At 47.2% G+C, this 121,896-nt stretch overlaps 1 protein-coding gene across 6 annotated transcripts; it reads right to left on the bottom strand.

The window, feature by feature from the left end:
* Positions 1-249: 249 nt before the first annotated feature.
* LOC134983153 (zinc finger protein 84-like) lies at positions 250-110,298 on the bottom strand. 6 transcript variants are annotated; one of them, XM_063948894.1, is made up of 11 exons: positions 110,086-110,297; positions 86,467-86,547; positions 57,975-58,053; positions 49,662-49,759; positions 49,208-49,319; positions 45,064-45,161; positions 40,019-40,130; positions 36,266-37,474; positions 17,612-17,709; positions 10,167-10,281; positions 250-5,097 (listed from the first exon to the last, which is right to left on the bottom strand). In XM_063948894.1, exons 3-11 carry the CDS (start codon positions 58,006-58,008, stop codon positions 3,506-3,508), a joined length of 3,468 nt encoding a protein of 1,155 aa, XP_063804964.1. In that variant the 5' UTR covers positions 58,009-58,053; positions 86,467-86,547; positions 110,086-110,297; the 3' UTR covers positions 250-3,505. The 6 variants fall into 6 exon arrangements, with proteins under 6 accessions (XP_063804964.1, XP_063804968.1, XP_063804963.1 ...); XM_063948898.1 differs by lacking the exon at positions 57,975-58,053 and having other exon boundaries at positions 110,086-110,298; XM_063948893.1 differs by lacking the exon at positions 86,467-86,547.
* Between the last annotated feature and the right edge of the window lie 11,598 nt (positions 110,299-121,896).

The following is a 121,896-nucleotide window of genomic DNA, read 5'->3' as shown; positions in this document are numbered from 1 at the left end:
GCTTCTTCTCCCCTTAGTCCCTCGTAGCAGTGAGCCTGTTGCCAGCAGGTCTCACTGAAAATAAAAAACCTAAATCTAACTTTCTTTCTAAGAAGCTCAGGAGAGCCCCCTAGTTTGCATCCAGCTCAGCCGGGCACAAAGATCTAACTGAGGTCTGGAGGAGGGTCATAGGGGGAGGAGCCAGTGCACACCAGGTAGTCCTAAAGCTTTCTATTTGTGCCCAGTCTCCTGCGGAGCCGCTATTCCCCATGGTCCTTACGGAGTTCCCAGCATCCACTAGGACGTCAGAGAAATTCTCATTGCTTCCGTGTCCAGTATCATTCCCAGAAACGGACGTTTTCTCGTTGGTTCCAGGTGAGACTTTGATAGGTTCAGAATCCACCCGTGATCCTGGAGCAGTCGAGTCGAGATTACATTGCTGTCCAGCAGTCTCTCCCTGGATGGTGATTTTATCAGTAGGTCGTCCAGGTATGGAATTATTTTCACTCCCTGCCTGTGGAGGACGAACATAATTTCTGCCATGACCTTCGTGAAGACCCGTGGTGCCGTTGACAGGCCAAAAGGCAGGGCCTGGAACTGGTAGTGACAGTCCTGTAATGCAAACCTTAGATAAGCCTGATGAGGCGGCCAGATTGGGATGTGAAGGTACGCATCCTTGACATCCAGAGACACCAAGAATTCCCCTTCCTTTAGACCTGATATCACCACTCTCAGAGACTCCATCTTGAATTTGAAGACCCGCAAATATGGGTTCAGTGATTTGAGGTTTAAAATGGGTCTTACCGAACCATCCGGCTTCGGAACCACAAACAGATTGGAATAGTAACCTTTGTTCTGTAAATGAGGTGGAACTGGAACAATGACCTGAGTCTGTACCAGTTTTATTATTGCTGCCTGTAAAGTCATACTTGCTTCTGCAGAAGCTGGTAAGCCTGATTTGAATAATCTGTGAGGTGGGAGTTCCTGAAACTCCAGTCTGTAACCCTAGGTGACAAGATTTGTGACCCAGAGATCTAGGTCTGATGTTGCCCATATGTGACTGAAATATCTTAAGCGGGCCCCCACCTGCATGTCTTCCAGGCAGTGCGATCCGCCATCATGCTGAAAGCTTTGAGGAAGCAGAGCCGGAGGTCTGTTCCTGCGGACCTGCAGTTGCAGGTTTTCTGGGTTTACTTCCATCACCTTTGAAGGTAGCAGAATTACCTTTGAATTTACCCTTGAATTTTGCTGTCCGAAAGGACTGCAGAGTTGGGGCTGTGTAGGTTTTCCTAGCTGGGGATGCTGCAGAAGGAAGGAATGTAGAGTTACCTGCCGTAGCCTTGGATATCCAAGTATCCAGTTTCTCTCAAAACAGGGCATCACCTGTGAAAGATAGGCTTTCCACACCCTTCATGGAATCCGCATCCTTATTCCACTGACGTAGCCATAAGCCCCTACGCGCTGAGACGACCATGACCGTAGAGCGTGCGTGAAGTAAGCCTATCTCTTTTAGGGCCTCGACCTTAAAATTAGCCGAGTCCTGTATATGTTGTAGGAGTAAAACTATCTCCCCCCTATGTAAGGAATCTAAGTCCTCTATTAGAGTACCTGACCATTTGGAAATAGCCCTAGCGCAAGCTATAGTGGGTCTCTGGGCCACCCCCACAGCCGTTTACAGAGTTTTGAGAGTAGTCTCAATCTTGCGGTCAGCCGTGTTCTTTAAGGAGGCTGCATCCGGAAGCGGTAAGATTATTTTACGGGATAACCTAGAAATTGAGGCATCAACAATTGGCAAGGCTTCCCACTTTTTCCTGTCATCCTGTGGAAAAGGGAAAGATGTTATTAACCTTTTAGGGATTTGAAACTTCTTGTCAGGAGTGAGCAAAGTTTCTTCAAATAGAAAATGTAACTCTTTAGATGCAGGGAAGGTAGCAGAGGACTTCTTTTTTACATTGAAATGAGATTCCTCTGTGTCCTCCATCACTGTATCAGGAATGTGCAGGACCTCAATAATAGCCTGTATTAGGGCCTGTATTCCCTGTGATAGAGCTGCACCCCCCACCTAAATCCACATCACAGTCTTCTGCATCATTGTCATCATTTGTGTCATTATGCATGATTTGTGCCAGCGTATGTTTTTGGGACAAATGGCAGGGGTCTGAGATGGTGGGATGGGCACTGAATCTCTACTCATCAGGTCATCCATAGACTGTCTTAAGTATTGCGTCTCTTTCTCAGTTTGGGACAATTTATGAGAAATGTTTGATATCATTCCCTTTAGTGAGTCTAGCCACACCGGTTCTGACCCACTAGTCTGAGAAGGTGTACTATTCTGGGTACACTGTAGTGATCTCCCTGAGGACAATAAGCACTCTGCAGTGCAGGGGACACACGCTTTTGACATGGTAACAAGTAACAATACAAGCAACACAAGTAACAATACAAGAGGTTAAAAGATAGTTAAAACAAACACAGAGCCCTCTAAGGAAACACAGAGTATGATGGAGCCAGCCACACCGTGCCCCTATGGCCACTATAAGATTTTAGCCAGGTCGCAAACTAAGTCCCTTAATAAGGGTTTAGTATACAGTATTGCTCCCCCCACCTTTACTATAACCCCCTGGAGCCCCTGAGGTAAACTGGAGTCTTGAAGATGGAGCTGCGCTCTCGCTGTGAGACTGTTCAGTGAGATCTGCAGATGGAAAATCGCGCTGGTGAGCTGCTGGATCCACTCATAGTGAAGCCCCGCCCCCTTAATGGTGCGCGGTCGTCCCAATTTTTATATTGGCCTGAGGTAATTTTAGCTGCTTACCAGTGGGTTAAAACCCCTGTAAGCGGTAGCGCCAGTGTGGGTAGTAAATTTTACTTCAGCTCGCCCCTCACGTGGAGACACACCAAAGCATGTCACTGAAGTCTGGAGCTGCAGCCTCAGCGCTGCGCTCCTACCCCCGTGCCGCCTTTACCGCCGGTGACCCGCTAACTGGGATGCCGGCGTCCTACTCACCACTCTTCTATCTTCGGCTCTGTTAGGGGTGGTGGCATGCTGCAGGAGGGTACGCTCGCTGTGTTGGGGCTTGTGAATGACTCCCTCAGGAGCTCAGTGTCCTGTCAGCAAAGAAACGGGACCATTAACTTTTTAGTTAGTCCTGCCTGTAAAATAACAATCAGAAAATAAATGCAGAAAACTATTCAGGTGCTTCCCTAAGCGTGACCGGCTCCTCCGGGCACATTTTCTAAACTGAGTCTGGTAGGAGGGCACAGAGGGAGGAGCCAGCCCACACAATTTCTTAAAGTGCCCATAGGCTCCTAGTGGACCAGTCTATACCCCATGGTACTAATGTGGACCCCAGTATCCTCTAGGACGTAAGAGAAAATATGATTCAGGTGGAATCACAAAGCTTCACCTCTGTACGTGTGTCAGAATAACATCTGGCTTAATTGGATCTGTTTCTGTCATTTCCTAGAATGAGAACATCAAAATGGTTTCTCGTCTGTGTGAAATCTCTTGTTTGTAACAAGACCTGATTTATGTTTGACAACTTTCCCACTCTGAACATAAAGACTTCACACCTGTGTGAGTTTTCTGATGTGAAACAAGATTCGATTTCTTTGCAAAACATTTCCGACACTCAGAACAAGAAAATGGCTTCAGACCTAAGTGAGTTCTCTGATGTACGAAAAGATATTGTTTCTGTGTAAAACATTTCCCACACTCAGAACAAGCAAATGGTTTCTCCTCTGTGTGAATTCTCTGATGTGTAACAAGATTGGATTTGTGTGTAAAACATTTCCCGCACACTGAACAGGAAAATGGCTTCTCACCGGTGTGAACTTTCTTGTGTTCAACAAGGTTTGATTGCTTTGTAAAACATTTCCCACACTCAGAGCACTGAAATGGTTTGTCACCTGTATGAAGTCTCCTATGTGCAACAAGAGCCCATTTGCGTGTAAAACATTTCCCACACTCAGAACAGGAAAATGGTTTCTCACCTGTGTGATATGTAAGCAAATGTGATTTATTTGTAAAATATTTCCCACACTCAGAGCAGAAAAATGGCTTCTCCCCTGTGTGAATTTTCACATGTCTAGCTAGATGTGATTTGAGTCTGAAACATTTCTCACACTCAGAACAGGAAAATGGCTTTTCACCAGTGCTATGGCACTGATGAGTAACCAGGCTTGATTTGCTGTTAAAACTTTTCCCACACTCAGAACAGGAAAATGGATTTTCACCTGTGCTATAGCACTGATGACTAAACAGACTTGTTTTGCAGTTAAAACTTTTCCCACACTCAGAACATGAAAATTGTTTCTCTCCTGTGTGAACTCTCTGATGTCTGGTAAGCCTAGATTTCTCTATAAAACTTTTCCCACACTCAGAACACGGAAAAGGTTTCTCACCGGTGTGATGTCTTTTGTGTGTAACAAGAGTTGCTTTATGACTGAAACATTTCCCACATTCAGAACAGGAAAACTGTTTCTCTCCTGCGTGATGTCTCTTATGTGTAACAAGAGATGATTTATGACTGAAACATTTCCCACACTCAGAACAGGTAAATGGTTTCTGACCTGTGTGATATTTAAGCATGTGTGTTTTATTTGCAAAACGTTTCCCACACTCAGAACAATCAAATGGTTTCTGATATGTGTGAGTTTTTTTGTGTGTAACAAGATTGGATTTCTGTGTAAAACATTTCCCACACACTGAACAGGAAAATGGCTTCTCCCCTGTGTGAATTTTCTCATGTCTAACCAGATCTCCTTTGTGCATGAAACATTTCCCACACTCAGAACATGGAAAGGGTTTCTGACCTATCTTAGGTGGTTGATGGGTAATACCATTTGTGTTCTGTGTAAAACATCTGGAGTCTATAGGACAGAGAGATAGTTTATCTGCTTTAAGTTCTGTAATAGATGTACCAACATCACAGTTATATGAATTCCTCTCAGAATCAGAGGGAAGAGATGAGATCGATGCATCTTGAAATACTGGCTGTGTAATTGGCGTAACAGGGATTGCCCCTGGAGAATCTCCTTTACCGTGGTTATCTTTTATTTCGCCATCTGGAAATAAAACAAGATGTCCTTTTGAGATATTCCTACTTCTGCATCCATCTGCTGGGAATAAAATAAATATATGGATATGTAGTGGTTTCCAGTAAGAAGTAAAATTTTCTAATCGCTATATTTATAACAGTATTTAAGTCATTACTCTAATAAGTAGAACATTTGAGCTGGACTTTAATTTGTAAAAGGATGGAAATACAACCTGCTGTTTGGTGTGATATGTAGATATAACTTCTGGTAAGAAAGTGGATTCTTAGCACTTTAAGGGCGTGATTCTGATCCTATATTGACAGTGGTACAGTCACTAATAGAGTAAAAGTGCACATAACCATAGGATAGGGGTAAGATCTGATTGGAAAAATCACAGTAAATAGAGCAAGTTTGTCCCTGTTCCTCTCTGGTGTTACAATTCCCATATAACAATCTCCTAGCCATTACAGAAACCTGGGTTTCCCCCTCCGACACCACTTCTTCCACTGCTCACTCCGCTGGGGGCCTTACATTCACACACCCAACCCCGTGGGTTGATGTGGTAGTGTTGTTGGAGTCCTTCTATCTTTCAGTTACTCATACGAACTCATATCCCAAGAACCTTCCCCTTTCTCTACATTTCTTTCCTGTCTACATGCCACGACACCACCCCCTGGACATTCCAGATGGGATACATCTTTTCACTTTTGCCAATGTTCTCTCTGGAGTATCAGCAAATTCATCGGGAAGTTCAGCCAGTCATTCTCATAGCACCATACTCACCGCGTCATCAATGGTTTACCATTCTTCAGGACATGGTGGCTGAGGACCCAATTCATCTTCCATTATCTCCCAGATCATCTTCATCAAGGGCCGTGTCTTCACCCTGATTTTAATCGGTTGGCTTTGACGAATTAGCTCTTGAATCCAAAATTCAGAGAGCAAAAGGGTTTTCCCATAAGGTAGTGGAAACCATGAATCAGGCCAGAAAGCCAGTTACTTCAAGGATTTATCATTGTGTGTGGATAAAATATATTTACTGGTTTGTTATAAATGGAAACCAGGGGTTTTCTGTCTTTACTCCAGGAAGGTTTGTCTTAGCTTGTCGTCTCATAAGAGACAGATATCGGCCTTAACCTTTTTTAAAGGAGGCTGGCTTACATTCCAGGGGTTCATACTTTTCTCCAGGGTGTTTTATGTATTCAAGCTCATGTATCTCCATTTCCCCCGTGGGACTGAAATTTAGTCTTGGAGTCTTTACAGAAGACTCCTTTTGAGCCTCTTGAGTTAGTGGAATTATGTTACTTTACGTTGAAGGTTGATTTTCTTTTGGCTATCTTCTCAGAAGAGTTTTAGAGCTGGCGGCTCTTGTAAACCTCCACTGATTATTTTTCATTCGGATAGGGTAGGCGAAAGATAACTTTTGAGGTCTTAAATGAAGCAGGGGTATTATGATAAATTAGAATTTTTGTTTTTTTTGTTTGACAAGTAACAAGAAACTCAACAAGATGTTTAGTGATTTTTGAGGACCATAAAAACTGCTACTGGTAGTGACAAATATAAAATGTCTAAGCACTTGCATACACAGTGATTACATTATTAAGACAAGGAGAGCTGATGAAATTGCAAGAGAGTCCTTCAGAGTGGCCGAAAGAGATTCTTGGATACATACTGTACCACCCAATGCAAGAAATTCAATAATCCAGAGAAGATTCCAGAAAAGGCAGAGACTGACTATTACCATGTCACTAGTGACTATTTCCATAAGACTTAAGAAAACAATTGCCATTGAACATACTTGAGCCAATTTTCAGAAGAAGATCTACTTCCACATCATAAACAAGAGTTTGTCGGATTCATTTTCTCTTTTTCATCCTTATTTTTCTTCGAGGACAATCTATTTTTGCAGGGGTAACCAGGTGACAGAAAATGGTCCTGGAAGTGGCATTGAGGGTGTGGAATCAGAGGAGAAATTGATAGAATATTCAGTCCAACCTATCACGTTGTTCAATTCTGGTATAAGAAAAAGGTCTGCTAGCTTTGGAGCTTGAAGACACTGGGGGGGGGGGGGGCTATTGTCTGAAGAATATTATATCTGTAACACCTGTGACCCCCATATTGATGCGTGGTGGTTCAAGCAATACTCATGTTTCTCCTCCACTCACCATTTCTTCTCTCGTATTGGCTTTGGTACCTCATAATTTACTGTATGTAATTTCTGATGCTGAATACAAGCCTTGAGGTATTTCAGATCGCTCCCCAATAACTCTGAGCCTAGACCTGTGTGGCCCTAAAGGCCTGTGACTCTGGAAATTGTACCCCTCATGGCTGTCTCAAATGGGGACAGGTTCAGAGCTTGAAGCTTTGTGGGAAGAATTTTTTGCTGGCTGAGCTGTCATGTCTGCTGTTTGAGATGCCTTTTAGGCTTTTACTCCGTGGTTCCCTGATTCGCCGCGTGGCAGAGTTGAAACTATTTTATAGGCGAAAGGCAACCAACTCTTGAATCTAAATGTATAAACCTATAAACACAATACCTCCAAAGCAAGTTGGATACAGACCATATTCAATGGTTAGATGCCCAAGAGGCTTGGTGTTCCCATATTTCTGATATGGCGAGCCGCAGAATGTTTTTTCATTCGCACAGGCTGTATATGCATGTTGATAGGCCGGGTAGTTTCTTGGCACACTGACCAACCTAGTTCCCGTTTCCAAATTGATGTCGATTGATGGTTCTCTAGTCACGTCTACATCGGCCATAATAGAGACTTTACCCTCTTTTTATAAGTCCTTATATGCCACTCAGCTCGTGCTGATTGAATTGTTTGCGACTGGATTGTGTGCGACCTAGTCGCATGCAAATGCAACATATTTGCATTTTCATAAAGGCTGCAAGTTATATTAAGATTGATAATAGTTATGGTTATGACTTGTAAATACAGTATATATAACATTGGTACATTTAAAAGGGATTTGCAACAGAGTAAATAAGACGTTCTTTATTACTTTAGTAAATACAATGTGTACAATCTCGTTACAAATTATTTGTGTATTCAGTACGCAAACTGTGTACTATTTGGAATAATAGTAATCTTCCACTTACCCTGTGGAAACGATCGTACCATGTGGCTATTAAATTTGATTGATCTAAAGGTCTCACATTCAATATACTAGTCTACAGGAGGGAGCCTCAGGGCATACATGTGGTAGGACAAAGACTCACTTCAGGGGACAAAGGCCAGAAGAAGTGGCTTATGGGAAGTCAAGTACTTGGGATGTCCTGAGCCTTCAACCTATGAAAGCAGCAGTCCAGAAGACAAAGAGCACTTGGTAAAACAGCCATGAGGGATCTTGATAAGAAATTCAAGTGCAAAGATGTGTCTAAGCATACAAAGACACGACTCGTTCAAGCTAAGGTTTTTCCAGCAACATCGTATGGATGTGAAAGCGGGACAGTCAAGAAGAAAGATATGAAGATTATTGACTCTTTTGCATTATGGTGCTGGAGGTGAATATTACAAATACCAGGCATGGACTGACCAAAGAACAAATAAACCAATATTAGATGAGATAAAACCTAAGCTCTCCCTAGAAGCACAAATGACAAGACCGCTCCTGTCTTACTTTGTACACATCATAAGAAGAACAGGATTCCAAGAGAAAGACATTATGCTTGGAAGAGTTGAAGGCCAACCAAAAAAGGGGAAGACCGGCAGCGAGATGGCGCGATACAATCACAACTATGGATACCTAACTATCAATTTTGAGTCTCTTGACAGAAGATCCAAATGTGTTTAGGACAGCTATCCATAGGGTCGCCATAACTGTCAGCGACTTGACAGCACTTAACAACAACGTGTTGCTTGCTTACAGTTGTGATGCCACAGCCCTTTTTCATCATGGAATGTATAAAACTGTACACCTCTGGCTCTGAAGGTCGGAGTGTTCTGCTTGAGGCAGTGCTGTACGCGAGCATGGGTACGTAATTGGTGGTACTTCTACTTAATGATTATGGAATAAATAGCTTTCTGTGCTTTGGAACCACACAATCGGGTTGGACATCATCATTTGCGAGTTAGTACATGACTTGAACACAGACAGAGAATTCACCAATGTCCTTTTCACCAGGATCCTATTTCTAGGTAGCAAAAAGTTCCTTCACCTTACTAGTTTCCTCATGGTTACATGCACTTTATTATCAGATAGATTACCTGTAACCTCACAGCTTAATGTCATATCACACATCCATAATGCATGTTATTTCACACAGTGCTCGTATAGAGTGCTGCTTGTATAAAATGAAGAGAATGTTATGAGAAGAGCAGGAGTCCAATAGTGGCTAATGGCTCCTGATGTACAAGATACACCAGAGAGTGTGGGGAGGAGACTGGTCAGATCTCTGGGCTGGTATCACAGTGACATGATGTTAGAGGGAGAGCAGGAATATAATAGGGGCTGATGGCTCCTGGTGTATAAGATACACCAAAGAGTGTGGGGAGGAGACTGGTCAGATCTCTGGGCTGGTAACACAGTGACATGATGTGAGAGGGAGAGCAGGAGTATAATAGGGGCTAATGGCTCCTGATGTATGAGATACACCAGAGAGTGTGGGGAGGAGACTGGTCAGATCTCTGGGCTGGTATCACACAGTGACATGATGTGAGGGGGAGAGCAGGAGTCTAATAGTGGCTAATGGCTCCTGATGTACAAGATACACCAGAGAGTGTGGGGAGGAGACTGGTCAGATCTCTGGGCTGGTATCACAGTGACATGATGTTAGAGGGAGAGCAGGAGTATAATAGGGGCTGATGGCTCCTGATGTATGAGATACACCAGAGAGTGTGAGGAGGAGACTGGTCAGATCTCTGGGCTGGTAACACACAGTGACATGATGTGAGGGGGAGAGCAGGAGTATAATAGGGGCTGATGGCTCCTGATGTATGAGATACATCAGAGAGTGTGGGGAGGAGACTGGTCAGATCTCTGGGCTGGTATCACACAGTGACATGATGTGAGGGGGAGAGCAGGAGTATAATAGGGGCTGATACTTTGTCCTCATTAATCTGCACTGACAGAGGAGGGTGTGGGATAAGAGATTACTGTAGTGACAGAACAAGGAGAATATGTGACTCTACTTAATGACTATTATTCACCTGTGCTGATATCTGTAGGGATTTCCTCCTCCTTACACAGCTGGTCACTCCTCACATACGTCTCCTCTTCCTTTTCTTTTACATCTTCTACTTTAGGATCAGTCAAGTATTCCCCCTAAATAACCCATAATCAATAAAATAACTTTTAAATAATGTCTGATTTCATTAATTCAGATTAAATAGAAGAATATCAGTGTACACACGTCTTTGCTACAGATTATATACAGGCTGAGTCTCCTATATCTGAAATTCCAATATCCAACATTTTTGGAGCGCAACCGACACAGTGACACCTTTGCTTTCTGATGGTTCCGTGTACAGACTTTTATTTCCTTCAGGCTATATGTATAAGGTATATATGAAACATAAATTAATTTAAATGTTTAGATTTGGGTCCGATCCCTAAGATATCTCATGTCCAAATATTCAAAAATACAAAATAAATCAGAAACACAAAATATTTGTGGTCTCAAGTACATTGACTATAAACTTAACCTGTAGTTAAAAGTTATCTGGGAGAGCAGACTGGTTCCTATCTGTCCCCATTACAGTTCCTCCTTCTGACTAAAAGGGCTAAGACACATGTTCCTATTATGAATCAGTCGCTTGAGATTTGACAAAACCGCTTGATAGCTAGCCAAGGATATAATCCTGGCACACTTTTGTGGGATAATGCTGGACTCCATGAATTGGGCAGTTGTGCCCGGATCTCATCCACCACCTACAACCCTGATGTTCTCCCTGTAGAGCCCTAAAGTTACCACTGTGGCTCACATGTATCATGATGCATTACTTAAAACATATGACCAGATCAAACTGGAGTTTAGTCCTCAACCTTCTTTCACTACCTTCAGTTGCGCCATGCTCTAAAAGCCCCAATTCGGGGACTCCCCTCCCTACATATCTGGCTCTCCAGTTAGAAAGCTGTTACTCTCTTGACAGTCTCCCAAGTGGGAAGCGGACTTAGGGGCTCTCTCTGAGGACCAGTGGGCGTTGACGCTTGGAGGCACCAAGGACACCGCTGGGGACTCCAAAAGGACCATGAGGTATAGACGGGATCCGCAGGAGCTTGGGCACACTAAAAAGACTTTGACTGGGTGTGAACTGGCTCCTCGCTCTATGCCCCTCCTCCAGACCTCAGTTATAGGAACTGTGCCCAGGAGAGACGGACATTTCGAGGAAAGGATTTTTGTTCAACTAAGGGCGAGAAACATACCAGCCCACACCACAAACATACCGTACAACTGGAGTAGCATGAAACCAGATAACAGTATGAACTAACAACAGCAACACGCTGAACATAACTGATACACAAACCACGTGAAACCGAAAATAACCAGTATCAACCTAACTGCAAGGAACAGTCTGCACTGGGATGGGCGCCCAGCATCCTCTACGGACTAGGAGAAAAGGATTTACCGGTAGGTATTAAAATCCTATTTTCTCTTACGTTCTAGAGGATGCTGGGGGCTCCAAAAGGACCATGGGGTCTATACCAAAGCTCCAGACCGGGCGGGAAAGTACGGACGACTCTGCAGCACCGATTGAGCAAACATGAGGTCCTCATCAGCCAGGGTATCAAACTTGTAGAACTTAGTAAAAGTGTTTGAACCCGACCACGTAGCTCGCTTGAAGTGCCGAGACCCCTCGGGCAGCCGCCCAAGAGGAGCCCACTTTCCTGGTAGAATGGGCCTTTACTGACTTCGGCAACAGTAGCCCAGCCGAAGAATGAGCTTGCTGAATCATAGTACAAATCCAGCGTGCAATAGTTTGCTTAGAAGCAGGATTTCCAATCTTGTTGGAAGCATACAGGACAAACAGAGCCTCTGTCTTCCTAGTAAGAGCCGTCCTGGCGACGTAAATTTTCAAAGCTCTTACAACATCAAGAGATTTTGGGACCGCCACAGCATCCGTAGCCACAGGCACAACAATAGGTTGGTTAATGTGAAACGAAGAAACCACCTTCGGCAGAAATTGTTGACGAGTCCTCAATTCCGCTCTATCCGAATGGAAAATCAAATATGGGCTCTTCTGAGACAAGGCCGCCAATTCAGACACTTGCCTGGCAGACGCCAGAGCCAAAAGCATGACCACTTTCCAAGTGAGGAACTTTAACTCAACCTTACGCAAAAGGCTCAAACCAGGGAGACATAAGAAACTGCAACACCACTTCCAGATCCCAAGGCGCCACGGTTGGCACAAATGGAGGATGAATATGCAGCACTCCCTTCACGAAAGTCTGAACCTCAGGAAGGATGACCAATTCCTTTTGAAAGACAATAGATAAGGCCAAAATCTGCACTTTGATGGAACTCAATTTCAGGCCTGCATCCACGCCCGCCTGCAAAAAATGGAGGAAACGACCCAAGTGAAACTCCTCCGGAGGAGCTGCTTTGGATTCACACCACGACACATATTTTCTCCAAATACGGTGATAATGTTTCGCCGTGACCTCCTTCCTAGCCTTAAGGAGAGTGGGGATGACTTCCCCGGGAATACCCTTCCGAGCTAAAATCTGGCGTTCAACTTCAACGCCGTCAAACGCAGCTGCGGTAAGTCCGGAAACAGGCAGGGCCCCTGCAGTAACAGGTCCTCTCTTAGAGGAAGCGGCCAGGGATCTTCCACAAGTAATTCCTGAAGATCCGGATACCAGGCCCTTCGTGGCCAATCTGGAGCGACTAGTATTGCCTGAACCCTTGTTCGCCTTACGATCCTCAGCACCTTCGGAATGAGAGGAAGTGGAGGGAAAACATACACCGACTGAAACACCCACGGAGTTACCAGGGCGTCCACCGCACAGGCTTGGGGGTCCCTTGACCTGGAACAATACTTCTGAAGTTTCTTGTTGAGGCGAGACGCCATCATGTCTATCAGAGGAGTTCACCAACGCCTTGTCACTTCTACAAATACTTCTTGATGAAGAGCCCACTCTCCTGGATGGAGATCGTGTCTGCTGAGAAAATCTGCTTCCTAGTTGTCCACTCCCGGGAGGAAGACTGCTGACAGAGCGCTCACGTGCTGTTCCACCCAGCGGAGAATCCTTGTGGCTTCCGCCATTGTCGCCCTGCTCATTGTTCCGCCTTGGCGGTTTACGTACGCCACCGCTGTGATGTTGTCCGACTGGAACAGGACAGGGAGACCCTGAAGAAGGTTCTTTGCTTGCGGGAGGCCGTTGTAAATGGCTCTTAACTCGAGAACATTTATGTGGAGAGAAGATTCCTGGCTTGACCATTTTCCCTGGAAACTTCTTCCCTGCGCTACTGCGCCTCATCCTCAGAGACTTGCATCTGTGGTCAGCAGGACCCAGTCCTGGATTCCGAAACGGCATCCCTCTAGGAGGTGAGAGCTTTGCAGCTACCACAGGAGAGAGATCCTGGCCCTGGAAGATAGACTTATTTTCCGGTGCATGTGTAGGTGAGACCCGGACCATTTGTCCAGCAGGTCCCACTGAAACAACCTGCCAAACGGAATGGCTTCGTAAGCCGCCACCATCTTCCCTACCACATGAGTGCATTGATGAATCGACACTCTTGTTGGTCTCAAAAGCTCTAGCTTTGTCCTCCGGAAGAAACACTCACTGAAGCGTCGTGTCTAGGATCATGCCCAGAAAGGGCAGCCGAGTCGTCGGAAGTAACTGAGACTTTGGCAAATTTAAAATCCAACCGTGATGTTGCAGAACAGTCAGGTATAGTTCCACATTCTTTAACAATAGTTCCTTTGACCTCGTCTTTATCAGGAGATCGTACAAGTACGGGATAATTGTGACCCCTCGCTTGCGAAGGAGTACCATAATTTCTGTCATAACCTTGGTGAAAACCCTCGGGGCCGTGGAAAGCCCAAAGGGCAACATCTGAAATTGGTAATGACAATCCTGCACCGCAAATCTCAGGAAGGCCTGATGCGGAGGATAAATCGGGACGTGTAAGTAGGCATCCTTTATGTCGATTGACGCCATAAAATCCCCCCCTTCTAGGCTGGAGATCACAGCTCGAAGAGATTCCATCTTGAACTTGAAAGTTTTCAAGTATGGATTGAGGGATTCTAGGTTCACAATCGGTCTGACCGAACCGTCTGGCTTCGGTACGACAAAGAGGCTTGAATAGAACCCTTCCCCCCGTTGGGACGGGGGAATGGGAACAATGACCCTCTGTTGACACAACCTGTGTATCGCAGCATTTACTACTTCTCTTTCTGGAAGAGAAACTGGCAAGTCCGATATGAAAAAGCGGCGAGGGGGCATCTCCTGAAACTCCAGCTTGAACCCTTGGGACACTATGTCTAAGACCCAAGGATCCAGGGCTGATTGAAAACAGACCTGACTGAAGACCCGGAGACGGCCCCCCACCGGCACGGACTCCCGCAGGGGAGCCCCAGCGTCATGCGGTGGACTTGGTAGAGGCGGGGGAGGACTTTTGGTCCTGGGTGCCTGATCCTGCAGGCGACTTCTTTCCCCTTCCTCTACCCTTTGAAGCGAGGAAGGACAAGCCTTTACCTCGTTTGTATTTATTAGGTAGAAAGGACTGCATCTGTTGATGGGGTGCCTTTTTCTGTTGTGTGGAAACATAAGGAAGAAAAGATGACTTACCCGCAGTAGCGGTAGACACCAGGTCAGCCAGGCCGTCACCAAACAAGACACTACCTTTGAAGGGGAGAGCTTCCATATTTTTCTTGGAGTCAGCATCAGCATTCCATTGATGGATCCACAGCGCCCTCCTGGCCAAGACCGCCATGGCATTGGCTCTTGATCCCAAGAGGCCAACATCCCTCGTCGCATCCTTTAGGTAATCTGCAGCGTCCTTGATATAACCAAGAGTCAAAAGAATAATGGGAGTCGTCTCCGAATGTCGACAAGGCTCTGTCCCGTTTGTCCAAGAAGGTGGCGCTTCCGTCCCCTGACACGGCTGCTCTCAAGGATCCGGCGGATCGCAAGCTGGAGACGTCTTTGAAGGCCATTTTCGCCAATACTGGTGCATTGCTCAGACCTGCTGTGGCGTCGGTATGGGTGAGTAGTACTATTGCTAAATGGGCTGATAATTTAGCTTCTGATATGGATACCCTTGATAAAGATAATTTTCCCTATCTTCAGAGGGGGAACGGTCACGCCATAAAAATTCTCTTGGGAATCTGCCACCTCTTGTCCGGCGACTCCCAAGCTTTTTCACAAAGAGCATTAATTTCATGAGAGGGGGGAAACTTCACCTCAGGTTTTTTTCCCTTTAAATAGGCAAATCCTTGTTTCCTGAACCGCAGGTTCGTCAGAGATATGTAAAACATCTTTAATAGCCACAATCATGAACTGAATACTCCTAACTACCCTTGGGTGTAAAGTAGCCTCATTAAAGTCGACATCGGAATCAGAGTCCGTGTCGGCATCTGTATCTACCATCTGGGTAAATGAACGTTTTTGTGACCCCGAGGGGGTCTGCATCTGAGCCAAAGCATCCTCCATGGATTTTCTCCATGTTTGTGACTGAGAATCAGATTTATCAAGCCTCTTAGACAACAAAGCTACATTAGCATTAAGTGTACTCAACATAGTAACCCAATCAGCAGTCGGCTGTGCCGACAGAGCCATTTCCAGCTCCTTTTCTGCGCCCCCAGTAACTTCTTCCGGGGAGGAACACTCAGCCTCAGACATGCCGAGACAAAGTACCGACACCCAACACACACACTGGCCAAATAAAGGGGACAGCCTACAGGGAAGCCTGGAGAGAGAAACACAGAGGGAGTATGCCAGCTCACACCCCAGCGCCCATATACTACACAAGAATAATATATGTAAGCAGCGCTGTAATAATAACCATAAAAGCACCAAATTATTTGTGCCCCCCCGTTTTGCTCCCCTTTACTTGTGAGGAGCTCGGAGGACCGGGCCCGCGTTCTCTGCAGCGGCTGTGGAGAGAAGAAAATGGCACTGGTAAGCTGTGCGGCTAAGCCCCGCCCCTTCCCGGCGCGCTTCAGTCCCGCTTAAATTTGAATTATTTATACTGGCGGGGGTCTTATATACGGTGCCCGGGCACCGAATATGGCTTCTACCAGTACCAAAAAACCTCAGTAATGCTGCCCAGGGCGCGCCCCCCCCCCCCAGCGCCCTGCACCCTGTGAGTGCCGTTGGTGATGTGTGTGGGAGCATGGAGCGCAGCGCTACCGCTGCGCTGCACCTCCGTTACTGAAGTCTTCTGCCGTCTGAAGTCTTCGGTTCTTCTAATACTCACCCGGCTTCTGGCTTCTGTGAGGGGGGTGACGGCGCGGCTCCGGGAACAAGCAGCTAGGCGAACCAAGTGATCGAACCCTCTGGAGCTAATGGTGTCCAGTAGCCTAAGAAGCAGAGCCCTTAACTAAGCAGAAGTAGGTCTGACTTCTCTCCCCTCAGTCCCTCGATGCAGGGAGCCTGTAGCCAGCAGGTCTCCCTGAAAATAAAAAAACCTAACAAAAAGTCTTTCTAGAGAAACTCAGTAGAGCTCCCCTAGTGTGTGTCCAGTCACTCCTGGGCACAAAGTCTAACTGAGGTCTGGAGGAGGGGCATAGAGGGAGGAGCCAGTTCACACCCAGTCAAAGTCTTTTTAGTGTGCCCAAGCTCCTGCGGATCCCGTCTATACCTCATGGTCCTTTTGGAGTCCCCAGCATCCTCTAGGACGTAAGAGAAATATACCGTACACCAATTCGCTTGTTTAATATAGGGCTTAGGACAGACTCCACCTGTCGTAGGTGTGGGCAGTCCGAGGCCTCGTTTTGGCATCTAGTTTGGGAATGTTGGGCGATGCTGCACTTCTGGACTCAGGTCTGGGAGTGTCTTCGTACTACCAAACCAGTCTTGATGCCTCTTGACTCTACGATGTCTTTTAATTTTTTTCTCTAGAGGAATCACTCAATATACTGTTGTATAAATATGTATTTAAATTAATGAATTTGGGCAAAGTGATTATAACCAGAAACTGGCTTGGAGAGGGAGTGAGGGAACCCCTTAGAAGCCCCCTGGATTTTCATAAATGGTTATCCTTAGTTAGTTAATAATACTGAACAATACCTATACATTAGTAGAATGGCCTTGTTCAAGTACCATAAGCTGTGGTCTAAGGTGGTTTGCATCCAGATATGGCCTTGGTATTGAGGCTACCTCGCAGAATGTTGTTCAGTTTTACATGTAGACCTACCGCTCTTCTTTCAACACAGGCAAGCACATGTTTTACTACATTTAGTTGTGTCCTGCATGCTGGATATGTTTGTTGATTGGATAGTTATCTTGTCATTCATAGTTTACTGCACATTGTGTACTCTGCATTAATTATTCTGGAGTCTTATTTTCCCTTTGTTGGCCCTCTGTTTCTTTTGTGAATTGCTTTCACTGTTTCTTTATAATATCAAAATTAATAAAACATACATTTAAAAAATTACAAAAAGTTCAATGATATTTTGACCTTTGATGAGACCATAATGCGACCTACCTTATCCTCCTGTGGGACACTGTGATTCTCCTCTGTGTGATCCTGGGAATAAAGAGGACGGGGACATATCTCTGGGGTATTCCTGTTACTGGTCCCATCTGTAGGAGACACACAGTGACTGAGTACGTTGTATATATGGGATTATCAGATGATTTAGACATGTGGCCGACGAACATTTGCCCTGTTCCTTCACATGGGAAGTAATGGGGAAAGTTCTCTTCCCAGGGGCGGAGCACCAATATAGGAATGGGGAAATGTCTCCTCCCCGGGGGGCAGAGCATCAATACCATGTGGCCAATACACTGTGAGAGATATCACATAGGAAGGAACGGGGAAATGTCTCTTTCCCAGGGGGTCGGAGCGCCGCTATCAGATGACATACACTGTGAGAAACAACTCCTCCATGATGCTCCTATGATATTGTTTTCTTACATGCGTTCTCAAGGTGGCCGCCTAGTTGACACCCAGAAGTGCCCATTTTACGACGATAGTAACAAAATAAATAATTGTACTTTGCTGATGATACCTTCCACTAAAATATAAGCAGATATTTAACTGTGAATTCACTGATGTTGAAGTTGTGACTTCTGGGGAAAACATTTCCCACACTCACAACAGGGAAACTGCTTCTCACCCATGTGATCTCTCTGATGCTGGATAAGATTTACTGTCAAAGACTTCTCACACTTGGAGCATGAAAGGGCCTTTTGCCCAATTCTAAAAATTTGATTACTAGCAAGACCTGTCTTCTGTGTCAAACTCACATCATCAGTGTGCGCTAACGGCTTTTTACCTCCTTGAAAGGATTTATTATGATATGACGATAAACAGGATGCTGGTGGTCAGAATCCAGACAGCTGCATCCCATCCATCAGAATCCCGACTGCCCCTCTAAAAGTACCTTCACCCTTCCCTACCCTAACCCTCCCCGCTTGGTGCCTAAACCTAACCTCCCCTTCTAAGTGCCTAAACCTGACCCTCCCTCCCCAGTACCTAACCCTAGCCTTCCGTCCCTGCACCTTCACCCCCTGCTAGTGCCTAAACCTAACCCCTCTCCCCCCTCCGCATGCGTAACAACGATCGGGATTCCGGCTCTCGGTATTTTGATGCTGGGCTTATGCCGTCGGACGGGATTCTGGTGTCGGTATTTCGGCCGCCGTGATCCTATCCGGCAGCATTTTAACTGCATCCCGTATGAGGTCTCTGATGCCTGACATGATCTGTTTTCTGCGTAAAACATTTCCCACACTCAGAACAAGAAAAATAAGAGTTATGGTAAAACTTAGCCTGGTTAACTCTTCTTCTTTAAGGTCCATAGGATCTACAGGAATGACCTTGGGGTATGATTGTGGAGACCAGGAACAGGGCACCAAACAGTTAAGTTTTTTGCTCTCAAGATGCACTGGTCTTTCGCCCGCAGCTCAGGGTCCTCAGTTTTTGTTAAATAGCCCAAAGCAGGAGCTGGAGAGAAGGAAGAATGGTACACACAGTAGAACACACTCTCACAACCAGAAGATGGGAACTGGTAACCGAGAAGAGCAACCCATTGAAGCTAGGTGCGTCAGGGTGAGCACCCCGTGGATCCTATGGACCCAGAAGAAAGAGAGTTAACAAGGGTAAGTTTTACCATAACTCATATTTTCTTCTTCAGGGTCCATTGGCATCCACAGGGATAACTTTGGGGATGTCCCAAAGCAGTTGAAATAGGGAGGGAACAGTCCTAGTCTGAAAGGATGCATCCTCAGAGGCGAACTATCAAAGGCATAGATAGAACCTAAGAAATGTGTGGGCAGAAGACCATGTAGCAGCCTTGCATAATTGTTCATCAGATGTGCCATGACATGCTGCCCACGAAGGACCCACAGAGCGAGTAGAGTGAGCAGAGTCTGTAATCAGCACTGGAAGATCAGCTTGAGTGTAAGCCTGTAAGATGGTCATGCGGAGCCAGCGAACCAAAGTCTGTTTATTAGCCAACAGCCCTGTTTGTGGAAGCCATAAAACAAAGAGGCAATCCATTTTCCTAATGAAACTAGTACAGTCCACATAGATCCGCAGAGCACGGACCACATCCAAGGAAGCCTCTTCTGCAGAGAGGACAGGTGCATGGAAGGCCGGAAAAACAATTTCCTCATTGATATGGAACCTGGATACCACCTTGGGAAGGTATCCGATTTGGTCCGGAGGATGGCCCTGTCATGATGGAAAATCAAAAAAGGGGTAGCTGCAGGAGAGTGCCCCAAAGTCGGAGACCCTGCGTGCTTAGGCATTGCCAAGAGAAAAAGAGATCCTCTGCAGTTGATGGTCAACAGAGTCTAACAGTTCGAAGGGGGATTGTTGTAAATCCTGAAGAACCAAGGACAAATCCCAAGGAGCCACTGGAGGGACAAAGGGAGGCTGAATTCGGAGTACCCCCTGAAGCAAGGTACGTACATCCAGAAAAGGAGCAAGTCTTCTCTGGAACCAGAAAGAGGAGAGACCTGAACTTTAAGAGAAGGTGGAGGCCCATGTCAAGGCCAGCCTGTAGAAATGCCAAGATTCTAGAAATCCGAAATACCAGAGGATCATAGTGTCTATGAGCGCACCACTGAAAGTAAGAGTGCCATATGCGGTAATAGATACGAGCTAAGGTCAGTTTCCGTGCACTGAGCATATTTTGAATAACCAAACTGGAAAAGCCTTTATCCCTTAGGATGGATGACTCAAGAGCTACGCCGACAGGCAAGCTAGGTCCGGGTGTAGATAGGGACCTTGTGACATGAGGTCTGGTCGAAGAGGACGTGTAAATGGCACGTCTAACGAAAAACACATGAGATCCATGAACCAATGGCGTCTGGGCCATGCTGGAACCACTAGGATGACAGTGCCGCCTTCCTCCTTAAAATTGCGTAGTACTCTGGGAAGTAAAGATGCTGGAGGAAAGAGATACGCCAGATGGTAGGACCATGGGACTGTTAGGGCGTCCACGAAGGTGGCTTCTGGATCCTTTGTTCTGGACCCATATACGGGTACTTTGTGGTTGTGACTGGAGGCCATGAGGTCCACGTCCAGAAGACCCCATTTGTCCACTAGAAGCTGAAAGACCTCTGGTTGTAGAGACCACTCTCCGGCGTGTATATCCTGGCGCCTGAGGAAGACCACTTCCCAGTTTTTAGACACTCAGGATGAAGACTGCTGAGATAGCTGGTAGATGGCGTTCCGCCCAGGTGAGAATCCGAGCAACTTCTGCCACCGCGGAGGCACTGCGAGTGCTCACCTGACAACCTGACTAACTTGAACAGGAGATCCTTGAAGAAGGTCCTGAGCCAGAGTGAGGGCTCTAAGCCGCCTGAAGTTCCAGAACATTGATTGGAAGGTCCTGTTCTGTCGTGGTCCAACAGCCCTGAAAGGAGTGACTGCCTGTAACAGATCCCCACCCTCGGAGGCTGGCATCTGTGGTGAGTGTGTAAACCAGAATGGATGACCCTTGTCCAGGTTGGAGGTCTGAAGCCACTACGAGAGGGAAATCCGAACCTCCTGAGACAAGACCATTGTCTGGGATTTGATCTGTTTGGGAAGTCCAATTCACACGGCAAGTATCAGGCGTTGTAGATGCCTGGAGTGGAATTGGTCGTATTACACCATGTCGGAGGTGGATACCATGGAACCCAGGGTCTGCATTGTGGAGTGAATAGATACTCTGCGACTGATGAGTAAGTTGTGTTTGCGCAGATGCAGCGTTGCTATCTTGTCCAGAGGAAGGAAGATGCGTTGTAGCACCCTCTGAGATAGGATGAGGAAGGACTTGTCCGAGTTGATCAACCAACTGTGACTCTGAAGGAAGGTCACGGTCACCTGGAGATGCTGGCTGAGGATCTGTGGAGAATGCAAGGATGAGGAGGTCGGAGAATGCAAGGATGAGGAGGTCGTCCAGATAAGGGAGTATTCTGATTCCATGCTGACGGAGGTGGCAGCCATTACCGCCATGAGTTTGGTGAACACCCTCGGAGCCGTGGAAAGGCCGAAGGATAGAGCCTGAAACTGGAAATACGGATGTAGAACAGGTTATCCCTGTGGATACCTATGGACCCTGAAGACGAAAGCTGTTTTAGAGGCCGTAAGAGTAGTGACAATCTTGTCCAGATCAGGTCCAAAAAGAATTTCCCCTGAATAAGGGAGTGCCTCGATGGCTTTCTTGGAATCTGGGTCAGGTTTCCATGAGCAAAGCCAAAGAATTCAGCGGGACACCATTGACAAAGCAAAAGCTTTAAAGGTTAGGAAGACAGTATCCGGATGCCGCTTCTCCAATATAAAATACTGCATCCCTGATGTTGGCGATAAAGAACAGTTGATCCCGTGAAGCAACCGAGGGAAAGCTGTTCTCCAAAGGCATCCGCCCAGCTCTCAATAGCCTTGGCCACCTAGGCAGTTGCTGGATGAGAAATAGCTCCAGTAAAAGAATATTTTGATTTGAGAAACGCATCCACCTGTCTATTGGTAGTCTCCTTTAGAGAGGATGCAGTCGGGATAGGTAAGGTTGAGCTTTTTACCAAACGTGTGATGTGGGAATCCACTGCAGGAATTTTCCCACTTTGTACAATCTGCTGCTGGAAGTGGGTAAAAAGTGGGTAAAAAGAAGTCAGCCGTTTAGGAACATGGAACTTTTTGCTGGAAGTTTTCCATGCGCCAACTACGACCTCACTAAAGTGATCGAAGTGGTGAAATTCAGCAAGCACTGCCTTTTGGCGTTTGCAAAATGGATCCTTAGCTTTAGGTGCTGGCTCCTCATTTTCCAATTGGAGAGTAAATTTAGCAGCTCTTACTAAAGCAGCCAAGTTAAATTTAGACTGGAAGTCATCCTCCCCTGTATTTTCTGCTTCACAGAAGGATTCCTCAGAATCCGACAGTGGTGTAGACTGTGAGAAGGCACAGTATCCTTGGTAGTAGTAGGCAAGGATCCCTGGCCCTGCAGCATATAGTGAAAGGAAGCAGAAACTCTGTACAGAGGCAGAGAACATGTCCATACATGGGGAAGGTACTGGTGTGTTAGGGTCTCCTGCTCTGTGCTGCCACGTCGTCATGGCAACCGGGAGACAAGTCCTAGCGGAGTAACCTGAGCGTAGCTGATACTCCGGTTCGGGTCTTTTGCTGTGCAGTGGTTACAGGCTCTGTGCACGGCAGGGGATCCGGTGCTGGTTTTTGTGCTCACAGTCTGTAAGGTCTGAGTGGGGCGTGGACAGCACCTGCTATATAAACCCTCTTCTCAGGTTAGGCAGATGCTGCTGAATCTTTGTTGGTTAGTCAGTTCCTGAAAGCTAGCTAGTACTGTGTAAACTTTGTATTTGTTTGTTGCTTACTGCAAATAGGCCTTGGGATTTGGTATTACACTCTGCCAATCCAGACCTAGCAGTAAGACTGGAGTCAGTCGTTTAACCTGCTGGGGTTCTTTTGATACTCTGTGAACCTAGCAAGTTTGCGGCTGTATTCTCAGACTTGCCTGCCAAAATCCTTTCTCACTGTGCAAGGTGTTCAGGTGTCAGTTTAGTGGCAGTAAGCTGAACCAGTGCACTGCAAGTGAGGACTAGGATTGTGGAGACTCTCCTTGTGTCTATTATGCCATCTCTGACCAAGGAGTTTACTGCCACACCCGTTGGTAACCCTTTAGGGTTTTGCTGTTGCCCTTAGCAACAGCATTTCGGGTTCTCTACGTATTAAATCACTACATCTCGCTTCTTTCCATCTGAGCATTCCTAATACTAGGGAGACACCCAGTTTCTTAGCCTTTGGGCTTCTCTGTTCACTTTGTGTGTATTTTGTTACCCTATCACCTTCTGTATATGTAATGTCATATTCCCCAGTCTGTCTGTGAGTTCATTTGTTTTGCATCCCTCACCGTTCAGACACCAGTACATTCCTGCTGGCACTGGTGTGCATAACATATTCAGCAGCCCAATACTCCTGTTGAAATTTTGTGGGAATATGGAGCATACCCCTCAAAATACTTTGCAACAGGTGGTCGATCAGGTGCAGGTCCTGACTCGACAATTTAATGATTTGTCCATTAAAATGCACACCTCACAGGCCGCTGGCGGAGCTCCCGCAGCAGCAGTACCTTCAGGGGTTAAGGAGCCGAAAGTAAATCTCCCGGATCGTTTTTCTGGAGATCGCTCGCAGTTCTTTTGTTTCAAGGAGAGCTGCAAGCTATATTTCCAGCTTAGGCCTCAGTCTTCTGGGTCAGAGATTCAGCGGGTGGGCATAGTGATTTCCTTGCTACAAGGAGACCCACAGGTCTGGGCATATGGGTTGCAGCCTGACTGTCCGTCGCTTAAAAGTGTTGATGCTTTTTTTACGGCACTGGGCATGTTGTATGATGACCCTGACAAGACGGCCTCAGCCGAGGCTCAGATTTCGATCCTTAAGCAAGGGCGAAGGCCAGTTGAGGTTTATTGTACGGAGTTTCGGAGGTTGGCCCATGATACCCAGTGGAATGACCCAGCCCTGAGACACCAGTACCGAAGAGGTCTTTCTAACCAGTTAAAAGACCAACTGGTACAATATCCCTTGCCTGATAGCTTGGATCAGCTCATGCAGTTATCCATTCGGGTGGATAGACGGCTGAGAGAGCGCAGGCTTGAAAGGGAGACCGAGGTTTCCTTCTTTCCCAAGGGAACCTCAGACTCTGAGGAATTTTCCAAAGAGCCTAGGCAGATTGGGGTTACCCGCCTCTCCTCGCGTGAGAAGACGCGGAGGAGACAGCAGGGGTTATGTTTGTACTGTGGGAATAAAGGTCATGTGGTAGTATCATGCCCAGAAAAGCCGGAAAACTTCAGGGCCTGAGGGTGATGGGAAATATCCTGTCAGGCCAGAAGTCAGAATTTCCCAAGAAGACTTTTATCATTCCGGTGACCTTGAAGATCCTCGGTCAAACTGTCAAGACTGAGGCCTTTGTGGACAGTGGGGCCGACGGGGTTTTTATGGACCGCCAATTCGCCCTGAAACACTCTGTTCCCTTAGTACCCTTGGCATCGGAAATTGAGATTTGTGGGTTAAACGGGGAACCATTATCCCAGGGTAAAATTACCTCTTGCACTAGCCAGATTTCTTTGTTTATTGGAGCCACACACTCTGAAAAATTGTCCTTTTATGTGACTGTCTGTACTTTTGCCCCATTGGTGTTGGGGTTACCCTGGTTAAGGGCCCACAATCCTCAATTTGACTGGGTCTCTGGGGAGATTCTTAGTTGGGGTACTGATTGTTTCAGGAGTTGCTTGAGCCTTCCAGTCAGGCTTTCGCAGCTAAGTTTGCCAGGATTGCCAGGATGTTATGCAGATTTTGCGGACGTGTTCTCCAAAATAGTTGCAGAGGTACTACCTCCCCATCGCCCCTATGACTGTGCCATTGATTTGTTGCCGAATGCTAAGCTTCCCAAGAGCAGGTTGTACTCCCTGTCACGTCCTGAGACTCAGGCTATGGCAGAGTACATTCAGGAGAACTTGGCTAAGGGATTTATCAGACCTTCACAGTCTCCAGTTGGGTCGGGGTTCTTCTTCGTGGGTAAAAAGGACGGTTCGTTGCGACCCTGCATCGACTTCAGGGAATTGAACCGTATCACGATTAAAAACTCATACCCACTGCCTCTCATTTCGGTCTTGTTTGACCAGCTTCGTACTGCCACCATTTTTTCTAAGATTGACCTACGCGGTGCGTACAATCTAATCCGAATAAGAGAGGGGGATGAATGGAAGACTGCCTTTAATACCCACTCAGGGCATTATGAATATTTGGTGATGCGTTTTGGGCTCTATAATGCCCCGGCAGTCTTCCAGGACTTCATGAACGATGTGCTCAGGGAATATTTGGATAGATTCTTAGTTGTATACTTAGATGACATCCTAATCTTCTCCCATTCCCTGGAGGAACATCGGAAGCATGTACGCTTAGTCCTCCAGAAACTCAGAGACCACCGGCTTGGGGCGAAGCTGGAGAAGTGCGAATTTGAAGTTCAGCAAATCGCATTTCTAGGATATATTATCTCCCCAGAAGGTTTCCAAATGGAGGGTTCCAAGGTACAGGCAGTCCTGGATTGGGTGCAGCCCACTAGTTTGAAGGCGCTTCAGCGTTTTCTGGGCTTTGCGAATTTTTATAGACGATTTATCGCTGGATTTTCGTCTATAGTGGCGCCCTTGGTGGCACTCACTAAGAAAGGGGCGGATGTTGCTCACTGGTCTTGTGAGGCCAAAGCGGCTTTTGCCCGTCTCAAAAGGGCCAAGGTGCTGCGACACCCAGATCCAGAGCGTCCTTTTGTGGTGGAGGTGGATGCCTCTGAGATGGGTATTGGGGCAGTGCTCTCTCAGATGGGGGTGTCTGATAATCGCCTTCATCCCTGTGCTTACTTTTCCCGTAAATTTTCGCCTGCCGAGATGAATTATGACGTGGGTAACCGGGAATTGTTGGCTATTAAGGATGCACTCGAGGAGTGGAGACACTGGCTTGAGGGGGCTAAGTTTGTGGTCTCAATTCTCACCGACCATAAGAATTTGGCATATTTAGAGTCAGCGAAGCGCCTCAATGCCAGGCAGGCACGATGGGCTTTGTTTTTTGCTCGCTTTAATTTTTTGATAACATATCGCCCTGGGTCAAAAAACATCAAGGCTGATGCGCTCTCGCGAAGTTTTGCTCCAATCCAGGAGACCACCGAGGAGCCATTGCCCATTGTGTCCCCATCATGTATTAAAGTGGGCATTACCCAGGACCTCTTGTCATTAGTCCTTAGAGCACAGGAGCAGGCTCCTCCAGACCTTCCGGTAGGTCTTTTGTTTGTGCCTCCTAGGTTAAGACAGCGAGTGTTCCTGGAATTCCATGCCAAGAAGTCGGCAGGTCACCCGGGTATTGCCAGAACTCGGGAGTTGCTATCTAGGGCGGTGTGGTGGCCCTCGGTGGCTAAGGATGTGGATCAGTGGGTTCGGGCATGTGACATCTGTGCCCGAAATAAGACTCCTAGAGGGGTTCCTGTTGGCCCATTACATCCACTCTCTATTCCATCTAAGCCATGGACCCACATTTCAATGGATTTTGTGGTGGACTTGCCCAAATCCTCGGGGATGACAGCCATCTGGGTTGTCGTTGACAGGTTTTCGAAGATGGCGCACTTCGTTCCATTGGTTGGGCTGCCATCGGCCAGACGCCTGTCTGAATTATTTATGCTGCATCTTGTGCGCCTCCATGGGTTGCCACTTGATGTGGTCTCTGACCGCGGATCCCAGTTTGTGGCCAAATTCTGGAGGGCATTTTGTTCCGATCTCCAGATTTCTGTCAGCTTGTCGTCAGGCTACCATCCGCAGTCTAATGGGCAGACTGAAAGGGTGAACCAGTCCTTGGAGCAGTTCCTCAGGTGTTATGTCTCCAAGTGTCAGACTGACTGGGTTGCTCATCTGTCGATGGCGGAGTTTGCCTATAACAACGCGGCTCACTCTGCTACAGGGATCTCTCCCTTCCTTTGTGTGTATGGGCATCATCCTAAGGCCAATTCTTTTGACCCCCTGGACTCCACGCCTGGTGGTTCCTCTGTTGTTTCGGTCCTTAGAGGTATTTGGAGGAAAGTGAAGAAAGCCCTTGTGTCTGTGTCATTAGTGACCAAAAGGGTTTTTGATAAGCGGAAAAGACCCTGCAGCTTCAAATTAGGAGACTTCGTCTGGTTGTCTACCAAGAATTTGAAGTTGAGACAGCCATCTCATAAGTTAGGCCCCCGGTTCATCGGTCCTTATAAGATCACTAGGGTTATCAATCCGGTGGCATTTCAGTTAGATCTACCCCGTTCTTTGGGTATCAATAAAACATTTAATTGTTCCCTTTTAAAACGGGCGATTTGTAATCCTTCTTCCAGTGGAAGACCTTCCCCTCTTCTGATACGTGGCCAGAGGGAGTTTGTTGTTGAAAGGATTCTTGACTCCAAGATGGTTCGGGGTCGGCTGTCATTTTTGGTGCACTGGAAGGGGTATGGCCCGGAGGAGCGGTCGTGGGTGCGCAGTTGTGATCTTCATGCCCCCAGACTGTTACGCTCTTTCTTCTCGCAGTTCCCCGATAAACCCGGTGGTAAGGGTTCTTTGACCCCTCGTCAGAGGGGGGGTACTGTTAGGGTCTCCTGCTCTGTGCTGCCACGTCGTCATGGCAACCGGGAGACAAGTGCTAGCGGAGTAACCTGAGCGTAGCTGATACTCCGGTTCGGGTCTTTTGCTGTGCAGTGGTTACAGGCTCTGTGCACGGCAGGGGATCCGGTGCTGGTTTTTGTGCTCACAGTCTGTAAGGTCTGAGTGGGGCGTGGACAGCACCTGCTATATAAACCATCTTCTCAGGTTAGGCAGATGCTGCTGAATCTTTGTTGGTTAGTCAGTTCCTGAAAGCTAGCTAGTACTGTGTAAACTTTGTATTTGTTTGTTGCTTACTGCAAATAGGCCTTGGGATTTGGTACTACACTCTGCCAATCCAGACCTAGCAGTAAGACTGGAGTCAGTCGTTTAACCTGCTGGGGTTCTTTTGATACTCTGTGAACCTAGCAAGTTTGCGGCTGTATTCTCAGACTTGCCTGCCAAAATCCTTTCTCGCTGTGCAAGGTGTTCAGGTGTCAGTTTAGTGGCAGTAAGCTGAACCAGTGCACTGCAAGTGAGGACTAGGATTGTGGAGACTCTCCTTGTGTCTATTATGCCATCTCTGACCAAGGAGTTTACTGCGACACCCGTTGGTAACCCTTTAGGGTTTTGCTGTTGCCCTTAGCAACAGCATTTCGGGTTCTCTACGTATTAAATCACTACATCTCGCTTCTTTCCATCTGAGCATTCCTAATACTAGGGAGACACCCAGTTTCTTAGCCTTTGGGCTTCTCTGTTCACTTTGTGTGTATTTTGTTACCCTATCACCTTCTGTATATGTAATGTCATATTCCCCAGTCTGTCTGTGAGTTCATTTGTTTTGCATCCCTCACCGTTCAGACACCAGTACATTCCTGCTGGCACTGGTGTGCATAACATGGTGTGACTGGTATAGGCTGATCTTCCTGTCGAGGTACGTGGTGCGGCACACCCCCGGCGGAAGCTCTTGTCGGTGCTGCAATGCGGTCTGCAATCTTAGCCAGCAACTGAGGGGGAAAAAAGCCCAGGGGCGCTCTTGTGCTGGAATTGGAGGGGCTGACTGACGCGCAGGGGAGTAACAAGAAGCACACTGACCATCTTGTACCACGTCCTGCTGTTACAAACCTGCAGAGCAGGACCTGCAGGACACTAAAGTAGGGGCCAGAGCCTTTTTAGTTCCATTGCTTTTGCTAGACATACCTGCAGGGAGGTACAACACACAATATGGCAAGAAGCAGTGTGCAACAGTACAAATATACAGGTATATGTTAGTGACAATATAGCACCAAAAAATTCAGGGAGATGTGGAGCATACTGTGCGCCGGGATCCTGACAGTCGGCATACTGAAGACCACCCGTCCAAAGGACTGCCTAGCGCTGTCTGCTCAGTTGTAGAAAAAAGAAAAGAAAATATTAAAGCATAAAAAAGGAGATCTATGGTAGACTTACCGTAGTTAAATCTCTTTCTGCGAGGTACACTGGGTTCCACAGGGAATACATCAGGGTGTAGAGTTGGATCTTGATCCAAAGGCACCAACAGGCTAAAGCTTTGACTGTTCCCAGGATGCATTGAATGGCCTCCTCTATAACCCCGCCTCCAGACACTGGAGCTCAGTTTCATTAACCAATCCAATGCAGGTAAAAGAGAAGGCAGATGTTAGTCACATAGAACCACATTCTCACGACAGGAGAAGGGACCGGCGGCTAATGCCATACAAACCCAAAGAAGCTAAGTGCGTCAGGGTGGGTGCCCTGTGGACCCAGTGTACCCCGCAGAAAGTCTACCATAAATCTCCTTTTCTGCAGCGGGGTACACTGTGTTCAACAGGGAATACATTGGGGATGTCCTAAAGCAGTTCCTTATGGGAGGGGATGCACCGTAGCGGGCAGGAGAACCGAGCGTCCAAAGGAAGCATCCTGGGAAGCGGAAGTATCAAAGGCATAAAACCTAATGAACGTGTTCAGAGGACCATGTAGCCACCTTGCACCATTGTTCAGCGGACGTGCCTCGGCGGGCCGCCCAAGAAGGTCCAACAGACTGAGTAGAATGGGCTTTGATGGAAGCAGGAGCTGGAAGACCAGCCTGTGCATAAGCATGCATGTGCAATCACCATTCAGATCCATCTGGCCAAGGTTTGCTTATTCGCAGGCCAGCAACGTTTGTGAAAACCAAAAAGTACAAAAAGGGTATCGGACCTCCTGAGAGAGGCAGTCCTCTCCATGTGAATACGGAGAGCCCGTACCACATCCAAAGACTGCTCTTTGGAGGTTAAACCAGAAGAGACAAGAGCCGGAACGACAATCTCTTGGTTAAGGTGAAAAGATGACACCACCTTAGGTAAATAACCAGGGCGAGTTCGAAGAACTGCCCGGTCACGGTGAAAGATCAGAAAGGGCGGACGACAGGACAAAGTGCCTAAGTCCGACACCCTCCTAGCAGAGGCAATAGCCAGCAGAAACACTACCTTAAGCGTAAGATATTTAAGGCCCACAGACTCAAGAGGTTCAAATGGAGACTCTTGGAGGGCATTCAAGACAACAGACAGATCCAACGGAGCCACAGAAGGGACATAGGGAGGCTGAATCCGTAAAACGCCTTGAATGAAAGTATAAACGTCAGGAATAGACGCAATTTTTCTCTGAAAGCACACCGACAAGGCAGAAATATGAATCTTGAGGGAGGCCAAACGAAGGCCTAAGTCCAGGCCCTATTGCAGAAAAGCCAAAAGTGTGGAAGTTCTAAAAGTGCATGCATCCTAGTTCTTAGCTGCACACCAGGTGAAGTAAGAATTCCAGACCCTGTAATAAATTCGTGCAGAAGCCGGTTTGCGGGCCTTCATCATGGTTTGGATAACTGCCTTGTAGAATCCTTTTGCCCTCAGGAGTGAAGCTTCAAGAGCCATGCCGTTAAAGCCAGTCTGGCCAGGTCCGGGAAGACACAAGGGCCCTGAACGAGGAGGTCTGTGCGTTGAGGAAATAGAAAAGGATGCTCAATCGATAGACCCTGCAGGTCTGAGAACCAATGCCGTCTGGGCCACGCTGGAGCGACTAGAAGTAGTATTCCTCCTTCTTGCTTGAACTTCCGTAGTACCCTGGGCAGGAGTGACACTGGAGGGAACACATATGGCAGCTGAAAGTTCCATGGAATTGCCAGTGTGTCCACGAACGTTGCTTGAGGGAGGATCCCTTGTCCTTGATCCAAAAACCGGAACCTTGTGATTGTGTCGAGACGCCATCAGGTCTACATCTGGTAGGCCCCACTTGTCCATTAGGAGTTGAAAGACTGCCGGATGAAGACTCCACTCTTTGGCGTGCACGTCCTGACAACTGAAGAAATCCGCTTCCCAGTTGAGGACTCCGGGAATGAACACTGCCGATATTGCTGGCAGAAGGCGTTCCGCCCAACAAAGGATTTTTGACACTTCCATCATTGCTATGCGGCTTTGAGTGCCACCTTGATGATTTATGTATGCCACCTTGGTGGCATTGTCTGATTGTACTTGAACAGGCCTGGTCTGTACCAGAGGCAGGGCAAGATTCAAAGCATTGAACACTGCCCGCAATTCCAGAATGTTTATCGGAAGGAGAGATTCCTCCTTGGTCCACCGACCCTGGAGAGAGTGTTGCTCTAGCACCGCCCCCCAACCCCGCAGACTGGCGTCCGTAGTTAGTAGGACCTAGTTGGGGATCCAGAAGGGTCGGCCCCTGCTCAACCGTTGGTTCTGTAGCCACCAGCTCAGTGACAGACGAACCTCCAAAGTCAAGGAGATCATTTGAGACCTGATCCGATGAGGCAGGCCATCCCATATGGCAAGGATTAACCTCTGCAGAGGGCAGGAATGAAATCGAGCGTACTCTACCATGTCAAAAGCCGACATCATGAGGCCTAGTACTTGCATCGCCGAGTGTATCGACATTCTAGGGCGAGAAAGGAAGCATCTGATCCTGTCCTGAAGTTTCAGTACTTTCTCTGGAGACATAAACAGTCTTTGGCTGTGTGTGTCTAGCAGTGCCCCCAGGTGTACCATGCTACGAGCAGGGACCAGCGAGGACTTTCTTCAGTTGATGAGACACCCGTGGGCTTGTAGGAATTGGACCGTCAGTTCCAGATGACTGAGGAGAACATCTTGGGAGTTCGCCAGGATCAGCCAGTCGTCCAGATACGGCAGGATCCTGATTCCCCGACGGCGGAGAAGGGCAATCATCACGGCCATGACCTTGGTGAAGATCCGAGGGGCTATGGCCAGTCCAAAGTGCAGAGCCTGTTATTAATAGTGAAGGTTGCCAATAGCAAACCGCAGATGATATTGTTGATGCGATATGGCAATAGGTATATGCAGGTAAGCATCCTGTATGTCCATGGATACCATATAGTCTTCGGGTTCCATGGCCAGTACAATAGAGCGCAGAGTTTCCATACGGAATATGGACAGTCTCACAAATTTGTTCAATGATTTGAGGTTGAGTATGCCGGAAGGACCCACTGGGTTTCGGAACTAGAAACAGGGTCGAATAGTATCCCCTGCCTCTCTGGGACAGAGGTACCGGCACTACCACTCCTGTGTCCAGGAGGGATGCACAACCAGGTGTAGAGCTTGTGCTTTAAAATGATCTGAATGGATAACCGTCGAGCAGAATTGGCGAGGAGGACATCTCTTGAAAGAGCCTGCGTACCCGTGAGAGACAACCTCCCGCACCCAGGCGTCCGAAGTGGTCTTTAACCAGGCCTGGGTGAACTGCAGAAGTCGGCCTCACACCTTGGGATCCCCCAGGGGGAGGCCTGCCCCGTCATGCAGCAGACTTGTCTTGTTTGGAAGCAGGCTGACGGGCGGCCCAGGATTGTTTAGGTTTGGGCTTAGTGATTTTGGAAGTACGAGCCGGTCTTGGGTACGCCTGCCCCTTTGCTTTCCCTGGAGGTCAAAAGGAACAAAAAGTGGTACTCTCTGCCTTCGGTGCAGAAGGATTAGTACTTGGGAGAAACGCAGTCTTAGCAGTTACCAGGTCAGTCACAATCTTATTCAGATCCTCCCCAAATAGGATGTCTCCCTTAAAAAGGAGCACCTCCAAGGTCTTTTTGGAGTCTAGGTCCACCTTCTAGAAACTCAACCACAGAATCCAGCAACCCAGTATAGAATAAGTAGATGCCTTGACCGCCATTACACCTGCCTCAGAGGACACCTCCTGAATATAGTGGGAGGCTGTGGTAATATGAGACAGATATTGTCTGGCAGTGTCAGAAATATCCTGAGGCAGCTCATCCTCTAATGCCTTAACCCAAGCTTCAATTCCTTTTGCGGCCCAGGAGGCTGCTATAGTGGGTCTGTCTATATACAGCACCAGTAAGGAAGTAAATAGACTTCAGACATCCCTCCACACGCTTATCCGTCGGTTCCTTCAGTGAGGGAACAGTGGTGACAGGTAGAGTAGATGACACCACAAGACGGCCGACATGAGAGCCCACCGGCGGTGGAGTTTCCCACTTGTTACTCAACTTCGCAGGGTTAGGATAACGAGCTAGCATCTTTTTAGACAGGGAGAATTTCTTTCCTGGAGACAACCAGGATTCCTGACATATATCAATTAAATGTTCAGAATGTGGTAAACTACTTTAGTAACCTTCTGACGTTTGAATTTATCAGGTTTCTTAGACGCAGTAGTGGGATCTACCTCATCATCAATTTGTAGAATCCGCTTAATAGCCTCCACTAGGTCAGGATCATCAACCTGAGTTGTAGGTTCCTAGTCAGAAGCTACTGTATCAGTGTCTGACGGATCAGTATATTCCCCATCCTCATCTGAAGAATTATCTGAAATATTAGTGGATTGTGAGGAGGAAGCGGTCCGCGTAGATGACCCCTTGACCCCAGAGCGGCGTGGGAGCAGACTTTTGTCTAACCAAATACAGGTTGAGTATCCCATATCCAAATATTCCGAAATATGGAATATTCCGAAATACGGACTTTTTTGAGTGAGAGTGAGATAGTGAAACCTTTGTTTTTTGATGGCTCAATGTACACAAACTTTGTTTAATACACAAAGTTATTAAAAATATTGTATTAAATGACCTTCAGGCTGTGTGTATAAGGTGTATATGAAACATAAATGAATTGTGTGAATGTAGATACACTTTGTTCAATGCACAAAGTTACAAAAAATATTGGCTAAAATGACATTCAGGCTGTGTGTATAAGGTGTATATGTAACATAAATGCATTCTGTGCTTAGATTTAGGTCCCATCACCATGATGTCTCATTATGGTATGCAATTATTCCAAAATACGGAAAAATCCGATATCCAAAATACCTCTGGTCCCAAGCATTTTGGATAAGGGATACTCAACCTGTATTGATTTAATTGTTATAACTGGGTAGACAGAGTGTCCGCCCAGGGCGGATTAACTACAGGGACATTATGAGGCTGCAATGGCAGAGGAGGCCCCACAGGGGGCGTAAGACGTGTCACAAGCGTATTCAGCATACTTGAGAATGCTGCCCAAGGTGGTTCCTGATTGGCCACAGGTGCTGCGGGCTGACTGGGAGATGTATGGCACACAGTACCTGAACCATCAGCTAAAACTTCCCCCTTAGGTAAATCCTTGGTGCAAGCACTGCATGATGCAGAAGCGTCCGCGGGTTTCCCGCCCTGTGTGGCAGACATTATAGGGAATGTAGCTTTAGAGCGTAACAGTACAATACAGCCAGACAAACAATACCTACAAATAATCCCCTGATTTATGTGACGGTAAATACAGGACACAAACCGAGAATTAAAGTGGTATGAGGTGACTGAAATACACAGTAAAAAAACACAAAACAGTATAAACTGTGTAGCACTATATGTGTGTGTGTGTGTGTGTGTGTGTGTGTGTGTGTGTGTGTGTGTGTGTGTGTGTGTGTGAGAGACCCTGACGCACCTAGCCCCCCAGGGTACAGAATATAGTGATAGCAATAAATGTGATACACGATTAGGAAATCCACACAGCAGCTACAGGCACACTCAGTCACAGTTACAATGCAGAAGTTATTTCAGATTATATATATATCACAGGTACAATGCAGAAGTTATTTCAGATAAACAATAAAACTGCCCTGGACCAGTAAAACTACATATATATATATATATATATATAGAGATAGATAGATAGATAGATAGATAGATATAACAATGCACAGTAGATAATGGATGTATATCTCAGAATGCTTGTACTAAATATTCAGGTAGAAGTACACTTGTTTCTTAACAAACACTGTCTAAAATGACATGTAGAATATTTAAGTGACTGTAAATGCACAGCGCTGATGAGACAGGCGGATTTACAGAGGAGACATTGCCCTGCAGTCCCGGAGATCAGCCGCAGCTACTTGTGTAAAGATGGCGCCAAAATCTCTGTCAGGGAGTGAGGGAGAGTGAGAAGCAGCTCCAGGGCGGGAACACCAGCAGAAGATGGCGCCCAGAGTTGGGGGAGGGGCTACAGGTCAAGCGCCTTATCCCCTATGCTGGTCCTCACCACCGGGTACTGTGGAGCCTTGTTAAAAGGATTTTTGTGAAATCCGACCTGTGCTCCCTGCCCTGGTGGATATAGTGGAGTCCCTGCATGGCCACAGTGTCCACGCCAGCGCCGCGGTCCGTCTCCTAAGACCACGACCGGAACGCGAATTCAGCTGGTCCCACCTGGGGGACCCTCTTACCTCCTCTCAAATAAGCAGACACGCGATCCTGGAGAGCGCCAGCAGCGTGTGCCTGGAAACTGGAGCGCCTCCGCGGCAAGTACCCGGGAACCTGGCCAGCGGGAGTATGCGGCGATGCTGCGGAGGTGTTGGAGCCGGAGCACAGTATGTCACTAGGACATAAAAGTGCTGCAGCCCTTGAAGAATCTTCTAATAAAAGCTCTTTTCAGGGCTGCCTAGCGCAACCCCTCCCTGTTAAGTGACCTGCTCTGCAGGCACCCACTTACAAACTGAGCTCCAGTGTCCAGATGGTGGAGTTATAGAGGAGTCCATGCAATGCCTCCTGGGAACAGTCAAAGCTTTAGCCTGTTGGTGCCTCTGGATCAAGATCCAACTCTACACCCCGATGTATTCCCTGTGGAACACAGTGTACCCCGCTGCAGAAACAAAGCTTGGGCTGCATAAAAGCATACCCACCGTTATAAAAGGTGCTGCTCCTGCTGGCACCAAAACTAAACTGAGGAGCCTGAGCTGTGGGCGGGGTATGAGGGAGAAGGACCAGTGCATCTTGGGAGCAAAAAGCTTAACTGTTTGGTGCCCTGTTCCTCCTCTCCACCATCATACCCCAAGGTCATCCCTGTGGATGCCTACGGACCATGAAGAACAAAGCTTACTAAGATCTGACTTCTGTGCAAAATATATACCACAGTCCGTATACTCACGTGTGAACTCTGATGTAAAACAAGATTTGATTTACGTGTAAAACATTTCCCACACTCAGAACATGGATACGGCTTCTCACCTGTGTGAGTTCTCTGATGTATGACAAGATGTGATTTAATTGTAAAACATTTCCCACACTCAGAACATGGAAACAGTTTCTCACCTGTGTGAATTTGGTGGTGTTTAACAAGACTGGATTTACGGATAAAACATTTAGGGCAATCAGGGCATCGAAACTTCTTCTCGTCCTTGTGAACGCACTGATGATCAATCAGACTAGATTTCCACGTAAAACATTGTCCGCACTCTAAACATGAAAATGGCTTCTCCCCTGTGTGAACTCTCTGATGCCTGATAAGATTTGATTTAATTGTGAAAGACTTCCCACACTCAGAGCATGAAAATGGCATCTCGCCCGTGTGAATTCTTTGATGATTAACAAGCTTTGATTTCTCTATAAAACATTTCCCACACTCAGAGCATGAAAATGCCCTCTCACCTGTGTGACTTCTCTGATGTATAACAAGTACCTCTTTCCGTGTAAAACATTTCCCGCACTCAAAACACGGAAATGGCTTCTCACCTGTGTGAATTAGCTGGTGTTTAACAAGAGTGGATTTACGGATAAAACACTTAGGGCAATAAGGACATCGAAACTTTTCATCCTTATGAACTCTCTGATGATCAATCAGACTTGATTTCCACTTAAAACATTTTCCACACTCAAGACATGGAAACCGTTTCTCCAATGTGTGAACTCTCCGATGTTGGATCAGATTGGATTTAAATGTGAAAGACTTCCCACAGTCAGAGCATAAGAATGGCATCTCACCCGTGTGGATTCTTTGATGATTAATAAGATGTGATTTCAGTATAAAACATTTATCACATTCAGAGCATGGAAATGAAGTCTTGCCAGGGTGGATCCTTTGATGATTAATAAGATTTGATTTCCGTGTAAAACATTTCCCACATTCAGAACAGGAAAATGGCTTCTCACCCTTGTGGATTCTCTGATGAAAATCAAGACCTGCCTTCTGTGTAAAACCTTTGCCACAGTCAGGACATGAAAATGGCTTCTCACCTGTGTGACTTCTCTGATGTCTAATGAGATTTGCTTTCTTTGTAAAACATTTCCTACACTCAGAACAGGGAAATGTTCGATCACCTATGTGATTGTTAACAAGTGTAACGGCATCTGAGTTATCAGAACATCCTCCGTGATTAGAGGGACCGGATGATATATCTGCTCTGTGAGGTACTGGATTTATACTTGGGGTAATGGGGTTTGCTCCTGCAGAATCTTGTGAATTGTCACAACCAGGAGATAACACTCGCTGTCCCGCTGAGGTTATACTGCTGTTCGGTCCACCTGTCAGATAAATACATGCGATTATAAACATGATGATATAATGGGGAGGATGTTGTAGTGCTTAAAAGCTAGGAGGAAACAATTTCCCTACAAGACGTGTGTCAGCTGCAATGTCTGAGCACCATGGGCCTGATTCAGAGGATACAGCAGAGTCGATTTAGGACGTAAGCGGCAGATGTTTTGGGCTGCGCACGTGTCCGAGTCGCACAGCGCATGTATACTGATGGGTACCTCCAGGGAACGCAGTACAAATTTGGACACAGACAGACGATTTAATTTGGCATTATTGGGATGTAACGGGGGGTGGCTAATCAGATGCGGGAGTTTTGCAGCCAGTGACTGTGTCTAAAGACAGTTGCACTGTCCTTTGGGGAGACAGAGAGAGAGAGTATGCCAGCACACACCAGAGCGCTATATAACAGAGGGATTTACACTAGTACAAAGTGAATTTTCCCCCCAATAGCTGCTTATTATCACAATTGCGCCTAAATTTATGTGCCCCCCCCTCTCTTTTATACCCTTTCCGTAGTGTATACTGCAGGGGAGAGCCTGGGGAGCGTCCTTCCAGCGGAGCTGTGAAGAGAAAATGGCGCTGGCTGTGCTGAGGAAGATAGCCCCGCCCCTTCAGCGGCGGGCTTCTCCTGCTTTTTTAATAATATTTATGGCGGGGGATTAGGCACATATACAGTTTAGAACTGTATTATGTGCATTTTGCCAAGAAAGGTATACAAACTGCAGCCCAGGGCGCCCCCCCCCCAGCGCCCTGCACCCACCAGTGACCGGAGCGTGTGGTGTGCTGTGGGAGCAATGGCGCACAGCTGCAGTGCGGTGCTCTACCTTATTGAAGACCGGAGTCTTCAGCCGCCGATTTTCTCTGGAATCTTCCGTCTTCTGGCTCTGCAAGGGGGACGGTGGCGCGGCTCCGGGAACGGACGATCTAGGTCGGGCCCTGTGTTCGATCCCTCTGGAGCTAATGGTGTCCAGTAGCCTTAGAAGCAGAAACTAGCTGCAAGCAGGTAGGTTTGCTTCTCTCCCCTAAGTCCCACGTAGCAGTGAGACTGGCCGGGCACAGATTCTAACTGAGGTCTGGAGGAGGGGCATAGAGGGAGGAGCCAGTGCACACCAGATATAGTACCTAATCTTTCTTTAAAGAGTGCCCAGTCTCCTGCGGAGCCCGTCTATTCCCCATGGTCCTTACGGAGTACCCACCATCCACTAGGACGTCAGAGAAAAGACACAGAAGCGACTGCATTAGCGTCTACCTCTCAATCAGGCCTTATAATACTACTGTAAGAAAAGGAGCAACCACCATATTAAAGATACAGTATGAATGTTAACTCTATTAATGTTTAAATGGAATACTGTTGACTGTTACAGGGTTCCTATACAACCAAGGAGAAAACGCTCATTATTTAATATCACAGACCAATTACTCTTATTGCTGACTGTGTAAGGAAGGACCAAGTGTCACATATGTATTATATAGTGTGGACCAGAGTCAACATAGGTGTCTGGGGTAATATCACCTGGAGTCTCTTTTCATAACTCAGTGACTGAATCACTATGGGGATATAGGGATTTCTTAATAAAGATACTGAGGCCCCTTGTAGGGTGGAGGAGACTGGTCAGATGTCCAGGATGGTTGCACACAGTGACATGATGTGAGGGGGGAGAGCAGGAGTATAATAGGGGCTGATGGCTCCTGATGTATGAGATACACCAGAGAGTGTGGGGAGGAGACTGGTCAGATCTCTGGGCTGGTAAAACACAGTGACATGATGTGAGGAGGAGAGCAGGAGTATAATAGGGGCTGATGGCTCCTGATGTATAAGAGACACCAGAGAGTGTGGGGAGGAGACTGGTCAGATCTCTGGGCTGGTAACACACAGTGACATGATGTGAGGGGGGAGAGCAGGAGTATAACAGGGGCTGATGGATCCTGATGTATAAGATACACCAGAGAGTGTGGGGAGGAGACTGGTCAGATATCTGGACTAGTAACACACAGTGACATGATGTGAGGGGGGAGAGCAGGAGTATAATAGGGGCTGATGGCTCCTGATGTATGAGATACACCAGAGAGTGAGGGGAGGAGACTGGTCAGATGTCCAGGATGGTAGCACACAGAAATATGATGTGAGGGGTAGAGCAGGAGTATAATAGGTGCTGAAGTTTCCTGGTGTATGAGATACACCAGAGAGAGTGAGGGGAGGAGACTGGTCAGATCTCTTGGCTGGTAACACACAGTGACATGATGTGAGGTAGAGAACAGGAGTATAATAGGGGCTGATGGATCCTGATGTATGGATACACCAGAGAGTGTGGGGAGGAGACTGGTCAGACGTCCAGGATGGTTGCACACAGTGACATGATGTGAGGGGGAGAGCAGGAGTATAATAGGGGCTGATGGCTCCTGACTCTCCCACTGGGCAGATACATTTCCCTCATTAGTCTGTAGTGACAGAGGAGAGTGTAGGATAATAGATTGCTGTAGTGACAGAAAAAGGAGAATATGTGACTCTGTACTCAGTGATCATTACTCACCTGTGCTGATATCTGTAGGGATTTCCTCCTCCTTACACTGCTGATAACTCGTCGCATATGTTTCTTCTTCCTCTTTTATATCTTCAACTTTAGTAGGAATTAGATCTTTCCCCTAAAATTGTAAATATGACAATGTAATAATACCCGAGTTACAAAGCAGAGATCACACAGAATAATATCAGTATATAATAACATCAGAGCCACACAGCTCCAGTACACACAATATATTATTCCTTTGGTATTTTGAGGTTATGAAGGGATGTATGAAGTACCCAGCACCCCCTAAATCACCCATAACCTTTACACACTGAAATGTCATATCAATTAGTTCATTTAAAAACAAGGGCCCTCATTCCGAGTTGATCGGTCGCAAGGCGAATTTAGCAGAGTTACACACGCTAAGCCGCCGCCTACTGGGAGTGTATCTTAGCATCTTAAAATTGCGACCGATGTATTCGCAATATTGCGAGCACAAACTACTTAGCAGTTTTAGAGTAGCTCCAGACTTACTCTGCCTGTGCGATCAGTTCAGTGCTTGTCGTTCCTGGTTTGACGTCACAAACACACCCAGCGTTCGCCCAACCACTCCCCCGTTTCTCCGGCCACTCCTGCGTTTTTTCCGGAAACGGTAGCGTTTTCAGCCACACGCCCATAAAACGCCGTGTTTCCGCCCAGTAACACCCATTTCCTGTCAATCACATTACGTTCGCCGGAGCGATGAGAAAGCCGTGAGTAAAAATACTTTCTTCATAGCAAAGATACTTGGCGCAGTCGCAGTGCGAATATTGCGCATGCGCACTAAGCGGAATTTCACTGCGATGCGATGAAAAATACCGAGCGAACGACTCGGAATGAGGGCCAAGATTTATGTCACTTACCAGTTAAATCTCTTTCTCTGACCTCACGTGTGGAACACGTCGTTACACAAGGGGTTAGAGTGGCACAGAGGCGTCAGCACTTAATGAGCTAATCTTTTAGCACAATCAAAGCTCCTCCCCTCTCACCCCTCCTCAGATTGACTTTAAATATCCTGAAGGATAGGTTGAAGAACAACTATTTCCATCTTACTCCTATATTCAACCAATGATGGAGGGATCGAAGTGTCCCCCAGATAAAGTCAGAGAAAGCGTCATAACTGGTAAGTACTATAAATATTGTTTTCTCTTCCTACATCTGGAGGACGCTTCATTAAATACAAGGATGTATAAAAGCTACCCTTAGGGGAGGGGGCATCCAGACTTATCTGAACTTAGGACCTGATTCAGGTTGGATTGCAAATTCCGCTAAGTAGCAGAATTTGCAATTCTTGTGATAACATGCCAACAGTTACAGCTTTACATATCCCAGGATGCTCCGGTCCTTTCCCCCTATACCCCTCCCACAGCCCGAGGTAAATCAGTTTAGTCAACAAGCCCAAGGCAGGATAAGGATGGGAGAAAAGGAAGACTGGTACACACAAAAATTACACTCTCACGCAACAGAGAAGGGAACCGGTGACCAAGAGGAATAAACCCACAGAAGCCAGGTGCATCCGGTTGGGCACCCTGTGGACCCATGGACTATGAAGGTAAAAAGTTAACAAATGGTTAAAAGGTACAATAACTCTCCTTTTCTTCTTCAGGGTTCATAAGGCTCCACATGGGAGACAACGAGGATGTCCAAAGCAGTTGTTCAAGGGAGGGGACGCTCCTGAGCTGAGAGGAGAATCCGGCGTCCAAAGGAAGCATCCTTAGAGGCAAATGTAACAAAGGCATAGAACCTGATAAAGATGTGGTCAGAAGACCACGTTTGCCGCCTTGCAGAGTTGTTCTGCAGACGCGCCACGGCGGGCTGCCCACGAAGGACCCAGAGAGCGAGTAGAATTAACAGAGACTGTATCCGGCATAGGGAGGTGAGTCTGCGAGAAACCTAGGCACTCTGATAAACCTATTTAGGGATTTGAGATAAAGGATAGGCCGATGAGACTCACTGAGTTTCTGAACAAAAAACAGGGTAGAGTAAAAACCTGTCCCTCGCAGCGATGATGGGACAGGGATTAATACCCATGAGTGCAGCAGGGACTAAATGGCCTTCTGGAGGATCAAGGCTCTGCTCGGGTCTGAGGGGTGGGCCTGTGTAAAAGAATTGCTGAGGGGACAGTCTCTGGAATGAGAGCGTACCCGTGAGAAACCACTTCTTGCACCCAAGCATCGGTAGTGGTCTGACGCCAGGACTGTGCGAACTGAAGAAGTCGGCCTCCCACCCCCTGGGATCCCCCAGGAGGAGGCCCACCCCATCAGGCCAAGGGCTTGTCTTCAGACTTGGTAGTTGGATGTCGGGTTGCCCAGGCTTGCTTGGTCCTGGGCATGGAGGCCTTTGTAGAAGCTGACTGGCGAGGGAAGGACTGTCCTTTAGCTTTGCTCTGGGGGGCGAAAGGGAAAAAAGGTAGCTATCCGAGACCTTGGAGTAGAGGCTGAAGGCAGAAAAGCAGTCTTGGCGGCCGCCAAAGTGGCCACGATTTTGTCCAATTCTGCGCCAAATAGGATATCCCCAGTGTAAGGAATCCATATACTCTAACCAGAGGATGTGGCGGGCTACCATTGAGGTAGCAGATGCCCTGGAAGCCAAGAGATCAGTATCCAGAACCATTTCACCTAGATAGTAGGCAGCATCCCTGATATGTGTGATGCAAGACATAAATTCCCGGGAAGGCCTTCCTCAAGAGCCTCTGCTCAGCTCTCAATAGGCTTTGGCCATCCAGGCAGCGACCATAGCAGGCTGAGTAATAGCTTCGGTGAGGGCATAGACAGATTTGAGACAGGATTCAATCCTCCTATCCGTAGTCTCCTTTATAGAAGACGTTGTAGGGCCAGGTAAAGTAGAGGTTTTAACCAGACATGCCAAATGGGAATCCACAGCTGGGGGAAACTCCCACTTAGCACAATCAGCCGCTGGAATAGGGTTAAATGAAGCCAACTGCACTGGCAGCTGAAACTTTTTACCAGGGGTATTCCATGCTTCCTGCAGGAGTTCAGTAAGTTGCTCAGACTGAGGAAATTCAGTCTAAACTACCTTCTGGCACTTAAACAGCTGAGCCTTTTTTGGTGGAGGGAGCAGGCTCGTCCTCTTCTATTTGGAGATTGGATTTGATGGCCCTTACTAGCGCACATCTAAAGTAAACTGATGCTCCTCCTCCCGAGTGAGACTCAGTGAGAGAGACATCCGCCTCCTCTGCCTCTCCAGGTGATGGCTCAGAATCTGAAAGCTGCATAGACTGAGGATGGCACAGCACACCTAGTAGCTTTAGTGGGTATATGGGGGTGATATTTTTAACTACATTTTTGATGCCATTGGACCCAGCGTTCCCAGAGACCTGTAGCTGCTTGAAGAAAATGGCTGCCGTGGGTCTCTGAGGGAGAGGAGGGTGAAGGAGGAGCAGCTCAGAGGTGGGAAGACCATAGGGGAATGGCGCCTTGAGTTGGTGTAGGGGCGCAGAGAGAGCACGGACCTCCCCAATGCTGAAATCAACCACAGGGCCCATGGCCTCTATTAAATAAACCCATCGCCAGTATAGTCAGCCCTGGTGGTCTAGTGGAGTCCTGAACGAAACGGTGTCCACATCAGCACCTCCGGTTCCCGCAAGCCCCCGTGTTCCCGCTGCAGTCCAGGGTCCTCCCATGGAGCCGTGCTAGCCAGGTACCCCGCAGTAAGTACCAGACTGCAGGCTGGAGTTGCGGCGCCGGCAGGGAATTGATGGAGCAGAATCGCTTGTGTCCAGAGGACTGCCAAGTGCTGCTAGCTCTTCCAGTAATAAAAAAAAACTAAATAAAAACATAAAATAAAACTTGGGCTGCGTAAGAGCAGCCCCACTGTTTAACGGTGAACCGGCTCCTGCCGTTACCAAAGCGAAACTGATTAGCCTCAGGTTATGGACAGGGTATATTGAGGATTGGAGCATCCTGGGATATTTAAAGTTGTAACTGTTTGGTGCCCAGTCCTATCCACCACCTACACCCCACTGTCTCCCCTGTGGAGCCCTATGTACCCTGAAGAAGAAAGGCTGCTGCGAGTCTCTGAAGAGGAGGAGGGTGAGGGAGGAGCTGCTCAGAGACGGGAATCCGCAAAGGGATCCTGCTCTGGACTGGGGGAGGGGCCGCTGGGGAAGAGTTGACTTTCCTAGGCTGACATCAACCACCAGGTTCCCTGGCCTTAACGAAGTCTCTGCACCAGTGCGATTAAGCCCTGGTGGTCTTGTGAGGTCCCGGACGAATTGGGGCGCCCATCAGCACTTCAGTCTGTCTCCAAAGACCAGCGGTAGGACTGCAAACAGACGGGCTCCCGCTTACCAGTCCCCCCTTGCTCTGGCTGCAGTCCGGCGTCCCCGAGGAAGCCATGCTTGCAGTGCTCCAAGGTGCCCCGCCGGAATCACTAGACCGCTCACTGGTGTTGCGGCGCCGGTGGGGAGTTGATGGAACAGCAGCGCTGGCGTCCTTAGGACTGCCAAGTGCTACTAGATCAATAGAAGTAAAAGTAAAATAAAGTAAAAAATAAAAATAAAAGCTTGAGAAGGTGAACCGGCTCCTGCCGGCACCAAAATGAAACTGAGTAGCCAGGGCTGTGGGTGGTATGTGGGGGGAAGGACCGAAGCATCCTGGGAGCTGTAAAAGCTCTAACTGTGTGGTGCCTGGTCTTGTGTCGACCTAAGGTATGTCGACCAACTGGTGTCGACCTGGAGTCCGGATACCATCCGACCACCTACACCCCATTGACTCCCCTGTGGAGCCCGATGGACCTTGAAACAAATACATTTCCATAAGCTAACTCAGTGCTGACCTACTCCTTCAGCACTTAATGAATAACTGCAGTTGGGTTAGAGGGGAGGAGCTTTTATAGCGCTAAAAATGTAGCTCATTTAGCGCTGACGCCTCTATATCACTCTAACCCCCATGTGTAATGACGTGTCCCACAGATGTAGGAAAAGAAGATTATCACTGTACAAGGTGCATATATAAGGGGCAAATACAAAAGTCACTTTCATATTTGATGAGGTAATAAATCCCACCTACCTGATCCTCCAGTAGGACACTGTGATTCTCCGCTGTATGATCCTGGGAATACAGAGGACGGGGACATCTCTCTGGGGTATTCCTGTTACTGGCCCCATCTGTAGTAGACGCACAATGACTGAGTACATTGATTATCAGGTGGTGTGTGTACATTACCCTGTGGTATAATTACTACGCATCTCTTATGTTTCAAGCATAACGTTACTGTAATACAGCAATACACAATCAGAAGGAAAGTCTATAGGATGAAACATTTAAAATAAGGGGATAAATGTCTAACAGTGATTTTAGGAAATGCCCCAAAGACATGTATGGAATAATGTAATTCTAAGGCAGTGGCTGGCAAAATCTGGCACTCCAGCTGTTGTGGAACTACACATCCCAGTATGCCCTTCCATAGTCTTAACATGATCTAACAGCAGGGCATGCTGGGATGTGTACTGCCACACATTGCCTACCCATGTCCCAGGGTCCCTACGTCTCCAGCAGTGTGGCAAGGCAGAGGAAGCATTGTGTGCTGCACCACAGTAATGTAGACCCATCTGTATAGAGGAGTGTACTGGCAGCTCCCACCTTACTACTGATGGAGGCATTGTACAGTAATAGCACCCTCTCACACCACTGTCATACATAAAATAAAAGCCTCCCCAAAAACTTGTTTGCACTTAGAATTGGGGGCACGGCTGTGTGGCACACCATGAACTGGGGGCACGGCTGTGCGGCACACCATGAACTGGGGACACAGCTGTGTGGCACGGCTGTGTGGCACACCATGAACTGGGGGCACAGCTGTGTGGCATACCATGAACTGGGGGCACAACTGTATGGAACACCATAAATTGGGGGCACGACTGTGTGGCACACCATGAACTGGGGGCACGGCTGGGTGGCACAACATGAACTGGGAAGACAGCTGTCTGGCACACCATGAACTGGGAAGACAGCTGTGTGGCACACCATAACCTGGGAAGACAGCTGTGTGGCACACCATTAACTGGGAAGACAGCTGTGTGGCACACCATGAACTGGGAAGACAGCTGTGTGGCACACCATGAATTGAGGGCACAGCTGTGTGGCACACCATAAACTGGGGGCACAGTTGTGTGGCACACCATGAACTGGGAACACAGCTGTGTGGCACATTATGAATTGGGGGCACAGCTGTGTGGCACACCATGAATTGGGGGCACGGCTGTGTGGCACACCATGAACTGGGGGCACGGCTGTGTGGCACACCATGAACTGGGGGCACGGCTGTGTGGCACACCATGAACTGGGGGCACGACTGTGTGGCACACCATGAACTGGGGGCACGGCTGTGTGGCACACCATGAACTGGGGGCACGGCTGTGCGGCACACCATGAACTGGGGGCACGGCTGTGCGGCACACCATGAACTGGGGGCACGGCTGTGTGGCACACCATGAAATGGGGACACAGCTGTGTGGCACATTATGAATTGGGGGCACGGCTGTGTGGCACACCATGAATTGGGGGCACAGCTGTGTGGCACATTATGAATTGGGGGCACAGCTGTGTGGCACACCATGAATTGGGGGCACAGCTGTGTGGCATACCATAAACTGGGGGCACAGCTGTGTGGCATACCATGAATTGGGGGCACGGCTGTGTGGCACACCATGAACTGGGAACACAGCTGTGTGGCACACCATGAACTGGGAACACAGCTGTGTGGCACACCATGAACTGGGAACACAGCTGTGTGGCACACCATGAACTGGGAACACAGCTGTGTGGCACACCATGAACTGGGAACACAGCTGTGTGGTACACCATGAACTGGGAACACAGCTGTGTGGCACACCATGAACTGGGAACACAGCTGTGTGGCACACCATGAATTGAGGGCACAGCTGTGTGGCACACCATGAATTGGGGGCACAGCTGTGTGGCATACCATAAACTGGGGGCACAGTTGTGTGGCACACCATGAACTGGGAACACAGCTGTGTGGCACATTATGAATTGGGGGCACAGCTGTGTGGCACACCATGAATTGGGGGCACAGCTGTGTGGCACACCATGAACTGGGGGCACGGCTGTGTGGCACACCATGAACTGGGGGCACGCTGTGTGGCACACCATGAAATGGGGGCACGGCTGTGTGGCACACCATGAACTGGGGGCATGGCTGTGTGGCACACCATGAACTGGGGGCACGGCTGTGTGGCACACCATGAACTGGGGGCAGTGTTGTATGGCATACCGCGAACTGGGGGCACAGCTGTGTGGCATACCATGAATAAACATCTTATCTCAGTGAGAAAAATCATTCAAAATGTTTATCTTAAGATATCGCTTATTAGTTTTAGTGTTTCTTAGAATGAAACTTACTAAAAGAACCTTTAAACAACTGCTGGGAGACTAACTGGGAGAAAAACAATGGGGGTAATTCCAAGTTGATCGCAGCAGGATTTTTGTTAGCAATTGGACAAAACCATGTGCACTGCAGGGGAGGCAGATAAAACATGTGCAGAGAGAGTTAGATTTGGGTGGGGTGTGTTCAATCTGCAATCTAATTTGCAGTGTAAAAATAAAGCAGCCAGTATTTACCCTGCACAGAAATACAATAGCCCACCCAAATCTAACTCTTTCTGCACATGTTATATCTGCCTCCCCTGCAGTGCACATGGTTTTGCCCAATTGCTATCAAAAATCCTGCTGCAATCAACTTGGAATTACCCCCAATATCTGGTTCACCATCCAAAGTCATTTTGGTAACATAGCATTCAAAGAAAAAGTTTGGACGCCCCTGCCTCATACCATTATATTGCTCCATCAGTAGGGATCAGTTATGAGCGTGTGGAAGAGTAGAGGGAACAGGAAAGACTTGTGCCCCCATTACTTTATAAAACAATGTATCCCAGAACCTCTGTGGATCACTTCCTAATGCTCTGTGAGCCTTAGCGTCCTCTCTATGAGCTGCTCAGCTGTTGTTACCAGAAAGCGGTCGGTAGTCAGCCAGGATAATCCCTCCAAGCCCTATGAAGTCTAAGTAAATGATGCCAAAACCATCAGTAAGAAAAATCATAAAGCAGAGGAGTGTGAGGCTTTCTCCGGTGCTAGCTACGTCTGCTGATGGGAAGCCACCACTCCCCGGTGTGTCAGAGTAACACACACACATATCCTAACTTAGCCTGGGATATAAAAACTACTACTGACAACACTGTAATGTCTAATCACCCACCCATATAGGCAGAGAGTGTGGGGAGGAGACTGGTCAGATCTCTGGGCTGGTAACACACAGTCACATGATGTGAGGAGGAGAGCAGGAGTAGCGGCTGATGGCTTCTGTTGTATGAGATACACCAGAGAGTGTGGGGAGGAGATTGGTCAGATCTCTGGGCTGGTAACACACAGTGACATGATGTGAGGGGGAGAGCAGAAGTATAATAGGGGCTGAGGACTCCTGATGTATGAGATTCACCAGAGTGTGTGGGGAGAAGACTGGTCAGATCTCTGGGCTGGTAACACACAATGACATGATGTGAGGGGGAGAGCAGGAGTATAATAGGGGCTGAGGACTCCTGATGTATGAGATTCACCAGAGTGTGTGGGGAGAAGACTGGTCAGATCTCTGGGCTGGCAACACACAGTGACATGATGTGAGGGGAGAGCAGGGGTATAATAGGAAATGATGGTTCCTGATGTATGAGATACACCAGACAGTGCGGGGAGGAGACTGGTCAGATCTCTGGGCTGGTAACACACAGTGACATGATGTGAGGGGAGAGCAGAAGTATAATAGGGGCTGATGGTTCCTGATGTATGAGATACACCAGAGAGTGTGGGGAGGAGACTGGTCAGATCTCTGGGCTGGTAACACACAGTGACATGATGTGAGGGAGAGAGAAGGAGAATAATACGGCCTGATGGCTCCTGATGTATGAGATACACCAGAGTGTGGGGAGGAGACTGGTCAGATCTCTGGGCTGGTAACACACAGTGACATGATGTGAGGAGAAGAGCAGGAGAATAATAGGGGCCGATGGCTCTTGACTCACCCATTGGGCAGATACATTTCCCTAATTAGTCTGTAGTGACAGAGGAGGGTGTAGGATAAGAGATTGCTGTAGTGACAGAACAAGGAGAATATGTGACTCTGTACGTGTTTATCACTCACCTGTGCTAATATGTGTAGGAATTTCCTCCTCCTTACACTCCTGGACACCATCTGTATACCTTTCTTCTTCTTCTTTGATATTCTCTACCATATTATTATTCCTGGTTTCACCCTAAAGAACCCAACAAAGCAGCTCTGTAATAAACTGTAATTTCATTAGAAAGAATTAAACAGAAGACAAAGTCAAAGAATATTGGTGCTACAGGTCTGTGGGTTACATGTGAGTATATCACCAAGACCTGCTGTGTTACAGGTTATTTTTACTTTGTCTCATACTTACATGAAGGGTGGGCACCCTTATAAAGATTAGAGCATAAGGTTGTTCAAGGAGAGCTACTCTATGTAATGCAAATAGAATATCAGTACATAAGACACATACAACTTCTCTACAGGTCATACAGTGAAAAGTCACTTCAGCATTTTGGTATCTGGTGAGACCCTAAATGCCACCCACCTGATCCTGCTGTGGGACCCTGTGATTCTCTTCTGTATCATCCTGGGAATAAAGAGGACGGGGACATCTGTCTTGGGTATTCCTGTTACTGGCCCCATCTGTATGGAAGACACAGCAACAGAATAGAATATTATATATATATATAAAACAAGATTTATGGTGAGAACTTAACGTTGTTAAATCTCTTTCTGAGAGGTACACTGGGCTCCACAAGCATTCACATTGGGGTGTAGAGTAGGCTCTCGATCTGAGGCACCAACAGGCTCAAAGCTTTGGCTGTTCCCAAGATGCACAGCGCCACCTCCTCTATAAACCCGCCTCCGTGCACAAGAGCTCAGTTTTGTTAACCAGTCCAATGCAGTAGCAGGTACCAGAGACGACAATCGTGAGTAGCCACATACACCACACACTCACCACAGGAGAGGGAGTCAGCGGCTAATGCCATACCAACCCAAAGAAGCCAAGTGCGTCAGAGTGGGCGCCTTGTGGAGCCCAGTGTACCTCGCAGAAAGAGATTTAACAACGGTAAGTTCTTACCATAAATCTCGTTTTCTGCTGCGGGGTACACTGGGCTCCACAAGGATTAACATCGAGGATATCCTAAAGCAGTTCCTTATGGGAGGGGACGCACTGTAGTGGGCACAAGAACCCGGCGTCCAAAGTAAGCATCCTGGGAGGCGGAAGTATCGAAAGCATAGAACCTTATGAACGTGTTCACTGAGGACTACGTAGCCGCCCTGCCCAAGAAGGTCCAACAGACCGAGTAGAATGGGCTTTAATGGTAGCAGGAGCTGGAAGGCCAGCCTGTACATAAGCATGTGCAATCACCATTCTAATCCATCTGGCCAAGGTCTGCTTGTTAGCAGGCCAGCCCCGTTTCTGAAAACCAAACAGTACAAAAAGAGAATTAGATTTCCGAATGGAGGAGGTTCTCTTCACATAGACACGGAGAGCCCGTACCACATCCAAAGACCGCTCTTTAGATGACGCCTCAGGAGAATTAAAGGCCGCAACCACAATCTCCTGATTAAGGTGGAATGAAGACACCACCTTGGGTAAATAACCCAGACGCAATCTAAGAACCACACGGTCACGGTGAAAAATCAGATAGGGGGACTTACAGGATAAGGCATCCAAGTCCGAGACCCTTCTAGCTGAAGCGATAGCCAGCAAAAACAAAACCTTAAGGGAAAGCCACTTAAGGTCTGCAGATGCAAGAGGTTCAAATGGAGACTCTTGCAAGGCCTCCAGAACCACAGACAGATCCCAAGGGGCCACAGGTGGGACATAAGGAGGCTGAATCCGCAACACGCCCTGAGTGAAGGTATGAACATCAGGTAGGGCAGCAATCTTTCTCTGAGACCAAACCGACAAGACAGAAATGTGAACCTTGAGGGAGGCCAGACGAAGGTCTAAGTCCAGGCCCTGTTGTAGGAAGGCCAACAGTTTGGCCGTACTAAACTTGAAAACGTCATGATTATGAGACGCACACCAAGTAAAGTAAGCATTCCAGACCCTATGGTAAATCCAAGCAGAAGCCGGCTTATGGGCCTTCAACATAGTTTGAACGACCGCCTCAGAAAAACCCTTGGTCCTCAAGACGGAAGCTTCAAGAGCCACGCCGTCAAAGCCAGACGGGCCACGTCCTGGTAAACACAAGGGCCCTGAACGAGGAGGTCTGGTTGTTGTGGAAGTAGAAGGGGACAATATAGCGAGAGGCCCTGCAGATCGGAGAACCATTGCCGTCTGGGCCACGCTGGAGCAACCAGAAGCAGGTTTCCTCCTTCTTGCTTGAACTTCCGTATTACTCTGGGCAGGAGTGACACCGGAGGGAACACGTACGGCAGCCGAAGTTCCATGGAATTGCCAGAGCGTCCACGAACGCTGCTTGAGGATCCCTTGTCCTTGCTCCGAAGACCGGAACCTTGTGATTGTGTCGAGACGCCATCAGGTCCACATCTGGAAGGCCCCACTTGTCCACGAGAAGTTGAAACCCCTCTGGATGGAGGCTCCACTCTCCAGCATGTACGTCTTTATGACTGAGAAAGTCCTCTTCCCAGTTTAGGACCCCCGGAATGAACACTGCGGATATGGCCGGCCGATGGCGTTCTGCCCACTGAAGAATCCGTGATACTTCCCTCATTGCCATGCGGCTTCGAGTGCCGCCCTGATGATTGATGTACGCCACCGTGGTGGCGTTGTCCGATTATACTTGGACAGGTCTGTTCTGTATCAAATGCTGGGCCAGTTTCAGTGCATTGAACACCGCCCGCAGTTCCAGAATGTTTATTGGGAGTAGAGACTCCTCCTCGGTCCACAGACCCTGAAGGGAGTGTTGTTCCAACACCGCGCCCCAAACTCTCATACTGGCATCCGTTGTCAGCAGGACCCAGTTGGATATCCAGAAGGGACGGACCCTGCTCAATCGATGGTCCTGAAGCCACCAGCTCAGTGACAGGCGGACCTCCGGAGACAAGGAGATCATTTGAGATCTCTGCAAAGGGCGAGAATGGAATTGAGCATACTCCACCATGTCGAAAGCCGACACCATGAGACCTAGCACTTGCATTGCCGAATGTACCGACACTTGCGGACGAGATAGGAAGCATCGAATCCTGTCCTAGTTTCAGGACTTTCTTCTGAGACAAGAACAACCGATGGTTGTGAGTGTCCAATAACGCTCCCAGGTGCACCATGCTCCGAGCAGAAACCAGGGAATATTTCTTCCAGTTGACTAGCCACCCGTGGGCTTGCATGAACTGGACAGTCAGATCTAGATGACGCAGGAGAATTTCTGGGGAATATGACAGGATCAACATATCGTCCAGGTACGGTAGGATCCTGACCCCTTGACGGCGGAGTACAGCCGTCATTACCGCCATTACTTTGGTGAAAACTCGCGGAGCCGTTGTCAAACCAAAGGGTAACGCCCGAAATTGGTAATGCCCACCGCAAACCTCAGGTACTGCTGATGAGACATTGCAATAGGAATATGCAGGTAGGGAGACCATATAGTCCCCAGGCTCCAAGGCCAGAACAATAGAGCGTAGAGTTTCCAACTTGGAGACCCTCACATACTTGTTCAAGGACTTGAGATTCAGAATGGGCCGCGAGGACCCGTTCGGTTTCGGGACTAGATACAGCGGTGAATAGAACCCCTTACCTCTCTGAGCCAGAGGCACCTGTACTACCACTCCTGTGGTCAGTAGGGAATGTACCACCGAATGAAGAGTGTTTGCCTTCACCGGGTCCAAAGGGACACTTGTCAGGCAAAATCGATGAGGGGGACGGTTCTTGATGGGTACGGCATAACCTCAAGTGACAACTTCCCTTACCCAGGCATCGGAAGTGGTCTTCAACCATTCCTGGGAAAAACCTAGGAGCCGGCCCCCCAGACTGGGATCCCCCAGGGGGAGGCCCGCACCGTCATGCGGCCGGCTTATCGGTTTTTGAAGCTGGCTGACGGGCGGCCCAAGCACGCTTTGGTCTGGGCTTGGCAGGTTTGGAAGTACGAGCTTGCTTCGGGTACGCCTGACCTTTTGCTTTACCTGGAGGACGAAAGGGCCGAGGGAAAGTACTTTTAGCCTTCTGTGCGGAAGGAGCCGTACTAGGTATGCAAGCTGTTTTAGCAGAAGTCAGGTCAGTCACAATCTTATTGAGGTCTTCGCCAAAGAGAATGTCTCCCTTTAAAGGAAGTACCTCCAGGGTTTTTCTGGAATCCAAATCCACCGACCAGGATCTCAACCAAAGGATACGTCTGGCCAAAACGGACGCAGTAGCAGCTTTGGCCGCGAGCACCCCGGCATCGGAGGCCGCCTCTTAAGGTACAGAGAAGCTGTGGCAATAAACGAGAGACATTGTCGAGCATGCTCAGAAAAATCAGAAGGCAGTTCCGCCTCGAGTTCCTGAGCCCACGCCTCAACAGCTTCAGCAGTCCAAGTCGCTGCAATAGTTGGCCTTTGAATAGCCCCAGACAGGGTATAAATCACTTTTATAACAGCCCTCCACCCGACGATCCGTCGGTTCCTTCAGAGAGGTGACGGTAGTTACTGGCAGGGCAGAGGAAACAACCATACGCGCCACATGAGAATCTACAGGCGGAGGGGTTTCCCAATTTTTACACACCTCCGCAGAGAGAGGATAGCGAGCCAACAGTCTCTTATTCGGTGTAAACTTTGTCCCCGGATTTTCCCCGGATTCCTGAAGTATGTCTATCAGGTGTTTAGAGTAGGGTAGAACCTGCTTAACCACCTTCTTACGCTTAAACCTATCAGGTTTCTTGGAGACAATTTCAGGCTCAGAATCATCAGCCACCTGAAGAATGAGCCGTATCGCCTCAATCAAATCTGAGACATCCACGGACGATTTCCCCTCCCCATCTGAAATATCAGTGTCCGAGGGGTCAGTATAAGCACCGTCCTCCTCGGAGGACGTGTCAGTTAAGGCCGCGGATCCGGAGGAGGTAATGGCGCTTTTAGAAGATGACTTAGTCTTATGCGGGCGAGAGTGACCCTTAGATTTGGACATGGATCGGTTCAAATGCTGTAACTGAGTGGAAAGCTGATCCGCCCATGGCTGGTTCACAGCGGTGACCATAATCTGTGATAGCGGCACAGGTGGTCCCACAGGGGGCGTCAATTTAGTTACAAGCGTGTTTAACAATGTGGAAAACGTAGCCCAAGGTGGATCTTGTGTTGCCCCGAGTGCTACCGACCCACTGGGGGGCAAGGTAGCCCCTGAACCTGAACTCTCAGCTGCCAAATAATCCTCCATGCCGTCAGTGGCCTCACTACCACGCAGTGTGGGAGAGGCCCCAACGTCGTTGCCACGTGTAGCAGACATAACAATGCGCACAGTAATGGGCAACTTGGTACAAACAGTGTTGTTATATTTAGCAGCACTATACCTAGTAAGAACTCTCAGAATAACAGCCGCAGCTGGCACAGACCGAGGGTTCAATAGGAATAAAAAAAAAAAATATATATATATATATATATATATATATATATATATATAGATAGATATATATATATATATAGATATATATATATAGTGACAAGTAAAAAATACTCCAGTAGTATATCTTGTGAGACAAACCTATATTATCCGAGAAAAACCTGAAACACTTGGCCCCCACAGGGACAGTAATATAGGAATAGCACGCTGAGTGAAATACCCTGCAATAAGGCAACCACACAGCAGCTACATGCACACACACACGTATATAGGGGGTAATTCTGAGTTGATCGCAGCAGCAAATATGTTAGCAAATGGGCAAAACCATGGAGGTCATTCCGAGTCGTTCGCTCTGAAAATTTCTTCGCATCGCAGCGTTTTTCCGCTTAGTGCGCATGCGCAATGTCCGCACTGCGACTGCGCCAAGTAAATTTGCTATGAAGTTTGGATTTTTACTCACGGCTTTTTCTTCGCTCAGGCGATCGTAGTGTGATTGACAGGAAATGGGTGTTACTGGGCGGAAACAGGCCGTTTTATGGGCGTGTGGGAAAAAACGCTACCGTTTCCGGAAAAAACGCGGGAGTGGCTGGAGAAACGGAGGAGTGTCTGGGCGAACGCTGGGTGTGTTTGTGACGTCAAACCAGGAACGATAAGCACTGAACTGATCGCAGATGCCGAGTAAGTCTGAAGCTACTCTGAAACTGCTACGAGATGTGTAATCGCAATATTGCGAATACATCGTTCGCAATTTTAAGATGCTAAGATTCACTCCCAGTAGGCGGCGGCTTAGCGTGTGCAATACTGCTAAAATCGCCTTGCGAGCGAACAACTCGGAATGAGGGCCCATGTTCACTGCAGGTGGGGCAGATATAACATTTGCAGAGAGAGTTAGATTTGGGTGGGGTGTGTTCAAACTGAAATCTAACTTGCAGTGTAAAAATCAAGCAGACAGTATTTACCCTGTACAGAAACAATATAACCCACCCAAATCTAACTCTCTCTGCACGTTATATCTGCCACACCTGCAGTGCACATGGTTTTGCCCAATTGCTAACAAACTTGCTGCTGCGATCAACTTGGAATTACCCCTATAGTCACAAACGTACCATGCAGATATTATGTACCATAAACTGCACTGGACTAGCAATACAAAGTAATACTCAGTATGGCTATATGTGATAACAATAGATATAACAAACACAGTAAATACTGGATGTATATCACAGGGTGTTTGTACCACACAACCCTGAATGTATGCACTCTTTCTTAACTAACACAGTCCCAGTGACAGGTAGAATACTCAAGTGTCCTGTAGGAAGCACAGCACTGGCAGTCAGGCGGTTCCACAGAGGAGGATTTGCCCCAGCAGTCTTAGAAACAGCTCAGCTCAATGGCCGCTGATCAGGAGTGACGGAAAGATATGCAGCTCCAGGGCGGAAACATTACAGAAATGGCGCCCTGGGGCTGCGGGGAGGGGCCTCAGGAACGGCCTACTCCCCCTGCTGGCATCCCCACCGGGCGTGCGGGCAGTAAAAGAAGCGGGGGGTAATGGTACAAGTGTCACCCCAGACCTGTGCCCCTATAAAAACACCCTGGTGGCTAGTGGAACAGCAGCTCAGTAATCTGTGTCCACGCTCGCGCGGCCCGCCACCTACGGCATCGCGGTGTACAGCGTGGCACAGAAGCCCCTTACCTCCCCCTTGACAGCGGCCCCGCGATCCGGGAGATGGTGGCGTGTGTGTGACTCACGAGGACAGAGGATGAAAAAGCCGGCGCCTCCGCTGTAGTGACCCCGCAACCGCGGCGCGGGATTATACAGCGCCACTGGGGGTGATGGAGCTGCTGCAGGGACATCTTGTCTGACACAGCCTGCTGCAGCCCTGTGGTAAAATCCTCTTCTTCTGTTAAGCTAAAGCTAAGAAATAGGCTGCCTGAGGCAGCCCCCTGTTAAGTGACCTGCTACTGCAGGCACCAACTACAAACTGAGCTCACTGGCATGGAGGCAGGGTTATAGAGGAGGCAGCGCTGTGCATCTTGGGAACAGTCTAAAGCTTTGAGCCTGTTGGTGCCTCGGATCAAGATCCTACTCTACACCCTGATATTTCCTTGTGGAGCCCAGTGTACCACGCAGCAGAAATACCTATATCAGTTAACAAACCTGACGCACTTAGCCTCCCTCAGGTAACAATATATAGGAGTAGCAAGCTGAGTGAAATACACGAGATGGCAGCCACGCAGCAGCTACATGCACACACACACATATAGTCACAACTGTACAATGCAGAAATTATACCATACAATAAGACTGCACTGGACTAGCAATACAAAGTTGTACTCAGTATAGCTATATATGTAAACAGTAGATATAACAAAACACAGTAAATACTGCATGTATATCACAGGGTGTTTGTACCACACAACCCTGACAGTATGCACTCTTTGTTAACTAACACTGTCCCTTGACAGGTAGAATACTTAAGTGTCCTGTAAAATGCACATCGCTGGTGAGCAGGCAGCTTTACAGAGGAGGATTTGCCCCAGCAGTCCCAGGAACAGCGCAGCTCCATGTAATGGCGACTGAAAGGGAGTGCGGGAGAGATAAGCAGCTCCAGGGCGGGAACATTTACCCAAATGGCGCCCTGGGGCTGGGGGAGGGGCTACAGGTTAGGCCTTATCCCCCTGCTGGCTTCCCCACCGGGCACTGTGGGCTATAATAAAAATGGGGTTTATTGAGAGAGAAAACACGCACCTATGCCCTGTGTCCCGATGGCTAGCGGAGCGGCTGCCCTTTACAGTGTTCACGGCGATAACAGCGGGCCAAAGAGACCCCTTACCTCCCCTTGTACCTGCGGCCACGCGATCCCGGAGGGCAGCGGCGTGTGTGACTGACCAGAAGTACACCGAAGCCTCCGCTGTAGTTACCCGGCAACCAGGGTGCGGGAGTATACAGCGCCGCTGGGGGAGTGATGGAGCTGCAGCAGAGGATGTCTATCTGACATTCAGGAAAGCTGCAGCCCTTGACGTCTTCAAATTTCTTCTTATTCTTTCTGAAATTAAGCTATCATAAGGGCTGCAGGAGCATCCCCCCTGTTGATTGCCTGCTTACTGCATGGCACCAACTTACAAACTGAGCTTCTGTGCACGGAGGCGGAGTTATAGAGGAGGCGGCGCTGTGCATCTTGGGAACAGTCAAAGCTTTGAGCCTGTTGGTGCCTCGGATCAAGATCCTACTCTACACCCCGATGTTAATCCTTGTGGAGCCCAGTGTACCCCGCAGCAGAAATATAATTATCACGATTTGTATCTAGGTGGCTAAAAAAAGAAATTTCTTTACACTACATGACAGTCTCCTCTTACCCAGTGATGTGAGGGGTCGGTGATTCTCCATCATCACGTTCTTGTACAGACCCCTTTGTTCCTCTATATACTCCCCCTCCTGCATGGAGACATAAACAGTGACATCCTCACACCTTATAGGAACCTGACACACACAATGATACAAGTCATCACCCAGACACATCCCCCGATGTTACTGTATAATGTCCAATTCCCAGCAGTCACCTCTCCAGTCATCACCCGTACACATCCCCTGGTGTTACTGTATAATGGCCCTCATTCCGAGTTGTTCGCTCGCAAACTGCTTTTAGCAGCATTGCACACGCTAAGCCGCCGCCTACTGGGAGTGAATCTTAGCTTATCAAAATTGCGAACGAAAGATTTGCAATATTGCGAGAAGACTTCTCTGTGCAGTTTCTGAGTAGACTTACTCTTCCAGTGCGATCAGTTCAGTGCTTGTCGTTCCTGGTTTGACGTCACAAACACACCCAGCGTTCGCCCAGACACTCCTCCGTTTCTCCAGCCACTCCCGCGTTTTTCCCAGAAACGGTAGCGTTTTTACACACACTCCCATAAAACGGCCAGTTTCCGCCCAGAAACACCCACTTCCTGTCAATCACACTCCAATCTCCAGAACGAAGAAAAAACCTTGTAATGCCGTGAGTAAAATACCAATCTTCATAGCAAATTTACTTGGCGCAGTCGCAATGCGAACATTGCGCATGCGCAATTAGCGGAAAATCGCTGCGATGCGAAGAAAATTACCGAGCGAACAACTCGGAATGACCACCAATGTCCCATTCCCAGCAGTCACCTCTCCTGACACACACAATGATACAAGTCATCACCCAGACACATCCCCCGATGTTACTGTATAATGTCCAATTCCCAGCAGTCACCTCTCCAGTCATCACCCAGACACATCCCCTGGTGTTACTGTATAATGTCCCATTCCCAGCAGTCAGCTCTCCAGTCATCACCCAGACACATCCCCTGGTGTTACTGTATAATGTCCCATTCCCAGCAGTCACCTCTCGAGTCATCACCCAGACACATCCCCTGGTGTTACTGTATAATGCCCCATTCCCAGCAGTCACCTGTCTAGTGACATCCCCTGGTGTTACTGTATAATGACCCATTCCCAGCAGACACCTCTCCGGTCACATCCCCTGGTGTTACTGTGTAATGTCCCATTCCCAGCAGTCACCTCTCCAGACACATCCCCTGGTGTTACTGTATAATATCCCATTCCCAGCAGTCACCTCTCCGGTCAGCAGCTGAATGATCTTCTTGGTGAGTTCCAGGATCTTCTGGTCATTGAGTCTCTCATGTGTCAGTGAGTGAGGTGGAGGCACCAGGATGGGGTGCTGGGTCCTGCTCAGTCCTCCTGACACACAGGACAACTCTCACTGTGCTACTGCTATATGGTTACATCAACCCATAATCTAATAGATTATTTCCATTTCTCTGACGTCCTAGAGGATACTGGGGTTCCATTTAGCACCATGGGTATAGACGGGTCCACTAGGAGCCATGGGCACTTTAAGAATTTGATAGTGTGGGCTGGCTCCTCCCTCTATGCCCCTCCTACCAGACTCCATTTACAAAACGTGCCCGGAGGAGCCGGTCACGTTTATGGAAGCTCCTGAAGAGTTTTCTGCATTTATTTTATATATTTGTTATTTACAGGCAGGGCTGGTTGTCAACAGCCATCCTGCTTCGTGGGACTTGGGGGGGGGGGAGGGGACACCAAGCTCTTGAAGGGTCAATGGTCCCGTTCCCCACTGACAGGACACTGAGCTCCTGACGGAACTATTCGCAAGTCCCACCACGGCGAGCGTACATTCCCGCAGCACGCCTCCACCCCTAACAGAGCCAGAAGAATGAAGAGTGGTGAGTACTAAGCCGGCGTCCCGACTAGCGGGTTGCCGGACATCATGGTGGCATGAGGGTACGGAGACGCACGGCTTCTAACCGGGGCGGAATGCGTCTCCAGACACAGTACACAGCTGCGTCTCAGTACACTGTACACAGCACCCACACTGGCAAAAACAGCCTTAAAACGGTTTTCTCTCCATTTTAAGCAACAGATTACCTCAGCCAGTATAAGAAGAATAGGAAAACCGCACGCCATTGAAGAGGCGGAGCTTCACTATGAGCGGATCCAGCAGTTCACCAGCGCCATTTTCCCTCTGCAGTGGACACAGACGCTGACTGACAGGGACGCGCAGCTCCTCCGGAGTGACTTTCAGATTACCTCAGCGGTACCAGGTGGTCATAGCAGGGGGGAGCAATTATTAGTGTACTAAGTCCCCTATCAGGGTACTAAGTCTGCGATCCGGCTAAGCTTGGCAAGAGCGATAAGGGCGCTGTGGGGGCTGGCTCCAAATAACTCTGTGTCTCCCCGAAGGGCTCTTTGTGGGTTAATTGTGCTTAACGCTGTCACATTTACATTATGTCAGGCAAATTGTTTCTTGTACAGCGGATTGTTCCTCTTCACCAGGGGGCTCACTACTGGGTACTCAGGGCAGTGCACCTTGCCAGAATAGCGGGGCTGAATCGGAATGGGTTAATTCCATTAAGGGAATGATCTCAAATATTTCTACAAAACTATTCCGCAATGAGAAAGAGACACAATACTTAAGACAGACTGTGGATGAGTTTATGAATGGAGACTCAGTCCCCAAACCAGCGTCTCAATCCCCTCCCATTTGTCCGCAAAAACGATCTCTGGCCCATATCCTGCAGTCTGATGGGTCAGACATGGAGGAGGGTGAGGTGGATTTGGAGGGGGGAGATGCTACTCTGTCACAGGGAGTAAAGGCTCTTATAGAGGCTATCAGAGATGTTCTGCAAAGTCCTGATAAAGTGTCAGAGGAGTGTGAGGAATCTTATTTTAATGTAAAAAAGTCCTCAGTCACTTTCCTGCGTTAAAGGAATTGAACACCCTATTTGAAGAACGTGGGTTAATCCTGATAAGAAGTTTCAAATCCCTAAAAGGTTGCTCTCATATTTTCCTTTTCCCAGGAGGATAGGAAAAAATGGGAATATCCACCGATAGTGAACGCATCAGTCTCTAGGCTGTCAAGTAAAATTGTATTGCCTGTTCCTGGTGCAGCCTCCCTAAAAGATACGGCTGATCGTAAAATTGAGACCACTCAAATCATTGTACTGCTTAGGTGTCCCAGAGACCCACTATTGCATGTGCGTGGATCACAAAAGCCATTTCTAAATGGTCAGGTAACCTAACTGAGGGGTTAGATTCCTTGTCTAGGGGGGATGTTGTTTTACTCCTGCAGCATATACAGGACTCTGCAAACTTTATGGTGGAAGCCATAACAGAGATTGGTTTGCTTAATGCACGCACCACTGCTATGGCTGTGTCAGCATGCAGGGGCTTGTGGCTACGCCAGTGGCAGCTGATGCGAACTCCACGAAAGGCGTGGAAGGCCTACCATTCACAGGAGAGGCCTTGTTTGGAGACAAACTAGACAAAAGGATCTCCAAAGCTACTGCGGGTAAGTATACATATCTTCCTTCCGCAGCTCCCCCCAGCCAGGAAAGCTTATTCAGCTTCAAATTTACAGTCCTTTCGGACAGCCAAGTTTAAGGGAAAATCCAGAGGTGCTTCTACAGTCTCCAGAGGCGCAAGAGGTGAACCAAGCAAACCAGCAACTGCAGGTGTTCAGGAACAGAACTCAGGCTATGCTTCCTCAAAGCCTTCAGCATGACGGTGGACCGCGAGGCCTGGCGGTCTGTCAAGTTAGAGCCCGACTACAATTCTTCAGTCACATCTGGTCAAGTTCGTGCCGGGATCCCTGGGTAATAGATCTTATATCCCAGGGCTACAGACTGGAGTTCCAAGAGCTCCCACCTCACAGATTCTTCAAATCACTCTTACCAGCTTCACAAAAGGCAAGTATACCTTTACAGCAGGCCATCCAAAAACTGGTACAGACTCAAGTCCTTGTTCCAGTTTCACCTCATCTACACAACAAGGGTTACTATTCCAACTTGTTTGTAGTACCGAAACCAGATGGTTCGGTACGACCAATTCTGAACCTTCTTAAGAGTGTTCAAGTTCAAGATGGAGTCTCTGAGAGCGGTGATCTCAGGTCTGGAGGAAGGGGAATTCCTTGTGTCTCTTGATAGCAAGGATGCGTACCTTCATATTCCGATCTGGCCGCCTCATCAGGCTTATCTACGGTTGTACTACATGACTGTCACTACCAGTTCCAGGCCCTGCCATTTGGTCTCTCCACGGCACCGAGGATGTTCACCAACGTGATGGCAGAGATGATGTTTATACTCCACAAGCAGGGAGTGAACATAATTCCGTACCTGGACGATCTTCTGAGAGGAGAGGTTGCTGGACAGCATTGGCCTCTCAACCAAACTTCTTCAGGATCACGGGTGGATTCTTAACCTTCCGAAATCTCACCTAAAGCCAACACGGAGGCTTCCATTCCTGGGAAAGATACTGGACACAGAGTGGCAGAAAGTGTTCCTTCCATTGGAAAAGGCATTGGTAATCCAGTCAATGGTTTGGGATGTCCTGAAGCCAACCCGGATATCGGTGAATCTATGCATTCGTCTTCTGGGGAACATGGTGGCCTCTTACGAGGCGCTTCATTACGGAAGGTTTCACGCAAAACCCTTCCAGCTCAATCTGTTGGACAAATGGTCCGGATCACATCTTCACATGCACCAGAGGATTCGTATGTCGCCAATAGCAAGGATCTCCCTACTGTGGTGGCTACAGACCTCTCACCTCGTCGAGGGTCAGAGGTTCGGAATTCAGGACTGGATACTGTTAACCATAGACACAAGCCTCCGAGGTTGGGGAGCAGTCACCCAGTGGGTGCAGTTTCAAGGAAGATGGCAAGTCAGGAAGTCATCCTTCCAATCAACATTCTGGAGCTAAGGGCCATATACAACGCCCTTCTGCAGGCCTCTTATCTTCTTCAAGATCGGGCAATTCAGGTCCAGTCGAACAATGTGACAGCAGTGACGTACATAAACCGACAGGGCAGAACGAAAAGCAGAGCAGCAATGTCAGAGGTGTCAAGAATTTTCCTCTGGGCAGAAAAAAACGCTGTGGCATTGTCAGCGGTCTTCATTCTGGGAGTACACAACTGGGAAGCAGACTTCCTCAGCAGACACGACCTGCACCTGGGGGAGTGGGGTCTTCACTCGGAAGTGTTCAGGTGCTTGACACATCAGTGAGATATCCACAGATCGGCATGATGGCCTCTCATCTCAACAAGAAGCTCTAGCGGTATTGTTCCAGGTTGAGAGACCCACAGGCAGCGGAGGTAAACGCTCTGACGTCTCCACGGGTCTATCAGATGGTGTACACGTTTCCTCCTCTTCCTCTGATCCCAAGAATTCTCAAAAGAATAAAAAGGGAAAAGGTTCAAGCAATACTCATTGCTCCGGACTGGCCAAGAAGGGCCTGGTATGCGGACCTCCTAGAGATGCTCCTCGAGGATCCATGGCCTCTACCTCATCGCGAGGATCTTCTGCAACAAGGCCCGTTCGTCTATCAGGATTTACCGCGGCTACGATTGACGGCATGGAAGTTGAACGGCTGATTCTAGCCAGAAGAGGTATCCCTAATAAAGTTATCCCGACTATGCTCCAAGCCAGGAAGGGAGTAACGTCTAAACATTACCACCGTATTTGGAAGAAATACGTCTCTTGGTGTGAAAGCAGATCTTATTCTGCGGTGGAATTTCACCAGGGACGTTTCCTGCTTTTTCTGCAGACAGGTGTGGATGTGGACCTATGGCTGGGCTCCATAAAAGTCCAGATTTCGGTCTTGTTCATTTTCTTTCAAAAACAATTTGCTTCTCTACCTGAGGTCCAAACGTTTTTGAAAGGTGTTCTGTGCATCCAACCTCCCTTTGTGCCTCTCACGGCACCATGGGATCTCAATTTGGTGCTGCAGTTCCTCCAATCAGACTGGTTTGAACCATTACATGAGGTGGACGTAAAATATCTTACGTGGAAGACAGTCAAACTGTTGGCCTTGGCTTCAGCAAGACATGTGTCGAAGCTGGGGGCTTTGTTTCACAAGAGCCCCTATTTAATTTTCCATGAGAACAGAGCTGAACTCAGAACTCGTCAGCAATTTCTTCCGAAAGCGGTGTCGGCGTTTCACATCAACCAACCTATTGTGGTTCCGGTTATCACCGACATTTCTACTACTTCAAAGTCTTTGGATGTTGTGGGGGCTTTGAAGGTATACGTAAAGAGGACAGCTCGTCACACAAAATCCCACTCGCTGTTTGTCCTATATGATCCCAATAAAATTGGGTGCCCTGCTTCAAAGCAGACAATTGTACATTGGATCAGGCTTACTGTCCAGCATGCTTATTCCACGGCAAGCTTGCTGGTTCAAAAATCTGTACAGGCCCACTCTACTAGGTCGGTGGGTTCTTCCTGGGCGGCTGCCCGGGGTGTCTCGGCTTTACAGCTCTGCCGAGCAGCTACTTGGTCTGGTTCGAACACGTTTGCTAAGTTCTACAAGTTTGATACTTTGGCCTCTGAGGACCTTCAGTTTGGTCAATCAGTTCTGCAGGTACCTCCGCGTTCTCCCACCCACTTTGGGAGCTTTGGTACACCCCCATGGTACTAAATGGAACCCCAGTATCCTCTAGGACGTAAGAGAAAATAGGATTTTAATTACCTACCAGTAAATCCTTTTCTCGCAGTCCGTAGAGGATCCACTTGAGATATCTGCATTCAAGCAATATGCCCTCCCACCGGAAAATTTTAAACCCGCTCTACTATCCACCGCTCTACTACGTATTAAACACCCCCTACCACCCTGAAAGTCATGTACCAGGGCCCCTTCATTCAGCTCAATGCCACCTTCTACAGTTTAGTGTTCTCTCTCCCGCCCCATCTCCCACCATCTGGGCAGTAAAGGAGTAATTAGCAGAAATTACTTTTTTAGGTCCTACGTGCCGAGTGGAAAAATAAGAATTTACTTACCGATAATTCTATTTCTCGTAGTCCGTAGTGGATGCTGGGGACTCAGTCAGGACCATGGGGATTAGCGGCTCCGCAGGAGACAGGGCACAAAAATAAAAGCTTTAGGACTAGGTGGTGTGCACTGGCTCCTCCCCCTATGACCCTCCTCCAAGCCTCAGTTAGGATACTGTGCCCGGACGAGCGTACACAATAAGGAAGGATTTTGAATCCCGGGTAAGACTCATACCAGCCACACCAATCACACTGTACAACTTGTGATCTGAACCCAGTTAACAGCATGATAACAGAGGAGCCTCTGAAAAGATGGCTCACAACAAAAATAACCCGATTTTTGTAACAATAACTATGTACAAGTATTGCAGACAATCCGCACTTGGGATGGGCGCCCAGCATCCACTACGGACTACGAGAAATAGAATTATCGGTAAGTAAATTCTTATTTTCTCTGACGTCCTAAGTGGATGCTGGGGACTCCGTCAGGACCATGGGGATTATACCAAAGCTCCCAAACGGGCGGGAGAGTGCGGATGACTCTGCAGCACCGAATGAGAGAACTCCAGGTCCTCCTCAGCCAGGATATCAAATTTGTAAAATTTTACAAACGTATTTGCTCCTGACCAAGTAGCTGCTCGGCAAAGTTGTAAAGCCGAGACCCCTCGGGCAGCCGCCCAAGATGAGCCCACCTTCCTTGTGGAATGGGCATTTACAGATTTTGGCTGTGGCAGGCCTGCCACAGAATGTGCAAGCTGAATTGTACTACAAATCCAACGAGCAATCGTCTGCTTAGAAGCAGGAGCACCCAGCTTGTTGGGTGCATACAGGATAACAGCGAGTCAGTTTTCCTGACTCCAGCCGTCCTGGAAACATATGTTTTCAGGGCCCTGACAACGTCTAGCAACTTGGAGTCCTCCAAGTCCCTAGTAGCCGCAGGCACCACAATAGGTTGGTTCAGGTGAAACGCTGACACCACCTTAGGGAGAAAAACTGGGGACGAGTCCGCAGTTCTGCCCTGTCCGAATGGAAAATCAGATATGGGCTTTTGTGAGACAAAGCCGCCAATTCTGACACTCGCCTGGCCGAGGCCAGGGCCAACAGCATGGTCACTTTCCATGTGAGATATTTCAAATCCACAGATTTGAGCGGTTCAAACCAATGTGATTTGAGGAATCCCAGAACTACGTTGAGATCCCACGGTGCCACTGGAGGCACAAAAGGGGGTTATATATGCAGTACTCCCTTGACGAATGTCTGGACTTCAGGAACTGAAGCCAATTCTTTCTGGAAGAAAATCGACAGGGCCGAAATTTGAACCTTAATGGACCCCAATTTGAGGCCCATAGACACTCCTGTTTGCAGGAAATGCAGGAATCGACCGAGTTGAAATTCCTCCGTGGGGGCCTTCCTGGCCTCACACCACACAACAAATTTTCGCCAAATGCGGTGATAATGTTGTGCGGTCACCTCCTTCCTGGCTTTGACCAGGGTAGGTATGACTTCTTCCGGAATGCCTTTTTCCCTTAGAATCCGGCGTTCAACCGCCATGCCGTCAAACGCAGCCGCGGTAAGTCTTGGAACAGACAGGGTCCTTGCTGAAGCAAGTCCCTTCTTAGCGGCAGAGGCCATGGGTCCTCTGTGAGCATCTCTTGAAGTTCCGGGAACCAAGTCCTTCTTGGCCAATCCGGAGCCACAAGTATAGTTCTTACTCCTCTCCGTCTTATAATTCTCAGTACCTTGGGTATGAGAGGCAGAGGAGGGAACACATACACTGACTGGTACACCCACGGTGTTACCAGAGCGTCCACAGCTATTGCCTGAGGGTCCCTTGACCTGGCGCAATACCTGTCCAGTTTTTTGTTGAGGCGGGACGCCATCATGTCCACCTTTGGTCTTTCCCAACGGTTCACAATCATGTGGAAGACTTCCGGATGAAGTCCCCACTCTCCCGGGTGGAGATCGTGAACACTGCTGACAGTGCTATCACATGATTTTCCGCCCAGCGGAAAATCCTTGCAGCTTCTGCCATTGCCCTCCTGCTTCTTGTGCCGCCCTGTCTGTTTACGTGGGCGACTGCCGTGATGTTGTCCGACTGGATCAGCACCGGTTGACCTTGAAGCAGAGGTCTTGCTAGGCTTAGAGCATTGTAAATTGCCCTTAACTCCAGTATGTTTATGTGAAGTGAAGTCTCCAGACTTGACCACACTCCCTGGAAATTTTTTCCCTGTGTGACTGCTCCCCAGCCCCTCAGGCTGGCATCCGTGGTCACCAGGACCCAGTCCTGAATGCCGAATCTGCAGCCCTCTAGTAGATGAGCACTCTGCAGCCACCACAGAAGAGACACCCTTGTCCTTGGAGACAGGGTTATCCGCTGATGCATCTGAAGATGCGATCCGGACCATTTGTCCAGCAGATCCCACTGAAAAGTTCTTGCGTGAAATCTGCCGAATGGAATCGCTTCGTAGGAAGCCACCATTTTTCCCAGGACCCTTGTGCAATAATGCACTGACACTTTTCCTGGTTTTAGGAGGTTCCTGACTAGCTCGGATAACTCCCTGGCTTTCTCCTCCGGGAGAAACACCTTTTTCTGGACTGTGTCCAGAATCATCCCTAGGAACAGCAGACGTGTCGTCGGGATCAGCTGCGATTTTGGAATATTTAGAATCCACCCGTGCTGTTGTAGCAGTATCCAAGATAGTGCTACTCCGACCTCCAACTGTTCCCTGGACTTTGCCCTTATCAGGAGATCGTCCAAGTAAGGGATAATTAAGACGCCTTTTCTTCGAAGAAGAATCATCATTTCGGCCATTACCTTGGTAAAGACCCGGGGTGCCGTGGACAATCCAAACGGCAGCGTCTGAAACTGATAGTGACAGTTCTGTACTACGAACCTGAGGTACCCTTGGTGAGAAGGGCAAATTTGGACATGGAGGAAAGCATCCTTGATGTCCAGGGACACCATATAGTCCCCTTCTTCCAGGTTCGCTATCACTGCTCTGAGTGACTCCATCTTGAATTTGAACCTTTGTATGTAAGTGTTCAAAGATTTCAGATTTAAAATAGGTCTCACCGAGCCGTCTGGCTTCGGTACCACAAATAGTGTGGAATAATACCCCTTTCCCTGTCGTAGGAGGGGTACTCTTATTATCACCTGCTGGGAATACAGCTTGTGAATTGCTTCCAATACTGCCTCCCTGTCGGAGGGAGACGTTGGTAAAGCAGACTTCAGGAACCTGCGAGGGGGAGACGTCTCGAATTCCAATCTGTACCCCTGGGATACTACCTGTAGGATCCAGGGGTCCACTTGCGAGTGAGCCCACTGCGCGCTGAAACTCTTGAGACGACCCCCCCCCCCCGTACCTGAGTCCGCTTGTAAGGCCCCAGCGTCATGCTGAGGCCTTGGCAGAAACGGTTTGCCCGCTTGCCCTTATGGGGACGAAAGGACTGAGGCTGAAAAGACGGTGTCTTTTTCTGCTGAGAGGTGACTTGGGATAAAAAAGGTGGATTTTCCAGCTGTTGCCGTGGCCACCAGGTCCGATAGACCGACCCCAAATAACTCCTCCCCTTTATACGGCAATACTTCCATGTGCCGTTTGGAATCCGCATCACCTGACCACTGTCGTGTCCATAAACATCTTCTGGCAGAAATGGACATCGCACTTACTCTTGATGCCAGAGTGCAAATATCCCTCTGTGCATCACGCATATATAGAAATGCATCCTTTAAATGCTCTATAGTCAATAAAATACTGTCCCTGTCAAGGGTATCAATATTTTCAGTCAGAGATTCCGACCAAACCCCCCCAGCACTGCACATCCATGCTGGGGCGATGCTGGTCGCAGTATAACATCAGTATGTGTGTATATACTTTTTAGAGTATTTTCCAGCCTCCTATCAGCTGGATCTTTGAGGGCGGCCGTATCAGGAGACGGTAACGCCACTTGTTTTGATAAGCGTGTGAGCGCCTTATCTACCCTAGGGGGTGTTTCCCAGCGCGCCCTAACCTCTGGCGGGAAAGGGTATAATGCCAATAACTTCTTTGAAATTAGCACTTCCTATCGGGGGTAACCCACGCTTCATCACACACTTCAATCAATTTATCTGATTCAGGAAAAACTACAGGTAGTTTTTTTCACACCCCACATAATACCCATTTTTTTGGTACTTGTAGTATCAGAATATGTAACGCCTCCTTCATTGCCGTGATTATGTAACGTGTGGCCCTACTGGAAAATACGTTTGTTTCTTCACCGTCGACACTGGAGTCAGTGTCCGTGTCTATGTCGACCGACTGAGGTAATGGGCGTTTTAAAGCCCCTGACGGTGTTTGAGACGCCTGGACAGGTACTAATTGGTTTGCCGGCCGTCTCATATCGTCAACCGACCTTGTAGCGTGTTGACACTATCACGTAATTCCATAAATAAAGCCATCCATTCCGGTGTCGACTCCCTAGGGGGTGACATCCCATTACAGGCAATTGCTCCGCCTCCACTAACATCGTCCTCATACCTGTCGACACACACGTACCGACACACAGCACACACACAGGGAATGCTCTGATAGAGGACAGGACCCCACTAGCCCTTTGGGGAGACAGAGGGAGAGTTTGCCAGCACACACCAAGGCGCTATAATTATACAGGGACAACCTTATAGTAAGTGTTTTCCCTTATAGCAGCTTAATATATATTTATATCGCCAAAATATGCCCCCCCTCTCTGTTTTAACCCTGTTTCTGTAGTGCAGTGCAGGGGAGAGCCTGGGAGCCTTCCCACCAGCGGATCTGTGTGGGAAAAATGGCGCTGTGTGCTGAGGAGATAGGCCCCGCCCCCTTCACGGCGGGCTCTTCTCCCGGTTTTTTCTGTAATCCTGGCAGGGGTTAAATACATCCATATAGCCCAGGGGCTATATGTGATGTATTTTTAGCCAGTAAAGGTAATTACATTGCTGCCCAGGGCGCCCCCCCCAGCGCCCTGCACCCTCAGTGACCGCGGTGTGAAGTGTGCTGAGAGCAATGGCGCACAGCTGCAGTGCTGTGCGCTACCTTAAGAAGACTGGGAAGTCTTCAGCCGCCGATTTCTGGACCTCTTCTCTCTTCAGCATCTGTAAGGGGGCCGGCGGCGCGGCTCCGGTGACCCATCCAGGCTGTACCTGTGATCGTCCCTCTGGAGCTAGTGTCCAGTAGCCTAAGAAGCCAATCCATCCTGCACGCAGGTGAGTTCACTTCTTCTCCCCTTAGTCCCTCGATGCAGTGAGCCTGTTGCCAGCAGAACTCACTGAAAATAAAAAACCTAACAAACTTTTATTCTAAGCAGCTCTTTAGGAGAGCCACCTAGATTGCACCCTTCTCGGCCGGGCACAAAAACCTAACTGAGGCTTGGAGGAGGGTCATAGGGGGAGGAGCCAGTGCACACCACCTAGTCCTAAAGCTTTTATTTTTGTGCCCTGTCTCCTGCGGAGCCGCTAATCCCCATGGTCCTGACGGAGTCCCCAGCATCCACTTAGGACGTCAGAGAAATAGAACACCCTTTACCACCCGCGGGACATCAAATCTGCCGCTGACAGCACCCCCCACCCCAACCGCTGGAGCATGGGTAGGGACCCCAGTGCATTGCTTTGCCCAGGGGCCTACACTGCTTTTAAGACAGCCCCTTGTGTGTGGGGACAGTATACACCTGCAGGGGAGCGGGGCACTGCCCCACCAGTGTCACTATTGGGGGCGGTGCGAGGCTTCCCCCAAGCTTTCCCTTTAATGTGAATAGATGCTGTGTACATGCAAACGGCCTCTATCCATGCGGCACGGCAAAGGCAGGCTGATTTAGCAGGGCACCGGTAGGGCAGAATTCATTTTGCATTGGGCAGGGTGTGGCACATTGCTAAAACAGCATAGTGTGAAGACCATAACAGCACACATCCGTATAATCACTTAGAACTGCATGCTGCTACCCCAAACACTACACCTGTCCAAGACTACACCAAGTGCCTACTCACAGGAAGACAAATAATCAGGGACACACACTGGAGCTGAGCATGGATATTTATCTTTAGCAGGGCTGTGGAGTTGGAGACAATTTTGGGTGGAGGCAGCAGAAATGTACCAACTCCAGCTTCAAAATAAAAATAATTCTCAAAAGGATTTCCTAAGTTCACATGCACAGTCCTCTCTACCCTATATAATAATACCACATATCAGTGTGTGCTGGGAGCTGTGTTATCCCCCATCATATATCACTGTACAGCCCCCTCTCCCCTATATAATAATACCACATATCAGTGGGTGTCGGAAGCTGTGTTATCCCCCATCATATATCACTGTACAATCCCCTCTCCCCTATATAATAATAATAATAATAATAATAATAATACAATACTACTACTACTACTACAGGTTGAGTATCCCATATCCAAATATTCCGAAATACGGAATATTCCGAAATACGGACTTTTTTGAGTGAGAGTGAGATAGTGAAACCTATGTTTTTTGATGGCTCAATGTACACAAACTTTGTTTAATACACAAAGTTATAAAAAATATTGGCTAAAACGACCTCCAGGCTGTGTGTATAAGGTGTATATGAAACATAAATGCATTCTGTGCTTAGACTAAGGTCCCATCACCATGATATCTCATTATGGTATGCAATTATTCCAAAATACGGAAAAATCCCATATCCAAAATACCTCTGGTCCCGAGCATTTTGGATAAGGGATACTCAACCTGTACTACAACATATCACTGTGAGCTGGGAGCTGTGTTATCCCCCATCATATATCACTGTACAGCCCCCTCTCCCCTATATAATAATACCACATATCAGTGTGAGCCAGGAGCTGTGATATCCCCCATCATATATCACTGTACAATCCCCTCTCTACTATATAATAATAATACCACATATCACTGTGAGCTGAGTTATCCCCCATCATATATCACTGTACAGTCCCCTCCCCTATATAATACCACATATCAGTGTGTGTCGGGAGCTGTGTTATCCCCCATCATATATCACTATACAGTCCCCTCTCCCCTATATAATAATACCACATATCAGTGTGTGCTGGCAGCTGTGTTATCCCCATCATATATCACTGTACAGTCCCCTCTCCCCTATATAATGATACCACATATCAGTGTCTGCTCGGAGCTGTGTTATCCCCCATCATATATCACTGTACAGTCCCCTCTCCCCTATATAATAATACCACATAGTGTGTGCCGGGAGCTGTGTTATTCCCCAACATATATCACTGTACAGTCCCCTCTCCCCTATATAATAATACCACATATCAGTGTGTGCCGGGAGCTGTGTTATCCCCCATCATATATCACTGTACAGCCCCCTCTCCCCTATATAATAATACCACATATCAGTGTGTGCCGGGAGCTGTGTTATCCCCCATCATATATCACTGTACAGTCCCCTCTCCCCTATATAATAATACCACATATCAGTGTGTGCCGGGAGCTGTGTTATCCCCCATCATATATCACTGTACAGTCCCCTCTCCCCTATATAATAATACCACATATCAGTGTGTGCCGGGAGCTGTGTTATCCCCCCATCATATATCACTGATGTAAATGACTTCGACACTGTACAGCCCCCTCTACCCTATATAATAATACCACATATCAGTGTGTGCCGGGAGCTGTGTTGTCCCCCATCATATATCACTGTACAGTCCCCTCTCCCCTATATAATAATACCACATAGTGTGTGCCGGGAGCTGTGTTATCCCCCAACATATATCACTGTACAGCCTCCTCTCCCCTATATAATAATACCACATATCAATGTGTGCCGGGAGCTGTGTTATCCCCCATCATATATCACTGTACAGTCCCCTCTCCCCTATATAATAATACCACATAGTGTGTGCCGGTAGCTGTGTTATCCCCCCATCATATATCACTGATGTAAATGACTTCGACACTGTACAGCCCCCTCTACCCTATATAATAATACCACATATCAGTGTGTGCCGGGAGCTGTGTTATCCCCATCATATATCACTGTACAGCCCCCTCTCCCCTATATAATAATAACAACACATACCAGTATGTGCCGGGAGCTGTGTTATCCCCCATCATATATCACTGTACAGCCCCCTCTCCCCTATATAATAATACCACATATCAGTGTGTGCCGGGAGCTGTGTTATCCCCCATCATATATCACTGTACAGTCCCCTCTCCCCTATATAATAATACCACATATCAGTGTGTGCCGGGAGCTGTGTTATCCCCCATCATATATCACTGTACAGTCCCCTCTCCCCTATATAATAATACCACATATCAGTGTGTGCCGGGAGTTGTGTTATCCCCCATCATATATCACTGTACAGCCTCCTCTCCCCTATATAATAATACCACATATCAGTGTGTGCCGGGAGCTATGTTATCACCATAATATATCACTGTACAGTCCCCTCTCCCCTATATAATAATACCACATATCAGTGTGTGCCGGGAGCTGTGTTATCCCCCATCATATATCACTGTACAGTCCCTCTCCCCTATATAATAATACCACATATCAGTGTGTGCCGGGAGCTGTGTTATCCCCATCATATATCACTGTACAGTCCCCTCTCCCCTATATAATAATACCACATATCAGTGTGTGCAGCGAACTGTGTAATTCCCCATCATATATCACTGTACAGCCTTCCTCTCCCCTATATAATAATACCACATATCAGTGTGTGCCGGGAGCTGTGTTATCCCCATCATATATCACTGTACAGCCCCCTCTCCCCTATATAATAATACCACACATCAGTGTGTGCCGTGAGCTGTGTTATCCCCCATCATATATCACTGTACATTCCCCTCTCCCCTATATAATAATACCACATATCAGTGTGTGCCGGGAGCTGTGTTATCCCCCATCATATATCACTGTACAGTCCCCTCTCCCCTATATAATAATACCACATACCAGTGTGTGCCGGGAGCTGTGTTATCCCCCATCATATATCACTGTACAGTCCCCTCTCCCCTATATAATAATACCACATATCAGTGATCATATATAACTGTACAGTCCCCTCTCCCCTATATAATAATACCACATATCAGTGTGTGCAGCGAACTATGTAATCTCCCATCATATATCACTGTACAGCCTCCTCTCCCCTATATAATAATACCACATATCAGTGTGTGCCGTGAGCTGTGTTATCCCCCATCATATATCACTGTACAGCCCCCCTCCCCTATATAATAATACCACATATCAGTGTGTGCCGGGAGCTGTGTTATCCCCCTTCATATATCACTGTACAGCCCCCTCTCCCCTATATAATAATACCACATATCAGTGTGTGCCAGGAGCTGTGATATCCCCCATCATATATCACTGTACAATCCCCTCTCTACTATATAATAATAATACCACATATCACTGTGAGCTGAGTTATCCCCCATCATATATCACTGTACAGTCCCCTCCCCTATATAATACCACGTATCAGTGTGTGTCGGGAGCTGTGTTATCCCCCATCATATATCACTATACAGTCCCCTTTCCCCTATATAATAATACCACATATCAGTGTGTGCTGGCAGCTGTGTTATCCCCCATCATATATCACTGTACAGTCCCCTCTCCCCTATATAATGATACCACATATCAGTGTCTGCTGGGAGCTGTGTTATCCCCCATCATATATCACTGTAGAGTCCCCTCTCCCCTATATAATAATACCACATAGTGTGTGCCGGGAGCTGTGTTATCCCCCAACATATATCACTGTACAGCCTCCTCTTCCCTATACAATAATACCACATATCGATGTGTGCCGGGATCTGTGTTATCCCCCATCATATATCACTGTACAGTCCCCTCTCCCCTATATAATAATACCACATAGTGTGTGCCGGTAGCTGTGTTATCCCCCCATCATATATCACTGATGTAAATGACTTCGACACTGTACAGCCCCCTCTACCCTATATAATAATACCACATATCAGTGTGTGCTGGCAGCTGTGTTATCCCCATCATATATCACTGTACAGTCCCCTCTCCCCTATATAATGATACCACATATCAGTGTCTGCTGGGAGCTGTGTTATCCCCCATCATATATCACTGTACAGTCCCCTCTCCCCTATATAATAATACCACATAGTGTGTGCCGGGAGCTGTGTTATCCCCCAACATATATCACTGTACAGCCTCCTCTCCCCTATATAATAATACCACATATCAATGTGTGCCGGGAGCGGTGTTATCCCCCATCATATATCACTGTACAGTCCCCTCTCCCCTATATAATAATACCACATACTGTGTGCCGGTAGCTGTGTTATCCCCCCATCATATATCACTGATGTAAATGACTTCGACACTGTACAGCCCCCTCTACCCTATATAATAATACCACATATCAGTGTGTGCCGGGAGCTGTGTTAACCCCCATCATATATCACTGTACAGCCCCCTCTCCCCTATATAATAATACCACATATCAGTGTGTGCCGGGAGCTGTGTTATCCCCCATCATATATCACTGTACAGTCCCCTCTCCCCTATATAATAATACCACATATCAGTGTGTGCCGGGAGCTGTGTTATCCCCCATCATATATCACTGTACAGTCCCCTCTCCCCTATATAATAATACCACATAGTGTGTGCCGGGAGCTGTGTTATCCCCCAACATATATCACTGTACAGCCTCCTCTCCCCTATATAATAATACCACATATCGATGTGTGCCGGGAGCTGTGTTATCCCCCATCATATATCACTGTACAGTCCCCTCTCCCCTATATAATAATACCACATAGTGTGTGCCGGTAGCTGTGTTATCCCCCCATCATATATCACTGATGTAAATGACTTCGACACTGTACAGCCCCCTCTACCCTATATAATAATACCACATATCAGTGTGTGCTGGCAGCTGTGTTATCCCCATCATACATCACTGTACAGTCCCCTCTCCCCTATATATTGATACCACATATCAGTGTCTGCTGGGAGCTGTGTTATCCCCCATCATATATCACTGTACAGTCCCCTCTCCCCTATATAATAATACCACATAGTGTGTGCCGGGAGCTGTGTTATCCCCCAACATATATCACTGTACAGCCTCCTCTCCCCTATATAATAATACCACATATCAATGTGTGCCGGGAGCTGTGTTATCCCCCATCATATATCACTGTACAGTCCCCTCTCCCCTATATAATAATACCACATAGTGTGTGCCGGTAGCTGTGTTATCCCCCCATCATATATCACTGATGTAAATGACTTCGACACTGTACAGCCCCCTCTACCCTATATACTAATACCACATATCAGTGTGTGCCGGGAGCTGTGTTATCCCCATCATATATCACTGTACAGCCCCCTCTCCCCTATATAATAATAACACATATCAGTGTGTGCCGGGAGCTGTGTTATCCCCCATCATATATCACTGTACAGCCCCCTCTCCCCTACATAATAATACCACATATCAGTGTGTGCCGGGAGCTGTGTTATCCCCCATCATATATCACTGTACAGTCCCCTCTCCCCTATATAATAATACCACATATCAGTGTGTGCCGGGAGCTGTGTTATCCCCCATCATATATCACTGTACAGTCCCCTCTCCCCTATATAATAATACCACATATCAGTGTGTGCCGGGAGCTGTGTTATCCCCCATCATATATCACTGTACAGCCTCCTCTCCCCTATATAATAATACCACATATCAGTGTGTGCCGGGAGCTATGTTATCACCATAATATATCACTGTACAGTCCCCTCTCCCCTATATAATAATACCACATATCAGTGTGTGCCGGGAGCTGTGTTATCCCCCATCATATATCACTGTACAGTCCCTCTCCCCTATATAATACCACATATCAGTGTGTGCCGGGAGCTGTGTTATCCCCATCATATATCACTGTACAGTCCCCTCTCCCCTATATAATAATACCACATATCAGTGTGTGCAGCGAACTGTGTAATTCCCCATCATATATCACTGTACAGCCTTCCTCTCCCCTATATAATAATACCACATATCAGTGTGTGCCGGGAGCTGTGTTATCCCCATCATATATCACTGTACAGCCCCCTCTCCCCTATATAATAATACCACACATCAGTGTGTGCCGTGAGCTGTGTTATCCCCCATCATATATCACTGTACATTCCCCTCTCCCCTATATAATAATACCACATATCAGTGTGTGCCGGGTACTGTGTTATCCCCCATCATATATCACTGTACAGCCCCCCCTCCCCTTTATAATAATACCACATATCAGTGTGTGCCGGGAGCTGTGTTATCCCCCATCATATATCACTGTACAGTCCCCTCTCCCCTATATAATAATACCACATATCAGTGTGTGCCGGGAGCTGTGTTATCCCCCATCATATATCACTGTACAGTCCCCTCTCCCCTATATAATAATACCACATACCAGTGTGTGCCGGGAGCTGTGTTATCCCCCATCATATATCACTGTACAGTCCCCTCTCCCCTATATAATAATACCACATATCAGTGTGTGCCGGGAGCTGTGTTATCCCCATCATATATCACTGTACAGTCCCCTCTCCCCTATATAATAATACCACATATCAGTGTGTGCCGAGAGCTGTGTTATCCCCCATCATATATCAATGTTGTAAATGACTGACACTGTTCAGCCCCCTCTACCCTATATAATAATACCACATATCAGTGTGTGCCGGGAGCTGTGTTATCCCCCATCATATATCACTGTACAGTCCCCTCTCCCCTATATAATAATACCACCTAGTGTGTGCCGGGAGCTGTGTTATCCCCCATCATATATCACTGTACAGTCCCCTCTCCCCTATATAATAATACCACAAATCAGTGTGTGCAGCGAACTATGTAATCCCCCATCATATATCACTGTACAGCCTCCTCTCACCCTATATAATAATACCACATAGTGTGTGCCGTGAGCTGTGTTATCCCCCATCATATATCACTGTACAGCCCCCCCTCCCCTATATAATAATACCACATATCAGTGTGTGCCGGGAGCTGTGTTATCCCCCATCATATATCACTGTACAGCCCCCTCTCCCCTATATAATAATACCACATATCAGTGTGTGCAAGGAGCTGTGATATCCCCCATCATATATCACTGTACAATCCCCTCTCTACTATATAATAATAATACCACATATCACTGTGAGCTGAGTTATCCCCCATCATATATCACTGTACAGTCCCCTCCCCTATATAATACCACATATCAGTGTGTGTCGGGAGCTGTGTTATCCCCCATCATATATCACTATACAGTCCCCTCTCCCCTATATAATAATACCACATATCAGTGTGTGCTGGCAGCTGTGTTATCCCCCATCATATATCACTGTACAGTCCCCTCTCCCCTATATAATGATACCACATATCAGTGTCTGCTGGGAGCTGTGTTATCCCCCATCATATATCACTGTAGTGTCCCCTCTCCCCTATATAATAATACCACATAGTGTGTGCCGGGAGCTGTGTTATCCCCCAACATATATCACTGTACAGCATCCTCTCCCCTATATAATAATACCACATATCGATGTGTGCCGGGAGCTGTGTTATCCCCCATCATATATCACTGTACAGTCCCCTCTCCCCTATATAATAATACAACATAGTGTGTGCCGGGAGCTGTGTTATCCCCCCATCATATATCACTGATGTAAATGACTTCGACACTGTACAGCCCCCTCTACCCTATATAATAATACCACATATCAGTGTGTGCTGGCAGCTGTGTTATCCCCATCATATATCACTGTACAGTCCCCTCTCCCCTATATAATGATACCACATATCAGTGTCTGCTGGGAGCTGTGTTATCCCCCATCATATATCACTGTACAGTCCCCTCTCCCCTATATAATAATACCACATAGTGTGTGCCGGGAGCTGTGTTATCCCCCAACATATATCACTGTACAGCCTCCTCTCCCCTATATAATAATACCACATATCAATGTGTGCCGGGAGCTGTGTTATCCCCCATCATATATCACTGTACAGTCCCCTCTCCCCTATATAATAATACCACATAGTGTGTGCCGGTAGCTGTGTTATCCCCCCATCATATATCACTGATGTAAATGACTTTGACACTGTACAGCCCCCTCTACCCTATATAATAATACCACATATCAGTGTGTGCCGGGAGCTGTGTTATCCCCCATCATATATCACTGTACAGCCCCCTCTCCCCTATATAATAATACCACATATCAGTGTGTGCCGGGAGCTGTGTTATCCCCCATCATATATCACTGTACAGTCCCCTCTCCCCTATATAATAATACCACATATCAGTGTGTGCCGGGAGCTGTGTTATCCCCCATCATATATCACTGTACAGTCCCCTCTCCCCTATATAATAATACCACATAGTGTGTGCCGGGAGCTGTGTTATCCCCCAACATATATCACTGTACAGCCTCCTCTCCCCTATATAATAATACCACATATCGATGTGTGCCGGGAGCTGTGTTATCCCCCATCATATATCACTGTACAGTCCCCTCTCCCCTATATAATAATACCACATAGTGTGTGCCGGTAGCTGTGTTATCCCCCCATCATATATCACTGATGTAAATGACTTCGACACTGTACAGCCCCCTCTACCCTATATAATAATACCACATATCAGTGTGTGCTGGCAGCTGTGTTATCCCCATCATATATCACTGTACAGTCCCCTCTCCCCTATATAATGATACCACATATCAGTGTCTGCTGGGAGCTGTGTTATCCCCCATCATATATCACTGTACAGTCCCCTCTCCCCTATATAATAATACCACATAGTGTGTGCCGGGAGCTGTGTTATCCCCCAACATATATCACTGTACAGCCTCCTCTCCCCTATATAATAATACCACATATCAATGTGTGCCGGGAGCTGTGTTATCCCCCATCATATATCACTGTACAGTCCCCTCTCCCCTATATAATAATACCACATATCAGTGTGTGCCGGGAGCTGTGTTATCCCCCATCATATATCACTGTACAGTCCCCTCTCCCCTATATAATAATACCACATAGTGTGTGCCGGGAGCTGTGTTATCCCCCAACATATATCACTGTACAGCCTCCTCTCCCCTATATAATAATACCACATATCAATGTGTGCCGGGAGCTGTGTTATCCCCCATCATATATCACTGTACAGTCCCCTCTCCCCTATATAATAATACCACATAGTGTGTGCCGGTAGCTGTGTTATCCCCCCATCATATATCACTGATGTAAATGACTTCGACACTGTACAGCCCCCTCTACCCTATATAATAATACCACATATCAGTGTGTGCCGGGAGCTGTGTTATCCCCATCATATATCACTGTACAGCCCCCTCTCCCCTATATAATAATACCACATATCAGTGTGTGCCGGGAGCTGTGTTATCCCCCATCATATATCACTGTACAGCCCCCTCTCCCCTATATAATAATACCACATATCAGTGTGTGCCGGGAGCTGTGTTATCCCCCATCATATATCACTGTACAGTCCACTCTCCCCTATATAATAATACCACATATCAGTGTGTGCCGGGAGCTGTGTTATCCCCCATCATATATCACTGTACAGTCCCCTCTCCCCTATATAATAATACCACATATCAGTGTGTGCCGGGAGCTGTGTTATCCCCCATCATATATCACTGTACAGCCTCCTCTCCCCTATATAATAATACCACATATCAGTGTGTGCCGGGAGCTATGTTATCACCATAATATATCACTTTACAGTCCCCTCTCCCCTATATAATAATACCACATATCAGTGTGTGCCGGGAGCTGTGTTATCCCCCATCATATATCACTGTACAGTCCCTCTCCCCTATATAATAATACCACATATCAGTGTGTGCCGGGAGCTGTGTTATCCCCATCATATATCACTGTACAGTCCCCTCTCCCCTATATAATAATACCACATATCAGTGTGTGCAGCGAACTGTGTAATTCCCCATCATATATCACTGTACAGCCTTCCTCTCCCCTATATAATAATACCACATATCAGTGTGTGCCGGGAGCTGTGTTATCCCCATCATATATCACTGTACAGCCCCCTCTCCCCTATATAATAATACCACACATCAGTGTGTGCCGTGAGCTGTGTTATCCCCCATCATATATCACTGTACAGTCCCCTCTCCCCTATATAATAATACCACATATCAGTGTGTGCCGGGAACTGTGTTATCCCCCATCATATATCACTGTACAGCCCTCTCTCCCCTATATAATAATACCACACATCAGTGTGTGCCGTGAGCTGTGTTATCCCCCATCATATATCACTGTACAGTCCCCTCTCCCCTATATAATAATACCACATACCAGTGTGTGCCGGTAGCTGTGTTATCCCCCCATCATATATCACTGATGTAAATGACTTCGACACTGTACAGCCCCCTCTACCCTATATAATAATACCACATATCAGTGTGTGCTGGCAGCTGTGTTATCCCCATCATACATCACTGTACAGTCCCCTCTCCCCTATATAATGATACCACATATCAGTGTCTGCTGGGAGCTGTGTTATCCCCCATCATATATCACTGTACAGTCCCCTCTCCCCTATATAATAATACCACATAGTGTGTACCGGGAGCTGTGTTATCCCCCAACATATATCACTGTACAGCCTCCTCTCCCCTATATAATAATACCACATATCAATGTGTGCCGGGAGCTGTGTTATCCCCCATCATATATCACTGTACAGTCCCCTCTCCCCTATATAATAATACCACATAGTGTGTGCCGGTAGCTGTGTTATCCCCCCATCATATATCACTGATGTAAATGACTTCGACAATGTACAGCCCCCTCTACCCTATATAATAATACCACATATCAGTGTGTGCCGGGAGCTGTGTTATCCCCATCATATATCACTGTACAGCCCCCTCTCCCCTATATAATAATAACACATATCAGTGTGTGCCGGGAGCTGTGTTATCCCCCATCATATATCACTGTACAGCCCCCTCTCCCCTACATAATAATACCACATATCAGTGTGTGCCGGGAGCTGTGTTATCCCCCATCATATATCACTGTACAGTCCCCTCTCCCCTATATAATAATACCACATATCAGTGTGTGCCGGGAGCTGTGTTATCCCCCATCATATATCACTGTACAGTCCCCTCTCCCCTATATAATAATACCACATATCAGTGTGTGCCGGGAGCTGTGTTATCCCCCATCATATATCACTGTACAGTTCCCTCTCCCCTATATAATAATACCACATATCAGTGTGTGCAGCGAACTGTGTAATTCCCCATCATATATCACTGTACAGCCTTCCTCTCCCCTATATAATAATACCACATATCAGTTTGTGCCGGGAGCTGTGTTATCCCCATCATATATCACTGTACAGTCCCCTCTCCCCTATATAATAATACCACACATCAGTGTGTGCCGTGAGCTGTGTTATCCCCCATCATATATCACTGTACATTCCCCTCTCCCCTATATAATAATACCACATATCAGTGTGTGCCGGGAACTGTGTTATCCCCCATCATATATCACTGTACAGCCCCCCCTCCCCTATATAATAATACCACATATCAGTGTGTGCCGGGAGCTGTGTTATCCCTCATCATATATCACTGTACAGTCCCCTCTCCCCTATATAATAATACCACATATCAGTGTGTGCCGGGAGCTGTGTTATTCCCCATCATATATCACTGTACAGTCCCCTCTCCCCTATATAATAATACCACATACCAGTGTGTGCCGGGAGCTGTGTTATCCCCCATCATATATCACTGTACAGTCCCCTCTCCCCTATATAATAATACCACATATCAGTGTGTGCCGGGAGCTGTGTTATCCCCATCATATATCACTGTACAGTCCCCTCTCCCCTATATAATAATACCACATATCAGTGTGTGCCGAGAGCTGTGTTATCCCCCATCATATATCAATGTTGTAAATGACTGACACTGTTCAGCCCCCTCTACCCTATATAATAATACCACATATCAGTGTGTGCCGGGAGCTGTGTTATCCCCCATCATATATCACTGTACAGTCCCCTCTCCCCTATATAATAATACCACCTAGTGTGTGCCGGGAGCTCTGTTATCCCCCATCATATATCACTGTACAGTCCCCTCTCCCCTATATAATAATACCACATATCAGTGTGTGCAGCGAACTATGTAATCCCCCATCATATATCACTGTACAGCCTCCTCTCCCCTATATAATAATACCACATATCAGTGTGTGCCGTGAGCTGTGTTATCCCCCATCATATATCACTGTACAGCCCCCCCTCCCCTATATAATAATACCACATATCAGTGTGTGCCGGGAGCTGTGTTATCCCCCATCATATATCACTGTACAGCCCCCTCTCCCCTATATAATAATACCACATATCAGTGTGTGCCAGGAGCTGTGATATCCCCCATCATATATCACTGTACAATCCCCTCTCTACTATATAATAATAATACCACATATCACTGTGAGCTGAGTTATCCCCCATCATATATCACTGTACAGTCCCCTCCCCTATATAATACCACATATCAGTGTGTGTCGGGAGCTGTGTTATCCCCCATCATATATCACTATACAGTCCCCTCTCCCCTATATAATAATACCACATATCAGTGTGTGCTGGCAGCTGTGTTATCCCCCATCATATATCACTGTACAGTCCCCTCTCCCCTATATAATGATACCACATATCAGTGTCTGCTGGGAGCTGTGTTATCCCCCATCATATATCACTGTAGAGTCCCCTCTCCCCTATATAATAATACCACATAGTGTGTGCCGGGAGCTGTGTTATCCCCCAACATATATCACTGTACAGCCTCCTCTCCCCTATATAATAATACCACATATCGATGTGTGCCGGGAGCTGTGTTATCCCCCATCATATATCACTGTACAGTCCCCTCTCCCCTATATAATAATACCACATAGTGTGTGCCGGTAGCTGTGTTATCCCCCCATCATATATCACTGATGTAAATGACTTCGACACTGTACAGCCCCCTCTACCCTATATAATAATACCACATATCAGTGTGTGCCGGGAGCTGTGTTATCCCCCATCATATATCACTGTACAGTCCCCCTCTCCCCTATATAATAATACCACATATCAGTGTGTGCCGGGAGCTGTGTTATCCCCCATCATATATCACTGTACAGTCCCCTCTCCCCTATATAATAATACCACATAGTGTGTGCCGGTAGCTGTGTTATCCCCCCATCATATATCACTGATGTAAATGACTTCGACACTGTACAGCCCCCTCTAATAATAATAATACCACATATCAGTGTGTGCTGGCAGCTGTGTTATCCCCATCATATATCACTGTACAGTCCCCTCTCCCCTATATAATGATACCACATATCAGTGTCTGCTGGGAGCTGTGTTATCCCCCATCATATATCACTGTACAGTCCCCTCTCCCCTATATAATAATACCACATAGTGTGTGCCGGGAGCTGTGTTATCCCCCAACATATATCACTGTACAGCCTCCTCTCCCCTATATAATAATACCACATATCAATGTGTGCCGGGAGCTGTGTTATCCCCCATCATATATCACTGTACAGTCCCCTCTCCCCCATATATTAATAATACCACATAGTGTGTGCCGGTAGCTGTGTTATCCCCCCATCATATATCACTGATGTAAATGACTTCTACACTGTACAGCCCCCTCTACCCTATATAATAATACCACATATCAGTGTGTGCCGAGAGCTGTGTTATCCCCCATCATATATCAATGTTGTAAATGACTGACACTGTTCAGCCCCCTCTACCCTATATAATAATACCACATATCAGTGTGTGCCGGGAGCTGTGTTATCCCCCATCATATATCACTGTACAGTCCCCCTCTCCCCTATATAATAATACCACATATCAGTGTGTGCCGGGAGCTGTGTTATCCCCATCATATATCACTGTACAGCCCCCTCTCCCCTATATAATAATACCACATATCAGTGTGTGCTGGCAGCTGTGTTATCCCCCATCATATATCACTGTACAGTTCCCTCTCCCCTATATATTAATACCACATATCAGTGTGTGCCGGGAGCTGTGTTATCCCCCATCATATATCACTGTACAGCCTCCTCTCCCCTATATAATAATACCACATATCAGTGTGTGCCGGGAGCTATGTTATCACCATAATATATCACTGTACAGTCCCCTCTCCCCTATATAATAATACCACATATCAGTGTGTGCCGGGAGCTGTGTTATCCCCCATCATATATCACTGTACATTCCCCTCTCCCCTATATAATAATACCACATATCAGTGTGTGCCGGGAGCTGTGTTATCCCCCATCATATATCACTGTACAGCCCCCTCTCCCCTATATAATAATACCACATACCATTGTGTGCCGGGAGCTGTGTTATCCCCCATCATATATCACTGTACAGTCCCCTCTCCCCTATATAATAATACCACATAGTGTGTGCCGGGAGCTGTGTTATCCCCCATCATATATCACTGTACAGCCTCCTCTCCCCTATATAATAATACCACATACCAGTGTGTGCCGGGAGCTGTGTTATCCATCATCATATATCACTGTACAGCCCCCTCTCCCCTATATAATAATACCACATACCAGTGTGTGCCAGGAGCTGTGTTATCCCCCATCATATATCACTGTACAGTCCCCTCTCCCCTATATAATAATACCACATATCAGTGTGTGCCGGGAACTGTGTTATTCCCCATCATATATCACTGTACAGCCTCCTCTCCCCTATATAATAATACCACATATCAGTGTGTGCCGGGAGCTGTGTTATCCCTGATAGTGTAGGAGCTTCCGCAGTTTAGTATATATATATATATATTGATTCACGTTTTTCGCATTTATTAAGATATTTACTGTTAATCACAAAATGAGTTGATATGTCCTTAAGAAAAATGTGCAGAGCTGGTCAGAATGTTGTATTTGCTGAATAATCTTGTTTTAAGGCATGACTTGTACAAGACAAATGCAACATTAAATGTATTGGAAATGTATCTAGGACGGACAAAGCAACACCAGATATATCCAAGGCTAATTGAGAAGAATAAAGAAAGAAATCTTTTGAGTTTATGTCCGAAAGACTGATAAACGAAACAATAACCATTTTCAAGGCTGTCCTAGTTGCCACTTCTAACATTGTATAACAATCGATGTATTTTCAAGACATACATGGTGTATTCTGATTGGCTAAATATATTGGCAAGCATAAACCCTTTGTGTTCAAGCTATAAATAATAAAGCCATGACGGCCCCCAAACAGATCAACTATGAACTGCTTAGGTTACACAATGATCCGGTGTCACTTATTCATTCACTGATCTCCAACCGGTTGCTAAGGGAAACAGCATTCTGACTGAAGAGAGTTCATAATCAGACCTATTGTTAACATACCCTATCATTTTGGGGATCTCGTCCAGGGATATTCCAGCATCTCCTCCACTGGCAATAAATCCTCTGATCTTTCAGGAACCGCTGATAACAAACAAAACCGGTAAGTGAGATTTACTGTGTAGATTTCTACCTGCTCACTTGAACTCAGCGCTTCTTGTGTAAATCAAGGGGAAGTCCAGTCGAGAAGGTCAGAGAATATCTTAAAGAGCCCAGCGTCAGTCAGAAGAAATTTTTTTAAGGTACCATACATGTATGTTATATTGTTGAATTGTGTTATATTGTTGAATTATGTTATATTGTTGAATTGTGGGTAAATAATTTCAGATAATTTGTCACAAGTGCACAGGGGGAATTAATCAAGTATGCAGAAAACTTTTAAATTGTGCAAATACTGATGTGTGTTTGTTGAGAAAATAGAGCCGTTTTATAAGAAAATATAAAGGGTCTGTAGCACCAAGATTGCTGGCAATTACAGGCACTGAAGTCTCATTTGGTTATGTGGAAAATGATGATGAATTTTATTGTACAAAAGGTTGTCATTTTAAAAAGAGAATTGTTGGAACATTAAGAATGATTGATTTAACATCATAACCTATTGGCCTAGGAACCACATAATTCCAGGTCTAAGACCCATGTGCCGTGCAGTCTCAAACAGCTGCCGTGCACGCAGATAACAGATATAGGATTTACTGTCATCTTTGTTTTTGTATCCTTGCACTGTTATATGTACTCTGTCAATATGCTTTTGAAAAGGTGGGGGGGAGTCGGGTTGTCTGCTGAATAATGAAACTAGATTCTCCTACACACACTGATAGGTATTTCTCACATCCAAGCATTCCCGGTGTTAGCTGTTACTTTCTGAAGAGAAACAAGCATTAAACTATAACAGGGATACTGATACAAGCAGGAGTCCATATAGGCAGGGGGATAGACCCTTGGAGTAACTTAACAATAATATTAGGGACGCATCTCAGTGATCCAGAAGAAATAATCTATTATGCAGGTCTCACTTGGGGAGCAGTACTAACAAATTCTCCACCAACACAGGGAGGAAGGGGCAACACTACAACCCCAGTCATTTTTCCACAGACGGATTGAAGAAGCTCTTTTGGAGATTCTTTAACAGGAGATTTTAATTCCCTCATAAGGAGTTATTAAAATACCACATCAGGATGGGTTCAAACCCGTGGATATTGTTAATAACAAGGAGGGAAGCAAAGCTTTAAAAGGAGATTTTAAGTCCCTCATAAGGAGTTACTAAAATACCACATCAGGAGGGGTTCCGCGCACGTTCACCCAGGCATGGGAGCGCGGTCTGTAAAGATGTCAGGGCCGACAAACCCGTGGATATTGTTAGTAACAGGGAGGGGAGGAAAGCTTTGAAAGGAATAAGTAAAATTTTTAAAAGAGCAGGTTTTCTGTCAGAAGGGACACCAGACTTAGAGAAATGGGAAAAATTTGCCTCCTGTAACAAGAGTTGGATAATTAAGCATAATAGTAGAGATCAAGCATCCATCTGGATCACTGTAGCAAAAGAATTAGGAGCAGAGAATAGAAGAAGAGATGAGGAAAATGATTTCCCCATTGTACCAGAGTACTCAATAGCACCACAACCAGCGTTAAACTCACTGCCTGTAATTGCAGCAACAGCACCTGCACACTATACCCCACCCCTATACCCAGACATGCATGCACACCAAGGTACCCCTAGTATGAACAGAATGCAATTACCTACAAGCTCACTAAAAGTGAAATTAAAAAGATACGAGCAAGGTTAAAAGAGTGACGAATAATCAGCCCTATCTTAGAAGGATCTGTGGTTGAAAATCCGAATGATTTACCTGAGCTATGTGTACAGAGTATGCCCCAGTGTCCTGATACTTCATCACAAGAAACCCCAACAAGGTTAAAGCAAAGAAATTTTCTACCTAATGCTTCCCTCATGTTTAAACGAGTGGTAGACACCTGCAATCAAGCTGAGTCCAGTAAACAATTGTCCACAATCAGGAACTATAGGCGAAAGGGTGCAAATCAGGTGAAGAGGAGAAGCAAGGGGTCAAGACACAGCCTCTACAGCTTTTCATGCCCAGGTGCATAATGTACAGAATAAACTGACATATTTTCCAGAAAGATTGTGTCCGGTATGTCAGTTTTGCGTTCCAGAAGGATATGAACATTGCCCAAATTGTGGAAACTGGATTTCACACCATGAACCACCATGCCAAGATATCTATGCGACTAGAAATACTGAAAGACGGTCATCATTGCCTGTTTCTCTGTATCCAGCACAAGTACAGGGAATACGCAACCCAGATAATGCAGCCAGGACGAACGAACCATACATCGTACAGAGCCAACACCACAAACCATGGTATGGCAATGACCTCGCAAATATAGTTGCAGAGTCCCCAGATCCTAGATAAAACCCAATAGCAGTTTATGCCTATATGGAAAGAATTCAAACCATATGGACACCGGCATGGGTCGACTACCACCAGTTGTGTGAAGCTATACTAGGACCAGCTCAGTAAGCACCATGTTAAAAGCAGATGCAGTAGATGATTGCCCAGCCATAACGGACGTTCCGACAGAGAAAAATAGAACAACGTTTGAAAGTGGAAAGATGTACATGACAAGACTTAAGAGATGGTGTCATGCACAGACACTCAGGGCACCAGCAGCCCCAGATTTGAAACAGGAAAAGACTGAGTCCATCAGAACTTACTATGATAAAGTCACTATACGACACACAAGATGATAGAATATGAAAGTGTGCAACTCCTGTGTCGGCAACAGTGTACTCAGTCACCACTGGCAGTTCGATAAAAGTGACTTTACCCACAGGAGACCCAAGGGTTTCAAGAGCTGTTTTTATGCACAACCAGATTCCTCTACGTTTACTTACAGATCAAGCCATTGCAACGACTGGATTGGGAGGTTAAGCCCTACCCTTGCAAGAAAGCAAAGATGTAACCTGAAATACAAGCTGCTATACAAGACTATCTCTCACAGGAAAAGTAAGACAAAGAGGAACAACAACTCCCAGCATAAACATCATTATGTTAAACACCAGCCTGGGTGGACTTGGACTAAGAAAATGACATGCCAGCAGCAGTGAGAAAGAATATGCAAGTGAAGAAAGGACAAAGTATGAAGAATAATGAATGAATCATAAAGAGAGGTGATTGGAAAAAGAAAAGTTGAGAAACAATATGAAGGTTGCATGAAAGTTTGGAGACTAAAGGAAGTCTGCTTTAAGAAGGACAAAGAAAGACATCTGACAAGTGGTCAGTACTACCTGGCAAGATTACAGAGATAATGCCATGATTTAAAGCAACAGAAGCTCCGGGGTTTAAAGCAAATAATAAGGAACAAGACAGAAAAAGTTCCAGAAAACAAATGAATGATGCTTCTTCTGCCAATATGAAGTACAAGCTCCTTCAGGTACTCCCCAGTGAACATAATATCTCCAGAGGAAACAGCAGAAGGTATGATTACAGTCACCTTGCCCACTGGAGAAATACGTCTGTGCCTAATGAATACTGGAGCCAGCACACGCAGAAGACAGCAGAGGGAGATACCACAAGAACTGGTGATATCAGAAATTCTTAAAGGGACAGGAGATGAGAGAAATGCAGTCACCAATACCAGCCCAATTCTTGACCTTGGAGTACATGTCCAGTGACTTTGCTGAAGCACAATGTACTAAAGCTTATCCAAGGAGAATACAGTACACATCAGCAGAAGTTTAACTTTCCAGCAACTTATCAAAGGAAAGAACAAAAAGCCATTTAGAAGCAAGTTAAAACAGAAGTTCAGTATTGACTCATTCCAGCAGTACCAGTTGTAGAAGAAAGGAAGCAATACTACTGGACCGGAATAGCCCAAGTGATATATCCACAAAACACACAGCTAAATACAGGATGTGAATGAACTGCTGATTGCCACCACTACTAAAAGAAGCACCAAGAAGGGGCAGTGTCCTTAGTGAAGTTTCTGAAAGACCAAGACTGCAGAGCCTCAGAAGGAGAAATTGCAGCTAGTCAAGCAAGAGTTAATCTTCCTAGGACACTCAAGGTACCAGACATCTAACAAAAGTGAAAAGGAAAAGATTCAGACTGCAAGCTAAGATGCCAACTAGTGTCAAGCAAGTCAGATGATCATTCCTGGGCCTAGTAGGACACTACAGAACACGGATACCTCTAGCACCAGTCTACATGCAAGCATTGTATGACAACACTGAAAGGGAGGAGGGTCCGCATCCTACATACAGCAACAGATGAATTAGGCTATTGAACAGTTGGAAACAGCAGTTGCCTCATCTCAAGCCCTAGAACTACCTGACTATTAAAGAAGGAGGCCATACATAGAAGTCCTTATGCAAAATCATGGACTGAGGTGAAGACCAGTGGCCTACAACTTAAGCAAGCTTGACAGCGGTAATCAAAGAGCACCTACCGGCATCAGAGCAGTGATAGCAGCAACAGCCCTAGAAGAGTATAAGAGCACAGACACAGTGATGAATCAGAAGTCCTAGAAGAGGACAAGAGCACAGGCATAGTGCTGAATCATTAACTTATCATCCAGGGTCCACATGCAGGTACAGAGAAGCTTCAACAAGCAAGAACCAAACACCTGTCAGTGGCAAGGCTGACCATGTATGAAGTAGCACTGCCAAAATGTGACAAGTAACCATCAGAAGATGTATTACCCTCAACGCAGCAACCCTTTTCCAACATTAATCAATAAAGGTGTTGAATCTCAAGATTCAAAAGGAGGGAAAATCAGATTATCTACTGATGAATGGGAAAGCCAGAAGTTTCTAATATTCACTCACGAAGGTAAACAATATGGTGGGACACAATTACCCCAAGGGGGAGCCACTAGTCCATCAGATTTCTCAGAGGCAATGGCATTAATCCTGCAGAAATGGAGACCACACTTTACAGACACCCAGTTAGTTCAATATGTCGATGATCTGCTTATTGCTGCACAGACAGAAGAGAAGTGCAAAAAGGAAACAGTATCACTACTCATCTTTTTGGCAGAAGAAGATTGCAGAGTGTCAAAAGACAAGCTTCAGCTAGTACAGAAAAAAGTTGTCTTCTTAGGACACTGCATATCTCAAGGAACAAGGCATCTTACTGATAAAAGAACAAAGGCAATAACTCAAGCAAAAACCCCAAGAACATTAAAAAGGAGGCGTCAGCAGAAAACAGGGACACCATTGAAGAAGCAGTAAGACAACTAAAGCAAACCATAATAACAGCCCCAGCATTGGGATTGCCTGATTACACTGTGTATACAAGTACCTCACGCTGTAACAGAAATATTAAGTCAAGAAAATAGCAAGCATCTTTCTGCAGCCAGACTTACCAAATATGAAGTGATTGCCTAGCCTCATGGAATTAGAGACTTTACCTCTTCCTAATGTCTAAGATACACCACTGGACAATCCAGACATGAACCTGTTCGTCGATGGATCAAGATATTATGATAATGGATCCCCAAAGACAGGATATGCAGTAACAACTGAAACTGAAGTCATAGACTCTGGAGCATTGCTACCAAGTATGTCAGCACAAGAAGCAGAACTCATAGCAATGACCAAAGCCTGCATACATGCTGAAAACATGACAGCTAACATCTAGTCCCAAGATTACGCTGTTATATGGAAAAGTAGGGACTTCAAAAGTGCAAACGGAAAACCCATCAAACATGCCAGTTTGATTATGGAACTCTTCAGAGCATTGGAACTACCTAAAAGAATTGGAATAATCAAGGTACAAGCACATACTAAGAGCCAAACCATGGAAGCTAAAGGAAATGCATTTGCAGATGCAGAAGCCAAGAGAATTGCCTTACAATCAAAAGAACTTGAGCAAGTCTTAGTAGCTCAAGACGTGAAGCAAATGCCCAGTGAGAGGAGTTGATCAAAATTCAACAACAAACATCACAAGGAGAAAAGGAGAAATGGAGATGATTTGGGGGCAGAAGAAGATGAACATGGACTTTGGAAATAAAGAGAATTGAAGTACTGTCTACCAGCAGCTCTATTTCCACCCATGTTACAAGTAGCTCATGGACAAGTACACCATTCAAAGGAAGCCATGGTGAATAGAGTACAAGAGCATTGGATAGCTCCAGGCTTCAATAAAGCTGCAACAAACTTTGTAGCAGGATGCTGGATCTGTGGAATCAGCAATCCACGACAAAGAACCAAGACACCTCTAGGAACTATACCCAAAGCCTCTTACCCATTTGAAAGACTACCAATTGACTATATACAGTGGCGACGAAGCAGTCCATATGAATATGTACTAGTAGCAACGGACATGTTTAGTCACTGGGCCGAAGCCTGGCCAGTAAGCAAAAACCACTGCAAAGAAACTGATAGCAGAAGTAGTATGTAGATTTGGGATACCTGAGGTTATAGAATCAGATAGAGGTACACATTTCACAAGAGAAGTCATGCAGCATATAATGAAAGATTTGGGGGTACAGCAGGCCTTCCATGTGCCTTACCAGCCCCAGGCGAGTGGGAGGGGGAACATCTGAACTTTGACCTTAAGCTAAAACTACAGAAAATGACAGAAACCAAAAGAACTTGTCCAGAATGCCTACCTATAGTCTTGTTTAATATTAGGACCACACCCATGAAACCTAGTAAACTGACTCCATATGAAATATTGTTTGGGTCAGCTCTAAGAACAGGTTGTTATTATCCACAACAATTACAACATAATCATGATGATTTTTACAGGTTATGTACAGGAGGTCTGTAAAACATTGACTAACCTCCATGGCCGAGTGTTTTCTTCCATTCCAGACCCAGAAGGATCAGCTACGCATAAGCTAAATCCAGGAGATTGGGTCTATTTAAAGAGACATGTGAGAAAGACCTTTGAACCAAGATATGATGGTCCATATCAAGTGCTGCTAACCATGTCTACCTTAAATTAAGATGAAAGGTCGTGATACTTGACTACGTGCATCCCACTTGAAGAAGTTGACAGTGACTCTCCAGCCAGAAGAATGAAGTTGCTTATCCTTTGATTGTTGTTAGGGGTAATCCCCAAGGTTTGGACTATAAGTCCAGGGGACTGGTTTACTGAAAGAGAATGTTTCAGGCCTAGATAGTGTAGGTAGAATAGGGAGAAAAAGTGGAATCAAAAAGAGGGGAAATGATAGTGTAGGAGCTTCCGCAGTTTAGTATATATATATATATTGATTCACGTTTTTCGCATTTATTAAGATATTTACTGTTAATCACAAAATGAGTTGATATGTCCTTAAGAAAAATGTGCAGAGCTGGTCAGAATGTTGTATTTGCTGAATAATCTTGTTTTAAGGCATGACTTGTACAAGACAAATGCAACATTAAATGTATTGGAAATGTATCTAGGACGGACAAAGCAACACCAGATATATCCAAGGCTAATTGAGAAGAATAAAGAAAGAAATCTTTTGAGTTTATGTCCGAAAGACTGATAAACGAAACAATAACCATTTTCAAGGCTGTCCTAGTTGCCACTTCTAACATTGTATAACAATCGATGTATTTTCAAGACATACATGGTGTATTCTGATTGGCTAAATATATTGGCAAGCATAAACCCTTTGTGTTCAAGCTATAAATAATAAAGCCATGACGGCCCCCAAACAGATCAACTATGAACTGCTTAGGTTACACAATGATCCGGTGTCACTTATTCATTCACTGATCTCCAACCGGTTGCTAAGGGAAACAGCATTCTGACTGATGACTGAAGAGAGTTCATAATCAGACCTATTGTTAACATACCCTATCATCCCCATCATATATCACTGTACAGTCCCCTCTCCCCTATATAATAATACCACATATCAGTGTGTGCCGAGAGCTGTGTTATCCCCATCATACTGTATATCACTGTACAGTCCCCTCTCCCCTATATAATAATACCACGTATCAGTGTGTGCAGCAAACTGTGTTATCCCCCATCATATATCACTGTACAGTCCCCTCTCCCCTATATAATAATACCACATAGTGTGTGCCGGGAGCTGTGTTATCCCCCATCATATATCACTGTACAGCCCCCTCTCCCCTATATAATAATACCACATACCATTGTGTGCCGGGAGCTGTGTTATCCCCCATCATATATCACTGTACAGCCCCCTCTCCCCTATATAATAATACCACATATCAGTGTGTGCTGGCAGCTGTGTTATCCCCCATCATATATCACTGTACAGTCCCCTCTCCCCTATATAATGATACCACATATCAGTGTCTGCTGGGAGCGGTGTTATCCCCCATCATATATCACTGTACAGTCCCCTCTCCCCTATATAATAATACCACATAGTGTGTGCCGGTAGCTGTGTCATCCCCCCATCATATATCACTGATGTAAATGACTTCGACACTGTACAGCCCCCTCTACCCTATATAATAATACCACATATCAGTGTGTGCTGGCAGCTGTGTTATCCCCATCATACATCACTGTACAGTCCCCTCTCCCCTATATAATAATACCACATACCAGTGTGTGCCAGGAGCTGTGTTATCCCCCATCATATATCACTGTACAGTCCCCTCTCCCCTATATAATAATACCACATATCAGTGTGTGCCGGGAGCTGTGTTATCCCCTATCATATATCACTGTACAGTCCCTCTCCCCTATATAATAATACCACATATCAGTGTGTGCCGAGAGCTGTGTTATCCCCATCATATATCACTGTACAGTCCCCTCTCCCCTATATAATAATACCACATATCAGTGTGTGCAGCGAACTGTGTAATCCCCCATCATATATCGCTGTACAGCCTCTTCTCCCCTATATAATAATACCGCATATCAGTGTGTGCCGGGAGCTGTGTTATCCCCCATCATATATCACTGTACAGTCCCCTCTCCCCTATATAATAATACCACATATCAGTGTGTGCCGGGAGCTGTGTTATCCCCCATCATATATCACTGTACAGTCCCCTCTCCCCTATATAATAATACCACATACCAGTGTGTGCCGGGAGCTGTGTTATCCCCCATCATATATCACTGTACAGCCCCCTCTCCCCTATATAATAATACCACATACCAGCAGGGGCGGATCCAGAAAAAAATTACAGGGGGGGGCACCATAAGGGGCGTGGCTTCGTTGGAATGGGCGCGGCTTCGTTTGAATGGGCGTGGTATTGCAGGAAAAGACTACCTTATACCCCAGTTTTGCAACCTGCACGCCCAGACGTTGGCCACCACAGGAAAGAAAAATAATCCTGATTCATGCCCCTTACATTATTTGTCATTTTTCCTCCTTATAGTAATGCCCAGTATACATTATTCCACATACTGCAATGGCCCTTAGACATTATTCCACACACAATAATGCACATGACACAATATGCACACACTGTAATGCCCCAGACACATTATGCCACACACCGTAATGCCTGTGACACATTATGACAGGAATCGCAATGCCCGTTATACATTATGCTACACACTGCACTGCCCCTGATACATTATAGCACATACAATGTCTGTGACACATTATGCCACACACTGCAATGACCTTGAGACATTATACCACAATGCCCGTGATATAGTATACCATACACCGTAATGCCTGTGACACATACCGCAATGCCCGTTATACCCTATGCCACACACCGCAATGCCTGTTATATATTATGCCACACTGCAATGACCCTGAGACATTATACCACATACCACAATGCCCGTGATATAGTATACCACACACCGTAATGCCTGACACATTATGACACACACCGCAATGTCCGTGATACATTATGCCACACACTGCAATGACCCTGAGACATTATACCACATATCACAATGCCAGCGATATAGTATACCATACACCGTAATGCCTGTGACACATTATGACACACACCGCAATGTCCGTGATACATTATGCCACACACCGTAATGCCCATTACACAATAAGTCTTACAGTAAGGCTTCTAATTACTTTTCGAATACCTGCTCGTTGTCAGGGGTTTCATGCACTGGGTGTCATGCTCGTTGCCAGGGGTTTCATGCTCTTGGTTCCATGCACGGTGCCAGGGGTTTTCATGCTCAGGGTGTCATGCTCGTTGCCAGGGGTTTCATGCACTGGGTGTCATGCTCGTTGCCAGGGGTTTCATGCACTGGGTGTCATGCTCGTTGCCAGGGGTTTCATGCACTGGGTGTCATGCTCGTTGCTAGGAGGTAGTCCTTGTTGCTAGGGCTGTGCTCCCAGTGCCACATATGTCCCCAGTGCCAGATATTCCCCCACGGTGCCAGGTACTCACATGCCCCCAGTGCCAAATATAGCCCCCCCCCATGTGCCAGGTACACATATACCCCCAGTGCCAGATATTCCCCGACAGTGCCACATATGCCCCCAGTGCCAGATATCGCCCCCCCCCCCCCAGTGCTATATATGCCCCGAGTGCCACATATGCCTCAGTGCCAAATATTCCCCCCCCAGTGCCACATATGCCCCCAGTGCCAGATATCCACCCCCAGTGCCACATATGCCCCCAGTGCCAGATATCCCCCCCCAGTGCCATATATGCCCCCAGTGCCAGATATTCCCCCCAGTGCCATATATGTCCCCAGTGCCAGATATTCTCCCCCCCCCCTCCCTGCCAAATATGCCCCCAGTGCCAGATATTCCCCCCAGTGCCATATATGTCCCCAGTGCCAGATATTCCCCCCCCCCCCCCTGCCAAATATGCCCCCAGTGCCAGATATTCCCCCCCAGTGCGTCCCCCCCTTCCTCCGCCGCCGCCGCTGCTCCCCCCCCCCCCGCTCCCCTGCTGTTAGGAGGGACACGGAGGGCACAGGGCACAGTGCACGCCTCCCTGTGTCCCTCCTGTGTCTCCGGCGGCCGCGGGTCACTGTAATAATAAGAATTTACTTACCGATAATTCTATTTCTCGGAGTCCGTAGTGGATGCTGGGGTTCCTGAAAGGACCATGGGGAATAGCGGCTCCGCAGGAGACAGGGCACAAAAAAGTAAAGCTTTACTAGGTCAGGTGGTGTGCACTGGCTCCTCCCCCTATGACCCTCCTCCAGACTCCAGTTAGGTACTGTGCCCGGACGAGCATACACAATAAGGGAGGCATTTTGAATCCCGGGTAAGACTCATACCAGCCACACCAATCACACCGTACAACTTGTGATCTAAACCCAGTTAACAGTATGATAACAGAAAGGGCCTCTTAAAGATGGCTCCTTAACAATAACCCGAATTAGTTAACAATAACTATGTACAAGTATTGCAGATAATCCGCACTTGGGATGGGCGCCCAGCATCCACTACGGACTCAGAGAAATAGAATTATCGGTAAGTAAATTCTTATTTTCTCTATCGTCCTAAGTGGATGCTGGGGTTCCTGAAAGGACCATGGGGATTATACCAAAGCTCCCAAACGGGCGGGAGAGTGCGGATGACTCTGCAGCACCGAATGAGAGAACTCCAGGTCCTCCTTTGCCAGGGTATCAAATTTGTAAAATTTTACAAACGTGTTCTCCCCCGACCACGTAGCTGCTCGGCAGAGTTGTAATGCCGAGACCCCTCGGGCAGCCGCCCAAGATGAGCCCACCTTCCTTGTGGAGTGGGCTTTTACAGTTTTAGGCTGTGGCAGGCCTGCCACAGAATGTGCAAGTTGAATTGTGTTACAAATCCAACGAGCAATCGACTGCTTAGAAGCAGGTGCGCCCAACTTGTTGGGTGCATACAATATAAACAGCGAGTCAGATTTTCTGACTCCAGCCGTCCTTGAAATGTATATTTTTAAGGCTCTGACAACGTCCAACAACTTGGAGTCCTCCAAGTCGCTAGTGGCCGCAGGCACCACAATAGGTTGGTTCAGATGAAATGCTGATACCACTTTAGGGAGAAAATGCGGACGAGTCCGCAGTTCTGCCCTATCCGAATGGAAGATTAGATAAGGACTTTTATAAGATAAAGCCGCCAATTCAGATACTCTCCTGGCAGAGGCCAGGGCTAGTAACATAGTCACTTTCAATGTGAGATATTTCAAATCCACCTTTTTCAATGGTTCAAACCAATGGGATTTGAGGAAATCTAAAACTACATTTAGATCCCACGGTGCCACCGGAGGCACCACAGGAGGCTGTATATGCAGTACTCCCTTGACAAAAGTCTGGACCTCAGGGACAGAGGCCAATTCTTTTTGGAAGAATATTGACAGGGCCGAAATTTGAACCTTAATGGATCCCAATTTGAGACCCATAGATAATCCTGATTGCAGGAAATGTAGGAAACGACCCAGTTGGAATTCCTCCGTCGGAACACTCCGATCCTCGCACCACGCTACATATTTTCGCCAAATGCGGTGATAATGTTTCACGGTGACTTCCTTCCGTGCCTTAATCAAGGTAGGAATGACTTCTTCTGGAATGCCTTTCCCTTTTAGGATCTGGCGTTCAACCGCCATGCCGTCAAACGCAGCCGCGGTAAGTCTTGAAAAAGACAGGGACCCTGCTGTAGCAGGTCCCTTCTCAGAGGTAGAGGCCACGGTTCGTCCGTGAGCATCTCTTGAAGTTCCGGATACCAAGTCCTTCTCGGCCAATCCGGAACCACTAGTATTGTTCTTACTCTTCTTTGCCGTATGATCTTCAATACCTTTGGTATGAGCGGCAGAGGAGGAAACACATACACTGACTGGTACACCCAAAGAGTTACCAGTGCGTCCACAGCTATTGCCTGTGGATCTCTTGACCTGGCGCAATATTTGTCCAGTTTCTTGTTGAGGCGAGACGCCATCATGTCTACAATTGGTCTTTCCCAACGGTCTATTAACATGTTGAAGACTTCTGGATGTAGACCCCACTCTCCCGGATGAAGATCGTGTCTGCTGAGGAAGTCTGCTTCCCAGTTGTCCACGCCCGGGATGAACACTGCTGACAGTGCTATCACGTGATTCTCCGCCCAGCGAAGAATCTTGGCAGCTTCTGCCATTGCACTCCTGCTTCTTGTGCCGCCCTGCCTGTTTACATGGGCGACCGCCGTGATGTTGTCCGACTGAATCAACACCGGCTTTCCTTTCAGGAGAAGTTCCGCCTGGCTTAGAGCATTGTAGATTGCTCTTAGTTCCAGAATGTTTATGTGAAGAGACTTTTCCAGACTCGTCCATACTCCCTGGAAGTTTCTTCCTTGTGTGACTGCTCCCCAGCCTCTCAGGCTGGCGTCCGTGGTCACCAGGATCCAATCCTGAATGCCGAATCTGCGGCCTTCTAATAGGTGAGCCTTCTGCAACCACCACAGAAGTGACACCCTTGTCTTTGGTGACAGGGTTATTCGCAGGTGCATCTGCAGATGCGACCCTGACCATTTGTCCAACAGATCCCTTTGGAATATTCTTGCATGGAATCTGCCGAATGGAATTGCTTCGTAAGAAGCCACCATTTTTCCCAGGACTCTTGTGCATTGATGTACTGACACCTTTCCTGGTTTTAGGAGGTTCCTGACCAGATCGGATAACTCCTTGGCTTTTTCCTCTGGAAGGAAAACCTTTTTCTGAACCGTGTCCAGAATCATTCCTAGGAACAGCAGACGAGTTGTCGGGATTAAATGGGATTTTGGAATATTCAGAATCCACCCGTGTTGTCTTAGCACCTCTTGAGATAGTGCTAAAGCTGTCTCCAGCTGTTCTCTGGACCTTGCCCTTATTAGGAGATCGTCCAAGTATGGGATAACTAATACGCCTTTTCTTCGAAGAAGAATCATCATCTCGGCCATTACCTTGGTAAAGACCCGAGGCGCCGTGGACAATCCGAACGGCAGCGTCTGAAACTGATAGTGACAGTTTTGAACAATGAACCTGAGGTACCCCTGGTGTGCGGGGTAAATCGGAACGTGTAGATACGCATCCTTGATGTCCAAGGATACCATAAAGTCTCCTTCTTCCAGGTTCGCTATCACTGCTCTGAGTGACTCCATCTTGAACTTGAACTTTTTTATGTAGAGGTTCAAGGACTTCAGATTTAGAATAGGCCTTACCGAGCCATCCGGCTTCGGTACCACAAATAGAGTGGAATAATACCCCTTTCCTTGTTGTAATAGGGGTACTTTGACTATCACCTGCTGAGCGTACAGCTTGTGAATGGCTTCCAACACCCTCTCCCTTTCGGAAGAGACGGTTGGTAAAGCAGACTTCAGGAAACGATGAGGAGGATCCGTCTCTAATTCCAACCTGTACCCCTGAGATATTATCTGCAGGATCCAGGGGTCTACCTGCGAGTGAGCCCACTGCGCGCTGTAATTTTTGAGACGGCCGCCCACTGTCCCCGAGTCCGCTTGAGAGGCCCCAGCGTCATGCTGAGGTTTTTGCAGGAGCCGGGGAGGGCTTCTGTTCCTGGGAAGGAGCTGCCTGTTGGTGTCTCTTCCCTCTTCCTCTGCCTCGTGGCAGGTACGACAAACCCTTTGCTCTCTTATTTTTGTAGGAGCGAAAAGGCTGCGGTTGAAAGGTCGGTGCCTTTCTCTGTTGGGGAGTGACTTGAGGTAAAAAAGTGGATTTCCCGGCAGTAGCCGTGGCCACCAAGTCTGATAGACCAACTCCAAATAACTCCTCCCCTTTATACGGCAAAACCTCCATGTGACGTTTTGAATCCGCATCGCCTGTCCACTGTCGTGTCCATAAGGCTCTTCTGGCTGAAATGGACATAGCACTCACCCGAGATGCCAGTGTGCAAATATCCCTCTGTGCATCACGCATATAGATAAATGCATCCTTTATTTGTTCTAACGACAGTAAAACATTGTCCCTATCTAGGGTATCAATATTTTCAATCAGGGATTCTGACCAAACTACTCCAGCACTGCACATCCAGGCAGTTGCTATAGCTGGTCGTAGTATAACACCTGCATGTGTGTATATATTCTTTTGAATAACTTCCATCTTTCTATCTGATGGATCCTTAAGTGCGGCCGTCTCAGGAGAGGGTAACGCCACTTGTTTAGATAAGCGTGTGAGCGCCTTGTCCACCTTAGGGGGTGTTTCCCAGCGCGCCCTAACCTCTGGCGGGAAAGGGTATAATGCCAATAACTTTTTTGAAATTATCAACTTTTTATCAGGAGCAACCCACGCTTCATCACACACGTCATTTAATTCTTCTGATTCAGGAAAAACTGTTTGTAGTTTTTTCACACCATACATAATACCCTGTTTTACGGTATCTGTAGTATCAGCTAAATGTAACGTCTCCTTCATTGCCAAAATCATATAACGTGTGGCCCTACTGGAAAATACGTTTGAATTTCTACCGTCGTCACTGGAATCAGTGCCTGTGTCTGGGTCTGTGTCGACCGACTGAGGCAAAGGGCGTTTTACAGCCCCTGACGGTGTTTGAGGCGCCTGGACAGGCATTAATTGATTGTCCGGCCGCCTCATGTCCTCAACTGACTGTTTAAGGGAAGATAAACCATCACGTAATTCCACAAATAAAGGCATCCATTCTGGTGTCGACCCCCTGGGGGGTGACATCTGCATATTTGGCAATTGCTCCGCCTCCACACCAATATCGTCCTCATACATGTCGACACCCCGTACCGACACACACCGCAAACTCACAGGGAATGCTCTAATGAAGACAGGACCCACTAGCCCTTTTGGGGAGACAGAGGGAGAGTCTGCCAGCACACACCACAAAGCGCTATATATACAAGGGATATCCTTATATTAAGTGCTCCCTTATAGCTGCTTTAATATATAATATATATATATATATAGCCATTAATGTGCCCCCCCTCTCTGTTTTACCCTGTTTCTGTAGTGCAGTGCAGGGGAGAGACCTGGGAGCCGTCCTGACCAGCGGAGCTGTGACAGAAAATGGCGCCGTGTGCTGAGGAGATAGGCCCCGCCCCTTTTTCGGCGGGTTCTTCTCCCGCTATTTTTCCAGTCAGGCAGGGGTTAAATATCTCCATATAGCCCCTATGGGCTATATGTGAGGTATTTTTAGCCTTGTATAAGGTTTATATTTGCCTCTCAGAGCGCCCCCCCCCAGCGCTCTGCACCCTCAGTGACTGCCCAGTGAAGTGTGCTGAGAGGAAAATGGCGCACAGCTGCAGTGCTGTGCGCTACCTTATGAAGACTGAGGAGTCTTCAGCCGCCGGTTTCCGGACCTCTTCACGCTTCAGCATCTGCAAGGGGGTCGGCGGCGCGGCTCCGGGACCGGACTCCACGGCTGGGCCTGTGTTCGATCCCTCTGGAGCTAATGGTGTCCAGTAGCCAAGCAGCAAATCCACTCTGCATGCAGGTGAGTTTACTACTTTCCCCCTAAGTCCCACGTTGCAGTGATCCTGTTGCCAGCAGGACTCACTGTAAAGAAAAAAACCTAAACTAAACTTTCTCTAAGCAGCTCTTTAGGAGAGCCACCTAGATTGCACCCTTCTCGTTCGGGCACAAAATCTAACTGGAGTCTGGAGGAGGGTCATAGGGGGAGGAGCCAGTGCACACCACCTGACCTAGTAAAGCTTTACTTTTTTGTGCCCTGTCTCCTGCGGAGCCGCTATTCCCCATGGTCCTTTCAGGAACCCCAGCATCCACTTAGGACGATAGAGAAAAAGGAAGTGCTCACGAACGGCACTTCCTTTATGAGACCAGCGGCCACCGGAGACCCAGGAGGGACACAGGAGAGGCGCGCACTGTGCCCTCCGTGTCCCTCCTAACAGCAGGGAGGAAACGAGACCGCAGACTGACATGCGGACCCTCGTCCGCATGTCAGTCTGCACTAAAAATGACAGGGGGGGCACGTGCCTTGGTGCCCCCCCCCCCTAAATCCGCCACTGCATACCAGTGTGTGCCAGGAGCTGTGTTATCCCCCATCATATATCACTGTACAGTCCCCTCTCCCCTATATAATAATACCACATATCAGTGTGTGCCGGGAGCTGTGTTATTCCCCATCATATATCACTGTACAGCCTCCTCTCCCCTATATAATAATACCACATATCAGTGTGTGCCGGGAGCTGTGTTATCCCCATCATATATCACTGTACAGTCCCCTCTCCCCTATATAATAATACCACATATCAGTGTGTGCCGAGAGCTGTGTTATCCCCATCATACTGTATATCACTGTACAGTCCCCTCTCCCCTATATAATAATACCACGTATCAGTGTGTGCAGCAAACTGTGTTATCCCCCATCATATATCACTGTACAGTCCCCTCTCCCCTATATAATAATACCACATAGTGTGTGCCGGGAGCTGTGTTATCCCCCATCATATATCACTGTACAGCCCCCTCTCCCCTATATAATAATACCACATACCATTGTGTGCCGGGAGCTGTGTTATCCCCCATCATATATCACTGTACAACCCCCTCTCCCCTATATAATAATACCACATATCAGTGTGTGCTGGCAGCTGTGTTATCCCCCCATCATATATCACTGTACAGTCCCCTCTCCCCTATATAATGATACCACATATCAGTGTCTGCTGGGAGCTGTGTTATCCCCCATCATATATCACTGTAGAGTCCCCTCTCCCCTATATAATAATACCACATAGTGTGTGCCGGGAGCTGTGTTATCCCCCAACATATATCACTGTACAGCCTCCTCTCCCCTATATAATAATACCACATATCGATGTGTGCCGGGAGCTGTGTTATCCCCCATCATATATCACTGTACAGTCCCCTCTCCCCTATATAATAATACCACATAGTGTGTGCCGGTAGCTGTGTCATCCCCCCATCATATATCACTGATGTAAATGACTTCGACACTGTACAGCCCCCTCTACCCTATATAATAATACCACATATCAGTGTGTGCTGGCAGCTGTGTTATCCCCATCATATATCACTGTACAGTCCCCTCTCCCCTATATAATGATACCACATATCAGTGTCTGCTGGGAGCTGTGTTATCCCCCATCATATATCACTGTACAGTCCCCTCTCCCCTATATAATAATACCACATAGTGTGTGCCGGGAGCTGTGTTATCCCCCAACATATATCACTGTACAGCCTCCTCTCCCCTATATAATAATACCACATATCAATGTGTGCCGGGAGCTGTGTTATCCCCCATCATATATCACTGTACAGTCCCCTCTCCCCTATATAATAATACCACATAGTGTGTGCCGGTAGCTGTGTTATCCCCCCATCATATATCACTGATGTAAATGACTTCGACACTGTACAGCCCCCTCTACCCTATATAATAATACCACATATCAGTGTGTGCCGGGAGCTGTGTTATCCCCCATCATATATCACTGTACAGCCCCCTCTCCCCTATATAATAATACCACATATCAGTGTGTGCCGGGAGCTGTGTTATCCCCCATCATATATCACTGTACAGTCCCCTCTCCCCTATATAATATTACCACATATCAGTGTGTGCCGGGAGCTGTGTTATCCCCCATCATATATCACTGTACAGTCCCCTCTCCCCTATATAATAATACCACATAGTGTGTGCCGGGAGCTGTGTTATCCCCCAACATATATCACTGTACAGCCTCCTCTCCCCTATATAATAATACCACATATCGATGTGTGCCGGGAGCTGTGTTATCCCCCATCATATATCACTGTACAGTCCCCTCTCCCCTATATAATAATACCACATAGTGTGTGCCGGTAGCTGTGTTATCCCCCCATCATATATCACTGGTGTAAATGACTTCGACACTGTACAGCCCCCTCTACCCTATATAATAATACCACATATCAGTGTGTGCTGGCAGCTGTGTTATCCCCATCATATATCACTGTACAGTCCCCTCTCCCCTATATAATGATACCACATATCAGTGTCTGCTGGGAGCTGTGTTATCCCCCATCATATATCACTGTACAGTCCCCTCTCCCCTATATAATAATACCACATAGTGTGTGCCGGTAGCTGTGTTATCCCCCCATCATATATCACTGATGTAAATGACTTCGACACTGTACAGCCCCCTCTACCCTATATAATAATACCACATATCAGTGTGTGCCGGGAGCTGTGTTATCCCCATCATATATCACTGTACAGCCCCTTCTCCCCTATATAATAATACCACATATCAGTGTGTGCCGGGAGCTGTGTTATCCCCCATCATATATCACTGTACAGCCCCCTCTCCCCTATATAATAATACCACATATCAGTGTGTGCCGGGAGCTGTGTTATCCCCCATCATATATCACTGTACAGTCCCCTCTCCCCTATATAATAATACCACATATCAGTGTGTGCCGGGAGCTGTCTTATCCCCCATCATATATCACTGTACAGTCCCCTCTCCCCTATATAATAATACCACATATCAGTGTGTGCCGGGAGCTGTGTTATCCCCCATCATATATCACTGTACAGCCTCCTCTCCCCTATATAATAATACCACATATCAGTGTGTGCCGGGAGCTATGTTATCACCATAATATATCACTGTACAGTCCCCTCTCCCCTATATAATAATACCACTTATCAGTGTGTGCCGGGAGCTGTGTTATCCCCCATCATATATCACTGTACAGTCCCTCTCCCCTATATAATAATACCACATATCAGTGTGTGCCGGGAGCTGTGTTATCCCCATCATATATCACTGTACAGTCCCCTCTCCCCTATATAATAATACCACATATCAGTGTGTGCCGGGAGCTGTGTTATCCCCCATCATATATCACTGTACAGTCCCCTCTCCCTTATATAATAATACCACATATCAGTGTGTGCCGGGAGCTGTGATATCCCCCATCATATATCACTGTACAGTCCCCTCTCCCCTATATAATAATACCACATACCAGTGTGTGCCGGGAGCTGTGTTATCCCCCATCATATATCACTGTACAGTCCCCTCTCCCCTATATAATAATACCACATATCAGTGTGTGCCGGGAGCTGTGTTATCCCCTATCATATATCACTGTACAGTCCCTCTCCCCTATATAATAATACCACATATCAGTGTGTGCCGAGAGCTGTGTTATTCCCATCATATATCACTGTACAGTCCCCTCTCCCCTATATAATAATACCACATATCAGTGTGTGCAGCGAACTGTGTAATCCCCCATCATATATCGCTGTACAGCCTCTTCTCCCCTATATAATAATACCGCATATCAGTGTGTGCCGGGAGCTGTGTTATCCCCATCATATATCACTGTACAGCCCCCTCTCCCCTATATAATAATACCACAAATCAGTGTGTGCCGGGAGCTGTGTTATCCCCATCATATATCACTGTACAGTCCCCTCTCCCCTATATAATAATACCACATATCAGTGTGTGCCGAGAGCGGTGTTATCCCCATCATACTGTATATCACTGTACAGTCCCCTCTCCCCTATATAATAATACCACGTATCAGTGTGTGCAGCGAACTGTGTTATCCCCCATCATATATCACTGTACAGTCCCCTCTCCCCTATATAATAATACCACATAGTGTGTGCCGGGAGCTGTGTTATCCCCCATCATATATCACTGTACAGCCCCCTCTCCCCTATATAATAATACCACATACCATTGTGTGCCGGGAGCTGTGTTATCCCCCATCATATATCACTGTACAGTCCCCTCTCCCCTATATAATAATACCACATAGTGTGTGCCGGGAGCTGTGTTATCCCCCATCATATATCACTGTACAGCCTCCTCTCCCCTATATAATAATACCACATACCAGTGTGTGCCAGGAGCTGTGTTATCCCCCTTCATATATCACTGTACAGTCCCCTCTCCCCTATATAATAATACCACATATCAGTGTGTGCCGGGAGCTGTGTTATCCCCTATCATATATCACTGTACAGTCCCTCCCCCCTATATAATAATACCACATATCAGTGTGTGCCGAGAGCTGTGTTATCCCCATCATATATCACTGTACAGTCCCCTCTCCCCTATATAATAATACCACATATCAGTGCGTGCAGCGAACTGTATAATCCCCCATCATATATCGCTGTACAGCCTCTTCTCCCCTATATAATAATACCACATATCAGCGTGTGCCGGGAGCTGTGTTATCCCCATCATATATCACTGTACAGCCCCCTCTCCCCTATATAATAATGCCACATATCAGTGTGTGCCGGGAGCTGTGTTATCCCCCATCATATATCACTGTACAGTCCCCTCTCCCCTATATAATAATACCACATACCAGTGTGTGCCGGGAGCTGTGTTATCCCCCATCATATATCACTATACAGTGCCCTCTCCTCTATATAATAATACCACATATCAGTGTGTGTCGGGAGCTGTGTTATCCCCCATCATATATCACTGTACAGTCCCCTCTCCCCTATATAATAATACCACATACCAGTGTGTGCCGGGAGCTGTGTTATCCCCCATCATATATCACTGTACAGTCCCCTCTCCCCTATATAATAATACCACATATCAGTGTGTGCCGGGAGCTGTGTTATCCCCTATCATATATCACTGTACAGTCCCTCTCCCCTATATAATAATACCACATATCAGTGTGTGCCGGGAGCTGTGTTATCCCCATCATATATCACTGTACAGCCCCCTCTCCCCTATATAATAATACCACAAATCAGTGTGTGCCGGGAGCTGTGTTATCCCCATCATATATCACTGTACAGCCCCCTCTCCCCTATATAATAATACCACAAATCAGTGTGTGCCGGGAGCTGTGTTATCCCCCATCATATATCACTGTACAGTCCCCTCTCCCCTATATAATAATACCACATATCAGTGTGTGCCGGGAGCTGTGTTATCCCCTATCATATATCACTGTACAGTCCCTCTCCCCTATATAATAATACCACATATCAGTGTGTGTCGGGAGCTGTGTTATCCCCCATCATATATCACTATACAGTGCCCTCTCCTCTATATAATAATACCACATATCAGTGTGTGTCGGGAGCTGTGTTATCCCCTATCATATATCACTGTACAGTCCCTCTCCCCTATATAATAATACCACATATCAGTGTGTGCCGAGAGCTGTGTTATTCCCATCATATATCACTGTACAGTCCCCTCTCCCCTATATAATAATACCACATATCAGTGTGTGCAGCGAACTGTGTAATCCCCCATCATATATCGCTGTACAGCCTCTTCTCCCCTATATAATAATACCGCATATCAGTGTGTGCCGGGAGCTGTGTTATCCCCATCATATATCACTGTACAGCCCCCTCTCCCCTATATAATAATACCACAAATCAGTGTGTGCCGGGAGCTGTGTTATCCCCATCATATATCACTGTACAGTCCCCTCTCCCCTATATAATAATACCACATATCAGTGTGTGCCGAGAGCGGTGTTATCCCCATCATACTGTATATCACTGTACAGTCCCCTCTCCCCTATATAATAATACCACGTATCAGTGTGTGCAGCGAACTGTGTTATCCCCCATCATATATCACTGTACAGTCCCCTCTCCCCTATATAATAATACCACATAGTGTGTGCCGGGAGCTGTGTTATCCCCCATCATATATCACTGTACAGCCCCCTCTCCCCTATATAATAATACCACATACCATTGTGTGCCGGGAGCTGTGTTATCCCCCATCATATATCACTGTACAGTCCCCTCTCCCCTATATAATAATACCACATAGTGTGTGCCGGGAGCTGTGTTATCCCCCATCATATATCACTGTACAGCCTCCTCTCCCCTATATAATAATACCACATACCAGTGTGTGCCAGGAGCTGTGTTATCCCCCTTCATATATCACTGTACAGTCCCCTCTCCCCTATATAATAATACCACATATCAGTGTGTGCCGGGAGCTGTGTTATCCCCTATCATATATCACTGTACAGTCCCTCCCCCCTATATAATAATACCACATATCAGTGTGTGCCGAGAGCTGTGTTATCCCCATCATATATCACTGTACAGTCCCCTCTCCCCTATATAATAATACCACATATCAGTGCGTGCAGCGAACTGTATAATCCCCCATCATATATCGCTGTACAGCCTCTTCTCCCCTATATAATAATACCACATATCAGTGTGTGCCGGGAGCTGTGTTATCCCCATCATATATCACTGTACAGCCCCCTCTCCCCTATATAATAATGCCACATATCAGTGTGTGCCGGGAGCTGTGTTATCCCCCATCATATATCACTGTACAGTCCCCTCTCCCCTATATAATAATACCACATACCAGTGTGTGCCGGGAGCTGTGTTATCCCCCATCATATATCACTATACAGTGCCCTCTCCTCTATATAATAATACCACATATCAGTGTGTGTCGGGAGCTGTGTTATCCCCCATCATATATCACTGTACAGTCCCCTCTCCCCTATATAATAATACCACATACCAGTGTGTGCCGGGAGCTGTGTTATCCCCCATCATATATCACTGTACAGTCCCCTCTCCCCTATATAATAATACCACATACCAGTGTGTGCCGGGAGCTGTGTTAACCCCCATTATATATCACTGTACAGTCCCCTCTCCCCTATATAATAATACCACATATCAGTGTGTGCCGGGAGCTGTGTTATCCCTCATCATATATCACTGTACAGCCCCCTAGTCTCTATATTATAATAATAATAATAATAATAATAATAATAATATATATTACCTTCGCCTAGGAGCTGTCTCACAGAATACATTCGAATCCGATACACATGTACACAGAAACCGTCCACCAGGCCTGACAGAGGCCCCGCCCCCTCTGCGGCGTCACTTGTTACAGGAGAGATAAAAGCTGGGTAAAAAAATCAACGCTGTGTGGGAGCCTACAACAGCATGGCCGCCACGGTCTTTCCTGTGTACACTAAATAATAAAATGTTTTACTCTAGTGGTAACATTGTTACGAATGAGATCACAAGCAGATTTTGCTAATCAGAAGACAGAATTTGTTTTTTTTCCCACAGAAACGAGTCCTCACATCTTTCCATTAGAAGATAGTCAGCTCATCATGTGAATACGTGCTACAAGAAAATGGCCGCCGGTATCTCTAGCTCACTCATTCCTCTCCTCAGTGGTTACACAGTGCTATTAGGATGTGTAATAATAAGTAAGATGACTGTTGTACAGATGAGAGGGAGGCAGCCCCAGCTCACACAGCACGGGGGGTCCTTTGACTGTCTCCATACACTGCTCTGGCAGTAACACACTATCACACACATTATGTTATACAGGCTGTATATGTTATATGTCTCTGTATTACATGTGTCTCAGCACCTGGAGAGAACCTCTGTCACAGATGAGCCAGTCATTCTTATACTAACATCATTATCCTCACATACTTAATAAAACAATGTTAATTTCCAAACAATTTTTACCACAATTACATTCTTATGTATTGACAACATTATCGGTGCTATTCACATTATTTTACTTTACATGAATTTACTTTATAATTTAGTTGCCATGAGTATTACTCTTTTTATATGTCTCACCTACAATGTTCCAAAAGTGTGATGTTATCCATGTAGAATAACCCACACCTTCTGCATGTATCTTCCTACCCCTCCAGAACGTCCATCTGACACAAACATTACAGTTACAGTGACCATGTTATCCCTTTTACCTGGGACGCTCATGGATTACACATGTTCTGTGGCTTTACAGCATCTGTACAGTACATTGTGCATGTGGCTATTCTTCCGCACTCCTGATGAAGCACAGGTCTCAAGAAAGAGGGAACCGCATTGATTTAGCAGCTTAATAAACTGTCCACCTTGGTGTTTTTTTTAAATTGTAGTATTCAGCACCACAGGTGCCAGTGGATGCTGCTATAGGGTAGTGTCAAAGTCGAAAAATATCATGAATCACATGCCTTGTACTAACCCCATGCACATGCCCGCTGCGTGAGCACGTGCCCTGCCGTGCGTGCGCATATTCGCACATTGCGTAAAAGAGCTTCTACGGCCATGCGCTTTGGCGTGTGGTATGCGCATTTACGGTAGGGTTTGTGAGCGTGTAGCGGGCGACTCGATCATAGCATATTTAACCCATATAGTGTGTTTTATAGATAATATTCCCCTTAACAATGTCAGCAAGTATGTTTAGTTTAGTTTAAACGGTTCTTGGACAGAGAGATTCCTCTTTGCATGATAGGAAGGGTCAGATAAAGGTTGAACGGTGGTGTCTAGTATCCAGCTGTAGAGTATTTTAAGGGTAACATTTCGGTGTTAGGAAAAGATCGCTCACTCCTGCGTATAGTTATGTACAAAAGTAGTTTATGGACATTAATTGTATTTTGCTGTTTATTACACATGCGGGGGGAATCCTGATGATACCTCCCACCTGAGCAGTTGGAGAAAGACACAGCCCACCTGTTCGAACCCACCTATGACCTTTTGTTATAATGCAGAGACACATTCCTGTGTCCAATGAACCATGAGATTATAGGGACCATTGTATTGTTACTGTATGCTGTGTATATAAAGACCACCATTGCCTGTCCTGTCCAGTCACTCACTCTCTCAAAAGGCTTTCTCTTTGAATGCTGAGGGCTGGAATCCAGGACGCGCTTGCGAATCATCCCCATGTATGTATATTTCTCTGTAGCCATTTTGTTCGCCATTGCTCATGTTATTCTCTGTTATTGTGTTAGATTTTGATGTTAGTTTGTAGTGTATGATATGTATTGTTTAACCTTTTATTAGAATCTATCCACAGTGGCCTTAGAACCATGTGGTTTTCAAATACAAATCAGTGCTGTGTTGTCACTTTCCTGCCAGGGTTTTTTTTAAAGTGGTTTAACCTGTTTAAGGTGTATAAGCATTGTTAAGGTGTATGCACTGCTGATACTTTGTATCACCAGCGCTACTTAAAGTTTAAAGGTATAGTGCTTTGCTGCTAAGGTTTAAAGTATAAGCATATCCTTACACTGTTTCATTACTTAAGGTTTACTGTATATCATTCTGTGAGCGTCTGTGCCGCTCGTGTCTCGCGCCCACGGCCTAGCGTCTGCTACGCTAAGTGCGTACCCTTACGGTACTCACTGCGCCAATTGCGTACTTAGTCCATAATAAGTATATAGCTTACGTTTAAAGGTGAAATTTGACATTGTCAGTAGCAGGCCAGCCTACCATTGCCAGGTTTGCGTCTTTCCGTCTTCCTGCAATTGCCGCAACCGTCCCACTTGTGCTTGGATCACTTGGTGGCAGTATGCCTTTATTTATTTCAAAAATGTTTTTCTTTTCTTTTTTTGGTTCATTGCAAAGGTCAATGCCGACAAAAATCAGCATCAGCGCAGACCGTGGCTCTGGACAGCTATATATCACACTTCTAACTATATACAGTAGCAATCACGTGGCCATGCCACCACTGTTCCTGGCCTAATTTATAGGCCCATTCACTCCTCTATCCTGCTCCTAGATGCCTAAGAATACAATATGCTTAAACTGTTGACTGTTATATGTGTTTTTTGCTGTTAATATGTTCTTGCAGCATATGTATCCGTATTGTGGTATTATATGTTGCATGGTTTGTGTCATAGGTAATAATAAGATTTTACTTACCGGTAAATCTATTTCTCGTAGTCCGTAGTGGATGCTGGGGACTCCGTAAGGACCATGGGGAATAGACGGGCTCCGCAGGAGACAGGGCACTTTAAGAAAGAATTTGTATACTGGTGTGCTCTGGCTCCTCCCTCTATGTCCCTCCTCCAGACCTCAGTTAGAGAAACTGTGTCCGGAAGAGCTGACCAGGGGTGTATCTTCACATTGGCCAGGATGGCACTCGCCAGGGGCGCCAGGCAAGGAGGGGGCGCCACCTGGCTGTGCCACCCATGGCCAAAGGGTAGAAAAGCAGTACTGTCAGACTGTACCTGGTGAGAGTGTTACTGCTGGAGTGGCGCTGGTGTCCGGCAGCACTGCACTTGTAATCAGACTCAAAATAAACTACAGCTTCCAGCAGCCCTTGTTGCTGGGAGCTCCCGGCAGCAAGGGCTGCTGGGAAATGTAGTTTATTGTGAGTCTGATTACAAGTGCGGTGCTGCCGGACACTAGTCTGATCACTAGTGCAGTGCGGTGCTGACGGACAGTAACAGCGCCGGCAGTAACAGACTCTCACCAGGTACACAGCAATTATTATATAGCACAGTGCTATAGATCTATTTGTTGTTGAAGATAATAAAAAAGTGGCAGTGTTCTCTAGCGCACGCAGGGGGGTTTTCTGAGTACCTAGAAACCCCCCTGCTGCCGATCCATCGCCGTAGGAGACCAATATTTTTTGGGGGGAGACGGAGCAGCGGTATGGGGGGTAGAGCTTTGCAGGGGTTGGGGCGATATCTTCTGGTTGGCACATCTGGTCTGGAGATCGGGCGAGGGGAGAGCAGCCGGCAGGTAGGCAGAACACACGATCGGAGGGAGCTGGGAGGGAGCCGCTGCTTCAGTCCTCAGCGATCCTGGTCATGACAGATGACGCTGCAGCTGCCTCTTCCAGCTGCAGCAGTAGCGCACAGCTACTCCCAGTGACTGTAGTTCCTATGGGGCTGGATTGCTGGAAAGGTGACGCTGTGTTCCTCTGAACTCCTGAGTACCGACCATCTGCAGGTAAATAATCATTAGCATTTCATTTGAGATGCAGTCAAGATGCCGGCGTTTGGCATCCCGGCGGTCAGAAAGCTGATGCCAGCATCTCGAAACTGTTCGGAATGCTGATGCTGGCATCCCAACATAGATAGCGATGCAGAATGCCAAAATCCGGATCGAGTTGGTGCCAAAGTCTCAACTGGCAAGCCACGTGAGGGTTAGGGTTAGGCTGCAGGGAGGGAGATTACGAAGGGTGGGTTAGGGTTAGGCACCACTGAAGAGGCTTCTGGGGGGGGGGGGGGGGCGCGTTAAGGTCAGGCTGTGGGAAGGGTTAGGGTGGAGGGATGGTGTAACGTGAATACGAGACACTACTGTGCGGTGTAATGCGAATAAGGGACACTACTGTGTGGCATAATTTGAATTGGAAGTACTATTGTGTCCACACCCTTCCCCCACAAGACCATGCCCCATTTTCAATACTCATACCTTATTTCAAATGTGTGTAGGGTGTGTGTGTGTGTGTGTGTGTGTGTGTGTGTGTGTGTGTGTGTGTGTGTGTGTGTGTAGGGGGGAACGCCAGCCCCTTACTTTGCCAGGGGCGCTCGGACCCCTAGATACACCCCTGGAGCTGACGGTACAAGGAAAGGATTTTGGAATCCAGGACAAGACTCATACCAGTCACACCAATCACACCGTATAACTTGTGATAAACTTACCCAGTTAACAGTATGAACAACAACGGAGCATCAGATCAACCCTGATGCAACCACAACATAACCCTTATTTAAGCAATAACTATATACAAGTATTGCAGAAGAAGTCCGCACTTGGGACGGGCGCCCAGCATCCACTACGGACTACGAGAAATAGATTTACCGGTAAGTGAAATCTTATTTCTCTGACGTCCTAAGTGGATGCTGGGGACTCCGTAAGGACCATGGGGAATAGCGGCTCCGCAGGAGACAGGGCACAAAAGTAAAAGCTTTAGGATCAGGTGGTGTGCACTGGCTCCTCCCCCTATGACCCTCCTCCAAGCCTCAGTTAGGTTTTTGTGCCCGGCCGAGAAGGGTGCAATCTAGGTGGCTCTCCTAAAGAGCTGCTTAGAGTAAAAGTTTTTTAGGTTTTTTATTTTCAGTGAGTCCTGCTGGCAACAGGCTCACTGCAACGCGGGACTAAGGGGAGAAGAAGTGAACTCACCTGCGTGCAGGATGGATTGGCTTCTTAGGCTACTGGACACTAGCTCCAGAGGGACGATCACAGGTACAGCCTGGATGGGTCACCGGAGCCGCGCCGCCGACCCCCTTGCAGATGCTGAAGAGAGAAGAGGTCCAGAAATCGGCGGCTGAAGACTTCCCAGTCTTCTTAAGGTAGCGCACAGCACGGCAGCTGTGCGCCATTCCTCTCAGCACACTTCACACCAACGGTCACTGAGGGTGCAGGGCGCTGGGGGGGGCGCCCTGGGCAGCAATGAAAGTACCTATGCTGGCTAAAAATACATCACATATAGCCTCTGGGGCTATATGGATGTATTTAACCCCTGCCAGGTTGTCAGAAAAACGGGAGAAGAAGCCCGCCGAAAAGGGGGCGGGGCCTATTCTCCTCAGCACACAGCGCCATTTTCCCTCACAGAACTGCTGGTGGGAAGGCTCCCAGGCTCTCCCCTGCACTGCACTACAGAAACAGGGTTAAAACAGAGAGGGGGGGGGGCATTTTATGTGGCGATATTATAATATATTAAGATGCTATAAGGGAAAACACTTATATAAGGTTGTCCCTGTATAATTATAGCGTTTTGGTGTGTGCTGGCAAACTCTCCCTCTGTCTCCCCAAAGGGCTAGTGGGGTCCTGTCCTCTATCAGAGCATTCCCTGTGTGTGTGCTGTGTGTCGGTACGTGTGTGTCGACATGTATGAGGACGATGTTGGTGAGGAGGCGGAGCAATTGCCTGTAATGGTGATGTCACTCTCTAGGGAGTCGACACCGGAATGGATGGCTTATTTAGGGAATTACGTGATAATGTCAACACGCTGCAAGGTCGGTTGACGACATGAGACGGCCGGCAAACCAATTAGTACCTGTCCAGGCGTCTCAAACACCGTCAGGGGCTTTAAAACGCCCATTACCTCAGTCGGTCGACACAGACACAGACACGGACACTGACTCCAGTGTCGACGGTGAAGAAACAAACGTATTTTCCATTAGGGCCACACGTTACATGTTAAGGGCAATGAAGGAGGTGTTACATATTTCTGATACTACAAGTACCACAAAAAAGGGTATTATGTGGGGTGTGAAAAAACTACCTGTAGTTTTTCCTGAATCAGATAAATTAAATGAAGTGTGTGATGATGCGTGGGTTTCCCCCGATAGAAAATTATTGGCGTTATACCCTTTCCCGCCAGAAGTTAGGGCGCGTTGGGAAACACCCCCTAGGGTGGATAAGGCGCTCACACGCTTATCAAAACAAGTGGCGTTACCGTCTCCAGATACGGCCGCCCTCAAGGAGCCAGCTGATAGGAGGCTGGAAAATATCCTAAAAAGTATATACACACATACTGGTGTTATACTGCGACCAGCGATCGCCTCAGCCTGGATGTGCAGCGCTGGGGTGGCTTGGTCGGATTCCCTGACTGAAAATATTGATACCCTTGACAGGGACAGTATTTTATTGACTATAGAGCATTTAAAGGATGCATTTCTATATATGCGAGATGCACAGAGGGATATTTGCACTCTGGCATCAAGAGTAAGTGCGATGTCCATGTCTGCCAGAAGATGTTTATGGACACGACAGGGGTCAGGTGATGCAGATTCCAAACGGCACATGGAAGTATTGCCGTATAAAGGGGAGGAGTTATTTGGGGTCGGTCCATCGGACCTGGTGGCCACGGCAACAGCGGGAAAATCCACCTTTTTTACCCCAAGTCACATCTCAGCAGAAAAAGACACCGTCTTTTCAGCCTCAGTCCTTTCGGCCCCATTAGTGCAAGCGGGCAAAAGGCCAGTCATATCTGCCCAGGGGTAGAGGAAAGGGAAGAAGACTGCAGCAGGCAGCCCCTTCCCAGGAACAGAAGCCCTCCACCGCTTCTGCCAAGTCCTCAGCATGACGCTGGGGCCGTACAAGCGGACTCAGGTGCGGGGGGGGGTCGTCTCGAGTTTCAGCGCGCAGTGGGCTCACTCGCAAGTGGACCCCTGGATCCTACAAGTAGTATCCCAGGGGTACAGATTGGAAATTTGAGACGTCTCCCCCTCGCAGGTTCCTGAAGTCTGCTTTACCAACGTCTCCCTCCGACAGGGAGGCAGTATTGGAAACAATTCACAAGCTGTATTCCCAGCAGGTGATAATCAAAGTACCCCTCCTACAACAAGGAAAGGGGTATTATTCCACACTATTTGTGGTACTGAAGCCAGACGGCTCGGTGAGACCTATTCTAAATCTGAAATCTTTGAACACTTACATACAAAGGTTCAAATCAAGATGGAGTCACTCAGAGCAGTGATAGCGAACCAGGAAGAAGGGGACTATATGGTGTCCCTGGACATCAAGGATGCTTACCTCCATGTCCCAATTTGCCCTTCTCACCAAGGGTACCTCAGGTTCGTGGTACAGAACTGTCACTATCAGTTTCAGACGCTGCCGTTTGGATTGTCCACGGCACCCCGGGTCTTTACCAAGGTAATGGCCGAAATGATGATTCTTCTTCAAAGAAAAGGCGTCTTAATTATCCCTTACTTGGACGATCTCCTGATAAGGGCAAGGTCCAGAGAACAGTTGGAGGTCGGAGTAGCACTATCTCAAGTAGTTCTACGACAGCACGGGTGGATTCTAAATATTCCAAAATCGCAGCTGATTCCGCCGACACGTCTGCTGTTCCTAGGGATGATTCTGGACACAGTCCAGAAAAAGGTGTTTCTCCCGGAGGAGAAAGCCAGGGAGTTATCCGAGCTAGTCAGAAACCTCCTAAAACCAGGCCAAGTGTCAGTGCATCAATGCACAAGAGTCCTGGGAAAAATGGTGGCTTCTTACGAAGCGATTCCATTCGGCAGATTTCACGCAAGAATTTTTCAGTGGGATCTGCTGGACGAATGGTCCGGATCGCATCTTCAGATGCATCAGCGGATAATCCTGTCTCCAAGGACAAGGGTGTCTCTTCTGTGGTGGCTGCAGAGTGCTCATCTACTAGAGGGCAGCAGATTCGGCATTCAGGACTGGGTCCTGGTGACCACGGATGCCAGCCTGAGAGGCTGGGGAGCAGTCACACAGGGAAGAAATTTCCAAGGAGTGTGGTCAAGTCTGGAGTCTTCTCTCCACATAAATATACTGGAGCTAAGGGCAATTTACAATGCTCTGAGCCTAGGAAGACCTCTGCTTCAAAGTCAACCGGTGCTGATCCAGTCGGACAACATCACGGCAGTCGCCCACGTAAACAGACAGGGCGGCACAAGAAGCAGGAGGGCAATGGCAGCAAGGATTCTTCGCTGGGCGAAAAATCATGTGATAACACTGTCAGCGGTGTTCATTCCGGGAGTGGACAACTGGGAAGCAGACTTCCTCAGCAGGCACGACCTCCACCCGGGAGAGTGGGGACTTCATCTGGAAGTCTTCCACATGATTGTGAACCGTTGGGAAAGACCAAAGGTGGACATGATGGCGTCCCGTCTGAACAAAAAACTGGACAGGTATTGCGCCAGGTCAAGAGACCCTCAGGCAATAGCTGGGACGCTCTGGTAACACCGTGGGTGTACCAGTCGGTGTATGTGTTCCCTCCTCTGCCTCTCATACCCAAGGTACTGAGAATTATAAGACGGAGAGGAGTAAGAACTATACTCGTGGCTCCGGATTGGCCAAGAAGGACTTGGTACCCGGAACTTCAAGAGATACTAAGAAGGGACTTGCTTCAGCAAGGATCATGTCTGTTCCAAGACTTACCGCGGCTGCGTTTGACGGCATGGCGGTTGAACGCCGGATCCTAAGGGAAAAAGGCATTCCGGAAGAGGTCATCCCTACCCTGGTCAGAGCCAGGAAGGAGGTGACCGCACAACATTATCACCGCATTTGGCGAAAATATGTTGCATGGTGTGAGGCCAGGAAGGCCCCCACGGAGGAATTTCAACTCGGTTGATTCCTGCATTTCCTACAAACAGGAGTGTCTATGGGCCTCAAATTGGGGTCCATTAAGGTTCAAATTTCGGCCCTGTCGATTTTCTTCCAGAAAGAATTGGCTTCAGTTCCTGAAGTCCAGAAGTTTGTCAAGGGAGTACTGCATATACAACCCCCTTTTGTGCCTCCAGTGGCACTGTGGGATCTCAACGTAGTTCTGGGATTCCTCAAATCACATTGGTTTAAACCGCTCAAATCTGTGGATTTGAAATATCTCACATGGAAAGTGACCATGCTGTTGGCCCTGGCTTCGGCCAGGCGAGTGTCAGAATTGGCGGCTTTGTCTCACAAAAGCCCATATCTGATTGTCCATTCGGACAGGGCAGAGCTGCGGACTCGTCCCCAGTTTCTCCCTAAGGTGGTGTCAGCGTTTCACCTGAACCAGCTTATTGTGGTACCTGCGGCTACTAGGGACTTGGAGGACTCCAAGTTGCTAGATGTTGTCAGGGCCCTGAAAATATAGGTTTCCAGGACGGCTGGAGTCAGGAAAACTGACTTGCTGTTATCCTGTATGCACCCAACAAACTGGGTGCTCTTGCTTCTAAGCAGACGATTGCTAGTTGGATGTGTAGTACAATTCAGCTTGCACATTCTGTGACAGGCCTGCCACAGCCAAAATATGTAAATGCCCATTCCACAAGGAAGGTGGGCTCATCTTGGGCGGCTGCCCGAGGGGTCTCGGCTTTACAACTTTGCCGAGCTGCTACTTGGTCAGGGGCAAACACGTTTGCAAAATTCTACAAATTTGATACCCTGGCTGAGGAGGACCTGGAGTTCTCTCATTCGGTGCTGCAGAGTCATCCGCACTCTCCCGCCCGTTTGGGAGCTTTGGTATAATCCCCATGGTCCTTACGGAGTCCCCAGCATCCACTTAGGACGTCAGAGAAAATAAGAATTTACTTACCGATAATTCTATTTCTCGTAGTCCGTAGTGGATGCTGGGCGCCCATCCCAAGTGCGGATTGTCTGCAATACTTGTACATAGTTATTGTTACAAAAATCGGGTTATTATTGTTGTGAGCCATCTTTTCAGAGGCTCCGCTGTTATCATGCTGTTAACTGGGTTCAGATCACAGGTTGTACAGTGTGATTGGTGTGGCTGGTATGAGTCTTACCCGGGATTCAAAATCCTTCCTTATTGTGTACGCTCGTCCGGGCACAGTATCCTAACTGAGGCTTGGAGGAGGGTCATAGGGGGAGGAGCCAGTGCACACCACCTGATCCTAAAGCTTTTACTTTTGTGCCCTGTCTCCTGCGGAGCCGCTATTCCCCATGGTCCTTACGGAGTCCCCAGCATCCACTACGGACTACGAGAAATAGAATTATCGGTAAGTAAATTCTTATTTTTCTCTAACGTCCTAGTGGATGCTGGGGACTCCGTAAGGACCATGGGGATTATACCAAAGCTCCCAAACGGGCGGGAGAGTGCGGATGACTCTGCAGCACCGAATGAGCAAACACAAGGTCCTCCTCAGCCAGGGTATCAAAACTTGTAAAACTTTGCAAGTGTGTTTGAACCTGACCAAGAAGCTGCTCGGCAAAGCTGTAATGCCGAGACCCCTCGGGCAGCCGCCCAAGAAGAGCCCACCTTCCTTGTGGAGTGGGCTTTTACTGATTTTGGAAGCGGCAAACCAGCCGCAGAATGAGCCTGCTAAATCGTGTTACAGATCCAGCGAGCAATAGTTTGCTTTGAAGCAGGAGCACCCAGCTAGTTGGATGCATACAGGATAAACAGCGACTCAGTTTTCCTGACTCTAGCCGTTCTGGCTACATAAACCTTCAAAGCCCTGACCACATCCAGCAACTCGGAATCCTCCAAGTCACGAGTAGCCACAGGCAACACAATAGGTTGGTCATATGAAAAGATGACACCACTTTTGGCAGAAATTGTGGACGGGTCCGCAATTCCGCCCTGTCCATATGGAAAACCAGATAGGGGCTTTTATGTGACAAAGCCGCTAATTCTGACACACGCCTAGCTGAAGCCAAGGCTAATAGCATGACCACCTTCCACGTGAGAAATTTTAACTCCACGGTTTTGAGTGGCTCAACCCAGTGTGACTTCAGGAAACTCAACACCACGTTAAGATCCCAAGGTGCCACTGGAGGCACAAAAGGGGGCTGAATATGCAGCACTCCCTTTACAACGTCTGAACTTCAGGAAGAGAAGCCAGTTCTTTTTGAAAGAAAATGGACAGGACCAAAATCTGGACCTTAATGGAACCCAATTTCAGGCCCAAAGTCACTCCCGACTGTAGAAAGTGAAGGAAAACGGCCCAGCTGGAATTCCTCCGTAGGGGCATTCCTGGCCTCACACCAAGCAACATATTTTCGCCATATACGTGATAATGTTGAGCCGTCACATCCTTCCTAGCCTCTATCAGCGTAGGAATGACCTCATCCGGAATGCCTTTTTCTGCTAGGATCCGGCGTTCAACCGCCATGCCGTCAAACGCAGCCGCGGTAAGCGTAGTGGATGCTGGGAACTCCGTAAGGACCATGGGGAATAGACGGGCTCCGCAGGAGACTGGGCACTCTAAAAGAAAGATTAGGTACTATCTGGTGTGCACTGGCTCCTCCCTCTATGGCCCTCCTCCAGACCTCAGTTAGGGAAACTGTGCCCGGAAGAGCTGACACAACAAGGAAAGGATTTGGAATCCAGGGTAAGACTCATACCAGCCACACCAATCACACTGTACAACTTGTGATAACCATACCCAGTTAACAGTATGAACAACAACTG

The sequence above is a fragment of the Pseudophryne corroboree genome (assembly GCF_028390025.1).
Source record: "Pseudophryne corroboree isolate aPseCor3 chromosome 3 unlocalized genomic scaffold, aPseCor3.hap2 SUPER_3_unloc_1, whole genome shotgun sequence".
In the NCBI taxonomy this organism is placed as follows: domain Eukaryota; kingdom Metazoa; phylum Chordata; class Amphibia; order Anura; family Myobatrachidae; genus Pseudophryne; species Pseudophryne corroboree.
This window is presented reverse-complemented; position numbering and strand designations above follow the sequence as displayed.

What these genes read in the sequence shown, in the direction of transcription:
- LOC134983153 (XM_063948894.1), bottom strand. Translation starts at nt 58,008, where the DNA reads ATGATGGAGAATCACCGACCCCTCACATCACTGG. An exon ending in ACACCACCAAATTCACACAG is followed by an intron (nt 17,710 to 36,265) that starts GTGAGAAACTGT and finishes TGTCTCCTACAG; the next exon opens with ATGGGACCAGTAACAGGAAT. An exon ending in GTGTCCCACAGGAGGATAAG is followed by an intron (nt 10,282 to 17,611) that starts GTAGGTCGCATT and finishes TGGGTTATTTAG; the next exon opens with GGGGAATACTTGACTGATCC.